The 144,179-nt window shown below is 43.0% G+C and overlaps 2 protein-coding genes and 1 pseudogene across 4 annotated transcripts; 2 read left to right on the forward strand and 1 right to left on the reverse strand.

Annotated features, from left to right (window-relative positions):
- The first annotated feature begins 17,771 nt into the window (after positions 1-17,771).
- Positions 17,772-28,467, forward strand: LOC111966009 (nuclear receptor subfamily 1 group D member 1). The gene is made up of 6 exons (XM_023990457.1): positions 17,772-18,413; positions 23,898-24,203; positions 24,293-24,526; positions 25,845-26,392; positions 26,478-26,874; positions 26,986-28,467. Exons 1-6 carry the CDS (start codon positions 18,398-18,400, stop codon positions 27,180-27,182), a joined length of 1,698 nt encoding a protein of 565 aa, XP_023846225.1. The 5' UTR covers positions 17,772-18,397; the 3' UTR covers positions 27,183-28,467.
- An 8,919-nt stretch (positions 28,468-37,386) lies between these two features.
- LOC111974325 (protein lifeguard 2-like) lies at positions 37,387-43,588 on the forward strand (annotated as a pseudogene).
- Positions 43,589-49,530: 5,942 nt separating this feature from the next.
- On the reverse strand, positions 49,531-99,390 carry LOC111966016 (RNA-binding motif, single-stranded-interacting protein 2). Of its 3 annotated transcripts, none has more exons than XM_023990483.2 (14): positions 99,230-99,390; positions 75,448-75,605; positions 66,395-66,453; positions 65,943-66,034; positions 60,091-60,248; positions 52,799-52,878; positions 52,263-52,372; positions 51,978-52,021; positions 51,606-51,699; positions 51,356-51,406; positions 50,941-51,051; positions 50,581-50,658; positions 50,093-50,180; positions 49,531-49,620 (listed from the first exon to the last, which is right to left on the reverse strand). In XM_023990483.2, exons 1-13 carry the CDS (start codon positions 99,299-99,301, stop codon positions 50,100-50,102), a joined length of 1,188 nt encoding a protein of 395 aa, XP_023846251.1. In that variant the 5' UTR covers positions 99,302-99,390; the 3' UTR covers positions 49,531-49,620; positions 50,093-50,099. The 3 variants fall into 3 exon arrangements, with proteins under 3 accessions (XP_023846251.1, XP_023846238.1, XP_023846247.1); XM_023990470.2 differs by having other exon boundaries at positions 75,448-75,608; XM_023990479.2 differs by having other exon boundaries at positions 49,547-49,635; positions 75,448-75,608.
- Positions 99,391-144,179: the final 44,789 nt, after the last annotated feature.

Genomic DNA, 144,179 nt, shown 5'->3' on the forward strand with positions numbered 1-144,179 from the left:
CAAAAATACTGGTTCTAATTAAATAAAAATGTAATTCATGGTACATACTTTCAAGCAGCACTGTACATTACTTTGTGGTTTTACATCCAGTATGAGGCAGTGGGCTGCCAGGATGTTTAAAATGTTTGTGCATGTGTGTGTAGTACATGTGTATGTGTGTGTAGTACATGTGTGTGTGTGTGTGTGAGGAGGGAGTGCATATTCCTCTACAAGTGTGTCCAATGAGAGGTGAATAGTTTTCCTATATAAATGCCTATATAAATGTTGTGCTGTCACAGTGAACCTGCGCTGAACCCACCTCTGTCAACAACCATGACTGTCTTATTCCCCATTTTCCTTCTCTGCATTCCCTGCTCTCCAGTTAGAAAAAAAAACACATGAAAAAAAATCGCCTAAACTTTAGGGCTTAACTGTATACGCGCGCCAAATAGCCTACACAGCCAAATGTTGACTTTTTTTTTTTTAMACATTTTTATTTCACATATTTATTTTTCACCACATCCAGCTACATCTGGGGTCCCATCCAGGGACCGACCAGGACCGAACCTGCTTCGCTTCAGAGGCGAACCAGCAGTGGGATGCAGGGTGATATGTTGCTGGAATGAATGTGCCAAAACCTGCAACTGGAAAAAAGCTAGCAAAAGCAAAGGCCAGGGTAACATAATCAAAGCTAGGGAAAATTTAAGTAAAGAGGGAGGTGTTTTATTTATTTGATTTGATTTATATAATTGCATTATCATTTTAAAAAATCCCTGAATCTATTTTTTTTGCATCCATTTACAATTAATTTGTTCTCGTATTTTTTTTATTATTTCCTTGCAGTATTTTGTTTTGCTATCAATACTTTTGGGTTTATGTTTTAATCATTCTTTTTGTTTGCAATATTAAGAATTTTGTTCTCAACTTCAGAAGTTTTTCTTGATATGATTGGCACAAAAGTATGTCACTCACTAGAGGGTTGCACCATATAATAACACTATTATTCTATTAAAGGTGTTTAAAGCGGCAATCCTTAATTGAAACATCAACAAAATGTTTTCCCCGCCAGAGTTTCAGTAAAAAGCTGAGGGATGGGGCTGGAGAAATGCAACCACTCTCAAATCCATAGACTTTGCCATGGATGCAAGGGCTGACCATCCATGATATCAAAATTATAGTTTTAATGCAACAGCTGTGTCAGATTTCAAAAGCTTTACGGCAAAAGCACAATATTCAATAATCTGAGAACAGCGTTCAGCCACAAAAGGAAGCCATACAGTTACCCGCCAAATTGTGCAGTCAACAAAACTCATAAAAAGCATTATAAATTTTCACTTTGCTGATCTTCGTCAGAATGCACTCCCAGGACTCCCACTTCCACAAGAAATGTTYGTTTTGTTCGGTAATGTCCATCATTTATATGTCAGGAAGCACGTTCACTAAAAGCAGACGAAATGTCAAAAAGTTCCGTAACAGTCAGTAGAAACTTGTAAAACGATGTATTGAATCATTCTTTAGAATGTTTTTAACATAAATCTTCAGTAACTTTCCAACCAGAGAATTACATTGACTTCAGATGTGCATGGAACAGAGCTCCCTCTCATGTGAACGTGCATGGTCAGAGCATGGTCAGGTCATGATAGACCTGACTAATTCCTGTCTCCTTCGGCCCCACTTCACAGTAGAGGCATCAGACAAGGTTCTACAGACTGTTGACATCTAGTGGAAGCTGTAGGAAGTGCAAACTCATCCATATCCCACTGTGTATTCAATAGGGTCTTGGTTGAAAATCAACCTCAGAATTCCCACTTCCTGTTTGGATTTTTTCTCAGGTTTCTGCCTGCCATATGAGTTCTGTTATACTCACAGACATCATTCAAACAGTTTTAGAAACTTCAGAGTGTTTTCTATCCAATATGAATAATAATATGCATACATTAACAACTGGGACTGAGGAGCAGGCAGTTTACTATGGGCACCTCTGTGCACCTTTCATCCAAGCTACTCAATACTGCCCCTGCAGCCATAAGAAGTTAACCATGTTTTTAGGTACCAATCATTAATTTATACGTCCAAAAATGGATGTAGCAACTAAGGATTGCCCCTTTAACATGCAGTGACCTTCATACAGCAGAATTATGTCAACATTTGAATGTGATCCATTAATGTGCCCACCAAAAACTTATTCTGTCCACAGTTCCACAAATGTCCAACAAAATCGCTCCCTTGTCTTAAATTTGGACCTCTTAGATGTGGTCGCCCTACCTCCACTGGTGGAAACATTGCTACTTCAACATGTTAACAACATCTTTTCAGATGTGAGGAGAATAACATTATTTCAACCCCACATGTGGATCTGCAATTCCACAAGTGAAAATGAGATGTTTTCTTACTTGTGAACCTGCAAATGTTATTTTCACATATGATTGAATTTAACATGTGAAAGTGAGATTTTCATGTGAATGTTTTGCATATCAAATTTTCACGTGAAAGTTTTTAACATGTGAAATCGTAACTTTCACTTGTGAAACTGCAATTCATGTTACTCTAAATTCAATACATGTGTAAATATGGTTTAACCAGTGAGATTTAAGCTAAACATGTGAAAACAGCTATTTCACATGTAAAGATATCGACTTCTTCCTCTCTCGTTACATCGCTCACTTTACTCTGTCTCCTTTCCTTACTCTCCCTTTTTCTTTCACTCTCCACTTTCTGGTTCCTCTACATGTCCCTAGCTCCATTTWAAAAAATCTCTCTAAAACTATTTTTTTACAGCATTCACCCACCTGATCCCTTCCTTACATATCCCTCTTTCTTTCTCTCTCTATCTCTCGCTCTGTAACTCCTTGCTATCATTTGGAATGTTCTGGTCTTACAAAAAAGTCACTCTTAATCAGAAGAACCTGGCATATTTTGGCAATGAGCTACACTTATGGTAATTCAATCAGACATGAGCGAGAGAGAGAGAGGGTTGGTAGAAAGGGGGCACGAGGAGGATAGTGAGTGTAAGAAAGGGAAAATAAGGGATTGAGAAAAACAGGGAGGAAAAATGAGAAATAGGTGGGAGGGAGGAAGAGAGGGGGAGTAAGAGGTTGAACAGTTGATAAGCAGTTTGATCCACATGTTGAAATGATTGTTTAATTAAGCAGATCTGTGTGAGCTCTAGGAAGAGTCTTGGTGGTTCAAAACTTCTTCCATTTAAGAATGATGGAGGCCACTGTGTTCTTGGGGACCTTCAATGCTACAGACATTTTTTGGTACCCTTCCCCAGATCTGTGCCTCAACACAATCCTGTCTCAGAACTCTACGGACAATTCCTTTGACCTCATGGCTTGGTTTTTGCTCTGACCTGCACTGTCAACTGTGGGACATTATATAGACAGGTATGTGCCTTTCCAAATCATGTCMAATCAATTGAATTTACCACAGGTGGACTCCAATCAAGTTATAGAAACATCCCAAGGATGATCAATGGAAATAGGATGCACCTGAGCTCAATTTCGAGTCTCATAGCAAAGTATCTGAATACTAATGTAAATAAGTTATTTCTGTTTTTATTTGTAATAAATTTGCTAAAAATGAATGAATAAAAATAAAATGCTTGGTAATTACAGGGTATTGTATTCATATTAATGAGGATTTATTTTTATTTGATCAATTTTAGAATAAGGCTGTAACATAACAAAATGTGGAAAAAGTCTGAATACTTTCTGAATGCATTGTATGTCTCTGTGTCTGTCTGTCTCTATTGAGGGGAAGGCAACACCATTAAACACCCATTGACACTAGAACAACTTACTTTAAATGTTTTTCTGTGTGAGAGAGAGCGAAAGAGCGAAAGAGCGAAAGAGCGAAAGAGCAAAAGAGCGAGAGCGAGAGAGAGAGAGAGAGAGAGAGAGAGAGAGAGAGAGGGAGCAAGATAAATAGTGAGTGCTGAATAAAATCGTTTTCTTTAAAAGTGTCTCTTTAAATGTGTGTTTCTACATTTCCTGTCTGTTTATATTTTGTATTTGTATGGCTGTCTTTTCCATGTCTGCATATGTGAAGTGCATGCCTGAGTGTGTGTCTATATAATGTATGGGTGGGTACATCGTGTGTGTCGGTGCGTGTGTGAGAGCGATGATGGAGGCTGCGATGGCAAGGCGGTAGAGCTGGAAGCACGGCGTGTTTTGCAGGTGTGTGTGTTGGCAGCAGTTTCTGTTGAGTTACAAAGCCCTCTGTAATTATCAGCATGCCCTGTCACAGCATGTTTTGACAAAACTCATACCCAGAGTGTCTCCATATCACAAACACACTTATTCATGCATATATGCACACACAGAAAAGGTGCACGCGAGCGCGCGTGCGCACGCACACACACAGGCACGGTCACACATGTTCAAAAGCAAAAACACATCAGTCAATGCATAGGGAAACATAGGGAATGCTGTAAAAACACTAATCCACACAAACACACAGTCAAGGAACTCACACCCTTTCACTCCCTGATCTGTTTCACCTGTTCCTGTGATTTTCTCCCCCCCTCTAATTGTCGCTTATTTTCCACAGTGTATTTATCCCTGTGTTTCCTGTCTCTTTGTGCCAGTTCGTCTTGTATGTTTAGTCAAGTCAACCAGCGTGTTTTTCCCGTACTCCTTTTGCTATTCTCCTTTTTCTAGTCCTCCCGGTTTTGACCCTTGCCTGTTTCTGGACTCTGTACACACTTGTCTGACCATTCTGACCATGAGCCTGTCTGCCACTCTGTACCTCCTGGACTCTGATCTGGTTTTGACCTTTTTGCCTGTCCACGACCATTCTCTTGCCTACCCCTTTGGATTATTAAACATTGTAAGACTCCAACCATCTGCCTCCTGTGTCTGCATCTGGGTCTCGCCTTGTGCCTTGATAGTACGAACTGGCCATGACAGACCCAGCAGACTTGGACCAGCTCCGCCACGAGGTCTAACTGCAGGGAGCCACAATTAGGAGACATGAGGAGTTGGTACAGGGCCTTTTGGAAGGGCTCAGGTCCTTGACGGAACGCCACGACCATGGGTTAAAGGCTATTATGGAGCAAATCAGGGAGTTAGCTCAGAGGCTGCCCACCACCTCTGAAAAACCCCAATCACCCAGTCATTTTCCCCCTACCTGTGGTGAGTTTGTACAGCCTATCCCAGCTCCCCGAGAACCCCGCTTACCTCCTCCGGAGCGATATTTGGGGAATCCTGGTACCTGCCGGGGTTTTCTTTCTCAGGGGTTTTCTTTCTCAGTGCTCACTTATTTTTGAGCTACAGCCATTTTTATTTCCTTCAGACAGATCGAAGATATCGTATATTATTACGCTAATGTCGGGAAGGGTGCTCTCCTGGGCTATGGCAGTTTGGGAGCAACAATCTGCCATTTGTGGTCATCTGGAGGAATTCATGGCAGAAGTGAGAAAGGTATTTGAGTCTCCGGTTTCCGGGAGAAAGGTGGCCAGTAAACTGCTTGACTTACGTCAAAACTCCCGTAGTGTGGCAGACTACGCGGTTGATTTTCGCACATTGGTCGCAGAGAGTGCCTGGAATCCAGAGTCTCTTTTCGATACTTTTTTGCACAGATTATCTGAGGAGGTAAAGAATGAGCTAGCTGCTCGGGAATTGCCGATGGATCTCGACTCCCTTACCATTAAAATTGATAGATGCCTAAGGGAACGCAAGAGCGAGAGGAGGTCAGTTCTCGGGCACACTCGTGCACCCGCTATGGTGCATTCACCTCCAAGGGAATCCRGAAGTTTCCGAAGGCAGCTCTTCCGAGAGGATTCGAAGCCACCCGAGCGCTCACGGGAATCTACAACGGGTGAGTTGGATATTCCTGAGCCTATGCAATTGGGGAAAGAGCTAGGTTATCAGTTGGGGAACGCTCACGACGGATGAATAATGTCTGTACTGTGGAGGGGCAGGACATTTTATAGCTACCTGCTCTATTAGGAAACCCTTGTCTCTAGTGGGTACCAGTACTATGGTGAGTCAGACTGGGAGTTCCCTAATTCCCATCACCCGCACACCCCTTTTTGCTCTTGTGCTGTGAGGAGACCAATCTAAGTCTCTCCGAGTGCTCATTGACTCTGGGGCTGATGAATGTCTTATGGATGCCACTATTGCTACGAAGCTTGGTATTCCCACTCAGCCTCTCTCTGTTCCCATGGATGCTTGGGCACTGGACGGCCGTTCTATAGGGGAAGTCACCCATAGTACTGTGCCAGTTCAATTACGGGGTTCTGGTAACCACAGTGAGACAATACAGTTCCTCCTCATTGCATCTCCCAATGTTCCGGTTGTTTTGGGATTTTCCTGGCTTCAAAAGCACAATCCGATGATTGATTGGACCACAAGCTCCATCCTGGGTTGGAGCCCATTTTTCCATTCCCACTGCCATAAAGCAGCACAGCCTTCCTCAAGTCGTCTTCCTCGGGATGTTAGCAAGACTGTGGATGTCTCTGCTATCCCCACAGAATACCATGACCTCCTGGAAGTGTTCAGTAAGGCACATGCTACTTCCCTCCCCCCGCACCGTCCTTATGATTGTGCCATTGATCTTCTCCCAGGCACTACACCACCTCGGGGTCGATTGTATTCTCTGTCTGGACCAGAGACCAAAGCTATGGAGGAATACATAGAGGAGTCTCTGACCACTTGGGCTGTCGGGCCGTCTGCATCTCCTGCCAGCGCAGGGTTTTTCTTTGTGGAGAAGGACAAGACCCTGCGTCCGTGCATTGACTAGCGGGGACTTAAGGACATTACTGTCAAGAATCGTTACCCCTACCTCTCCTCTCCTCGGCGTTTGAACCTCTCCAGGGTGCCACCATATTTTCCAATTTGGACCTTCGAAGTGCCTACCACCTAGTTCGGATATCTTTCAACACAGCCAGTGGACAGCCTTCAACACAGCCAGTGGACATTATGAATACCGGGTCATGCCATTTGGTCAATGATGTGCTTCGGTACATGCTAAACTGGTTTGAGTTTGTGTACCTTGACGACATCCTGTTTTTTTCCTGATCTGCACAAGAACATGTTCTTCATGTCAGACATGTCCTTCAGCGCAGAACCAACTGCTCGTGAAAACCGAGAAGTGTGAGTTCCACTGATATACAATCACCTTTCTGGGATATTTCATTGCTGAGGGCAATGTTCAGATGGATCCTGGAAAGGTGAAAGCAGTGGTGGATTGGCCTCAACCAACATCCAGGGTGCAGTTGCAATGGTTTCTTGGGTTTGCAAACTTCTATGGCTGTTTCATTCGGGACTACAGCACCCTGGCGGCTCCCCTCTCGGCACTCACCTCTCCCAAGGTACCGTTCAAATGGTCTCCAGCTGTCGACAAAGCCTTTGTGGATCTGAAGCATCGGTTCACAACAGCACCCATCCTCATCCATCCAGACCCCTCGCGTCAATTTGTGGTGGAAGTGGATGCTTCGGATGTTGGAGTGGGGGCCATCCTGTCCCAGCGATCTGCCCAGGACCAGAAGCTTCATCCCTGTGCCTTCCTGTCCCATTGTCTCAATCCTGCTGAAAGGAACTATGATTTTGGCAACCGAGAACTCTTGAAGGTGAAGATGGCGTTGGAAGAGTGGAGGCACTGGCTGGAAGGAGCAGAACAGCCATTCCTGGTCTGGACCGACCATAAAACCTGGAATATCTCCGTACAGCCAAGCACCTCCACTCCACCTCAACACTGGCCCTCCTGTTCACCAGATTTAACTTCACCATCTCCTACCGCCCAGGGTCAAAGAATGTGAAGCCTGACACCCTCTCCCGCCTATACAGTTCTTCTGCCACACCTTCGACCTCTGAAACCATTCTCCCTACCTCATCCCTTGCTGCCACTGTGGATTGGGGTATTGAGAACCTGGTCCACGAGGCACAACACTCCCAGCCTGGACCTGAAGGGGGCCCGGCTAACCGGCTGTTTGTCCCTAATCCAGTCCGGTCCCGTGTCCTGGAATGGGCTCATTCTTCCAGGCGGACCTGTCATCCAGGGTCCCGTCGTACACTAGCCTTCCTCCGACAACATTTCTGGTGGCCCACAATGGTTCCTGACGTTTCTGCCTTCGTCGCCAAATGCGCAGTGTGTGCTCAGAACAAGACTCCACGGCAAGCTCCTTCTGGCCTCCTTCAGTCACTACCAGTCCCTCATTGTCCCTGGTCTCATATATCTCTGGACTTTGACAATGGGCTCCCTCCGTCTGATGGCAATACTGTCATTCTGACAGTAGTCGATCGGTTCTCCAAGACCGCCCATTTCATCCCTCTCCCCAAACTACCTTCTGCCAAGGAGACGGCCAAGCTTATGGTGCAGCATGTCTTCCGGACCCATGGACTCCTGGTAGACATGGTCTCAGATCGGGGTCCTCAGTTCTCGTCTCAGTTCTGGAAGGCATTCTGCACCCTTATTGGGTCGTCGGCCAGCCTGTCATCCGGATTCCATCCCCAAACTAACGGTCAGTCGGAGCGAGCCAACCAAGACCTGGAGACCAACTTTTTCCATCAAATTGACTTGATTTTTATTTTGTCACATGCACAGGGTCGCAGATGTAGTTGCAGTGTCTCAACCAACCCCACTACCTGGAGCCGTCAACTGGTCTGGGTGGAGTATGCCCGGATCACCCTTACACCCTTCCCAGTTCTGCCACGGGACTCTCCCCTTTCGAGTGCTCCATGTGGTATCAGCCTCAACTCTTCCCGGAACAAGAGCAGGAGGTCAGCGTACCCTCGGCCCAGATGTTTTTCCGCAGCTGTCGACGTACCTGGAGAAGAGCCAGGGCGGCTATTCTCAAGACCAACTCCAGGTATCATCGACAAGCTGCTGGACCCCAGCTCCCCGCTACCGCATTAGGCAGAGGGTATGGCTTTCCACTCGGGACCTGCTCCTTCGGGTAGAGTCCCGCAAGCTGTCTCCCTGGTTCATTGGTCCTTTTCCCATCTCCAGATTCCTGAGTTCAACTGCTGTCCATCTTGTGTTACCCTGTACCCTCCGTATTCACCCTACCTTCCATGTGTCTAGGATTAAGCCTGTGTCTCACTGTCCTTTGTCTTCTGTCTCCAGGCCCATCCCTCCCCCTGGGTTATCGGTGGCCAGCCAGCGTATACGGTAAGATGCCTCCTGACGGTTCGGCCACGTGGCAGGGGTTTCCAATACCTGGTTGACTGGGAGGGTTATGGCCCGGAGGAGAGGAGCTGGGTCCCTGTTAAAGACATCTTGAACCCGGCCCTCATAGCCGATTTCCACCGCCGACACCCCGGTCAGCCAGGTATGCGCCCAGGTGGGACGCTAGGTGGTGTCCCTGGGGGGGGTACTGTTACGCCCTGATCTGTTTCACCTGTTCCTGTGATTTTCTCCACCCCTCCAGGTGTCACTTATTTTCCCCAGTGTATTTATCCCTGTGTTTCCTGTCTCTCTGTGCCAGTTTGTCTTGTATGTTTAGTCAAGTCAACCAGCGTGTTTTTCCCATACTCCTTTTTCTAGTCCTCCCGGTTTTGACCCTTGCCTGTTTCTGGACTCTGTACCCGCCTGTCTGACCATTCTGACTGCCTTGACCATGAGCCTGTCTGCCACTCTGTACCTCCTGGACTGTGATCTGGTTTTGACCTTTTTGCCTGTCCACGACCATTCTCTTGCCTACACCTTTGGATTATTAAACATTGTAAGACTCTAACCATCTGCCTCCTGTCTCTACATCTGGGTCTTGCCTTGTGCCTTGATACACCCAGACTCTCCAAAGAAGAAACTTAGGCAATAGATTACAGTTCACAATAAAATAAGAAGAACATCTAAGGACACCGTAGACACAACACATACCATCACCCAAAACACAATCCGCACTCGCTGACAAAAACACATAAAAACGCCACTACACTATTTTGTTTGTGGATACTCCAGAAGGGCTTATTGATTGTGGGGCTCCTGAGTGGTGCAGCAGTCTAAGGCACTGCATCTCAGTGCTAGAGGTGTCACTACAGACCCTGGTTCAATTCCAGGCTGTATCACAACTTGCTGTGATTGGGAGTCCCATAGGGYGGTGCACAATTGGCCCAGCGTTGTTAGGGTTTGGCTGGGATAGGCCATCATTGTAAATAATAATTTGTTCTTAACTGACTTGCCTGGTTAAATATATAAATTGTTGTACAGTTCTTTTTTTWAATTTGCCAACAGCGCCCTCTAGTAGGAGAAAGATGAACTGCCCAACTGGCTTCCCAATTTAGAGAATGGCTAGGGTCCGTTTCTACCATTGTCCCTGAAGTGTGCAGTCATTCACTCCCCCTTGTGGATTAAAAAGGAATGGAGTGGTTTAATAAATAYACATATAACACATATCATTTTTTCCTTTGAAACATTTTTTTACTTGATTTTAATTTTGTCACATGCACAGGGTCGCAGATGTAGTTGCAGTGTGGCCAGAAAATTCTTAAGCACCGAGTTCCAACAGTGCAGGTGTGAATAAAACAACAACAAAAAGACAAATGAAAATATATACATGTTTATTACTGTGACAATGATAAATATAAATAAATGTCCATTGGAGTGTGGGCAGGGTAATTGTCCATTGAGGGGGAGGGAAAAATAAAATGTCCATAGGGGAGCTGTGCGCCCGGCCCACCACAGGAGTCGCTAGAGCGCGATGGGACAAGGAGATCCCGGCCTGCCAAACCCTCCCCTAACCCGGACGACGCTGGGCCAATTGTACAGCGCATCAAGGGTCTCCCGCTCGCGGCCGGATCGAACCCGGGTCTGTAGTGCCTTAGACCGCTGCGACACTCGGGAGGCCATTATTACTGTTTTACTTTTCTATATTTCTAAATTTTCTTTCTCTCTGCATTGTTGGGAAGGGCCCACAAGTAAGGATTTCCCTCTTAGTCTACACCTATTACTTACGAAGCATGTGACGAATTAAATTCCATCTAGCCCTACACCAATTACAACGCTTTAAATCCATGAAGAGGAGTAAACATCATCTGTCCATGTAAAGACAATGTAAACATTTGCATTTCTACATACTGAATTGACATTTCCACTTTCCATTAATTATCATCCACTTAATCAGAAAGTATCAAGTAAATTACAAAATGTTGTGAAAATGCATCAGAAGAATTCCCACTCGAGAGCATCATGTCAACTAGGGCAAATAGCCTAGTTGTTCCTGGTCAGGAAACTAGGTCAAGCATATCTCATAGCCCAACCTATATCTAGACCAAAGTAGTCTCTGGTAATGGTCAGGAAAACKTATGATGACCCTACAAATACAGCCCAATAAGTAATCCCTCGCAACTATAGGCTACAGTTGGTGAAACAGTATATATATGTATGTGTTTACAATATAGTCTACACACAGCTATGAAATCAATTGCTAAAATTGATTTAACAATTATTTTTGTGCCATTCTTGTAAATCATTGTGATTAACGGTGATTAACTGCAATGGTTAACTTATTAAATGTAGTAAACGGCAATTGATTTAACTTCTGAAAAATGACTCGATTCAAATGAACTCTCATATTCTTAATGAATTACAAAACTATAGGCACAGTACATAACTGCTACATAGAAAATTATAAATTAAAACTTTTATGAATTAAATTGCTTAATGGCTGCGTTTGTGTAGCCTATAACTTTATTGCTTGTGCTATATTCAATATTGTCACAAAGAGAGGTCTTATATAACATTATGGATACCATTCCATCGGTCAAGTGTGTCATAAACAAAGTTTAAAGCATCTGCATCACATCATGACCTCTTATTTCAAAATCCGTCAAACTTCTATGATGTTCCATTTTAAAAGGAATGTTTTGTCACGTGTATGTTGTGCAATTTGCCAATTCTGAATATGAGTAGATATAAATAGTTTCTAAATTACTGTAAACTGTAGGAATTTCGTGACATTATGTGGGTAATTACCCAAAGAGCGCAGTTTCATGTATGGTTATACGACCAATGTCTGAAACATGACAATGACGAATGACTCGATATACGTTTCTTGAATCGAAAACAACGTGCTCTCAAACTTGTGCTATATGACACGCATAGAATCCACCTACTGCCCTGCTAAACCATAAAGTTCCACCACGGAGTGGCGCTGCTTCATTACGAATAACACGTGAGGACATGCTCTGGTGCTCTGGTTGTCATGACATTGTCTACACGTGCTGGGCTCTAACCACAGAGAACACTTAACACAAATTAACCCATTAAAGACCAATTGTATGATAATGTGTTATAACCTAGGTGTAAAGCATCTGCGTCACTTATGACATCTTTATTCAAAATCGAACGTATAAAAAAACCCTCAGACACAACACTGAGGCTGCTAATCAATCCACATACTGATAACTCACACACACAAAAACACATACCAACATCTTCAAAAGCACAAATACATCAGTCAATGCATAGAAATTTGGAAAACAGGTTCTTCTTTGGAGAGTCTGGCTTTGAGTTCCTTGACTTTGTGTGGATTAGTGTTTTTACCAAGGCAACAGACTGACAATAGAATAAATAAGACACCATAACAAAAAGAATGAAAACAAAGTGATGGACACAACACACRTTTTTTTAAATGTTAAAACCTTTATTTAACAAGGCAAGTCAGTTAAGAACAAACTCTTATTTACAATGACAGCCTACCAGGGAACAGTGGGTTGTTCAGGGGCAGAAAGACATATTTTTACATTGTCAGCTTGGGGATTCAATCCGGCAACCTTTTGGTTACTGTTCCCAACACTCTAACCACTAGGCTACCTGCAGCCTCGACATACCATTACCCAACACACAATCATTCACAAAAATACTTATTTTCTGTTTTAATTTGTCAACAGCTACCTAGAATCAAAAAGATAAACTGCCCAATGCTGTAGGAATTCCAACTTGGTTCCCAATGTAGAGAATGGCTAGGGTCCGTTTATACCCTTCCCTGAAATGTGCACTGATTCATTCCCCCTCGTGGATTGAAAAGGAAGGAACCTTATTAAGAAATATATTTATATATTTATAACAATATATTTATTGTTTCCATTGAACAAGACAACTACAGGTAATCCCTACACCAATCCAATGCTTTAAATCCATGAAGGGGACAAGTATTGCACACTTCAGGGAGAAGGGGTAGAGAGTCAGTCCACCAGAGAGAATGAGAGAGCAACATGTGTCCATGTATATCTCATAGCCCAGCCTATAACTAGACCAAAGTAGTCCCTGGGCATGGTCAGGAAAACATATGATGACCCTACAAATACAGGCCAAYAAGTAATCCCTCATAGGCTACATTTTGTGAAACAGTATGTATACTGAACAAAAATATAAACGCAACATGTAAAGTGTTGGTGCCATGTTTCATGAGCTGAAATAAAAGATCCCCGAAATTTTCCATATGCATAAAAATCTTATTTCTCTCAAATTTTGTGCACAAATTTGTTTACGATAGTGAGCATTCTCCTTTGCCTAGATAATCCATCCACCTGGCAGGTGTGGCATATCAAGAAGCTGATTAAACAGCATGATCATTACACAGGTACACCTTGTGCAGGGGACAATAAAAGGCCACTCTAAAATGTGCAGTTTTGTCACACAACACAATGCCAAAGATGTCTCAAGATTTAAGGGAGAGTGCAATTGGCATGCTGACTGCAGGAATGTCTAACCAGAGTTATTGAGTGTTAATTTCTTTACCATAAGCCGTTTTAGAGAATTTGGCAGTACGTCCAACTGGCCCCACAACTGCAGACCACGTGTAACCACGCCAGCCCAGGACCTCCACATCCGGCTTCTTCACCTGTCACGTTGTAAACAGAGTGCCCCATGGTGACGGTGGGGTTATGGTATGGGCAGATTTGAATTTGAATGCACAGAGATAGCATGACGAGATCCTGAGTCCCATTGTAGTGCAATTCATACGCCACCATCACCTCATGTTTCAGCATGATCATGCAAGAATCTGTACACAATTCCTGGGAGCTGAAAATGTCCCAGTTCTTCCATGGCCTGCTTACTCACCAGACGTCACCCGTTGAGCATGTTTGGGATACTCTGGATCGACGTGTACGACAGCACGTTCCAGTTCCCGCCAATTTCCAGCAACTTCGCACAGCCATTGAAGAGGAGTGGGACAACATTCCACAGGTCATAATCAACAGCCTGATCAACTCTATGCGAAGGAGATGTGTGCTGCATGAGGCAAATGGTGGTCACATCAGATACCGAGTGATTTTCTGAACCACGCCCCCAATTTTTTTTAAGGTATCTGTGACCAACAGATGCATATCTCTATTCCCAGTCATGTGAAATCCATAGATTAGGGCCTAATGAATCCATTTAAATTGACTGATTTCCTTATAATCAAATCGAATTTTATTGGTCACATAGACATGGTTAGCAGATGTTATTGTGCGTGTAGTGAAATGCTTTTGGTTCTAGTTCCGACAGTGCAGCAATATCCAACAAGTAATCTAACATTTCCACAACAACTACCTAATACACACACATCTAAGTAAAGGAATGGAATAAGAATATATACACATAAATATATGGATGAGCAATGACAGAGCAGCATAGGCAAGATGCAATAGATGGTATAAAAAACAGTATATACAATAGATGGTATAAAAAACAGTATATAAGTGACTAGTGATCCATTTATTAAAGTGGCCAATGAGTTCAAGTCTGTATGTAGGCAACACCCTCTWGATGGCTCTTTAACAGTCTGATGGCCTTGAGATAGAAGCTGTTTTTCAGTCTACTGACCTCGCCTTCTGGATGGTAGTGGGATAAACAGGCAGTGGCTTCGGTGGTTGTTGTCCTTGATGATATTTTTGGCCTTCCTGTGACATCGGGTGCTGTAGGTATCCTGGAGAGCAGGTAGTTTTCCCCCGGTGATGCGTTGTGCAGACCGCACCACCCTCTGGAGAGCCTTGCAGTTGTGGGCAGTGTAGTTGCCGTACCAGGCGGGGATACAACCCGACAGGATTCTCTCAATTGTGCATCTGTAAAAGTTTGTGAGGGTTTTAGGTGACAAGCCAAATTTCTTCAGCCTCCTGAGGTTGAAGAGGCGCTGTTGCGCCTTCTTCACCACACTGTCTGTGTGGGTGGACCATTTCAATTTGTCCATGATGTGTACGCCGAGGAACTTAAAGCTTTCTACCTTCTCCACTGCTGTCCCGTCGATGTGGATAGGGGGGTGCTCCCTGCTGTTTCCTGAAGTCCACGATCATCTCCTTTGTTTTGTTGACTTTGAGTGAGAGGTTGTTTTCCTGACACCACACTCCGAGTGCCCTCACCTCCTCTCTGTAGGCTGTCTCGTCATTGTTGGTCATCAAGCCTACTACTGTTTTGTCATCTGCAAACTTGATGATTGAGTTGGAGGCGTGCATGGCCACGCAGTCATGGGTGAACAGAAAGTACAGGAGGAGGCTGAGCACGCACCCTTGTGGGGCCCCAGTGTTGAGGATCAGGGAAGTGGAGATGTTGTTTTCTACTTTCACCACCTGGGGGCGGCCTGTCTGGAAGTCCAGGACCCAAATGCACAGGGCGGGGCTGAAACCCTGGGCCTCAAGGTTACTGATGAGCTTGGAGGGTACTATGGTGTTGAAGGCTGAGCTGTAGTCAATGAACAGCATTCTTACATAGGTATTCCTCTTGTCCAGATGGGATAGGGCAGTGTGATGGCGATTGCATCGTCTGTGGACATATTGGTCGGTAAGCAAATTGAAGTGGGTCTAGGGTAACAGGTAAGGTGGAGGTGATATGATCTTTGACTAGCCTCTCAATGCACTTCATGATGACATAAGTGARTGCTACGGGGCGACAGTAATTTAGTTCAGTTACCTTTAACTTCTTGGGTACAGGAACAATGGTGACCATCTTGAAGCATGTGGGGACAGCAGATTGAATATGTCCGTAAACACACGAGCCAACTGGTTTGAACTGTAACTCAGTAAAATCTTCGAAATTGTTGCATGTTGCGTTTATATTTTTCTTCAGTGTATATTTAGTAGTTCTACACACTGAGCTATGAAAACAATAACATTAAATTAGTCATTAATATTGTGCCATTCTTGTAAGTCGTTGTGGTTAACTGCAATGATTAACTGATTAAATGTGATTAGCCTAACTGCAATTTATTTAACTACCGAAATATGTCTTGATTCAAATTAACTCTCATATTCATAATGAATTACACATCTATAGGTACATTACATAACTGATACATTTCGAATTATAAAATATTAATGAATTACAGTTTTTAATGGTGGTGTTTGATTAACAGACAATGTAGCCTATATCTGTATTGCTTATATTCAATATCATAAAGACAGGTCATGTATAACAATATGGATACCATTCCGTTTAGGTCAAGTGTGTCATAACCAAGTAACTTTGTCACATCATGACGCTTTTATTCAAAATCCGTCAAACTTCTATGATATTCCATTAAAATGAATGTTATACCCGTATGCTATGCTTATGAATGTGTAATTTACCGACTCTGAATCAGTTAATATAAATAGTTACTAAATGACTGTAAACTCCAGAACTGTCGTGTCATTCTGTGCATACTTGCACGTCAATGCCCAAAGGGCGCAGTTCCATGTGTGGTTAATGCCGCATTCAAGTACTAATCGGAACTAGGAAACTCAGAAATGTCCGACTTGCTAACTGGTTGAAAACGGCACGCGTATAAATACAACCAGTTAACAAGTCGGAAATGTCCTAGTTTCCTAGTTCCGATTAGTACTTGAACGCGGCATATATGACCAATGTCTAAAACATGACAATGACGTATGGCTATACACGTTTCTTGAATCGGAAACAACGTGGTCTTAAACTTGTGCAATATGACGCATATATAATTCACCTACTGCCCTGGTATATCATAAAGTTTGGCCAGCAGGAGTGAGCTACAGCGCTGTGAACTCCACAACGGAGTGGCGATGCTTCAGTACGAGAAACACGTGAGGACATGCTCTGACGCTCTGGCTGTCGTGTCATTGGCTACCCATGCTGGGTTCACAAGGTTTAAAAGTGACGGCGTCTAGTAGCCTATCAGCATTGACCATATCTAACCAGCTGCCAGAGAACATATAACACAGCCCCATTTGACCCAATTGTATAATAACGTGTTATAACCTAGGTGTAGGCTAGAGCATTTGCGTCACTCTTCATGACTTCTTTATTCAAATCCGTTAGCATATATGATAATAAAACACGAGGCGCACGTACTAAGAGCCCCTCCAGCAGAGCCCAATGACCTACATTAAAATCCTTGTCTATCCACCGAAAACATGGGCACTCAGGATTCCTATGAGGTGCCTTTACATAGGACACCACATTTTATTTGAGAAAGCTTTGCTGTTTGATAAGTGTTCTCTCAAGTAATTGATGTTGACCCACATTCCCACCACGATTCATGCCAATTTCCGATGCTGAGATTCTAGGAAAAAACGAATCGCTTCTGAAGGCAGAACTTGATAGAGAGGTGGAGGGAGCGGTAGCACGGTGAGCTCCGCCTACTTCCCATGTGCTAGCCCTGGCTAACCCCCTCTCCGTCCACCCTTCTTATCGCAAGGCCTCATATATTTGCATAGAATGTATGTCAGTAGGACACAAGGCTCGGCGGCTCACATGCCGCGCGCACATGCAACCGAGCTTTTTACTAGCCTTCCAAATTTTGAGAGTCCAACTGTTTCGCCTCCACTCTAGCTCTCCACCAATGAAAACGTGCGAACGAATAAAGGGCTAGAGGAGGGTGGGGGGTGTAAAAGAGGTGGATGAGATACTCTATTAGAGCGTGACAGATGCAGTCAGAGAAAGAGAGAGTGTGAGTGTAATCCTTGGCATACAAAACAGAGGTTGAAGGGACAAAAAAAAAATGGTCACATTTCTCAGACACCTGAAAACGTGCTGGTGTAGTGTGGGCGCGGTGTATTGCCTATTAATGAGTGGGTGTGCCTAAACTACTTTCACACTTTTGACTTTGGAGATGTTCATGGTGACTGACTGGCACTAAAGCCGAATGCTTGGGATTTCTTTTCAAATAATGCTTGTTACGTTACAGTGATAGTTTACTGTACACCACACGACCTACGAACACCAAGCGAAGCAGGCTAGAGGCAGCAAGGCACTGAATTACACACCTTGGAGACGATTTGCAAACATTTCGTCAAACGATACCTGTTTAGGTTTTGCTGATCTTTWAATCAGTTTCGATTTTTTCCACACTTGACGGGTTTGATTGACCCCCAATGTCCTGCGTACAGTCTCATTGCTCTTATTGGGATACCCGCTCTATGCTTTCTTGGCGGTTCATGACTATTTCACCTATATCAACGAAACTCCTCATTGACGCAAAGAGAAAAACCAACATTGAATAATTCCAATACCGTTTAGAATCAACCAAATATCGGAAAACATGGACAACAGCCCTGGTGAGTTCCATTGCCATGTTATAACCAATCAATGCTATTGTCAGTTGTAGGCTAAAACATCAATGTATTTGCGAATACACTACTTGTAAATTAACACTACTGAGTAAATGTAATGTGTACTGTTTGGGTATATTCCTTCACTGTGTTTGGTACACATACCGTGCGTAATGGTAATGAGTTCATTGATAATGTCATGATCATGTATTGCCCGAGGCTTTTTTGTATTCCCCACAACCCTACCACCACTTTGGCAGAGAATATGTCTTCTACTGCTACTAATAGCTGTTTTCGCTCACATAAACAGTATATGTAGTTAACTAATTCTATATACATTCGTAATTTCCTTTTTCTGCAAGGGATGGATTTTTACCCACAGCGGCCAATCCACCATTCATTCAGGTTTTAACTCCAACCATCCGATGTCCACAGATTAACCCATATTTTTATAATATCATTTTTGCTATTTGCTTTTGCAATACATCCCTCCATTTTAAGTGAAATGCTACTTCGGTGAGGTATTGGACAGATACTATTTCGCGTATTTACTTTCTATCATGTAATAAGTAATGTTTTAGGTTACCTATTTTTTAAATGTTTATATAGTAGTATACATTGGAGATAATGAGATAGAAACGATCTGGAATTGCGATTCCTATCCCATATGGCACAACTTTACATGAGCACTGATAATGCTCGGTRCTTGCAATTAACACGGTTTTGTTAACTATATCTTAATACTGGCGTTTGTATCATTTTGCTGCTATTTTGTCAAAGATAGATTGGCTAAATCTAAGTTTTAATGCTAAGTGTGTTTTTGGATGAAGGCTAATGTGAGTGATGCATATGGTTTGGAGGGAGTGGGTTGTCGTATGGCATGCCACAATCTTTGCTATTTTGCGGCGACTGAGCTGACCGCTACTTCCCGATTCCCTGCATGTAAATAACAAATTGACGTTCAGTACCGGTCCCACTTTACACGCTCCGTCAGGCCCTGGTGCCTGCACGTGCTGGTCTGCACTTCATGTGACTATTCCATTATTGATTTAGTGTTAGCTTCTTTTACATAATTTGGAACAATTTTATGGATTGCCTTGGTTTGGAGAGTTGAGAATTGTTGGCGTAATTGAATCAAACCGGATTACAAGGGGAAAACGAAACCGTTCCAAATCCTTTCATCAGCAGCACTACTCCAGAAAGGCATTTACAGAACTGCTCAAGCTACCTGACTGGTGTCTCCCCAAGCTTGTTCAGTGCTGCTGAGCATCATAACTTTTTTWAATCTTTCAATGGTGTGTGAAGAACCTATCATGCCCATTCCATAGACACGTGAGACAAAAGCATTTTTAAAAGAGCTGGTCCTGACACGAAGGCCACATTTGAACAGTTAATAGCTATTCAACCCAGGTCCAAATTGAGTAGGTGGTGAATTGGTCATAAAAACTGTTTTATAGTGAAATATTGTCTTCCCTGATCTACTGCAGGCACCAGCAGAGCTACAGTCAAAACATTTTTAGCAATATAAAATGTACAATATAACAAGATATACAAAATGCAAGATATGGAATACAAAAAGTAGTCATTCAGATATGAATTACCCAAAATTCATTTGAATATATGCATATGTTTGGGTGCCAAACATATCCTATCAGCTAGTGGGTCATTGGCATCAGTGKAATGATGACCACTAGCCAACTCTCAGTAATGGGGAGTGTTCAACCTTTATTTCAACTGATATGTTGACCAAGTTGGCCCCCATAGTCTATGAATTCATAGCAGTGAATGAATCTCCATGGCAGGTCACAATATGGGAGTGGTTCCCTTATAAAGGGAAACCCTGTAAGCCTACTAGGTTACACAATTTACCACTCAATATTCTAAAGTTAACGATATTCAAATTGCGTTAATTCAATAGATAATTGCCGTTCGAGTCAGGTTCCATTAATAATATGAGGTAATTACCATAATGGTCATGTTATTACACATTTGAGGCTGGACTAACTCAATTGCCAAGTATGTTTTCATGAAGACAGCAGGGAATGTGACAGTGGCATTGATATTGAATGACTTAGTCCCCTATTTACAGCCATGTTCTCAAGTCTAATAAGTATCTTAGCTATTATTTGCATGGCAACAGTCTGATAGTGGTCGGCATCATGCGCCTCATTTACCCGAGTTCCCACCTTGCCTGTCTAGAGCCGACTTCACGTGCATAAACCTCCGCATCCACGTGCAGCGCGTGATTCCCACCCTCGCCTTCATATTTTTAATCTCCCTTGCGCGCTCCCCTCGCTCACTCACAGCCTTTCCGGGAACTCCTACTCACAGCCTTTCCGGGAACTCTGTTTTGCTGCTGCCAGAATTTGGTCAGTGGGTCAGAACATTTTAGTACCCTATTCACTAGTTTAATGTTGATTTCTTTACGCCGATATATTTTAATTCGGAAAGACAACTGAATAGTTTGATATACAGTATATTCAATATAGTGGATATTGTGATACTTTTGTAATACATTGTAGCAATACACAAAATGTCACATGTTGAGAATACATTGTAGCGATGGTTCACTCACCAATATCACAAATTACCCTGACAAGTAGCAAATTCAAATTCTCGAAATTCAGGTTGGAGGGTAGGCTGGCCTATATTTATAATATAGTTTATATGGTGGATCAAAATCCACTGTTTTCTATGTCATCAAGTATCTATAGGCTTTCTACTCCAAGATACACTAATTGTTATATTGCCCTACTTCTTCAGCCAATAAATGCATAGACTGCCATTCTGTCAATCATCAGAGCCTGATGGGAAGTTAATATGAGTAACTGGACAATATATATATATTTTTTATGTGTAACCTTTATTTAACTAGGCAAGTCAGTTAAGAACAAATTCTTATTTACAATGATGGCCTACACCGGCCAAACCCAGATGACGTTGGGCCAATTGTACGCCGCCTTATGGGACTCCCAATCACGGCCAGTTGTGATTCAGCCTGGATTTATCAATCAATCAATCAATCAATTTTATTTTTATATAGCCCTTCGTACATCAGCTAATATCTCGAAGTGCTGTACAGACACCCAGCCTAAAACCCCAAACAGCTAGTAATGCAGGTGTAGAATGTATTCAATGTAATTGTGTGTATAACCAGTGGTTCACCTCTTAGAATATACGTCTTATTCACTGTAATTTATTTATAGATTTACCATGTCAATGTAACCTACCAAACACTTACAAATGGCGAGGTTGAGATGATAGATTAGACAAGGATGCAGTGTCTGGGATGTCTGGAGGGAAAGAAGAAGGAAGGGAGTGAGTAAGGGTCACCAAGAGAGAGGGGGGGAAAGGATTTGACTAGGGGGGGAGAGGAGGACTCACGTTCCTGAGCACTCCCTCCAGCCAACCCACTATCAGATTAGCTCACCACGAGTCCTCACCCGACATGAGCCACGGACGTTTATCTGACTTCCAACGAAGCAGTGGAGTTAAAGCTGACCTCAACCTTAGTGACAGAGTACAGCGGTTCCACAACAGCAGTGGTTATATTACCATTATAACTGTGTGACTATAGTACTGGGGTGAAGGTGTGAACTCAGAAGCCTGATTGTCAGATGGTAAGGGATGTGGGCTTGCCTTTCAATAAACTAAACCGATAGTCACTATATTGACATGTTAGAAATTACAGGATTACAATATTATTGATGAGCTATTTGGTCTTGATTGATATGCATTTCAGTCCAAGCTGAGTGTTTTCCCACCTGTCTCAAGACTTACGGCCAAGTATACACACACACACACACACACACACTTCACTTGGCTGTCTCCCTTCTTTGAGTGGGTGGGACCTCCATGAGAGGGGGAGGGAATAAGGAGGGGTTAGTTACTGTCTATGTTTATCCTAGCTCTGAGTCATACAGCCCTATCCCCACCGTGTCATAGCATAGTGCAGGGAGGGGCTTTTCCTCGAGCCACCTGGCCAGGCTCAGGTTTCTGGTGAATTATGCTGTCTCTGCCATAGAGAAGGCCAGGGGTCAGGTCCCCCTCACTGGGCTGCCACTTGCCAATGGAAACCAAACCAACAGCTCAGGATTATATGAGTGTGTGTCAATGGAGGGGGTGGGGGTGGATTTAAAGTCCGACATTTCAGGTAGAGGGGAAGCTCTGCCACACGCAAACAGTGAAGCCCCAGCAGTTATCACAGTCAGTGTTGGCAAATGCTGGCAGAGGAATTATAGTCAGGCACACTCACTTTACGCTAAACAGAAATTCCCAGCCAGCAGCACTTGTCTCCTCCAGCAGAGAGAAACACAGAGGGGTGGGGGGCATGAGGCAGGCAGATCTACATAATGTTTCATAGAGAATTCATAGGCACTTGAATATAGGGGGAAACATAAATTCATAGGACCTTGAATAAAGGGAGAAACATGAAAAAGGCTGAGTCAAAATATTGGAGTCATTGTTTCAGATAGCACAATGATGGGTTTGACCTGTACTGAAAACATGTAAGGCTGACTAAAATTATATTAAAACCGCTTTTTCNAGTTTCCGGTGACTCAGTGGAATGCCATACACGCACAGTAGCCTGTCCCCTTTCTTTCAAACGTAAACCCTCTCTCTTTCAACCGTGAGCTCTCAGCTGCCTGTTATTGTACTGCGACTGTTGTCTACACGGGACTGCGGAAAGCGCCTTGTGTGTCAGGAGTCCATGTGAGTCGGGAGTCGGGTGGCAGGCAGTTTGAGCAAGCTCCGGGCGCATGCATCAACGGGGAAAAGCGAGGCTTGCTGTTAGCGCGAGGAGGCGGCKGGCTGGCTGGCTGAGCGTACACGTGAGGGGCTGTCGCTCTTCTCGTACACAGAGCACAATCTTTACAGGGAGGGAGGGGGAGAGAGATGGGGAGAGGGAGGGAGTTATGAGCCATTTCCGAGTTTACGTACCGAACTTGCTTTGGAACGTTCTAGAACTTTTGAGTGGGCGCGGTGCAATTTATATAGCCTAGATTTTTTTTCTTACAAAGTCGGGCAATTTTTAAAATACTTTTTACATTATTTTGTTTTTGTAAACATTCAAGGTCCCACATCAAACACAGAATTAGTCAAAGCTAAAATGATCATTCTTTTTTGAAATCTTATAAATCCACATTTTGGAAAAATACTATTGAGGAAGATCTGGTTGGCCCCGAGGCTAGATTTGACCTCATTCTCCTGATACATTCTGACCTTCTATTACCTTTTACCAGCTTCTCTGAGACTGGTTGTGGTTTAAATGTCGACCTCAGGCAGGAGGTGTGTTCATGTTTGGTAACCCAGCCAAGTGCCTATTGCTCAACACTCATCTGTTAGTTGACCTACCTGCCTTCGACACAAATACGAATCTAGATATCTTTGCACAGATAGTTTGCTGACAGCATAGCCTAATGTCTGCTTCCTTGTGACATGGTAACACTAACTGCCCTCCCTCTCTCTCCTCTCATCTTTGCGCTCCAGGTGGTGTGATACTATATGCTGGATCATCTGGTAGTGCCAGCCCCAGCCCTGGCAGCCCCTCCAGCGGGTACCAGACCCAGTCTCCCCGGTCCTCCCACTCCCAACCCTCATCTCCTGAGCCTGTCTCGTTCCCCGAGATCGGCCCTCTGAAGAGAGAAAGAGGGGAGAACAGGGGTGGGCCCTCGCCCAAACTAGTCTTCCAGTTCCCTGAAGCCAATGCCACTACAGCCGCTACATCCTCTGGAAATACCTACGCCCACCCTATGGTGGCCAAGAGGCCCTGCAGCTTCACTGGCACTTTCACCAGTAAGTACCACTTCTACTGGCTTTCTTTCTTCTTATATTTTTCTATTGTAATGTCTAACCAATCATTCCTATTTATGTCTACCTCACAGAGACAGGAGGCATGGTGCTCCTGTGTAAGGTGTGTGGGGACATCGCGTCTGGCTTCCATTACGGCGTTCACGCCTGTGAAGGCTGCAAGGGTTTCTTCCGCCGCAGCATCCAGCAGAACATCCACTACAAGATGTGTGTGAAGAATGAGAGCTGCCTGATCATGCGCATGAACCGCAACCGCTGCCAACACTGCCGCTTCAAGAAGTGTCTCTACGTGGGCATGTCCAGAGATGGTAAGAGAACATTCTATCTTCCTCTCCCTCTTTTTCTCTCCTCTGGCCCATAGTGTCTGATTGATGACAGAAGCAGTTGGGGAGTCCCAGTAGTCATCAGTCATGGGGAAAACTGTGGCAAATACGGTTTATTTCTGGAAATTAGGCCACAGGCCGCTTCATTACCCTCCGTGTTAGGTTGAATGTGTTTGCACATCTATTAGAAGTATTACCACAAAGTCTATAACATACAGGCATTTAATAGGTCATGTTCTAATGGTAAACTATTATAATGTTATTGGAGGATAGTACAGTTGGTACAGTTAGAGGCTCAGCTCCATCCCTCTCCTGTATGGCATCATTTCCCTACAGGCCACCATACCCTCCAGAGGTATCTTATAAACTAGGTGATAATAAATCATCTGCTTTTCTGGAGCAAACCTTTTGAGGTGACCTATAAAAGGAAAATGCTATAGAGGAGGAAAATGATCCACCATTTCACCAATTACCCAACAAAGCTCAACACATAGGTTTGGCCTTTTCGCTCTGTATGTTTTTTTAATACTTCTGTTATTTGAAGATTTATTTTAGGAATGCAAGGCATTTATTTAAAACTACATTTGATGTCACTTACCTACCCCCTTTTTCCCTTTCCATCTTTTTACCCTTCACTCTCATTCAATCATCCTCTAATTCCCTCACCCTTTCACATTCCCTCTCTCCCATGATACTCTCTTTCGCCCTTTCATTACCACTTCACCCCTTTACTCATACCCTATTACCCTCTCACTCTTTCCACTCCTCCCTCACTCTGTCACTCACAATGACAAAGTTTACTCTAGCTGACCCAAGAACCTACTTTGTGTTGCTTAACAGGAACACAGAGGAGCGAGAGAGCAAGAGTCAGCGAGGGGTGAGGTAGAAAGAGGAAGAGAGAGATCAGAGGGAGCAAGATATTGGGGGAAGGGGTGTAGCATACAGTAGCAGACTATAAATAGGTTTGCCAGAGGACGTGTGCCATGGAGAGGGGGATGGAAGGACTGGAGAGATGAAGAGGGGGAAGAGGAAGAGGGGGTGGGGTGGTAAACCATGTATTTTCATGGTCGATTGAAACAGACTGGTTATAGAGAGAGGAGAAAAGCTCCCCCAGCTTTCTTTACCCTGTAGGATTAGTCAGTAATAATACAACACAGTGATTGCATTCCCAATCAGTGTCAGGGAGTAAAGGTTGAATTAGACTGATAAGTAACAGGCCACTGCTATACCAGCTCCAGTCACTGCCATCTGTATTATCGATTCATTGGCTAACGTATTTTCCCCATGTCCTCCTTCTCCTCAGCTGTGCGTTTTGGGCGCATCCCAAAGCGTGAGAAGCAGAGACTATTGGACGAGATGCAGAGCTACATGAATAGCCTCAACGAATCAGCATCCATGGAGATTGATTCCTCCCCTTCTTCCTCTGAGGCCCCGGCCAGCCCAGAACCTGGCGAGTCCATTTCCACTGCCTACCGCAACATCTTTGCCCAAGAGGATGTGAAGCCAGTAATCAAGATGGTCGTCAACAACAACAACATCCGCAACAATCCAGCACATGATTCTGACTACGCTCAGCCCGCACCCCAAACCCACTCCCATTCCAACCCCTCTCAGGTGTACCAGTCACATCCCACACAAAGCTACCAGACCCCCCCTCGCTACCCACGCAACAACAATGTTGACAACGCTCAGTATACATACCAACCATCATCCAATCAGAGTCAATGCCCAATGTCCAATGGCAGCCAGTCCGCTCAGACCTTCCAAGCCAGTCACAACAACTTTTCAGCCGGCGAGTCTCTAAACCAGACCACATGCCCCTGGAAGTTAAGTGGAGGCGCCAAAGTTCTGGTGAGTCTCATTAAATCTCAGTATATGTACTATATGTACAATGCATGTGTCATAGAGCCATTCTAACCCTCTCCCTCTTTCTCAGGCATGTCCCCTGAACGCATGTCCCGTGGCCCCCCGTGACCGATCCAGCCAGCAGATYTGGGACGCCTTTTCCCAGTGCTTCACYCCGGCCGTCAAGGAGGTGGTGGAGTTTGCCAAGAGCATCCCCGGGTTCCAGAGTCTCAGCCAGCATGACCAGGTCATGCTGCTTAAGGCCGGCACCTTCCAGGTGCTGATGGTCAGGTTCTGCTCACTGTTCGACCCCAAGGAGAAGACGGTGACCTTCCTGAATGGCCAGACATACCCCCTGACATCCCTGCGGGCGCTGGGTATGGGCTCTCTGCTGGATGCCATGTTTGAGTTCAGTGAGAAGCTGGGAGCTCTGGGCCTGGAGCCCGACGAGATGGCCCTCTTCATGGCTGTGGTGCTAGTGTCTGCCGGTAAGAGACTCATAAGAAACACAGGCTTCTCTAAATCTCTTTAAAAATCACAGATTTTTTTCACAGTTTAGATTTTTCACCATGTATATAACATTCTCTCCTCTCTCTCAGACTGTTCAGGTGTGGCTGATGTAGTTGCAGTGGAGCAGCTTCAGGAGAGTCTGATCAAAGCCCTGCGCTCGCTCATCACCCGCCGTTGCCCCGACGACAGCGCCCTCTTCCCCAAGCTGCTGCTGCGCCTGCCCGACCTGCGCACCCTCAACAACATGCACTCCGACAAGCTGCTGGCCTTTAGCATCGACCCCTAAGGGCCTGATGGAACCACAGCCCGCAGGGGCACCCACTGACTACCGGACCGCCGAAAGGGGCAGTCCTCTTGGTGAACACCCTCATGACTCCTTCACTCCAGCCATAAGCCACCAGCCGGTCATCCTCAGGCTCTCTTCAATGGGCTGTGTGCGCTGGAACTAGGACTGGGGCAGAAGCAGGGTTGGACAGGGTGAATGAGTGGACTGAGAGGCATCTCAGAGAAATATGGAGGATAATAGGAGGGAGTCTCTTGAACTATGACCTTATGAACAATACTCACAGCTGGTAGAATCTCTCATAGACTTTTAGTCTGCCTAACAAGTTGGTGTGCTGGGAGTTAGACAGCAAATCCTCATCTTAGTCCAACTTAACTCCCATAGTTGAAGGACGAGAGTCTACAAATCCTCCATTACCCATATTTCCCAGTGATAGTGACAGTGACTGAAGACCAAAAGACAGTTCCATTCCTCCTCTCTCATTTCGCGCATCACTATGTCCTCCTGTCCTGCCACAGACAGACAGAAAACCAGCAAGAAGGAAGCACACCCTTTTYACAAGAGAAAGGGCCATTTTCTTTCTACACATTCAAACACAGCACTTTCCATACATCAACAAGCCCATATGACAGAGCAATAGCAATGTATAACACACTATTAGATCCCTAACTGACTGTGTATGCACTGTTAAAACAGCCTAAGATATTTTCAAAATCAYGTCATAAATCTTTTTGGAAATCCAATATTTGGGATTTGATGAGAAAATGTATTATTTACATTTGTAAGAATTGAGAGTATGAAGCATTATATTTGAATACTGTAATCAGGGAGACATTTGGTCATTTTAGACCTAATTTGTCGGGTTATATGTATTAAGGTATTCTATTGTTGAACATATTGTACATAATATTTGTGACTGGTTCCTACTTCATTTGAGTTGATTGCTGTATGATGTTAGCACTATTGAAGACACAAAGCGGGGGTGCTATGTTTGAGAGGTGCACGATTGTGTGTGTGTGGGGGGGGGGGGGGGGGTGCAAGGTATGCATCTACTGTATGGGGCCAGTGGTCTTCCTGTCATGAACTGATCCTTACAACCCCCAACACTCATCCTTACCGATGGAACCAGCGCACAAACCGTGTAAAAAAAGTGTTTGATTTGAACCTACATTATTGAAATATAACTATTGTTGATTGATTGATGCATTACCTTGTGTATATTTTGTAAATGTTTCATGGTTAAACTTCTTCCATAGAGAACCAATATTAAATGAGATGATATACTGTACTTCTTGTGTATGACTCTTCACTCGTTTCCGTGTGTTATCGACTAAAAGCCACCAACACTATTAACCATACCCAACATACCACGCTGCACAACAGACAAAGCAGTAACCTAGCAAAGTAAGGTAACTTTTAACAATGATGTTCCAGCTTTTGTCACCCATTATACCAAATTAATGATAATGGGCATCATTAGATCAATTAAGTGCCTTGTTACAGGCTGTTAAGGGCATTTGTATCAGTGTGTGTGTATATAAGCACACAGCTCACAGGTTAACACAAACTCATCCTCGCAGAGCAGATATAACAAAGAACCATGCAGGGACAGAATGATTAGGATGCGAACTGTGTCAAATATATTTGATAGAAAATAATGTGGGTAAATGTGTCAAGTGTGTGTTTCTCCATCTACGTTGCTTACTTTTTGTAGTTTTAGGCTGTGTTTCTGTATAGCACTTTGTGACATCTGCTGATGTAAAAAGGGCTTCATAAATACATTTGATTGATTGATTGTCTGAACACTACTTGTCRCAGAGCTAGATACAGATGAGAGTTGGGACGTGTCCACGCAGAGCTAGATACAGATGAGAGTTGGGATGTGTCCACAGTGCATCTGAAATCTGTACTTTTCTGGAGATTAAGAAAATAATGATTACGATCAGATAGAAAGTGTCCATGCATGTGTGTGTGTCCTTGTGAAGGTAAAAATATAACGACCAGAGCAAGATACAGAGGGCATTCAGAGGGCATCTAACATCTGGAGGGCCCACACACACACCCCAGCACCCTTGTAGCCATGACCCTGGGGAAAGATGATCTATTATATTGAGAAGATAGTCGACTCTAACAATGGAAATACAGTACATATCATCAAAGATGGAATGCAGGCGGAAGGAGGCGAGATCAGATAGGAGCATTCTGGCCAATGAGAGGGCAGATACACGTGTGAACAACAGGGTGAACAATAGTTCAGTACATTTTTACATTCTGGAACATTCAATTGAAGGGAAACGGTGCTGTACTGACCAGTTGAAAAACTGGGAGGGGTTGGGTAACGCTGTCAGCATGGCCACTGCCGTTTAAATACATTTGTCATTGGTTCAAGATATAAAGTTGCTAAAGTGCTACAAGTGTACACTTATATCAGTGCATTCATAACAACCTAACCATTGCGAAACTTCTATTTGATCAAATAAGCCTCACGTAGCAAATTAGCAATTCCATTTTAAGTTCTCTCATTAAACTCCATACAAAAATTCCTCACTTTGTGGTCTTATTTTCGTGGACAGATTTTGGGCAGAGTTAATCCTCTCGCTTCAACTCTTCCTCTCTGCCTAGATAGGACATAATCAAGGTAACCAGTCACATGTGTATGAGTTTTATATCAGTGCCCTGTCCCCTAAATTAGGGCATTCACATCAGCCAGATGTGAATTAAAGTACTTTATATCAGTTTTATGTTTGAAAATGTTTACTGGCCAGCTGCGAGTGAAGCTAAATATTAATTTGGCCCCAGATTGACGGCATCTTTACCTGATTTTACACTCAAATACTGTAGTTTGTCAAGGRAGCCAAAACCTCCCAAGTGTTTTTCAGCTATGAGAGCAGATTTAGAAGGTATAAATAGCACCAACCTTTGGGAACATTGGGAACATAATGAAGGGTACATTTGTGTAGAACATTGCTCTGTCTGGAACACACAGTAGGCCTACTAAAACAGATCTTCATGCGCCACCTACAGGACAGTTACAGCTAAAGCGTTAACAAGTGCGTCACAGACTATATATAACACGAGAAGAATTTAAAAAAAAGAATAATGTCATTAAGAACATACGTTTATAAAGTCAGAAAAATAAGACTCGCTAAACTTGTGGAGTCTATCGTCTGTCAATTATGAACCAAATGTCCGAATTGTTAACAGTTATCTGGTTGTAGTTATACGCGTGCCCGCCTTCAACGAATTAGTAAATCGGACATTTCAGTTTCCTTCTTCCGACTCGTACGTGAACGCGGATTTACAGTGCTATTCTTACGTGTGGATAAAGAACCATACAGCAGAGTAGGACACCATAACTTTACAGATAGTACACTACCACCATCTAGTGTTCATAATGACACAGAATGTTGCTGACTCGTATGGAGTATGATTGCCACTGGGTGCTGATATATGGTCAGTTTTGTGGTTTTCCCCCTAATGATTAAGGGTAGACCTTAAGGAAKGTAAGCTGGTCCTAGATCGGTGCCTAAGTACAATTTAAGCAACATCTCTATCTAATGCTTCTGGACTCTTGATTCCATAGGCTGAAACTAAACTGTCAAGACTAAACATTTAGTTTTACAGTTGACAAGCTTTACATTGTTGAAATTAGTTTATTTATTTAAGCAGGATTGTTACAAAACCAACTAGCCATCTAGTTGGATAAGCCTGTTCTCGCTATGTCTAGGTGTTTTAGGCTTGATTAACTGTGCTATAACCTGTCTGAATGTGTGCATATAACGTGAAAGTAAGTAAACATAAGTGATCAGGGTGTTGGCTGCATGTGCCTAGAAAGATCGCTTACTTACCAGCAGCTACACCACATATTGTAATATACCCAAAAAATGTTGGTATCCATTACTTGGCATTACAGGTTGCCTATGCAAAATGTCGCCATAGATCAGGGATCATCAGTTAGATTCAGCTGCAGGAGGATTTTTACTTGAGCCGGATGATCAGGGGGCCGGAACATAATTACTAATAATTTGTAGACTGCAAATTGACAGAAAGAAACAGCTATAATATTTGACTAAAACAGTAATTTCAAACCTTGCTTACATTTGTGTATGATCACACATATCTATATTATGCATGGGATTACTTTGGAACATATTTCCAAAATGTAACAAACTTAGAGCTGAGTTGCTGGTGTTTTTACAGGCTTTTGTGTCCAACAATAAAACAATTTTGCTCAGAAAACTTGGAGTTGAAGGATACACATACATTGATAGTGAAGGTGGATGCAACGTTTTTGGGTATTCAGGAATAAACAGCTATAACACTGCAGGGAATACTGACTGAAGATGACCCCCCCCCCCCTACCAGGCCCCCGAGCCTGTGTTGGGATGTGATTTGGATTGACTATGACTGAAGGAGTGGGATGTATTTTTTTTTGTATCTATTTTTGTATGATGTCGTTTTATTTCCCCTTTCCACAATGGATTTTGTATTTTTCTCAAGTTCATTACCTGTACAGTAGGTGGAGGCATGTACAGTAAATTAGTGTGAACGCCATTATGAGCGAAGAAGAGAACATTTGAAATAGACAAGATTGGTGGCATACATATTGTTTGACTACTTCATGGAGCAAAATATTTATTTATTTTAATAAGGAAGCATTATAAAATGTATCAAATAAAACACCTGTAACTGGACACAGACATTTTTGAAGATACATGTTTGGCCGAATACAGAACGAAGATAGTATCACCAATACCAGGTTAGTTGAAAAATCTAGGGCAACGTTTTGTACAGGCAAACCTGTAATGTCCAGTAAAGAATACCAAAAATCTGGTGTCCTAACTCTGTAGTCAACCAGCCCAAGCAGTTCATAGATGTTCAATTGTTGGTGACAAAAACATCATCTATCATATATATATTTTTTAAACAAACATGCCATTACAAGATATCAAACAAATGTGGGAAGGCTCAGAGGCTACTCAAGCCACCTCTCACTCTGCAATCACCTGCTGACACGCACAACTGTGACCAATCAGGGATCACATCAAGCCGGCTACCGGCACTCTCAGAACACAACCTAGTTTYTGCTGCCCTCTAGGCATTGGAAGTGTACTGTCTAAAACTCTAGGCGGTGCCCAACACACTTAGTAGGAGGGGAGTGGAAGGAGTTTTCTAGAGGCTAGTTAAATAGATCTTGTGATTGCCAAAGTAATAAAGCACAGTGATGGCAACCAAAGACTAGGAAAGACAACCAGACACAGACATAACTGTGAGAAAGGAAAACCTTGTCTGCTTTCCTAGTTTCAGTCAAGCTATGTCATACCGGAGCAACGAGCATTCAGAGAAACCTGGAGAGCAGAGTGGGATTTTTTACAATAACCATATTATAGTTGGCTAATGTTTTCCATCTCGACACTGTACGATGGAAGTGGAATAGAGACACCAGAGGTTAGATAAGTCTTTTTTTAAATTCTGTAGAAATTAATGTTCCAGCACCAGATCAACGGTTGTTGTGGGTGGATCCCATTATGATTTTATGTGTGAGTCATCTCAGGTCCATGATGTACCTAACCTTTATCTTATTAATCCACCTGGCTGTTACTAAACTAGTCTTACACAAAGGCATGATGTCAYTGTTTCACGAGCTGTGTTTTTCTTATCCATTTAACGGGTTATATATACAGTGCCTTCGGAAAGTATTCAGACCCCTTGATTTTTTCCACATTTTTTGGGGTTACAGCCTTATTCTAAAATTGATTAAATCGTTTTTTCCCCTCATCAATCTACACACAATACCCCATAATGACAAAGCAAAAACAGGTTTTTAGAAATGTTTGCTCATTTATAAAACTTWAAAAAATAGAAATATCACATTTACATAAGTATTCAGACCCTTTACTCAGTACTTTGTTGAATCACCTTTGGCAGCAATTACAGCCTTGAATCTTCTTGGGTATGACACTACAAGCTTGGCACACATGTATTTGGGGAGTTTCTCCCATTCTTCTCTGCAGATCCTCTCAAGCTCTGTCAGGTTGCATGGGGAGCGTTGCAGCACAGATATGTTTAGGTCTTTCCAGAGATGTTAGATCGGGTTTAAGTCCGGGCTCTGGCTGGACCACTCAAGGATATTCAGAGACTTGTCCCGAAGCCACTCCTGCATTGTCTTGGCTGTGTGCTTAGGGTCGTCGTCCTGTTGGAAGGTGAACCTTCGCCCCAGTCTGAGGTCCTGAGCGCACGTGAACAGGTTTTCATCAAGGATCTCCGTTCACCTTTGCCTCAATCCTGACTAGTCTCCCAGTCCCTGCAGCTGAAAAACAACCCAACAGCATGATGATTCCACCACCATGCTTCATAGTAGGGATGGTGCCAGGTTTCCTCCAGATGTGACGCTTGACATTCAGGCCAAAGAGTTCAATCTTGGTTTCGTCAGACCAGAGAATCTTGTTTCTCATGGTCTGAGAGTCTTTAGATGCCTTTTGGCAAACTCCAAGAGGGCTGTCATGTGCATTTTACTGAGGAGTGGCTTCTGTCTGGCCACTCTATCATAAAGGCCTGATTGGTGGAGTGCTGCAGAGATGGTTGTCCTTCTGGAAGATTCTCCCATCACCACAGAGGAATTCTAGAGCTCTGTCAGAGTGACCATCGGGTTCTTTGTCACCTCCCTGACCAAGGCCCTTCTCCCCCGATTGCGTAGTTTGGCCGGGCGGCCAGCTCTAGATCTTTTAAAAGGTTACTGGCAGGTTCCGTTAACCTCACGTGCTTCTGAGATTTCTGCCTTTGATGCAGAATGCACCAGCCACTTTCCAATGACTGGTTTACTCCGTATTAGCTGGCRTTCCCAATTGTAGTGCCTACTTTGATGATCTAGTGATTTATTCGTCTGCGTGGTCAGATCATGTTAACTCTCTAAGGGTAGTATGTGGACGTTTGGCAGCTGCTTCTCTAACCCTGAACTTGGCAAAGTGCGAGTTTGGGAAGGCCACGGTTACCTATCTCGGCAAAGAGGTCGGCCATGGACAGGTGCGCCCTGTTGATGCCAAGGTCTTACATTTACATTTACATTACATTTAAGTCATTTAGCAGACGCTCTTATCCAGAGCGACTTACAAATTGGTGCATTCACCTTATGATATCCAGTGGAACAACCACTTTACAATAGTGCATCTAACTCTTTTAAGGGGGGGGGGGGTAGAAGGATTACTTTATCCTATCCTAGGTATTCCTTAAAGAGGTGGGGTTTCAGGTGTCTCCGGAAGGTGGTGATTGACTCCGCTGTCTTGGCTAGATTGTTTGAGTCCGGCTAGATTGTTTGAGTGGACCCCTGATTGTCAGGTAGCTTTTGATACTGCTGAAGCACTCTTATGTAATACCCCTGTACTTGCTGCTCCGGATTTTGAACAACAGTTTAAACTTGAGGTAGATGCTAGTGACAGAGGTGCTGGTGCTGTTCTACTGCAGCAGGACAAGAGTGGAGTGGATAATCCTGTTTGTTATTTTTCTCGAAAGTTTAACAAATGTCAGGCTAACTATGCAACCATCGAACAAGAAGCTCTAGCGTTGTTGTTAGCGCTGCAATACTTTGAAGTATATATTGGTTCCAGTGCCCTACCAGTGATTGTATATACTGACCATAACCCCTTAGTGTTTCTCCATCGTATGTACAACCAGAACCAGCGCCTTATGCGTTGGGCGCTTATTGTGCAGAATTATAATTTGTAGATCCGCCACAAAAAGGGTTCTGAAAATGTATTGGCAGATGCTTTGTCTCGTGTTTAAAAATGTATGATTTTTGTATGTCTCGTTAGGTTGCCTTTGCTTGTTAAACTTGTTAGTATTCGTTGTAAATACTTTGGTCGCAATCCTTATAGGGTTGCTCTTTTAACGGTGGGAGTGTTACRGATACAGGTATCCTGTGTGTATTTGTTTTCTCTCCTTCTGCCATAGTCACAGGTGGCAGCCATCAGTCGCCAATCTGAAGACACACCTGCTCCTTTTCGCTTACCCAATCACATCCCCTTTCCTTTGGTTTAAAAGAAACCCAATCAGTTGTCTCTGGAGCTATCTCTCTTTTGTTTTTGCGCCTACATCTCACATTGTCCGTTATCATGTGAGTATGTATTGCTGTGATGTATGGTTTGTTTGTTGGTGGGAGAAGGGGATACCAAGCCAAGTCGCCCTTGGGCATACATTACCCGTAGGAAAACTTTGTCTAAGTACCCTAGTTARACCTGGGCGGACCACCCACTGTATTTTATTGGTTAGTTAGCTAGCTGTTCTTGAAGCAGGCAGGACTAGCTTAGGTTTAAAAAATATATATATATTAGTTCTTTCCTTTGGTCCAGCTCAGCCCCCCATTACCGTGTGTTTGAACAATAAACCTAAAATGCTGCAGAAATATTTTGGTACCCTTCCCCAGATCTGTACCTCAACACAATCCTGTCTCGGCGCGCTACAGACAATTCCTTCAACATCATGGCTTGGTTTTTGCTCTGACATGCACTGTCAACGGTGGGATCTCATATAGACAGGTGTGTGCCTTTACAGATCATGCCCAATCAATTGAATTTACCACAGGTGGACTCCAATCAAGTTGTAGAAACATCTCAAGGATGATCAATAGAAACAGGATGCGCCTGAGCTAAGGGTCTGAATACTTATAGATTTCTGAGGAGTTAAATGTTTTTTTWAATTCATTTTAGAATATGGCTCTAAAGTAACAAAATTTGAAAAAAGTCAAGGGGTCTGAATACTTTCCGAAGGCACTGTATATAAAAAAATACATGGTTGATTGTAAAAGAAGTTCTAAGAAATTATGTTTAGAATGTTTAGAATGTTGCAACTTGTAAGTCGCTCTGGATAAGAGCGTCTGCTAAATGACTTAAATGTAAATGTAAATGTAATGTTCAGCTCTATTCACGGAATCGTGAAATTGGTGGTGGACTGCTGGTCTTGATAGAGGGAGGGAGGTATGGGGAGAGGGAGAGTCAGACAGAGAGAGGTGGATATTATTGATGATATTATAAAAGGTTTATAAAATGTATTATGAAAATAGATTTGGATGATGTGTTTTGACTGGCAGAGCTCCCTTTCCTACTACTGGAATTCTACTATGGGGGTCAGTATGTTATATACTGTAAAGGACATGTAATTCAGATATGCAACCCAGTTCCCCCTGCCTGGATCATCAGCTGATCATTCAGTGTATTGGTTTGGGCCTCCTAATTGCTCTGAAGCCCTTTGCGAAACGTGTTTGTCAGTGTTACTACAAACAGATCAACCACCCCTTCTTTGGTTGAGGCAGTGGTACATTCCTGCATGTCTCAATGCTGAAGCCTTACCTGGATGTTGCGAGAACGGCCTCATTACAGCAGAGATAGGGAGGTAAATGGGATCAGGGTTGGAGAGGGATTAACCTCCTAATGGTGCTCTATATAGAGTTTTGATGGTGTAATCTGCACAGTGACCACAGATTCAGCACAGACACTGTAAAAACAAGTTCAATCTCTCTCTTCTACTGTCCCACGGCTGAAAGAAAAGGACAGAAAAAAGACATAAGGGATACAAAAATAAAAAGAAGAGAAAATAAGCTTTATAATATAGAAGGAAATCTACTACTGAGGTTGACAAGCCATTAACATCATAAGAACAAGGATAACAACACCATACACAACAGCAATTCAACACTACAGGGAGCCAAAAAGACACAAATATGACTAAGGGAAAGGTAAAGATTCCTCTCTCTTATCAAATTACTATTTCAAAGCTGATGTGAACAGAAATTGGTTGTTGTTCTGAATTTCCAATTCCAGACATTATATGTGGTTTTCTCTCTGATATACTATAGAATATCATCATAGACTATAGTCTAAAAAAGAGAGAAACTGAGACAGACAAATATTTCTCTATTTCTTAAATGTTATGCTCATTCACTGTAAACAAGTCTCTGGTCGTGTTCCCCTGCTCAGACGTTGCATGCATCAACCAATAGTTTCGTGCCAGGTCATCGACTGTGCCGTCGGGCACAAGATTGCTATAACATATGATGTGGTTAGCTGATATGTAAACTACCTATCCAGGCGTTGTAAGATCTGGAATGTGTCAACAACACCTGGGCAGAGGAACGCGCCCTATATGTCGGCCAAACTAAGATGGCTGCCTACTGAGAGTATCCTAATCCTTATCCTATCCTCAACACTGATGAAACATGGAGGTTTGTTTACACTGATACAGGCCTCTATGTGTAGCCTATCTGGATTATCAGTGGATCACAAGGAGTTGAATGCATGAATAGAATCATGTATAGAATACAATATAGCAAGTTTATAAATTGTTTATCCTTCACATGTTATCCTTCACTTGCCCATTTTGTCTTATAGCAGCAAAAGGAAGTTGAGTTGAAAGAAGTTGAGTTGGATCAAGTAAGTTTTATGTTAAAAGAGAGCAGAGCCGGATCTAGCCTTTTGGGGGCCCCAAGCGAGATCTGGTTGGGGGCCCCTCCCACCTCACGACCTAAAACATGACTCGATAGAATATTAGTTAGTTTCAAGCCATGCTTCATGGCTATAGCTACGTATGTTTCCATTAACTTGTCGTATGTTTCCATTAACTACATACATTGAGCTCCAAAAGTATTGGGACAGGGAAAATGTTGTTGTTCTTTTGGCTCTGTACTTTAAATGATTTAAATGACTATGAGCTTTAATTTGAGGGTATTTTCATCCATATCGGGTGAACCGTTTAGAAATTACAGTACTTCTTGTACATAGTCCCCCCATTTTAGGGGACCACAAGTATTGGGACAAATTCACTTATGTGTATTAAAGTAGTAAAAAGTTAAGTATTTGGTCCCATATTCATAGTACGAAATGACTACATCAAGCTTGTGGAGTCACTTTTATTGTAAATAATAATAGAATATGTTTCTAAACACTTCTACGTGAATGTGGATGCCAACATGATTACAGATAATCCTGAATGAATCGTGAATAATGATGAGTGACAAAGTTACAGATGCACAAATATCATACCCCCAAGACATGCTGACCTCTCACCCTTGCAATAACAGGGGAGGTTAGCATTTTTTGTGGTGTATTATATTTGTGCATATCATTTCAAATCCAAAGTGCTCGAGTACAGAGCCAAAACAACAGCAGAATTGTCCCTGTCACAATACTTTTGGGCTCAATGTATAAAGACTGGTATCTCTGATCCTTTGTGTATCRCACCATATACTCAGCTGTCTCCAAGGACAGGCAAAGAACACCCACCCAGCTATGAAGAGGCTTCTGCAGGTAATAGCAAAACATCTTTGTATCTCAACTAGTCAGTTACACAGGATATCTCATCCCCTTCTATCAATGGACACCTTTCTGGCTACAGCATGCAGTGGTCTTCTACTGCCGGACGCACACCAACCACCTYACTATAGAACAAAGACAAATGGGCAGGAAAGGGGGATTACCTAGTCAGTTTTACAACTAAATGCATTCAACTGAAATGTGTCTTCCGCATTTAACCCAACCCCTCTGAATCAGAGAGGTTCGGTGGGCTGCCTTAATCAACATCCACGTCATTGGCGCCCGSGGAACAGTGGGTTAACTGCCTTGCTCAGGGGAAAAATTACAGATTTTTTACTTGTCAGCTTGGGGATTCGATCCAGCAACCTTTTGGTTACTGGCCAAACGCTCCTACCCGCCAGGCTACCTGCCGCCAACATTTTAGCGTGTGGTGTAACCAGGGTGGCAGGTAGCCAAGCGGTTAAGAGCATTGGGACAGTAACTGAAAGATTGCTAGTTTGAACCCTCGAGCTGACTAGTCGAAAAATCTGTCAATGTGCCCTTGAGCAAGGCACTTAACCGTAATTGCTCCTGTAAGTCGCTCTGGTTAAGAGCGTCTGCTAAGTGATGTAACATGTAAATGTCAGTGTTGAATCTTTACACATCTGCTGTTATAACAAGATGTTTAGCTCTCCGTCTTCCCTCCCTGTCAGACTATGAGGAGATGCAAACCCAGTTCTCTTGGGACGACCAGGCCGTCAGGAGGATCTTCATCAGAAAGGTACTGAAACAGCGAGGGACCGCCTGAACTTAGATGAACCACTCGTCCAATAAGAAACACTTGTTTTAGTCTTCCGTTATCCTTCCAGATAATGATATTACTGTAACTGAGCTACACAGACTTTTCTAAGCATGTCGCCCATGTTTACATGCATGATCTAGCATGTAGTATGGTATTTTGAGGGTGTATCTGGGCCGTCCCCTCTTATTCCACCTCTATGTATCCTTATAGGTCTATGCCATCCTGATGATCCAACTCTTTGTGACTGTGGCCATTGTTGCTCTCTTCACATTCTGGTATGTATCATTTCCAATACATTGCAAATATATCCAAAACATAAATATCCAATACATTTGATGAACATTGAGTGTGTGTGTACTCTACATAGTGTAACATTCTCTAATTTCTCCACAGTGCACCAGTGAGGTTCTACATTCAGACACACCCCCACCTGTACATGTGTTCCTAGTAAGTGACAACTAACATCTTGATTGACATGTCCTGACTTTTCCTCAACTAGACAGTGAATCCCAAACCAGCCCCTCAACCCTACCAACTTGCTTGCAGGGCCCTCCGTTGTCACRTGTTGCTGACGAAACTCTGAGGGTGACTTCAAGATTGGTGAGGGGATCAAATAAACCCTTCAACTTTGGGACACACTCGTGACTTGAATGATGGAATTCATGTTCGACATTTCAATAATAAAATTAGCAGGACTTTCAAATGAGAAAATTCCCCCTGTTACAAGATATAAACCTCAGTAACAGTATTTAATATTATTCTAAATCAGACACAAAGAAATACAAGCCTCCATTATTTTGTATAGAGCAAACTCAAAAACAAATTGCTGCGTTATGGGATACCACTTCGCTCAGCGTAGCCAGATAGGAAGAGGCAAAGCGAGACATTTTACTCGACCCAAAATCTGTGCACGAAAATAAGCCCACGAAGTGAGGAGTTTTTCTRTGGAGGTCAATGAGAGTGCCGAATTTGGTCAACAAAAATGTCATTGCTAATTTGCTACGTGAGGCTTATTTGATCTAATATAAGTTTCATAATGGATAGGTTATTAAGAATGCACTGATATAAGTGGACGCACGTGGTATTTCCGCATCTTACCAAAAAATTACTTTATATCGGAGTCCCGCCTGCATTCCTTCTTTGATGACATGTATTTCCATTGTTAGAGCGGTCACTCAAATATCTTGTCAATATAGTAGACAATCTTTAGTGTAGCTAAGTGCTATCTGTGCTATCTGAGGGTCTATTAGCCTGGCTGACGTGACTCACAGCACCCGGAGAGCTCACACACTGGTCTGGACAGGAGGCCTTTGTAAATACAGTATTCGCTCAGAAATTGAGCCGACACATTGATTTGTTCCCTCAAATATATCATATATCTACATTTTTCCTCGGGTGTTGAGACCTCTGGTTGTTTGGATTTGAAAATCCAGCCATTGTAATGGAAGGGGGCAGTGCGCTGGGGCTATGTGGCTGTGCATGTTAGTGATGTGCAGGTCAGCTGTTTGTTCACCCACACCTGCCCGCAATTGCTAATAACCCATCCACAACCGCCCAACTATATGTGATAAAGTGAAAATCTGAGGCCTGAGGCAAATATAGAAAAATGCGCTGTACAGTCAGATGGCGGAACTATTTTTTGACAGGCATTTTTTTAGATAGGCCTATGTTTCTGCTTATCATTTCTGACATATGGTAGGCTATTTGTTAGTCAACGTGTCTATAATTAGATAGATGCAGCTTCTCTTCTGGCATTACTTGTTGCCCTAGAAGACTAAAGAAACCCTTGCTCACCAGAATAATGTAATGAATTGATAGATTGAATTCTCCAGTCTAGTTGACACTGGTAAAGTTCTCTTTGTCTTTCCTCTTTCATCTCTGCTTCTTGCTTGTTATGAGTCAACCCGAGCATCACTCGTGCCTGTGGGTGTCTTAGTGAGACAGACACAGAGGAGCACCAACCAGTAAAAGCACAGCACTCTTCATTATCGACGCATCACGCCAWCAACATCAAAACAGCCTCTGAAGTCAGGAGGACTTTGAATTAGGTGTTAGCCAGACTACTAATTAGCCCCTACACCCTCTATCATTTTCACTCCCTCAGGTTTGGGAGACTTGTGCATATGGCGGCTGCGCGCGTGAACGCGCAAATGGTGGGCCGATGGGTAACGGGAAGGGGGTGATTAGCTATGTAATTGTGTTAATAATGAACTGGTTTCTTTTTGCTTTTTAACAGCATGATGTTCTTGACCACCTACATCGCATTGAACTGCTGTGGTGAACAAATCAGGTAAGAGTTTCCCTCCTATGAAAATTACAATCTGGGTAGTACACTGCACTTACATCAAATCTCGACAGTCATATCAAAAAACAGATGTAATATTCACTAAATCAAATAGTGAATGTAGTTTTAATACACATGAACACCAACACTTATTACACATTAAGCAGGTGTATAACACAGTAATGTATTTATAACATTATTCCTAGATAATGGTTGTGATCGTCCATTGTAAATGATAACTTGCAATATTATAGAGTGAATTCACCAACCTGAATTGTCTGTATCTCTATAATAGGAGACAGTTTCCCTGGAACCTTGTTCTGCTGGCTCTCTTTGTGAGTATGATGAGTAACAAATATTAAACAAATAGAGAGAATAGCATGTACTCAATACTCACCCTACCTGTCTGTGCACCTGATTGACTCTGCTCTGTGTTTGTCTCTGTTCTGTCTGCTCTCAGACTCTCAGCCTGGCCTGCATGATGGGCTTTGTGTCCAGGTAAATGACTTGTGTTTATTGTGTGTGTGGGGAAAGGGAAAAGGAAAGGGGGATACCCAGTCATGCATTCAACCGAGTTAGTTAGGGGCTAAAATGTTGACATCAATTATTTATGATACGATAAGAATGAATTAACACATCTATCAACATCTACAAAGTATGGGTAGGATGAATGGTTGATGGATTAACCAACTCTGTTTCTCCAGCTTCTACAACACCAAGTCAGTGGTCCTGTGTCTAGGCATCACTGCTCTGGTGTGTATGTCTGTCACCATCTTCAGCTTCCAGACCAAGGTGATAAAAATGACCCCAATCACCACACAAGCTTCCTACTCATTGAAATAAAAACATACAGATAACGTAAATAGTCATGAATGAAATTAGTATGTATCACTAGGGCCAGGAGTTTTACTTTACCACATGACCTGACCAGGAAAAACTCCTAACCCTATGTATCAGTGCAATCTTTTGTTAAATTGTTTTCTTTTGAATATGCTGCAATCAGATAGATCATGTGTGCATTTTACAACACACCCCTATTCTCTCTCCCTTGTTTCCTACTGTAGATTGACTTCACCTCCTACCAGGKAGTCCTGTTTGTCCTGACCATGGTCATGCTGTTCTGTTGCATCATACTCTCCATCGTCATCCCCTTCGGATATGTAAGTAGCCCGTCTGCCTGCTTAGCTTMCATTAACAGCTGACACTGTAAATAAGGACAATTAGGTCACATGATGGCGTAATGAGCATGTGTACCTTTCCAGAAGGCGATAAGAATAGTTGTGAGGGACTGATAGTGAGTTTATATATAGAGTAAGGCTTTTGGCCCTCACTCGCCCTATTTGGKTGGGTAGAGACTAACATGTACAAGATTGATTAGTCCTGGGTATTCCTTTAAAGGGATAGTTCGGGATTTTGACGATGAATCCCTTTATGTTATTTCCCAGTCAGGTAAACTCATGGATATAATTTTTACGTTTCTGCGTCCATTATGCAGGAAGTTAGAGGTAATTTTGTGAGCTTCCTGCATACTGGACACAGAGACATAAAAATGGTATTCATGAGTTCATCTGACTCTGGAGAAGTAGATAAAGGGCTTCATTACCAAAATCCTGAAGTGTCCCTTTAATGTTGTGAGATGATTATAAGCCAGTGTCTTTCCTAGATTGGTGGCCTATCCTCATTAGGATTGTTTGATAAAATTCTTACTGTCCGACACAGGTGCCCTGGTTACAAGCCATCTACGCTGTGATAGGAGCTATCCTCTTCACTCTGGTGAGTGGCAGATATTCTACACGCATTCATCATTGGGAAGGCCCAGAGTTTTTCCTGGTCAAGGTCACATGGTCAAGACAAATTCCTGGCCCTAATCATTGGGTTACAGTCTGTAGCGAAATGGTTTGATCTCAACCCCCCCTCCCTCCCTCCCTCCCTCCACTCTCTCTTTCTCTCTTAGTTTCTGGCGTTTGACACCCAGCTGCTGATAGGCAACAAGCGCTACACTATGAGTCCAGAGGAATATGTCTTTGCCACCCTGAACCTATACCTGGACATAGTAAACCTGTTCAGCTTCCTACTGTCATGTTTTGGAGGGGGCCGTGACTGATAAATCTGTCTACCCGTCTGTCTCTCAATCTGTTGGGAACCTAAAAACATCTATCAAACTAGATGTCTGTCTATTTCTCATTTGGACCACATGGGTGTTTTGGCTCACTACACTCTCTCAGTCCAATCTCCCTCAACCTTAGAACTTAAAGTGCCACTCCAGTCGCCTTTTCACCTCATTTAACACCTGATTTACTGAACAAAAGGCACATCTCAAAAGGTTGTCCAGTTATGTCCTACTCCTTGAAATTTGTAGTTATGTCTAAAAACCACTATTTTTCTCAAAACATAYATATTTTTTACCCTTTATTGTGTGTACTTTACTGTATTTACACTTGGGATATCGCTTTTCAACAGTAAAAGTAAAAAAATAACTGGAGGATGTCTTTAAGAGCTTCTTTCATTTCTGTCTTCTTCTCAAACAACCCTGTCTCTTCTGTGATAAAAAAAAATAGGATATTTCTCACGTACCATAGTCTCTTGTCCTGACAGGCTGTTTACCTTTAAAAGATTTGGTTCTGAGTGCCGAGATTGCATACCTCACCTTATTTATGGTGAACAGTTGGAGAGCAGGTCAGCTTTGGGAAACAACAAACCTGGCCATTACTTAAAAGGGCACTTACAGTAAGTAAGTAGTGTGTTTGTCTTCTGCTCTGTGTTAGGAAATGATGGTTACAAAAGCACATAACGATAAATAGCATTAACATTTTGAGTCCCAGAATGTTGGTGACACTGATCTAATACTAAAACAGTATAATACTTTAACTTATTGTTCTTTCTAGTCTTCAGGGAAACCGATTTCTGGTTCTTGTCTGTCATCAACTCAGCACAAAGAAGAAAAAAACAAGTAAACATTGATACTGTATCTTTAAAGCATGCTATCTTTCTGTAAATATACCTCTTTCCTGTTTTCCTAAACTATCATATTGATTCAGGAAATCTTTGGAACTCAGCAGGGTTGAGTTTAATTGTCTTAACTATAGTTTTGATATGACAGAGTATCTTCAGATGTGTTTCCTAGATTTAATTTTATTGTCAGTTATTTTGTAAATGTTTACAGATTCTGATCTGGATCAAACACATTGCTAAGGTTCCAGCTTGGAACTACATACTGGAACTTCCAGGTATGGAAAGATAATATTTTCCAAACTACAATGTGATTAGAGTAGTTTCTATATGGGCATGAAGGCTCTGTATCTTGTACGGATTGCTTTTATGCACGTTTAGCTACACAGATACATACAGAATTACTTCAAATCAAAAGGGAAGAAGTTAAATGAACGATCATATTAGATCCTACAATTGGTTTATCAGTTGCAAGTTCTATTGTGACTCCTCTGTAAGGTTAATGTATAGCCTTTTGAATGCAGTATCATTATTACAATGTCAAGGCTTGGTCAATAAAGTTGTGTTTGGAAGTTACTATGATCTGCCAAAGAGAAAGGAGCTTACACCTTTCGATGGATATCAATCACTTTGGTTACCACATTGAAAAATGTATATTGAACAAACATAATACGATTCGCTCAACACTAAAATAAACTTGGAATTTATGTAATTGACTTGTCTTTCTTTCAATTGTATTCTAAGAATTTAGGTAATAACTTTTTGGAACACAGATACAGCCATTAAAAAACATATTTTTTAATTAAAAAAGAACATTGACATATTAAAATTCAAAGAGTAAAACAAAGAAAGATGTTTTTTTTTTTTTTTGAATAAAAAACAAGAGTTACAGAGACTTGAGCAACTATCGGCACAGGAAGACGAAAGTAACCGAGTGGCTAGCCAGCTAACTAACAAACTAACCAAATATCAAAACCTCTCTCCTCTAATAAACTGTACAAAATGAGTTATTGTATAAATAAGGAAATGTTTTACAAGCAGTGAGAGAGATGAGACAGTTGTATGTTCAAAATGTCAGATTTCTGCCGAATTACCCAGGAGATTACAAAATGACTCAAAGTGTACCACTTTCACAAAATGTGTCTCAAATGTAATTGTATAATTTGTGAATGTTAACTATACTTTAATCTGATCTACTATTGATATTCTAGGTCAAAGTAAGACATTTTGAAACAACCAGTGTGGCTCCCATCTATCCACTGCTCGGACATCCCGTTTTAGCAGCAAAACATTTTGAAACTATGAAATAAGCCATGGAAGCTACATCATCTGGACAACAAGCAAGGACAGGATAATGCTAGGTATTAGGGTTTTACTTTACATAAGCATGGTTTGAAAATAAGTGCAAGTGAAACCTCTGTTTCACATCTTGTTTTTGCTCATTTTCCTTGGTATTATAAAATACCTGTCAAAGGTACGCACCAGGGAAACATACAATAGCCTCAAATGTGCTCCCCCAGACAATGATTTACAGGTAATTGTAGCTAGTTGTAACTTAAAGTGAAAGTCCACTCAAAAAATTGAAATTTAGATCTACAGAACAGATGGACATTATACCGCTTTTGAGGTCTGAAGACGACTGACAAACAATAGATTTTGGATCCCTTTAACACCATTCATCATAACACAATGGATTACCTGACTAATACTACATTCTCACAAGGAATTGAGTGTCATATAATGATTTGCTCCCCCCAAAAAACAGCAATAAGCAAGTTGTCAAATCTGAAAATCTGATTCAATGAACCAGACTGCAGTGTAACAACTGGTCATTTCATAGTTTCAAAACCACGTTTTTTTTGTATTTAAAGTGATGGCTGATACATGGACTATCAGTTTATTACAATAGAAAATAAAACCATGACATTTTCCTTCATGAGGTGCACTGGATCTGAAAACGTGTAAGTATTCACTTTTGTATTATCTGGACAGATCACAAGACATCAACAAAACACTCACATCAACAAAGGTGGAAACAGGAACAAACAATGGTCTTGACATGAGTTCAACCTAAAAAAAGAGCAGAAAATAGTCCTAATATTTACAGAAAGATAGATAAATGCTGAGCTCTCCTCATCAACACTAAAAAAGCTAAGTAGACCCATTGCCCTGTTCTCTGTATTAAAGATACAGTACCATATACTGGTCTTCAGCTGGATGTACCAAACCGAAACAAGCATATGTCGATAAATGAAGCACACATCTATGGATCTCTATTCAACAATACATTCATTCAGAACCTAAAGGAAACATATTGCTTGTTCACCACTTACCAGGGAACTGCCACTTTGCGAAGATGTTACTATAGCATTACTTTAGCTTTGTATGCCAATATGGATGAGAGAGGCATGTTCTCCAAGACAGATACTCTGACAGATAGCTTTGCTGACAGGTGGATGGCTTCATCATCTTTGGTGTTGCAGACATAAATAATAATGAACAACGTTTTGTAGGGCGAGGACCGAGGTATAGAGATAGGGAAGGAAGAAGAAACAGTATATGTGATGTCATTAATACTGAAAAATGGCAAAAACCCAAGATCCAGTGTGATGGGGGGATGTTTACTAGGGTAACACTAGGCTTTAACAAGGCATGGTTAAACTCAGCCCTGTATAATATTATGTCAATATAACATCTGATATTGATTGCATCTGTATGAACTGTTCTTTGCCATACCCTCAACCGTAACTGAAACTGAATAGCCTTCAATGAGGAGAAAGAGGATTCCCCTTCTTAAATAGGGCTAATCTGCCTGGTTACAGTTAAGGCTTAGACATACTTTGGTCGGAATTTCTAACGAAATCCGCCAAGTTTACGCATTTTTGTCTTTGTTGAAACAAGAAACAATTCATCCAAGGTTTAGTTAACTTCTGTGGAACAGTTTGTTATGGGACACTTTTTACCAGCCCTTTCATATTATGTTAGGTGTTTTCTGGATAACAGCCTCATTTTCTCTGACAGATACAATAGAATGCGTTTACACTAGACTAGATGTACATCTCCACTGGACTGGTCTGAGCTGGAGGGCAWGGTTGTCATTGAGTTTCATTGAGTGTCTCTAGGATAAACGTGGACGTGTTTCAGTTAAAACCTATTTCACACAGGCCTGAAAAACAATATCATATTGAACAACTCAGTGCTCTGGAACAGAAATGAATGTGAAGAAACATAAAAAAACATAAAATCCTCTTTTAGTTTGCATGGACCATGTGCAAACGCACAAACTCAACACGATAAAAAAAATCCTATGAATCTCTTAAAAAATAAAATAAAATCTAAAATCTAAACTTTTTCCCTACTGCTAAAATCTAAAATCTTTTGAAAATAAAATACATCAAAAACACGTTTTATAACAACAAAATCAACAACAAAGAAAACAAAAGGCATGACAGCTCAGAAGGGTTCAAGTGAACGCCCAAAAGAGAAAACATACTTTACTTCTTTCTACAAATTGTTTTATCAAATTCATTGACAGTCAGGAATTAAAACTCAGGAGACAACAGCAGCATGAGAAAGACTTGCAGCTCCCTTTCTCAACAACAAAGGACTCTTAAGGACTCTTCTTAGTCCTACTTCTCCCCTCATTGCTTTGCTTTTTAATTGACTTGTTTGAGCTATTTTGCACACATATTTCATAGTAACCCAACWGCTCAAAACTACGGCATGTCCACTTACTTGTCTGTCTACTTTGTACAAAAGGTGAAATTCCCTATAGACATCTGAACAACTACCAGAACAAAACCGCTTCAAACCACTTCTTATGGACACTGGTGTGACATGGACTCTAGCACAAACCAAGTCAAGTATTTTGTATAATAATTATTTTGTATAATATTTATTATACGATCTATGAATCCAATAAMATTTTCAGTGAATAAATGTAGGTAATAATGTCAAAAGAGTTTGCATTTTATGCACGGTATTACTTTACCTTATAAGATTGTATAGTATAGTAATTAATTTATTAAATGTTGAATAATATTATAACAATTCATTTTGTCTCAAGTTTTTTGAGACAGAAGGTGACATTTGGATACGTCATATTACATGATACCCTAAAAAAAACAATAGTTAATTTTCTTCTCATAAGAAAGTTTTACARCAATATCAAATGTGCTTACTTTTTWAAATCATTTAGCTCCTATTTAACATGCATTCATTATTTTCTAAGTGGTATCATGTTTATTGCCAGTGTTTGGCATTTACCAGATTTGTTAAATAAGGAATTTTATTAAATAAAATTTACACAAAAGCAAGTCATGTTTGAATATTACTAAATATCTAAAAATAGAACTATGATGTACATATAAATAAGAATGATCATGATTGTCCTCWKCTCAAAACAAATTCTGAGTGTTTATGAGTGAATGCTTTATAAGGTTTAAGTTTGACTTAATTTTAAATCATCTATAAATAATTGATGTTACCATCTGCCAGTGAGTTAACTGAACTTTGCCTTACTGGATTAGTTTTAGGGAGAAGTAGCTTTAAACGGTTTGTTTTGCATTTTCCGTACTTAAAAGTATCCTACACTAAAACATTAAACCAACTAAATGTGTATTAGTATATTTTTTTATGTACAAAATATTGTCAAACTGCTGTGAATAGAATGTCAAAAAACAGACATAAAAAAAATAAAATTAAAGTTTGCATATTTTACCAAAAAATAAAAGACACATTGTGTTGTAATTATTTTCCTTTTACCACTCTGAAACTCCAGAATGCTTTTAAAAAATAAGAATTTGTTATTTTACGTGCACAAAAATAACGTTCTGTGTCATTTCCCCCTTTCCAAATTTGTTTCCTTGTTTTACTTTGTTTATTTTTTCAGTTATCAAAAGAGATCAAAGCTTCCATTGCAGAAGGCTCCCACCTTTGGCTGATTGACTCTTGAAGAAGAGAGAGGAAAAGTCCAGACAAAATAAGCATGTCAACTTCTTTTTCAAAGCACACACGTATTCCTTTTGTCAACGGTGTTCAAGTCTGGTGCTAACAGAGCTCTGTTATCTTCTTGTAGAGAACCAACCCTCTGTGGTTCAGTCAGCAAGATGGCCTCCTGACCCCGAGCTGCAACACACATACCTACCTCTGTCACACTACACCTTTTACATAATAGATGTAACATACAATATTTCATAAGTCTACATACTTTCCATATCATTATTTATCTGTGTAAATCAGTATATTTCCAGAATGCTGATCAATAAGTTCACTCAGAATTTTTTACATTTTCTTTAAGGTGGTCAATATCTGACACGCTTTTGATTTTTTTGTGAACTAACAAATTGGCTCCTACATGCAATGTTCTGACATGAAGCTAGTAGGGAGGAACAAGAAATAAGTAGTAATGTACCCCGAAACTAAGTTAGCAAATACAGTGTGGAACGAAAATATTAACACCCTTGATAAAGATTATCAATAATGACTGTATAAAGTAAATAATTCAAATACTGAGCAATATTGTATGCCAAAAAAATGGGACCAAATACTAAACGTTTGACTACTTTATTTATAGACTTGATGTTTGACATAAACCTACCTTAGCTTCACTTGGTGTGCTGGTAGGAGTAGTTTGTGTGTTCTGCAGGTGTCTCCATAGCAACCTGTTGCTGTTGTCCTCCGTTCTCCTTCAATAAAAGGAAGGAAATGGAGTGGAACAGTATTAATAGGTCCCTGAGTTGAAAGAAACACCCTATTGTCATCCCTTTAAAGGAATACTTCAGGATTCCTGTATGAAGGAAGTTAGAGGTAGTTTAGTTTCGCGAGCCAATGCTAATTAGCGTTAGCGCAATGAATGGAAGTCTATGATATCAACTAGCATGTTATCAGTTACCATAGACTTCCAGTCATTGTGCTAACTCTAGTTGGTAATTTCTACGAGCGCTAACAGCACGCAGAGACATAAAAATGGTATCCACAAGTTCATCTGACTCTGGGGAAGTAGATAAAGTAGATTGCCAAAATTCGGAAGTATCCCTTTAATTAGTTCCGCATAGTTAATGCTTCTGGTGTTGGTTCGGGTCTTACCTCTACAGGGACACTGGAGGGAGGCACTGGTTGGTACTGGGGGATGTATGTCCCCTGCATAGTGTTGGCAGGCATATACTGTGACAGGATGAGAAGAGAAGAAACCATCAGTCATTATTACTGTGTAGAGATCCAACGTCAACAGGCCCCACAACATCATGCAGCTGAGACATAGGCAACTGCTTTTCTTTTCACTTTCAACTGCAATTCAGTACAACTCGATTGACCTTAACTCCATTCAGGTTCGTTCAATGTGTTTTAGTCTTGAGATGAGACTAAGGGACCAAAGGAGAGGGGGTATCTGTGGGGTGTTGAAGGGAGTGGAGGGGGAGATGGAGTGGGTATCTGTAGGGTACTAACCGTGCCTGTGCTGCCCAGAGATAGGTGGCTGAGCTGCTGGGTCATGGGGCCCATCATGGAGGTGGGCTGGATAGACATGGCATGGTCCATGGTTGGAGTCAGGACTGTGCCCTGGGAGAGAGTGAAAGGGAGGGAGAGAAAGAGGGTGAGTGGAGACAGAGATAAGTGGAGAGAGGAAGAGAGAAAAGAGAAGGACAGTAAGCCAATAAATCAGAGACATGATTGTAGAGAGTGACAGAGAGATAGAGGGAGAGAGGGGAAGAGAAGATAGAGAGGAATATAAATAGAGACAGAATGACAAAGAGAATAAGAGCGAGAGAGATAGATGAGCAGAACTTCAAGCTAACCAAATGTGGAGGGAATAGTAAGGAGGAAACTTTAGCAGCAGAGGTAGAGAATACTATTTACTACTCACTGCAGGCTGCATGAGGTACGACTGGTGGTGCATCCAGGAGGGACTATGTAGCTGGAGAGAGAGAAGAGGAAAACACAGGATCTTTACACAGAAACACACAGGGGAATGAGTAGAGATGAAATCTGAATCCGGACAGGAATTACAAATAACAATAACAATGACATAGCTCCAATGGCTACAGAGATTTCCTCCTTCATGTGTTTGTGAATGGCGGTTTGGTGATGGTGTGTGTGTGTGTTCTATGTCTGACCTGGTAAGATGAGACTGGTGAATGCATGTAGGGAGAGAGGGACGTCTGGGCGATCATCCGGTTTGGGGTCAGACTGTAGGGTGACGAATAGAACCTGCACAACATACACACATCAAGACATGCATGTCAGAAAAATTCTTACAAAGGATTTACTCTAAAATGAATGAGCATAAATAATAAGAATGTATAATGGCTTGTGCATGAAAGTTATTATAAAATGATTGAACTTTCAGTTAAAACTACAGCTCAATAAAATAAACTAGTGGTGTAATGCCTCCTGCATCCACCAGGTGTCTCTGTTTAACAGGGACAGAACTCCTGACTGATGTTTTTTTGGGGGTGGGCTGACTATTTTTGTCTCTCTGTACTCACCCATTCTGTAAGGCTGTGGGGTCATATGCTAACGTCATCCCTCCCTGGGACAACAACACAAAGAACTCAGAATAAAAAGCCATGAAGGTCACATAATCACAGATATGCACAAATAGAATGTTTAGTTAGGTTAAGAATGTTTAGGGTTAGACACACAATCCTATCTCTGGGAGATCAGATTCCAGCTCTCTCTTGCTTTGACAATGACCTTATTTAGAACATGCAGTCTCTAATTCCAAAAAGGCAATTCATGAATGCCTCCACCCGTGAAATCAAGCCTCTCACCGTCTCTCCATCCCTTGCCCAGGGCCTGCCATTCTGAAGGTACTTCCCCTGATTCTGCCTCTTTTTCTGTCCCCCGTCTGCAAACTTGCACAATAATGGTTCCGGGGGCACTGTGGGAGAGAGAAACTGATGGAATCAGAGGGGGAATTATGTAGGAGGCAAGGAATAACAATCCAGTGGAAGAGTTGAGGGGGGAAACCAGGAGCCTGGGATCAGAGACCAAGGCCCTGTTCAGACAAAACCCCTAGCCCCTAACTTCTAGATACTTGTGGAGATCTGAGGGGATTCAATAGGTTTAAGCAATATGGTGTTATCTCCACATTGCCCTCTGACAGATGGAAGTTTTTGCCATATTGCTTATACCTGTCCAATCCTCTCAGATCTCTGAAAGTTTTTAGGGGGTAGGGGATAGCAATTGTTTCTGGATACARCTCTCGATCTGCCATCTGAAGTAAATAACTGAGGATCATGTGGTATCATAACATCTGGGCATGGTGGAGAACACATAGATGAGACAGGTAGAGAGATCTGCTCACCTGGAACTCCTGGTGGAGTCTTAATAAATTTCCCATTAAAATGTTGAATAATGGCTTCGCACTTTTCTGTGGACTCCATCCTGAAACACAGTCAAACATTCAAGCCCATTAATCAGAGAGACCCTGGTGTGACCCCTGTTGCTGCTGATATAGCATGTACCTATGGCTGCTAGTGGATCATTCCACCAATTAGGTGCCTTTTGAGTAGTGTAACTTGGATCATTTTTGTATTTTATTTCACCTAATTTGAACATTCTGCCATATCAAGAGGTTAACTTAAAAAACAAATGCTCTAGTGAGTGCCAATTAAGTGCCAAATAAAGTAACAGGGTAGTTTTCCACCACAAAATGTCAAAAAAGAGAAGAACCAGCTAACCTGCTTTTACACTATGATTTGACTATTATATGTTCAATGTTTTTTTTGAAGAAATTATTTAAAAAGGAACAGTTTCACCATATTAAAACGAGAGTTAAGTTCACAAAACAAGGTTGACCTTAAAATGAGGGACCGTTTTTTTGTTTTTACCTTAAAATGAATCACTAATCACATCAAATAAATAATAATCTTCAGAAATGACTTTGTCAATGCAACAACATAACTAGGGCTTTACAATTATGGTGAAAACTCAGAGGACTGTGGGGTTAAATGGGCTTAAATCTTCCTAGAAGTCATCGAGGGTCATTAGCACTAGCAAGTCGTTTTCATATAAAAAAAATTGTATTTATAGAATTTTCTATACTAAAGTGGTCTATACTAAAGGGCACTTAATTTAACAGGTTTTTAAAACGCTATATTTGTGTACTCATTTCATTGAACGACCCTAATGTAGCATTAAGCTTTAGCATGTAGCTTTAGTATAGCTGCTGGTGTAGCATGTAGCTATTGGTGTAGCATGTAGCATGTTGCTAAAGCTGCTGCTGGTGTAGCATGTAGGGCCCAATTCCGACACGAGTTAAGCATGCATAAATCAAACGTAATTTCCTTTTTATGCACTTTTCTCTCTATGCGTACAGTGCCTTCAGAAAGTTTGCACACCCCTCAACTTTTCCCACATTTTGTTTTGTTACAAAGAGGGATTCAAAGGGATTTAATTGTCAACGAACTACAAAAAAACACTAATATGTCCTGTGTGAATTTAAGTATGCTCGCTCTAATTCTCTCTTTCTATCTTTCCCTCTCTCGGAGGACCTGAGCCCTAGGACCATGCCTCAGAACTACCTGGCATGATGACTCCTTGCTGTCTCCAGTCCACCTGGCCGTGCTGCTGCTCCAGTTTCAACTGTTCTGCCTGCGGCTATGGATCCCTGACCTGTTCACCGGACGTGCTACCTGTCCCAGACCTGCTGTTTTCAACTCTCTAGAGACAGCAGGAGCGGTAGAGATACTCTGAATGATCCGCTATGAAAAGCCAACTGACATTTACTCCTGAGGTGCTGACTTGTTGCACCCTCGACAACTACTGTGATTATTATTATTTGACCATGCTGGTCATTTATGAACATTTGAACATCTTGGCCATGTTCTGTTATAATCTCCACACGGCACAGCCAGAAGAGGACTGGCCACCCCTCATAGCCTGGTTCCTCTCTAGGTTTCTTCCTAGATTTTGGCCTTTCTAGGGAGTTTTTCCTAGCCAACGTGCTTCTACACCTGCATTGCTTGCTGTTTGGGGTTTTAGGCTGGGTTTCTGTACAGCACTTTGAGATATCAGCTGATGTAAGAAGGGCTAAATAAATACATTTGATTTGATTTTGATTTGATTTAATATCTCTTGATTAGAGTATTCAACCCCCTGAGTCAATACATGTTAGAATCACCTTTGGTGGCGATTACAGCTGTAAGTCTTTCTGGGTAAGTATTTAAGAGCTTTGCACACCTGGATTGTACAATATTTGCACATTATTCTTTAAAAAATGTTTTTATCGCTGTCAAGTTGGTTGTTGATCATTGCCAGACAGCCATTTTCAAGTATTGCCGATTTAAGTCAAAACTGTAATTAGGCCACTCAGGAACAATAAAATCCAGTGTATATTTGACCTTGGGTTTTTGATTATTGTCCTGCTGAAAGGTGAATTTGTCTCCCAGTGTCTGTTGGAAAGTAGACTGAACCAGGTTTTCTTCTAGGATTTTGCCTGTGCTTAGCTCTATTCCTTTTCTTTTTATCCTAAAAAAAACTCACTAGTCCTTGCCAATGACAAGCATACCCATAATGTGATGCAGCTACCACCATGCTTAAAAATATGATGAGCGGTACTCAGTGATGTGTTGTGTTGGATTTGCCTCAAACATAGCGCTTTGGATTTAGGACATAAAGTTAATTTCTTGCAAATGTTTTTGCCGTTTTACCTTAGTGCCTTATTGCAAACAGGATGCATGTTTTGGAATATTTTTTATTCTGTACAGGCTTCCTTCTTTTCTCTCTGTCATTTAGGTTGGTATTGTGGAGTAACTACAATGTTGTTGATCCATCCTCAGTTTTCTCCTATCACTGTCTGTAGCTGTTTAAAGTCATCATCATTTCCTTCCTCTCCGGCAACTGAGTTAGGAAGGAAACCTGTATCTTTGTAGTGACCTGGTGTATTGCTATAACATCCAAAGTGTAATTAATAACTTCACCATGCTCAAAGGGATATTCAATGTCTGTTTTTTTTTGTTGCTGTGACGGAGGTGTGTCTACAAATACGTCGTATTCTGACCTTAATTCTTAATTCCCTAATAATTCCATCACCTTTTACGTGCCAGGAAACCATGAATATGTCTGCACGGGACAGATTTCTTCACCCTGCTCCCGCAGCTTTTCATACCACACCCGTCCAAATAGCTTAGGGTAAATGACCATTGATTCTCACATGGCTCATTATATTAAGCTATCGGTATTACTGGGCTATATCAACCAATATGCTAGGTGTAGTTTGAAGAGAGTTGGAAACGTGCACTTTCTCTTGAGATATTTTTATACCCTACCTTTAAGGAGTGGGATGATTTTCAGACGGAGACAAATAACGATGATCAATATTTATTTCTAGGCAATGTAGTAAACTATAGCCTAATCATAGTTAGGAAGTACATTTCCTTGAAAAGATAACTGCCAGTGATTCTCCGCCCATGAATAGGCAACTTACTCTATTTCAATGAGACCCCAAATACTGTATACTAGGCAGACTTGATCTCACACGCCCCAACCAGGAGAGGAAAGTTACTGAAGTTGAAGCAGTGAATTCGGAATGTGAATAATGTGTCAAAGTTGTGCTTTTAATACAATAGGTAGGCCTAGGCTAACGCATACAAAGCAGAAAGTCTACCGTTTTCAAATAATCTGGGGGACAGCAAAGCATCCCAAAGTCATCTGTCTGACCACCCGCTCCCACCTGCAGCATGAAAAATGAAGACCGCTCCGCAATGATCTGCCATGACCCTCTAAACTGAAGCATATCAACAGATCGACTTTCGCAAGGTAAACTATATGAAATGCTTTGCGATTATGCATAATTTAAATTGTATAGCGTTTTAATTGCAGGGATGGGCAGTCTCAAAGGTCTTATTATTAAAGGCTCCCCGACTCCCTCTGTTTCCTATTTCTATCATGTTAAATATTAGCCACTATCAGTATCGATCGTCAGTGGGCCTAATAACAACACATATTCAACTGCCAATTTACTGTTAGTTCCCTTCAGTTGGTATAGCCTAGATTATCATTCAATTTAATTCCATTGTTCCGTTTACCTTCATTTGCTTGCTCTGTAAACGCAGTCACGGCCATGTGGTTGTTGCGGATAGGGCTGTTGCAGTACTGGCGGTCATGCGTCATGAAGGCAGTCAAATTCCACGTTACCGTTTAGTCACGGTAATTAGGCTTTTCCAAGCTCTGATGCTGCTGGTTATTAGTAACCTACCAAACTTGCTTACTGCCTGGTACTCAGCACTCTATTGTCCCTCAAATCACTCTGGCATCAATGCAAATGTATTCGAAAATCTAATCAAACACTTCATGAGAGCCCATGAGCTCATGTTGCACAACATTTCAATAGGCTAGGCAATTGCGGAGAAACAGAGTGATGGCCTCTATTAAAAAGAGGATCCCATCAGCTTTCTATAGGCTAGGCCTACTATATTTATTTCTCAACTTTCCTACTATTAAGCACATTGCTTATATTTACAACAGGATTATAGCCTACCTGGCTGGCATGAAAATAAACCAAGGGGAAAAGCGTCCTCCATTCGCTATTTAAGTGCAYAGATGACATGTATTTATTCCGCTGCCCCAGTTTCGATACAGGTGCATGATAATGGTCCGTTCTAAATCAAAACAAATTTCATACATATATTAAATAGTATGTGTAAAGATTAAATCAAGAATAGTCTGATGGGTGACAACATTAGCATATCACTTGTGAATTATATATTATCACTTGTGAATGATGCCAAGCATAAGAAACAATGCCTTTTTTTACAACTTTTTCTAATCATAGTCTCACACCTCATGTAGCCTAGCCCATAGGCATATATGTTTTAATAAGGTTTGTATCACAACTAAGGTGGCTAAATAACTTCCTAAATTTAAGCACATGAATCCGCTTTACAAGGGTTGTGGAGCCTAACTGGCATATAAAAGCAGCTCTTGAGTTTCACGTTTGGGGAAGATCATTTTTACCATAACAATGCACCTTTATAATAAAAATATTACATGCATAATTGCATTTGCGGTCACTTTTGATAATGGTGTTTTCCGCTGATAGAAAATCTACTACCATGTGTACATCGCTGTGCTTATAATGTGAAGAAATTGCCTAATAGTTTACCAACATTTTAAGCTAAACGTTCTGATCTGTTGCGTCAGGCTCATTGCGCAAAAAAGTTGTTGTTGATGCTAGTGGTTGTATTCATTTGGGATCTCTCTCATCCCACAACTGTCCCAGACTATGTTTGGAATATTTATTTATCGCACAGAATAGAATAGGTTGACCTTTGTACTATGTACTTTGTTCGTTAAGCCTACTCATATTGTTGGCTGACGAAAAGGACTTCCAATATCTTCAATATGCACCTTGGAATTGGATAAGGACGCGCGCCGCTGCGTACCAGATCTGTCTGTCTTTACTTGTATCCTGTGCGAAAGACCCGATCACGTGATGGAGCACGCAGCACAAAGGGAGAAGCGCTCAACGGCCACTGGCCGCAAAAGGCATGGATTTTTTTAGGGTGCATTACGGCCACACAAAGGGAATGCTGCCGTGAAATTATCAAGTGCTTGTCAAATTGTGAATGAGTGACTGATGTAGTGTGTACAGCCTGTGAAAAAAACTAAGCGGAGCTCGTGCCTTTCAAATAATCATTAGAGTCACATCATGCAGCCTTACAATGTATTAAAAATCAAAACATATAGCCCAATGTTTGTAGAATAACTAAAGTTACATTAATAACTCTAAATTAAGCATATAGGAATACCTATTTCTTTGTTAACTGCTCAACATAGAATAACCGCATGTGCACACTCCCTCAAATCCTTTTGGAGAAAATATCCTTTCTACTTTATTCAGCTTACATGCTGACTATACCGCTCGGGTCGCGTGTGCGAGCGTTGCAAAATCGCGCACATCAACGAGCATCTGCGTAGTCAGGCACTAAAATATAACTTGGTTCATCTCCTCATTGGTTTTTAGGAGCATATACCCACGTGGGTGATTGAAAGATGAACTGAGGTCCACACTCCAGTCTAGTTGGTGGTGGTAATGCACCTTAAAGTTGGTTGCCAACCGCCATACAAAGTCCAAAGAAGAAGAAGTCTGAAGGAGGAGAGATTACTAGAAAACAAACTTTTACCCTTTTATCTGTGGATTAATTGTCAGAGTAGAAGACCTTGTGTATTTCAGGTAAAATAACAACCCAATGTTTATATCCCAGGACAAATTAGCTAGCAACAGCAAGCTAGCTAGCTAAATAGCCATAAATGTTTAATGATTTTCAACCTGTCCCAAATTAATATAGTTGATTAAGAGTTTGTTTTGATATTTCAACCTGTGTGTCCTGATCGTGTCTGGTGTGTGGGGACAAAATCAACATGTGCACGATGGTGCACACGGACGCATGCGGTCTGGTCAGCAAGTTAGTTCAATTGTATTCTTCATACTATAAAATAATATAAAATAATACCACGGAAATCTAAGCAATCTTGTCTGCTAACTGAACTATTGTAGCCCACAGCCATTTGGCATAGCCACATCAGGACCTAACATAAGGACAACTCAGAGTATGCTATTCTGTTCTTCTGAAATGAACTACATTTTCTTTATATCATGTTTCTTTAGACCTGTCTAAAATAAGTAATGGATTTATTGTGAAGGTGTAGGCTMTATTACATGGATTTATTAGACTTTTAAAATGTAGATGTTCCAAAGGTCTGCATGTGTGGAAGCAAGGAGATGCTAAATGTGTTTATGTTAATTAACGGTGAATTACAGTGAGACTGACAGTTATTTGCTTGACAATCACCAGCTGAYGATATTTCGTGACCRCCAAAGCCCTAATTGCGGATGATCATTAGTAACAGTTGATAATATAAAAAAAGACATGTAGGCTAACTCAATCGTTATGGAGCAGAGCGCAGACCAAGCCATAACAGTTTGAACCCGACGCATGGCGCAATACATGGCTGTGTCACACAGTTCAATGGTTAGTGCAGGCAATATATTATGGTATAGCCTACTATTGTACACTACTCTCCCTATTATAATTCTATATACACTAATCTTCCAACATTACCATGGGTTAAAGAACTGAATGTGGTAATTTTCAGAATGATTCAAACCACTTTTCTTTCGTGCGTAATGGCTCTCCAACTGTTTTTTCATGATTCATAAATACTTTCCTGACCCTACATGATCTACCAAAGGGAGCTGAAACGGAGTCGAATATGCATATATTTASATGGCTTTCTTTCATTAATACCTAATATTCTGAACCTTTTCTCTTGATATATTCTATAGTCTGTCGAAAAATTCTAACTAAAAGGTACACCGTATTTAAAGGGATGGCTTAAGATAAATGTACTGAAAACCCTATTGAATGAAAACCTCACAAGAAAGTTTGTTGGCCAGCAAGCGGGAGGGTTTTCAGCAGTTGAATTACATTTATGCAAGGAACCACACCTGCAAAGCCTGTCACGCACCTTCATAAGGTAAGTCTGAATTCCAACTACTGAGAAGTGCATAGGAAAGGCGTGAGTAAAAAAAAGCGTAATTTCCTAAATGGGAATAGGGCCAGTAGTGTGTAGCATGCTATTGCTATAAAGTACCTGGCGAAACCCACGCCGCGGCTGGTCCCGATGGCGTCGCGGAGGATGCGTGTGGAGATGACTTGGCCGAAGGACTTGAGCATGCTCTCCAGTTCCTGCTCATCCATGGACACAGGCAGGTTGGAGATGTACAGGTTGGTGGGGTCCTGCTCCTGTTGCTGCATAAGAGAAACACACATAAATCAGTGTAATCACAAACAAAGAGGGTTTACATTCACTGTTTAAAATCTAGTTGACATTTTTGTGATGTAATGGTTATGAAAGATATAAGATATAACAAGTTCATACAGTATGCATTGCCAATGGTTTTTGGACTGAATGTGGGTTGTATGTGAGTGCTTTTCACCTCTTAAAAACACATAGAACTGCTGGAAAATGTAAGCATTATAACAGAGAAAAAGTATGTGGAAATGTGGAATGACTGAGAAACAGCCCAAAACAGAAGAATGAATAAAAGGAAGAGGAATGCGAGACGATTCTGATTCCAGGGCTCAAAAGTGAAACCTTGTGTGACTGTAGAAACAGGCAGGAAACCAGGCGTGAAGTTAAGAGTTCGCACAGCAACAGGAGCTTGGCAACCAGGCAAGTAGGGGCTGGGCCAAACAGAGGGAGGAGGGGGGCGGAAGAGGGAGCTTCAACAAACATAGGGGAGAGGAGAAAGGGAAGGAACACTCAGGAGGAAGGAAAGACGAAGGAGGAGGAGTGGATGATGGGGAAGAGAAGTGTGTTTGTTCATAGGAGTTGTTCTTCCATCACGGGTTGAACTCTCTCCCATGGGAGTCCTCCCTTTTTTCTCCATCTCATTCACTAGTCTCTCTCTCTCTCTCCTGATACAGTCTATCCCACAGTCTCTTCTCTATCACAAATCRCTTTTATGCAACGTTTGAGAGACCACAAGGGAAGAACAACTTGTTATGAAATGTGATAGTGAATACCAGGTTACCAGGTCCATGTCCCAGGCAGGGAGTAATAGAGAGGATATGGGCTTATTTTTAGAGTGTTTAAAGCTAGCGTTTCAGTCTAGTCAAGTCTAAATTCCAGTTTCACGCACACATCGTCATCACCAGTCAAAAACACCACCCACACCAGTGACACCAAACTGTATGACTACACTACATCCCACTGTTCACTCCTTCTTACTCCAAATATACAGGTTCAAGCAACAGACCTGTAATTCCACACGTATCTCTGTTGAACCATAAGCAAAGAGTCAGCTTGATACCAAGTCAGACAGGAGAGTGGTAGGACACAGGTAGCTGCCTACTGGAGCTTCAATTTTCATCCCAAATGGCACCCTATTCCCTATGTAGTGCACTACTTTTGACCAGGGCCCTGGCACTATATAGGGAATAGAGTGCTATTTGGGACRAACACTCAGTTTCACAGCGGGTTGAGCAGGAGTTGAGCTAGGTGACCATGTCACTCTGTTGATCTGACAATAAGGAATTCCTGGGTGGATTTATGGCACTGAAGCATGTCAAGCCATACGGTGAAAAAATACATTTTAAATACAGTACCAGTCAAAAGTTTGGACATACCTACTCATTCAAGGGATTTTCCTTATTTTTACATTGTAGAATAATAGTGAAGACATCAAAACTATGAAGTAACACATATTGAATCATGTAGTAGCCAAAAGTGTTAAACAAATCAAAATCTTTTTTATATTTTATTTATGTATTTTTTATTTCACCTTTATTTAACCAGGCAAGCTAGTTGAAAACAAGTTCTCATTTACAACTGCGACCTGGCCAAGATAAAGCAAAGCAGTGCGACACAAACAACAACACAGAGTTACACATGGAATAAACAAGCGTACAGTCAATAACACAATAGAAAAAAAGAAAGTCTATATACAGTGTGTGCAAATGGCGTGAGGAGGTAGGCAATAAATAGGCCATAGTAGCGAAGTAATTACAATTTAGCAGATTAACACTGGAGTGATAAACGAGCAGATGATGATGTGCAAGTAGAGATACTGGTGTGCAAAAGAACAGAAAAGTAAATAAAAACAATATGGGGATGAGGTAGGTAGATTGGGTGGGCTATTTACAGATGGACTATGTACAGCTGCAGCGATCGGTTAGCTGCTCTTGAGTTTCTTCAAAGTAGCCAACCTTTGCCTTGATGACAGCTTTGCACTCGCTTGGCATTCTCTCAACCAGCTTCATGAGGTAGTCACCTGGAATCCATTTCAATGAACAGGTGTTCCATGTTTTATTTCCTTAATGCATCTGAGCCAATCAGTTGTGTTGTGACAAGGTAGAGGTGGTATACAGAAGATAGCCCTATTTGGTAAAAGACCAATTCCATATTATGGCAAGAACAGCTCAAATAAGCAAAGAGAAACGACAGTCCATCATTACTTTAAGACATGAAAGMCAGTCAATATTGAACATTTCAAGAACTTTGAAAGTTTCTTCAAGTGCAGTCGCAAAAACCATCAAGCGCTATGATGAAACTGGCTCTCATGAGGACCGCTACAGGAAAGGAAGACCCAGAGTTACCTCTGCTGCAGAGGATAGGGTCATTAGAGTTACCAGCCTCAGAAATTGCAGCCCAAATAAATGCTTCACAGAGTTCAAGTAACAGACACATCTCAACATCATCTGTTCAGGGGAGACTGCATAAATCAAGCTTTCATGGTCGAATTGTTGCAACAAAAAAACACTACTAAAGGACACCAATAATAAGAAGAGACTTGCTTGGGCAAGAAACACAAGCAATGGACATTAGACCGGTCGAAATCTGTCCTTTGGTCTGGATTTCTTTTGCCTTTTTCCTTTTGGTARKYCGTCATTGTAAATACGAATTTGTTCTTAACTGACTTGCCTAGTGAAATAAAGGTTAAATAAAAAATAAAAAATGATGTATCCTWTAATATAGAACACATGGATAATTCAATAAATCTAATTTTCAATAAATCTGTTTTTACACAGAGGCTTGCATAGCATTTTGACAGTTCGTACACATTTAAAGGCATTACATGCTTTTGAGGAAAGATGTAAATGTATCTACATTTATTTTAAAAACTTTTTACGTGACGTTAAACATATTGGAATGTAGTTTTTTTCCCCTTCGCCTGGGAACACACAGCAGCCTGAAACATGTCTCATTGCCACTCTGATTAGCCTGGCCTCCCACGTGATTTAGCTCCTTAACCAGGATTCAACGTGTCAAGAGGGAAAGGCCAATTTCTGGGATTTAAACCACATGGGTGGTTAAGGAGACACTTCCTTGTTRTGCAACTTAGTGGCACTGTGAGCAGTCGTATAGATATGACTGACTGAGGCAACCTTCTGTGATAAAGGGTCAGAACAGAACAAGGCTTTGTTTGACCCTTTGTTTATAWCTCAATTTGTCCATCTAATCCTGTTCTGCATGCGGGGCCAACATTTTTAAAAGGCTCCTCTGACGCAGATGCTCAAATGATGTTGGGACCACACCCAACCACAAGTTAAATTGAATCTCTTCATTGCTCTCTCTTTCTCTCTCTCCCCTGGTAACACACAACCCTTGAATATCTCAGTAGTCTATTGGCACTACCCAGAGATAGTCAGAGATATATCATAATATATTTTGTTCTAATTAAAAAATAAAATAAAAAGTTTGACCATAACTACAACATTTTCAGCAACGGTTACAGAAGCTTTTTACCTGCTATGACTGTGATGTGTTTTCTTTTATCAACCTTGGTTGAATGCACTGACTGTAAGTTGCTAAGGACAAGAGTGCCAGCTAAATGACCAAAATGTAAAATGTAAAAATAAAAACTTGCAAAGAACACTGGGAAATATGTCACTGGGTAATTACAGTAATATGCTGTAATTGTAACTGGTACTGTAAATTAGATCACAGTAACTGACTTGATACTGGAAATTAGATTACGGTAACATTTTTGGAACTGTAAAAAGGATTAGAGTATCTGTACTGTAAAATTAATTACAGTAACTTACTGGCAAATTACTACCAGTAAGTTACTGTACATTTTACAATAAATGTTTTACAGTGCAGGTCCTGGTCAAGCCAGTCTGTCGAGGTGTTGTTCTTGTGTGTGCGTGTGTGTGCGCGCGTGTGTCTATGTACCAGGCAGGTGGTGCGTGAGGCTCTCAGAAGTAAAAAGCAGTCTATTTCTATCCCTTTCCATTGTTTCCCTGTCCGTAGCCAGCCAGCCCATAGCCAAAGACACTCCTCTGTAGAGACGACTGACTGGCTGGGAGTTATGATAACGCTCAGCATGGCCCACACTTTTAAAGAGTCAACGCAATGGAAACATGACAACAACATGACCAACATTCAGTGGAAGTACAAGGAAAGAACCTAACCTAATGCCATAGTATTTGATTTCAGTTTCTGATTTTAAAAAACACAGTTTTAAATCAGGAATGCACAAATCCGGTTGTCGCCAGTGCCAGAGAGTTATACCTGGATAACCTGATGACCTAAGCCCAGGTCAGAAGGCCAGGACATGATGCAGAAAAGCTCACCATAGCTCACAGGTCCAAATGGTATTTTAACAGGGCACTCTCCTCTGTTTTGTCCACTACCAACTCCTCAGTTATACTGTTTGGGTAAGTTAGGCCCTTGTGTTCTAATACAGTGAGTATTTGGATACAATATCTGGGTAGCAGGAGTGATTTGGTGGACCCTGATGTTCAGTTGCAATGGCTCGTCTGTCTTAATTCTGAAGTGAGTGAATTCATTCCATCTGTAGTAGTGAAGTGACTTGGGCCCCGTTGTTTGGGTGTGGACTGAGAGCGTGGCTGGAGCGGAGTGAATGAAGCCATATAGCGAATGCCCCGTGCCCAGACACTAACCCATGCAGGCACAGGGCAGCTCATTGTCCCCGGCCCATTGACGGCGGGTGCGGTGGCACACTCCCCAGGGCCCTCTCAATGGGGGGCCTGAGAGGCACAGAGGGATCAGCTTAATGGGCCCACAACAGCCCCTTTGACTGCAGACACCCACACAAAGAGCTCATAACAAGGCCCACAGCAGGGGCCGCTTAGCAGGACACATACAGCCAGCCAGACAGAGGAGGAGGGAGAGAAAGGGATAGGTGGGTGGGGCAGGTAAAGGAAGAAGAGAGAGGAGTAGGGAGAGAGGGATAGATGGGCGGGGTAATGAAGAGGTTGAGGGAAAGGAGGTTGAGATACTAAAAGAAAGAAGGGGAGAGAGAAGGAGGGAGAAGGATATGTGAGAGAGAGGAAGGGTATGGGAGATGAAAAGGGGCAGAGGGAGATGGGAGAAAAGAGGTGAAGCGGAGAGAAGAGGAAGAGAGGGAAGAGGAGGAGAAACGACCAGTTCCATGTCATCTGACAGACTGCCTGTCTAATCCTGTGACCTCTTCAACCTCCCTCTCTGCCTGCCAGTCAACTGCCAGCTAATGAAAGTAAACACACCTCTCCATAACCTATGGCAGTTTGTCTTGAGACAGTGCCAAGAGGGCACTTACTGCCAATCAAGCCATAACAACATACAGTAAAAGAGCTCACATTTGATACCACTGAGAATGTGGGAGGGAGTGTGTTTGCATGTACACTGCATTATAGGAATGTCTATGCTTTTTGTGGTTCAATATAGACACCAACTTGGCTGGACTAGCTGTCAATTCATCATCAAATCAAAGGAAATCCATCATCCAATCTGAGAGAAATTCTTTGAAAGTCGAGTTTCTTGGTACATTTGGCAATAAAATAAAGAGAGTGAGGCAGGAAGGAGTCTAGCAGAATTGTAAAGAGTCACATTGAAGTAGATGTGATTGATCTCATAATACAAAATAATATAATAATAGATCATGTGTATCTGTGAATATGAAGAGTGTGTGGAGTTGATTTAAATGAGTGTCTTACCTTGGCCATCTGAGCCTGGACTCCACTGGACTTCAGGGCGCTCACCGCTTTCTGGGCCGCTCCCGGACTGTCGAAGTCCACGAAGCCATAGCCTACACAACACATATACACACACATTTCCTTACAGTCATGAATGTGTACATCGTTTTCATGATTGATGAATGAATTTGCATTCAAAATGGTTGTTAGATAAACTACAGGTTCTTGAGGTCTAAAGACATTCCGTGAAATTACAAGAGCTTAGTGCATCTGTAACCAGACTAATAAAAAATATATATTTCATATAGCCTAATACAGTCTAATATTGTACAATACAGCTGTGATCAAGTTTTGAAGTCCATAAGTCCATGATATTGTTTAAGGAGACAACACAACACTACGATCTCTCCAGGTTAAATGTCAGTGGCATCTGTGTCATGAACCAAACAACCTGTTGAACTCTGAACTCTCACCTTTGCACTTGTTGGTGGTTTTGTCCAGGATTGCCTTCGTGGACACAATCTTCCCATATCTTCAAAACCAAAACACAAAAACATGACATCAGATCATGTGCAGAGAAGGTGACTATCGGATATTTCGTGGAAGCTCTCTACACTTCCTTCGGCTGAGTAATTACACACCCACATACATGCACGCACACACCCATTCCCAAGGCTGTGGTTAAGGTGTAAACCTGAACCATACACGCTCTTCGACTCAATTGTGCTTATTTAGTGTGATCTCTACTGGTGCAGAAACACACCTGTCTGTTCTCTCACCCCTCCTCCTCTTTGTCTGTGGGGTTGAGAGGTGGAGGGGTGATGGAGGGGGTGTACAGTAACCGTGTTCCCTGGTGTTGTTTTCAGCTGGCAGGAGAAAGAGCCCCAGGGCCAAAAACAATTTGTTCTGGGCTTGTCTTTATCCCTGCCTGTTCGCTCTGATTCCTCAAAATACACACACACAGGTGCTTTTAGCAATGCAGTTGCTTTCAAGTGTATTGGGTTGCACAAAAACAGTCAGTGGGAAGCCAGAAGTTAAGTACAATTCCATTTCAACTTACTGTGGAGTTGAACGGGGAGCTGGGCAGGACGGTTGGTCCTTATATATATATATGAACCTTTATTACACCGCCTAACAAGCAAAGTATGACATGTGTTCTACCCTCTTCTGTCTTTGAGTCTCTAGTGACTCTTGTCAAGGARTGACAGAGGGAATTCGAGACAGAATATCTAAAGGATCGTATTATTAATTAAACAGACTCACTTCCTTTCTGCTTACCTCATGTCAAAATAAATGACCCCCACAAGTTCTACATTTTTTGTTCACATATGGCGCATGTGCAGGACTTTTATTTTGAGTAGTTAACCAGCCTTATCAGACTTGCCCGGTGTGTTCATGGTTCGCACATGTGAGGTGCAAAGGGCAGTGGACACTGGCGCTACCTCGCTCTACTATGAGCAATAAGGTTCATGAATTGAAGAGCAAACTGAAGTGAAGAGGAAATTCAGAAACTCTTGGAGGGCAGTGGAAGCTGATAAATGGGGTTCTTTAGCCTATTGTTAAAAATATAAACTAGCCCATGCTTCATCAGGTTTTAATATTGCAGGCGGCAAAATGAAAAAGGCTTTTATATATTTCAAAATGCCCCCATCCTTAATTGCTGAACAATTAATCAAATGGCCACCCGGACTATTTGCATTGACCCCCTCCTCTTTGTTTTTACATTGCTACTACTCGCTGTTTATTATCTATGCATAGTCACTTTACCCCTACCTACATGTACAAATGACCTCAACTAACCTGTACCCCTGCACATTGACTCAGTACTGGTACTCCTTATAGTCTCATTATTACCTCAACTAACCTGTACCCTTGCACATTGACTTGGTACCGGTAGCCTCATTATTGTTATTTTAGGATGCAACTTTTTGTTATTTTTTTTTAACCTTCGTTTATTTAGTAAATATAACACTATTTTCTTAAAACTGCATTGTTGGTTAAGGGTTTGTAAGTAAGCATTTCACAGTAAGGTCTACACCTCGTGTTCGGAGAATGTGACAAATAAGATTTGATGTGTTCAGGATCCAATCAGAATGGAAATACAAGTCAAAACATGATTTAATTGGTAAATAACTTGCAAAAAATCAGACCAATAGCCAAGCTGTATGTCATTTTAAAATGTATAAAAGCTTCGGTAATTTTTCATTTGTAAAATCCAGAAGAAGGCTAATGAGTTGGTTTTACCTTTAACAACATAGAAAAATATTGATCAACTTCCACTGTTCTCCAAGAGTTGCTGAATTTCCTCGTCAATTTCACACGTGAGGTGAAATGTCACAAAGACTTTGCCACGATGCATGCCACTCCGATAATGATACAAATGTAACAACAGCCAGGTCCCACCAGACACGAAACAAAGATACWAATGTAGCAACTTTGCTCCCAAACCCATATGAACAACTAGAATTTTACCATTCAATGTATTATCTGGGTGAGTATTTTTCTAAGTGCACTGGGGCTACMAAATATGAACAAGCATAGGCCTACGCAACTTACATTTGAGCAATTTAGAGGCCTGAATGCATGGTCCTCTGTAGTTCAGTAGGTAGCATATGGGGCTTGTAATGCCAGGATAGTGGGTTTAATTCCCAGGACCACCTATATGTAAAAATGCATGCAGGCATGACAGTAAGTCACTTTGGATGAAAGTGTCTGCTAAATGGAATATATATATATACATATGTAATTAGACACCATCTGTCCTGTATAGCCATCTGATAGTATAGAAAAATAGATTCTTGTTAATAGGCTATAACACAACCTTTGTTTCTGGTGGTGCTCTTGTGCCAGGAAGGGTCCCCGAAATGGACAGAAATATTGTCCAGAAAAGGGCATACTTTCCCACACCCATGAGCAAAAGTATATTGTTGTCCACACAAATAATTTGTGTGGTTTCATGAGAAAATAAACATAACATTATATGATATATATGTACCATGCAGCCAAAATGAAAGCCAACATTTGATGTTTAGTAAAACAGTTTAAATTAGAACATAAATGTCTACTGGAACAAAATAATATAAATAAAGCCCACATAATAAAATATAAAACAGTGTTCAGCAATCTAGTCTAGAATAGGAAAGTTAAAGTACTGCTTAGTAGAGTTGTAGTATGCGGATTAACTTTAAAGCACAATGGTATAAGAAATAAAAATGAATATCAGAAGTGGGATTGGAAGCCACGCCTCCATGGGAGAATGCAACCTGAACGCAGCCCCTTAGAGAAGTCAGGATGGCCGAGCCTCTCTCTCCTCTCTCCTCTCCCTCTCTTCTCTCTCTCTCTCTCTCTCTCCTCTCTCTCTCTCTCTCTCATCTCTCTCTCTCTCTCTCTCCTCTCTCTCTCTCTCTCTCTCTCTCTCTCGCTCTCTCTCTCTCTCCTCTCATCTCTCTCTCTCTCTCTCTCTCTCTCTCTCTCTCTCTCTCTCTCTCTCTCTCTCTCTCTCTCTCTCTCTCTCTCTCTCTCTCTCTCTCCTCTCTCTCGCTCTCTCTCTCTCTCTCTCTCTCTCTCTCTCCCTCTCTCTCTCTCTCAGGCAGATTTTCTTTCATTCCTCTGTTGGTTAAGGTAAGGCTTGGTAGTTGGGGGAATCTGATCCTAGATCTGTGAATAGGGAGCAATTTTTACCTTTAGCCATATGTCCACAACCATACAAAAACACTCAATACCGACTTCTTGGTGAACAGACAGCTGTAGGATCTTAATTTGAGCCAGTTTGTTACAGCAATCCTGTACACTACAAGTTTTAAAAGTCCTGCATTGCAGGAAAGTTAACCTGCAACAGGGTGATCAAATTAAGATCCTACATCTGTAGGCTCTCCACCATATGAGYGTGGATAAGCCAGTGGAGGACTGTTCAAGGTGTGCAATATGCTATTATTTCCAGATCCTATTCCCATAGGGTGGCGCTCAATTGGCCCAGCGTCTTCTGGGTTAGGGGAGAATTTGGCCGGGGTAGGCMGTCATTGTAAAATATATATATTATATATATATTTATCTTTTTAAACCCTACTGTATACTGTACGTGACAGGCAGCATGGCTCAGCTGTTGATAGGAAAGCTATATGTTGATCAAACAGATAGGAAGAGAGGCACACCCACACATAGCCAATACTGCAAGTAAAGAAAATCATATTACTATTAATTATATTGCATGGTTAAAGGCTCTGATTTTGGGGGGATACATTAATCCACATAAAGCCAGATTTCCATTCCTCCTTTGATATCCTCATATTACATGAATGGACTTGGAGTGCCTCATCCCATACACTGCTGCAATAAGCACGTATCAAACTGTAGAACAAACATAACTGACATTTGAATTAGAGCATTACAAGAGTGTTACATAAAGTGTGTGTGTGAGAGAGAGAGAAATGGCTTGTGTTGTTGTTGATAAATTCAGACATTCTGTCGAACAATAAGGTTGTGAGGTGGTAACTCTCTGACCTCCCTCATACCTCCACTTCATCAACAGTTGTTGTAAAGGGTGTGAGTAGTTGGTAGGGTGGGGACGATAGGGGGGAAGAAAGTCTTAGCCGTCAACTCTGACCCACTTACAGGCCTGTGGCATTCTTTTCCCAGAATGCCATGGTATTCTTTTCCAAGTCAATTAAGTTTCCCCTCACTGGTTGGCCTTCTTCTCAGTCAATCCCCCCCACCCCCCCCCCACCACCCCACCCCCACCAACACCCCCTTCTCCAGCCCATATTACACAACTCCACCCATCCCTCTCCAACTTGATGTCAATCTCCAGTCTTTTCCCTGTTAAGTCCCTGATTCTGTTTTTATAGCAGTAAAAAAAGTATTCATCATTTCTAGGTCACTCACTGTGCACTTATCCAAACAATGAGATCAGGATGCATCCAAACTGGTCCCTACTAACAGAGGATGTGTCTGCGTCCAAATGATCTCTTCTTCCCAAAGTGTGCACTTGTATACTTCCATTCAATAATTTGAAAGGAAATATGGTGGAAACTCTCACTAGCCCATGCCTCCACCAATACAACGCTTTTAAGATAAATATAAATAATTGGGATGCACCCAGTGTGTGTCCACATTGTTGTTTCTGTGTCCCAGTCTCCCGTGCCTGACCCCCTACCTCCTGTAAACCCAGTCCATTAGCCCCCACTACTTCCTCAGAAGGTATGAGGTAATAGTAGAATGGAGTGGTTTGCTGGTGCCTGGGCTGGATGTTATGGTGTGTGTGTGTGTGCCCATTATGCGTGCCCTTGATGCTTCTGGCCATGGTTCCTAATGTATCCATCTTTCCTGATTGTTCATTCAACACTACAACACATTCATCTCCAGGCTTGCTGAATGGTAACAGTCTTTAAAAAAAACGATGATAATTTTTTTTACCCCTTTTTCTCCCCAATTGGTAATTACAGTCTTGTCTCATCGCTGCAACTCCCGTACGGACTCGGGAGAGGAGAAGATCGAGAGCCGTGCGTCCTCCGAAACACAACCYAACCAAGCCACAATGCTTCTTGTCACAATACCCACTTAACCCGGAAGCCAGCAGCACCAATGCGTCGGAGGGAACACCATGCACCTGGCGACCGTGTCAGCGTGTACTGCGCCTGGCCCGCCACAGGAGTCGCTAGWGTGCTATTTTTTCCCAGTCTCTGCTTTTTCCTAGCCCTCCTGGTTTTGACCCTTGCCTGTCCTAACGCCGAATCCGCCTGCCTGACCACTCTGCCTGTTCTGACCTCGAGCCTGCCTATCCCCTAGTACTGTTTGGAMTCGGACCTGATCACCGAACCCCTTGAATAGACTGGACATGCCAAGAGATGAGTTTCGGATTGGTCTGCCGTGTAGCATCTTCTGTCTATAAAATGAGCTGCTCGTTATGTGTAGATAATCCTTTCTACTGCAGTTTTTTTTCGGGCAACGGTGGCATCCGTAACGACAGGGAGAAAGATCTGATTCTTATGGCATTGCACACGGTCAGTATGAACCAGAGTGACTTGACACAACAGGCCAAGCAAGCTGTACAAACAAAATGGAAATGATACAGGACGTCTTATTTACTGAAAGGGGTTGCAGTCTGCCGGGAAGCGTTCATCCATGTATACGGGTAAGAATCTAGCTACAGTTTCAKATATTATACTTGACTAATTTTAGCAGAAAGTTGTTTTCATTGCAAGCTAAAGCTAGCTAACTAGCTAACACTGAAACAATTTTGGTTAACTTTAGCTAGCTATGATAATCGGTTTGTATTGCTAGAACTCTATGGATTAGGATTATGGTTGATCTTTAGATATATAGCTAAACAAAGACTCCACTTCGCTTGATTATTACATGACACGTCAAGTTATTCAAGTGTGTCTGACGGTGATTACGGCCATCTATTGTATAATAATGCTAAAATATTTGTATCTGGAATTTGTCTTTCAGCATCAGTAGAACACGCCTGACTCTCCTCCACCAGTCTTGATTTGATTATTCAGTCTTGACACTATTATTCGGACAATGTAGAAAATTGTAAAATAAAAGAAAAACCCTTGAATGAGTAGTGTTTCTAAACGTTTGACCGGTAGTGGATGTGGGGAACATCCTTCCAAGGACTGTTGTTAAAATGAATTCCAGTTGGAAGGCTGCGGTTGAAGAGGAATGCCCTAAGAGTGTCGCCAAAGCTGTCATCCAACGGCAAAGGTTAGCTGTACCTTGGAAAGACATCTTACTAAAATCATTATTTTGATTTTGATTGTAACCCTTTTGTTGGTTTTACTACCATGATTTTCATATGGAAATTTATCTTAAGTTTTGATGTCTGCACTATTACTTCTAACAATGTAGAAAATAGCAAAAATAAAGAAAAACCCTTGAATGAGTAGGTGTGTCCAAACTGTTGACTGGTACTGTATATGCTAAACTCCAGTCATGTATGACAMATATAATGTAGGATAATTCATATTAACGTCTAAAGGCTTGATTCTGTCATTCAGATAAGAGAGAAGGGCCTGTGTCTGTAGCGCACCACAACAATCAGCCACCTTGCCTCTGAACGGAGGCAGTCAGTTTTTTTACTATTTAACCAGAAACAAAATTGTTTAAAACCTGKACATTCTTTTTGTCAATTTGATGCATGCCGACCATAGGAATGTTAAGGGGATTCTTTTCTGAACATTTCCTCATATACCATTGAAACAAGTAGGGTTATTTCTCTCATGTTCTCAACTTCCTTTCATTGTTCAGCAGCCAAAAGACACAATCCTAGTCATATTTACAACCCATGCAAGTTGTTGCTTCTTTAGATCTTCCYTCTTTCTAAAGGATATTTTAATCTCTGTCATATGAAACCACTCGCATTTGCGTTGTGCTTTGTGGAACTGCGTTTTCCTGCGTTCCTTTCCTTTTTTGGGCATTACGGCCAGGGGGCAGTGGCGGTCAAGGTAGTACATGCCGCTGGGAAATTAAAGGCCTGATATAGCAAATATGATGTCATTTGGGACGCATCCTAGGTATTTTGATGGCCCAGATGATCATAGAGTCCTCCTCTAACCTCTCTCCCACTCGACAGGAGCTTAAGTATATGTTTACAGAAATAAATAATTCCTGGAACAAACCAGCCAAACCAGTTTGTTATCTATCTGCAATACTCCACTGGTTTATTCTACAGGAGACTGTGACTGTTACACTACTGCTGGAGTGAGGAACTATAGGGAAACGCTTCTAGGATTTGAAGAAAGGGTGCTTTACCTGCGTGTGTGGAGAGAGAGAGAGAGAGAGAGAGAGAGAGAGAGAGAGAGAGAGAGAGAGAGAGAGAGAGAGAGAGATCAGGTTACAGTGTACACTCAGCCCCGGTGCTCTGTCAGGAGAGAGCAGTATAAGTGTGTGTGTGTTGTTTGTATGCAGTGACTTGTTGGGTGTGGGTTTTGATTTTCCCCCTCCCTCCCTCCCTCCCTCCCTCCCTCCCTCCCGTTAACCTCTATTTATTTTCTTCTCTGTTTTTATCTGTGTTTAATCCCCTGTTTTTTTCTTCACACACATTTCAAATGGACAGATACATACTTGGTAAAAACTGATTCAAATTCTTAATTTGGACTGGGGTGAATACAGTTGTTTCCCGGGGGCAGGGTTGGGGAGAAACTGATTACATGTAATCAATGACGTAATCTGATTACAAAAAAACGAACTAATCAGTTACGTTACCAGCAAATATATTGTAATCAGATTTGATACTTTTGAAAAAAAGATATAATTACTTCTTGAAYTACTTTTAAATTCAGAAAGRATGTACATTGACACCTTTCTGTTTTCTCAATGACATTCAATAAATTATTGAAAAAAGGCACAAGTTTAAGTTTGTTCCACCTGAGCGAGTCTGACCACAAGTCAGAGACTACTATGACTACACAAAAATGCATTTGATGGATCCTTTTTGTCTTMTTTTAATGCCGCTTAAGGGGAAAGTAATTCAAAAGTAACTGTAATCAGATTACGTTACGGAGTTTGGGTAATCCAAAAGTTACGTTACTGATTACAATTTCACAGGTAACTAGTAACTGATTACATTTAGAAAGTAACCTAGGTATCAATTCTATGAAACACCCACTTGATTACATTCGATGTTCATAGTGTCATTATGTAAATTATGTGATTATAAAGAATAGCTTGTTATGAAGTTAACATCCATGCCCTTCCAACTCTGCCCAAGGCTGAACAGCACCACCCAATCCTTTTATTTTCAGCACTTATATTGTGAGTCTGTAATGTGCATTGTACCTGAAACAATTGACGGCCTTGGTGCGTGCGTCAGGCAACTTTCGCCAAATGTGACATGGCAGCCCTGAGAGTAAGCAATATCCAGCCACAATCCTTGTCGCAACACGTGTAGGTTGTATCGCCAACCATAATGCAGCAAAGTCAACAAGTTCTGATCTGAGGGTAGGCTTACTGAATATGGAGGTAGCCTGATAGTAATAACTGTAGCCACTTTGTGGCAAAGCAGCACCTGTTGAAAAACTCCACTAGAAGTCACCCGTGGACACAGATCTAGGATCAGCTTCCTGCTCCCATTCTAACCCTAACCACCAGGATGAAAATACCAAAATTATCTTACATAATGTGTCTAAGGGGCTATTTCACCATACTCCTAACCTAAATGTGTGTTTGTGTGTGTGTATATCAGGGGGTTAGGTACAGCACAAGACACTTTTCCATTTTGTAAGGATTAATAAAGTACTCYTCTTCTACATCAGTGTCTAGGGCAGGGGTGTCAAACTAATTTATATGGAGGGCCTGGTGCCTGCTGGTTTTTGGGTTTTCCTTTCAATTAAACCTAGACAACCAGGTGAGAGGAGTTCCTTACTAATAAGTGACCTTAATTCATCGATCACGTGCAAGGAAGGAGTGAAACCCCGCAGACACTCAGCCCTCTGTGGAATGGGTCTGACAAATGTGGTYTAGGGGAAACTTCACCCTACCCGTGTAAACGAAGGCAGACAATGAGGAGGAGAAGAAGACTTACGGCTGGCATAGCTTGACCAGGTCCTGGTCTGTGGTCCCGGGGTGAAGACCGCGGATGTACAGGTTAGTTTTACTCAGTTGTTCCCCTCCCCCGCCACTGTTGTTGCTGTTGGTGTTGGGACTGGGGGGTGCCATCTGGTGGCCGGAGGACACATAGGCCTGCTGGAAACAGAGAGACAATTATATAGGACACATACGCATGCTGAGAACACAGGGAGAGAGAGAGATGGAGAGAGAGAGGGAGAGAGAGACGGTTATATAGGACACATACGTATGCTGAAAACAAAAGAGAGAGCGAGAGACGGTTACAAGTCAGGGGTATTCAAATCCTAGCCTGGAGGTCAGACGTACTACTGGTTTTCTGTTCTCCCTGATAATTGCACCCACCTGGTGTCCCAGGTCTAAATCATCCCTTAATTAGAGGGGAAGAATGAAAATCAGCAATGGAACTGGCTTTGAGGCCCAGATTTRAATATGCTTGTTATATTTACATTTTAGTCATTTAGCAGACGCGCTTATCCAGAGCGACTTACAAATTGGAAAGTTCATACATATTCATCCTGGTCCCCCCGTGGGGAATGAACCCACAACCCTGGCGTTGCAAGCGCCATGCTCTACCAACTGAGCCACACGGGACCCGTTATATATCATATATCTATTTCATGAAATCAGTAACGCTCCTCAGGTCTTCAGGTCCTTCAGGTCCTTCAGGTCCTCAGGTCTTCTGCTGGACCACAAAGATGATAAACGATTTAAAGTTATGATTTTAGAATTGGAGAATCTAATTAAAGGGTGGGAGCGGGAGCTGGTAGATTCCTCTCTTTCTAGGTGGTTAGGAATATGTGTGGGTGTGTATTCAGTTCAGGTACCTTTTTATTTAATTTTAGGTTACTTTTACCCCTTTTTCTCCCCAATTTCATGGTATCCAATTGGTAGTTACAGTCTTGTCTCATCGCTGCAACTCCCGTACTGACTTGGGAGAGGCGAAGGTCGAGAGCCGTGCGTCCTCCGAAACACAACCCAACCAAGCCGCACTGCTTCTTGTCACAACACCCACTTTAACCTGGAAGCCAGCAGCACCAAAGGTTGGAGGAAACACCGTGCACCTGGCGACCGCCCACCACAGGAGACGCTAGTGCACGATGGAACAAGGACATCCCTGCTGGCCAAACCCTCTCCTAAACCGGACGAAGCTGGGCCAATTGTACGCCGCCCCATGGGTCTCCCGGTTGTGGATGGCTGCGACAGAGCCTGGATTCGAACCCAGAACCTCTAGTGTTACAGCTAGCACTGTGCCTTAGACCACCGCGCCACACAGGACTTTACTTTACATTTTCATAAAATATTCATAGCATGCTTTTAATTGTTATAGCTGTTACCGTTCAAAAGGACTAAAATTCAAACCCCGGTTTTTAGCAAACACAAATGGTGGGTCAAGAGAAAGGCAATTGTGTGAGAGCAGCGTAAAACGATAGCACACAGCCTTCATGTCAAAATTCACCAATACTGCATTCTGAAGTGAACGTGGGGCCTCTTCGCTGCCTAGGGCATATTGGGAAAACGGGCCTCTTTCTGCTTACTCCATATTGGGCAACTGCTCCTTTTTTCTCAATCAATTTCCAAACCGCGAAAAATTCCTCGGCTTTGCACAGCGAAACCCAATGATTCAAAGAACAACATACACCAATATTTGGTTAATTTGATGCCGCTGAATTCTGTGACGTGTGTAAACACTTTTTCCCTTTTGTTCTTTGTGAGAAGTCATGAGCTGTCTTTTCTCCCATACCACACTCTCTGTATAAAGGGAGTGCTTCAAAACACAACACAAACATCCGGTCGGGCCTATTCCACAACTCGACAACACCCACAGGTTCAACTCAGTTGTTTAGACATTTCCCTCTCATGCCCCCCTAAGTCAATTGTGTCCTCAACAATACAGCATAGCTAACCTTTGCTCGACTCCCTCAAAAGGTGCCAAAATAGTAAACAATTAAAAATGTGAGGTCAGCTCAGTCCAAAATAGGTCCAAGGTCCGTACATTCATAAGCACCGTGGTTACATATGTCACAGCAAAGGGGAAACGAGGAGACAGGAGAGCTCCCAGCGATGATGAACAAAACACTCTTTTGGGAAGAGTTCCCCGTCAGCTGAGCCTGGCACAGAAGAGCAGCATTCTCTGACCCTCTATAACTGTTTATAACAAGCTGCTTAACGCATTCATAGCGGCTCTATTTCAGCCTATAAACAACTCTCCCTATAGCACTTTAGCAGCATTCTGAGTGGTGCTAAAATAGCCTATGGGGAGGATCAGTTATTCAACACACTGAGTCGCAACACACAAACTGTTGGAGCTACACCCACAATAACATCTGCTAAACATGTGTATGTGACAAATACAATTTGATTTGATTTGTAGAGCTCTTGCCCAATAGGCAAAACATCACAGTTTCCCATGAATGAGTCTGGAATAGTTGGATTCAAGAGTAAATGTTTTAGCTTCACAATTTTTTATTTCACAACTGTTAAGTGAAATCGTTTTCTTATGGCAGTAATAATGGTTTGAGTACCGTTGTGTTCTTCCATTAAGTTGGAGATTGATTTAAGTTGCTTCCCAGGAAAGAGAGCCGTTTCCAAAACAAGTATATTGACGCAATAACACTATTTTAGCACAACAACGTTACACGATGCTTTTAACAATCTCAAATAAACATTCCTTCAACAGTACATAAACACCAGTGGCTAGAGGCTGTGACCGTTTGTTATTGTGAAAGATTTAATGAGTGTGTGTGTGTGTGTGTGTGTGTGTGTGTGTGTGTGTGTGTGTGTGTGTGTGTGTGTGTGTGTGTGTGTGTGTGTGTGTGTGTTGTGTGTGGTGGGTGTGTGTGTGTGTGTGTGTGTGTGTGTCGTGTGTGTGTGTGTGTGTGTGTGTGCGCGCACATTCGTGTGATGTGTATGTATCAACTCGTGTTTAAAAATCTAATTTTATTGGTCACATACACATATTTTGCAGATGTTATCATGGGTGTAGCAAAATGCATATGTCCCTAGCTCCGACTACCTAAAAATACAAAACAATACACACAAAGCCCAAAAAATAAAATAATTAAGAATTATTGAAATATTACAACAAGCAATTGTCAGAGTCCGGAATATACAGTAAATATTACTTTATGTACATGATGGGTGTGTCTATAGACATTAGTCTCCTATACACTGCCGGTCAAAAGTCTTAGAACCTACTCATTCAAGGGTTTTTTCTTTATTTTTACTATTTTCTACATTGTAGAATAATAGTGAAGACATCAAAACTATGAAATAACACATATGGAATCATGAAGTAAACCAAAAAAGTGTTAAAACAAATCAAAATATTATTTTATATTTGAGATTCTTCAAAAAGCCACCCTTTGCCTTGATGACAGCTTTGCACACTCTTGGCATTCTCTTCAACCAGCTTCAACTGGAATGCTTTTCCAACAGTCTTTGAAGGAGTTCCCACATATGCTGAGGCACTTTGTTGGCTGCTTTTACCTTCAATCTACGGTGCGACTCATACCAAACCATCTCAATTTGGTTGAGGTCGGGGGATTGTGAGGCCAGGTCATCTGATGCAGCACTCCATCACTCTCCTTCTTAGTAAAAATAGCCCTTGCACAGCCTGTAGGTGTGTTGGGTCATTGTCCTGTTGAAAAAAACAAAGCCCAAACAAGATGGGATGGCGTGATCGCAGCTGAATGCTGTGGTAGCCATGCTGGTTTAACCTTTTGTCAATAGGGGGAGCTGTTAGCATTTGATTTTTTTTTTTGCATTTCCAAATTAAAACAGCCTCGTTACTCAAATCTTGATCGTACAATATGCCATATTATTGTTACTATTGGATAGAAAAACAGTCTATAGTTTCTATAGGAGTTGAAATGTTTGTCTCTGAGTGGGTACAGAACAATTTCACAGCACTTTTCACTGACAGGGGTCAGATTTCAGAAATTTTTTACCTCTGATCAGGGGTCTGTTTATGAGGCCACAGTGAATGCTATGAAGAAACCGACACTTGCCTACGTCTGTCAAGTCATTGTTCGGTGTGCGTAGCGTTCATCCGCATTTTTTCCAAATGAAATCGATGGGAGCGGTGTCACAGCCATTAGTTATAGGGCAATGCACCAAAATGTACGAGAGCCCGCCCGCTTTCTCACAGCCCGGCGCCCGTCAAGCGTGAAGGCCATGTGCGGACCTGTCTCGTTCCAAGTCGTTCTTCTAAAACGGCAGGTCAAATATTCTCTCGACGGGGTCAATGGTTTTCAGTCGTTATAGTTGTTAAAAAACCATCATAATGTATGAATTTTGAAACCGGTTTTTTTTATATGCAATTTATATCCGTTTTAGTGCGATTCTGGAGAATTTATTTGTCGTGCACTTCTGAAAGTTTGACACGCTTTAGTGGTGTCGCGTCGTTTGGTGATGGACATTTCGAAGGACAGAGGACATCTATCGACCCAAAAGACGTTTATAACATAGAAAGGATACATTGCCAAGAATATGATGGAAGATCAGCTCAAAGTAAGCAAATTTAATATGATTAACCGTGTTTCTGTCGAAATATGTTAAACGCAAAAATATCGCCTTTTGTTTGTTATTAGCTTCACTTGCGCCAACCCTGTATGAAAAAGTAAGGTAATTTTAAAAATGATTAAATCAGCGTTGCATTAAGAACTAATTTGTCTTTCATTCCTGTTCAACCCTGTATTTTTTTAGTCAAGTATATGATTAGCGGTTTAATTAAAACTAGATCACTCTGATAGATGACGTCAGAACATATTGAGGCTGATTTTCCTAGTATTCATTGTGTAACCACGGGTTTGTATGGCTAAAATATGCACCTTTTCGAAACAAACTGTATTTGTATTGTTGTTAAAATGATGTTACAGGAGTGGTCATCGGAAGGAATTCTGAGAAGGTTAGTTGAAAAAATTAATTCTTTTGGCGGGTGGTTACGTATAGCGCTCTTTGGCTGGAATCGATTGCTCTGGGTAACGTTGGAACATGTAGTATCTAACTTATCGATTTATTGTGTTTTCGCCTGAAAAACGCTTAGAAAAATCTAAATATGGTCTTGAAATCACAAGAACTGGGTCTTGTCCATTGCTATTGCTTTGTCTATTTTGGATGAAATAGTTTTATGATGAGTAAATTGGTCATACACGTTCCTATCTAGTAATTCTAGTGGATTTGTGATGGTCGGTTGCAATTGTAAACTGTGATTTCTACCTGGAAAATATGCACTTTTTTCTAACAAAAACTATCCTATACCATGGAATATGTTATGCAGATGTCATCGAGGTTTTTTTTTTATTAGGTTATTGGCTATCAAATCTTATTGAGCCGACATTGGGATAGCACTGAACGGAGTAGAAACTGATGGAGTTTAGAAGAGTGGGTGTTATTTTGCTAACGTGTTTAGCTAATAGAATTTACATATTTGTCTTCCCTGTAAAAAAACATTTTAAAATTCTGAAATGGTGGCTTTTATTCACAAGACTGTATCTTTCATCTGGTGTCTTGGACTTGTGATTTTTAATGATTATTTAGATGCTACTATCTACTTCTGAAGCTATGCTATCTATTGCTAATTCAGTGATGTGGGGGTGCGGGGCTGCCTCCCGGATCCGGGTTTCTGAGGCAGTAAAAGTTTAAGGTGTTGCCTTGGATTTTAAATAAATCACAGAACAGTGTCACAGCAAAGCACCCCCACACCATAACACCTCCTCCTTCCATGCGGTTGGAAACCCAAGGAATCTCCCAAATTTGGACTCCAGACCAAAGGACAAAATTCCACGGTCTTAATGTCCCATTGCTTGTATTTCTTGGCTTAAGCAAGTCTCTTCTTCTTATTGGTTGTCCTTAGTAGGGGTTTCTTTGCTAAGCAATATAAAATCATAATTTATTTGTTTATACTTGTTAGTTTTGACGACATGATTCCATTGTCTGTATTCATAGGTTTTTGATGTCTTCCTATTATTCTACAATGTTAGAAAATAGTAAAACATAAAGACAACCCTTGAAGTGAGTAGTGTTGTTTTTTCTAGAACTTTTGACCGGTAGTGTAATTCACAGTATATGAATAACCAAAAATTGCGGTACAGCAAGTCGTTATCAGGATGAGACTTGACTAAATACAGTCATATAACTTACATTAGCAGTGCTTCAGAAAGTTTTCAAGCCTGCATTTAAAAATGGTATCAAATTTAAATTGGTTTCTGTCACTGGCCTACACAAAAAGACCCCATAATGTCAAAGTGTAATTATGTTTTTAGAAATTTTAGCTAATCATAAAAAATGAAAAGCTGAAATATTTTGAGTCAATAAGTATTCAACCCTTTTTTTATGGCAAGCCAAATAAGTTCAGGAGTAAAATTTTACTTAACAAGTCGCATAATAAGTTGGCATGGAATTCAAATAATAGTGTTTCATTGTTCAACTTTCCAATTCTCTCACGTCACCCCGCTCCTCCGCTCTCTCCACTTGCTTTCCATTGAAGCTCGCATCCGCTACAAGACATGGTGCTTGCCTACGGACTGTGAGGGGAACGCACCTCCGTACCTTCAGGCTCTGATCAGGCCCTACACCCAAACAAGGGCACTGCGTTCATGCCACCTCTGGCCTGCTCGCCTCCCTACCTCTGAGGAAGTACAGTTCCCGCTCAGCCCAGTCAAAACTGTTCGCTGCTCTGGCACCCCAATGGTGGAACAAACTCCCTCACGACGCCAGGTCAGCGGAGTCAATCACCACCTTCCGGAGACACCTGAAACCCCACCTCTTTAAGGAATACCTAGGATAGGATAAAGTAATCCTTCTAACCCCCCCCCCCCTTAAAAAGAGTTAGATGCACTATTGTAAAGTGGTTGTTCCACTGGATATCATAAGGTGAATGCACCAATTTGTAAGTCGCTCTGGATAAGAGCGTCTGCTAAATGACTTAAATGTAAATGTAAATGTAGTGTTTAACATGATTTTGATTAACTTCTTCATCGCTGTCCCCCACACATACAATTATCAGTCGTGCAGTAAATTTGAATTTGCAGATATAGAATATTCCTTTTAGCATGGTTTAAAAATTTTGGGGATAGGGGGCAGCATTTTCACTTTTGAGAATAGCGTGCCCAGAGTGAACTGCCCCCTACTCTGTTCCAGATGCTAATATATGCATATTATTATTACTATTGGATAGAAAAACACTCTGAAGTTTCTAAAACTGTTTGAATTATGTCTGTGAGTATAACAAAGAACTCATATGGCAGGCGAAAACCTGAGAAAATCCAACCAGGAAGTGGGATATCTGAGGTGGTCGATTTTCAACTCAGTCCCTATTGAATACACAGTAGGAGATGTATCTGTGTGCACTTCCTACGGCTTCCACTAGATGTCAACAGTCATAGGAACGTGGATGAAGCTTATGCTGTGTTGTGGGACCGGATGGGGGGAATGAGTCAGTGTCTGGCAGATGACAGTCTTGGTCTCAGACACAGCAGATTGCCAGTTACAAGCGCTCAGACACAAAACCAAGCCATACAGATATCCGCCATGTTGTGGAGTCAACAGAAGCCAGAAATAGCATTATAAATATTCACTTACCATTGATGACCTTCATCAGAATGCACTCCCATAAATCCCAGTTCCACAAAAAAAAAATTGATTTGTTCGATAAAGTCCATCATTTATGTCCAATACCTCCTTTTTGTTCGCGCGTTTAGTTCACAATCCAAACTCACAAGGCGCGGGCAAGTCCAGGCGAAGGTTCAGACGAAAGTCATATTACAGTTCGTAGCAACATGTCAAACGAAGTATAGAATCAATCTTTAGGATGTTTTTATCATAAATCTTCAATAATGTTCCAACCGGAGAATTCCTTTCTGTAGAAATGCAATGGAGCGCAAGCTAACTCTCACGTGAACGCGCATGATCAGCTCATGCCACTCTTGGCAGACCTCTTAACTCATTCAGCTCCCATTCCCCCTCCTTCACAGTAGAAGCATCAAACAAGGTTCTAAAGACTGTTGACATCTAGTGGAAGCCTTAGGAAGTGCAATATGACCCATAGACACTGTGTATTCGATAGGCAATGACTTGAAAACCTACAAACCAGATTTCCCACTTCCTGGTTGGATTTCTTCTCAGGTTTTTGCCTGCCATATGAGTTCTGTTATACTCACAGACATCATTCAAACAGTTCTAGAAACTTCAGAGTGTTTTCTATCCAAATCTACTAATTATATGCATATTCTAGCTTTTATGGCTGAGTAGCAGGCAGTTTAATTTGGGCACACTTTTCATCCAAAATTCCGAATGCTGCCCCTACCCTAGTGAAGTTAAGGAGAAGTGGATCTAAAATTCCATGCATAACAGTTGTATCTTTTAGCAATGTTTATTATGACTATTTCTGTAAATTGATGTGGCTCTCTGTAAAATCACCGGATGTTTTGGAACTACTGAACATAACGCGCCAATGTAAATTGAGATTTTCAGATATAAATATGAACTTTATCGAACAAAACATACATGTATTGTGTAACATGAAGTCCTATGAGTGTCACCTGATGAAATCATCAAAGGTTAGTGATTAATTTTATCTCTATTTGTGCTTTTTGTGACTCCTTTCTTTGGCTGGAAAAATGGCTGAATTTTTCTGTGAGTTGGTTGTGACCTAACATAATCGTTTGTGGTGCTTTCGCTGAAAAGCCTATTTGAAATCGGACACTTTGGTGGGATTAACAACAAGATTACCTTTAAAATGGGCCCCCGGGTGGCGCAGTGGTCTAGGGCACTGCATCGCCACCAGAGACTCTGGGTTCGCGCCCAGGCTCTGTCGCAGCCGGCCGCGACCGGGAGGTCCGTGGGTCGACGCACAATTGGCCAAGCGTCGTCCGGGTTAGGGAGGGTTTGGCCGGTAGGGATATCCTTGTCTCATCGCGCACCAGCGACTCCTGAGGCGGGCCGGGCGGAGTGCGCGCTAACCAAGGGAGCCGGGTGCACGGTGTTTCCTCCGACACATTGGTGCGGCTGGCTTCCGGGTTGGAGGCGTGCTGTGTTAAGAAGCAGTGCGGCTTGGTTGGGTTGTGTTTCGGAGGACGCATGGCTTTCGACCTTTGTCTCTCCCGAGCCCGTACGGGAGTTGTAGCGATGAGACAAATAGTAATTACTAGCAATGGATACCACAAAAATTGGGAGAAAAGGGGGTAAAATTTAAATAAAATTTTAAAAAAAGATTACCTTTAAAATGGTATAAGATACATGTATGTTTAAGGAATTTTAATTATAAGATTTCTGCTGTTTGAATTTGGCGCCCTGCACTTTCACTGGCTGTGTATCATCGATCCATTAACGGGATTGCAGCCATAAGAAGTTAAGAAGTTTTAGGTTGTAGTTATTATAGGAATTATGACGCGTTGACTATTTCTCTCTATACCATTGTATTTCATATACCTTTGACTATTGGATGTTCTAATAGCCACTTTAGTATTGCCAGCCTAATCTCAGGAGTTGATAGTCTTGAAGTCATAAACAGAGCTGTGATTCAAGCATTGCTAAGAGCTGCTGGCAAACGCAGTAAAGTTTTAATGAATGCTTACGAGCCTGCTGCAGCCTACCACCGCTCAGTCAGACTGCTCTATCAAATATCAAATCATAGACTTAATTATAATATAATAAACACAGAAATACGAGCCTTTGGTCATTAATATGGTCAAATCCGGAAACGATCCTTTCGAAAACAAAACGCTTATTCTTTCAGTGAAATACGGAACCATTCCGTATTTTATCGAACGGGTGGCAACCCTAAGTCTAATTATTGCTGTTACATTGCACAACATGTTATGTCATAATTATGTAAAATACTGGCAAATTAGTTCACAACGAGCCAGGTGGCCCAAACTGTTGCATATACCCTGACTCTGCGTGCAATGAACGCAAGAGAAGTGACACAATTTCCCTAGTTAATATTGCCTGCTAACATGAATTTATTTTTAACTAAATATGCAGGTTTAAAAAAATATTTTCCTTCTGTGTATTGATTTTAAGAAAGGCATTGATGTTTATGGTTAGGTACATTCGTGCAACGATTGTGCATTTTTCGCGAATGCGCATTTGTTAAATCATCCCCCGTTTGGCGAAGTAGGCTGAGATTCGATGATAAATTAACAGGCACCGCATTGATTATATGCAACGCAGGACAAGCTAGTTAACCTAGTAATATCATCAACCATGTGTAGTTAACTAGTGATTATGTGAAGATTGATTGTTTTTTATAAGATAAGTTTAATGCTAGCTAGCAACTTACCTTGGCTTCTTGCTGCACTCGCGTAACAGGTGGTCTGCCTGCCATGCAGTTTCCTCATGGAATGCAATGTAATCGGCCATAATCGTCGTCCAAAAATGAAGATTACTGATTGTTATGAAAACTTGAAATCGGCCCTAATTAATCGTCCATGCTGATTAATCGGTCGACCTCTAGTTCAGACCCAGGACCCCGAGCTTAGTGATGAGCTTGGAGGGCACTATGGTGTTGAAGGCTGAGCTGTAGTCGATGAACAGAATTCTTACATAGGTATTCCTCTTGTCCAGATGGGATAGGAAAGTGTGCAGTGCAAAGGCGAATGCAATTGAGTCATCCGTGGATCTGTTGGGGCGATATGTAAACTATAGTGGGTCTAGGGTGTCGGGTAAGGTGGAGGTGATATGATCCTTAACTAGCCACTCAAAGCACTTCATGATGACAGAAGTGAGTGCTCCAGGGCGATAGTCATTTAGTTCAGTTAACTTCGCTTTCTTGGGTACAGGAACAATGGTGGACATCTTGAAGCAAGTGGGGACAATAGACTGGATAGAGAGAGATGAAATATGTGCGTAAACACTCCAGCCAGCTGGTTAGCACATACTCTGAGGACACGGCTAGGGATTCCGTCTGGGCGGGCAGCCTTGCAAGGGTTAACACCCTTAAATGTCTTACTCACATTGGCCACGGCCACGGAGAACGGGAGCTCACAGTCCTCGTGAGCGGCGGTGGTCACTGTGTTTTCCTCGAAGCGTGCGAAGAAGGTGTTTAGCTTGTCCGGGAGCAAGGCATCGGTGTCTACAACGTGGCTGGTTTTCCCTTTATAATCCGTGATTGTCTGGAGTCCCTAAAACATATGTCTTGTGTCTGAGCCGTTGAATTGCGACTCCACTTTGTCTCTTTACTGACGTTTTGCTTGTATGATTGCCTTACGGAGGGCATAGCTGGACTGTTTGTACTCGCCCATGTTCCCAGTCACCTTGCTGTGGTTAAATGCGATAGTTCCCGCTTTCAGATTTGTGTGAATGCTGCCATCTATCCACTGTTTTGGGTTTGGATAAGTTCTAATCGTCACAGTGGGAACAACGTCCATTATGCACTTCCTGATGAACTCAATCACAGAGCCAGTGTATACGTCAATATTATTCTCAGGGGCAACCTGGAACATATCCCAAGATGCGTGATCAAAACAATCTTGAAGCATAGATTCCGATTGGTCAGACCAAAGTTGAACAGTATTTACCACAGGTACTTCCTGTTTAAGTAGGAAGGGAGGAGCAGAATGGAGGAGTGATCTGATTTGCTGAAGGGAGGGCGGGGGAGGGCATTGTAGCCATCCCGGAAGGGGGAGTAGCAATGGTCAAGAATTCTTGATGAGCGAGTAGCGCAGGCGATGTGTTGATAAAACTTCAATAGCATTTTCCTTAGATTTGCTTTATTAAAGTCCCCAGCTACAATAAATGAGGAGTCAGGATATGCGGTTTCCAGTTTGCACAAAGTCCAGTGTAGTTCCTTGAGATCTGTTGCGGTGTTTAATAACATTTCTTAAGACAACTGAAGCATTCCATTCACCTTCCCAATCGAACCGCCACGYGTCGTTTGACTAACGAAAAATAACAAATATTCTTCATCCTTGCCAGCCTCTCTGCAGTAGCCTATTCCAAGGTGTTTTGTAGAATTCTGCCTATAGTATACCTCTCCTATAGAGGCCCTCTCCTGTTCCCTGCTTGTCTCCTGAAGGGGTTCTAATTAGGCCAGGCTTAGTGTACGAACTGCACCAGGGGGACAATGGGTCAATTTGTTTACAGATCAGACTCCCCATGTTTAGGAATACCTCAGTAGGGCGGGGGGGGGGGTCGAGACACAGAGGGGCGAGTCAAGAGCAGGGCCGAATCTCGCTAATTACACCCCATCCACAGGACACAGTGTCCCCCTTTGTGTCCCCTGAACAAAAAAAAGGAGATATCCCCCCCCATATGAGCCGCAACTGGCCCCCCTGAAGCCCAGGCTCAGGCTCATTTCTCCAGGGCCTCCAATGCTGATTCAGCCTGAAAAGATCTCTGTATTTGCTCATGTTAGATGACATGAGGGCATGCCCTGGTCAAATTAAAACACAAAAAGACGGGGAGTTTTAATCTCCCCTTCACTCTCTCTCTCCCTTTCTCAACCCCCCCCCTCTCTCTCTCCCTTTCTCACCCCCCCCCTCTCTCTCTTTCCCTACACACACACACACACACACACACACACACACACACACACACACACACACACACACACACACACACACACACACACACACACACTATACTACGATAGAGCAAATTTGAAAATTCTGTGCAACTTTTGGTGCGCGTTTACTGTGAACATTGAGGCTGTACCCACTTTAAGTTACAGTTATAACAGTGGCCAAGTAGGCTACTGTGGCTATTTGATCATAATGTAGGCCTACCAGAGTGGACTAACATCAAAAACAATGGGAGAAAATGCATCCCATAACATTTTAACATGGAAATAGCTGTTCTATCATTCAGCCTACAGTAGCAGCCAATGTGCGGTGTTCAACAACATTTCATGAGACTTTTGAGAGAAAAAAACATGCATGGCTTGACATTAACCTGTTTATCCACTTGTCCTTCAGATAAGTAGGTGACCGAAAATATTGTGTTGTTTGATGCAAGAAACCACTTTACAAAATAAAATTCATTATTATTCYCATAACATTATTACCGAGAATCATACAAATTGTGCTAACCTCTGCCTAATGGCTACTTAGCTTACCTTTAAGACATAAAAAAGCTGTTTACCTGACTCGTTTTTCAAAGATGGCTAGAAATGCAAATGTTTTGTGCTCTTGGAGGAAGAAACCACTCCCCCATTGCTGACTAGAAATGAGCTATAACTGGGCTAATAACTCACTTAATAGCAAAGAATATGAACAAATGTGCACACTGGCTACATGCAGCTCTCGCTTTGATCTCGAAACAGGCACTGCTCACGACCGCTCATACTGTGAACACAGTCCAGTTCAAAGTGAATGGCACAGATCCATATATGGCAATGGTCTATTTGCATATAGGGATACTGCAGTTCTGATTGGTTATGGCGCACCAGTCTGGTAGATAGAGTATGGGTCCTGCCTGTCAATGTAATAGAATCCTACTCCAATGCACACTGCCTACAAGAAAATCTCTTGCATAGTTTGTTTTGTTTCGATATGTTGCAATCAGTATATTGCGTTGATTCGATCACAATTCTCACCRTAGAGGGAAACTAAAGGGGAAAACAAGAAAGTTGAGTGAAGGTCAATCTCGTGCTTCTCTACGCAAGCTGATATTTCTTCTGTGCAGCAGTCCCGGGAAGCTGCGCGCCCCAGCACGCATGCAGTTTAGAAGGAACATTGTGCACTACACCACACACACCAGTGCACCCACTTGGTGTTAACGGTGTGCAATAATTTTCCAGCAAATACTTTTCCCACTCTTTTTTTGTAATGAACACATGAATACTGATCATTATATATTCGTAACTCTAGAAATTAATGTTGGTGCGTTTGTGTGTGTCCTATGTAGAATAGAAAAACTGCAGGAATGGTGTGCCCACATCTTTATAGGAACATGATTTCTACAGTAACCTTTAACTAGGGCTACACACACAGTTGCTGTGGAAGATCAAAGCAATCTAATTGCTCTCCATTTCCCAAAATGAGGGATTATGACCACAGCAAGTACAGTGTGTGTGATGTTGAGTAGACTGGAGCTGCTTTCGTCACACCAAACCTAGTGGCTACAGAGCCTGTAATTCCATCATACCAAACCTAGTGGCTAAATAGCCTGTAGCTTTCTGCTTGTAATGAACTAATTCACAAAGGTACTTGTTACATTCACACAGTCTAGCTTGGCTATCTTTGTCTGTAGGGAAGTGGGAAGTGAGTTTCCAACCTGTTTCTCTGACCATGCAGCCACCTCAGACTAACTCATAATAGTTACCTTATCCTGTGACCACTCTCTTTTCCAGGGCACACGCACGCACGCACGCACGCACGCACGCACGCACGCACGCACATACATACAGGATAACACTAAAACCTCAACTCGTTTTCCTTCAGCAGTCCCTCTGCTACCAACCTGACAATTTCCCCTCAGACTAGGCTACCCAATCTGCATTACACTGAAATGCTTCCAGTTTCCCTGTCCATATATCAGACAAACTTTAATATATTCCCCACTTCCTCCATGATGGGCAGAAGAATGGCCTGGGATAGAAGACACTGCTGTTCACTGACCATTTTATAGGCCACTCTGTTGTTTAATAGTTTCATGAAATCTGAGCGCACAAACCCATTCTCCCTTAGATATAACTCTGTTGGTCTTGCTCTGTGGTTCTATCTTTTTCTTCCTGTTGGGCTTGTCTGTTTATAGCTGGTTTCCTGTATCCTATAGCTGGAACATTTGTTCCCACCTCCAAAAGGAGAGGACGGTGACATACAAATTTGTGAACTGTCTGAGAAGCAGCCTCCAGTTGGTCCAAATTACATAGTCTTTATGATACATAATTCTGTTAGTTGAGAAAATATTTGATAAACTAGAGATACTCTTTCAGAGCCAATAAAATAGCCCACATTTGAGTACATTTAGACTAAAGACTGTAAAATGCTTAACGGTTTTGCAACGTTAAACCCAATGAGTCAATTTGATATTAAAACTACAGTAGATCATTCAACATTTGAATCTATGTATGACGTATCTRATAACGAAATCCATCTATTCCACTACTGTGCTCTCAGATCCACCAAAGACTTACTTTTCCTTATCCTGTTCTCCAGCCAACACGGTACAACCACAAAGCAACAGGCTTGGTTGCTTACAGTAAAAGGAAGTCATTATTGTCGGCCTTAGCCTCAGGTGACTGGCAAACGTTACTCTGAACATAGGCTGAACGTTCCGGTGCTGTGGGTTATAGTTGGCAGGCTGATAGAGCACACAGAGGCAGACAGGACATCCCTTTACTTTTTCTCCTGATCAGTCATTTTCATCAGCCAGCCAGACAGCCACTCTGCATTCCTACCAGGTGACAAAGGACAACAGGCTCCAGACGTTCTTTCTTCTGCCCCCCCCCCTCCCACCGCTTCTCCCCCTAGTACCCTCTCTCGCTCTCTCACTCTCTCCTACTGTTCTTGCCTGCCTCTTTCTCTCTCTCTTGCGTCCCTCTTCCATGCCATTTTCTCTCTATCTCTTTCATCCTTTTCTTTGTCTTTCTTGCTCACATTCAGGCGTAATGTTCATGTCAGTACCTGGCATCACTGCAGTGCTTGGCATCATATTTCAGACAGCTGTGCTTTCTCCAAGGACTCTCCCTCCCCCTGTTTCTCTCTCTCTCCCTCTGTTTCTTGCTCTCTATACCTGCTCACCTTGTACTACTCATGTGGTTGGCAATGGAGGGAGAGACCACTTTCAAATGTCTGACGCATTAAACAATGACAGAGAGTTAGATAAACATACATACAGCTGGAGCGGGGCCAGCGGGACAAAGGTGACTTCACCGGCCAAGTTGATCCAGTGTCAAGCCACTACATCAGTAAACCTTACTCACTGACTGCACCAATCCCAACCCTCCWCTACACCAGTAGAACATACTGCACCAATCCCAACCCTCCACTACACCAGTAGAACATACTGCACCAATCCCAACCMTCCACTACACCAGTAGAACATACTGAACCTATCCCACCCATCCACTACGCCAGTGGTCGCTTTCCAGGCCAACTACATTGCAGTTGTTGCTTTGCATCAACTAACACATGTACCTTCCCATCGACTGCACAGTTGGGCATCAGATTGGTATGTCATATGATATGGTTAGCTGATATGGTAAACACCTATCCAGGCGTTGTTAGATCTGGCAGGCATCTGCAATGCAGTCAGCCTGGAATGAAGCCACTGACTGCAACTATTCCACCTATCCACTACACCAGCCCAGCTTAAAATGCATAAATGTGTAGTGTCTGATAATACATCCCCCTGGTAGTTGATGTTGCTGCAAACAACAATGTGTTCATGTTTGAGAAGGCCTCTTTGATATTCCCCCGGGGGACAAAAGGTTTGTGCATGTTTCTATACGGGACTTAAAAGCCCAGACTTATTTTAACTGGCTCTTATACAGAGTATTATCCATGACATAGTCTACAAAGGAGACAATACAAAGGAGACAATACAAAGGAGACAATATAACAATGGCCAGATATACCAAGTCTGTAACAAAGCACAGACACCCAACAGAAGACTTACTGGTAGAGATACTAAATATACAGTTGAAGTCGGAAGATTACATACACTTAGGTTGGAGTCATTAAAACTCGTTTTTCAACCACTCCACAAATTTCTTGTTAACAAACTATAGTTTGGGCAAGTCGGTTAGGACATCTATTTTGTGCATGACACAAGTCATTTTTCCAACAATTTTTTACAGACAGATTATTTCACTTATAATTCACTGTATCACAATTCCAGTGGATACACAAAAGTTGGCTGTGCCTTTAAACTGCTTGGAAAACTCCAGAAAAGGATGTCATGGCTTTAGAAGCTTCTGATAAGCTAACTGATTTCATTTGAGTCAATTGGAGGTGTACCTGTGGAGGTATTTCAAGGCCTACCTTCAAACTCAGTGCATCTTTGCTTGACATCATGGGAAAATCAAAAGAAATTAACCAAGACCTCAGAAAAATAATTGTAGACCTCCACAAGTCCAAACGCCAGAAGGTACCATTTTCAGGCCTCCCGGGTGGCGCAGTGGTCTAAGCTGTGCCACCAGAGACTCTGGGTTCGAGCCCAGGCTCTGTCGCAGCCGGCCGCGACTGGGAGGCCCATGGGGCGGCGCACAATTGGCCTAGCGTCGTCCGGGTTAGGGAAGGTTTTGCTGGCAGGGATATCCTTGTCTCATCGCGCACTATCGCTAGTGGCGGGCCGGGTGCAGTGCACGCTAACCAGGTCGCTAGGTGTACGTACGGTGTTTCCTCCGACACATTGGTGCGGCTGGCTTCCAGGTTGGATGCGCGCTGTGTTAAGAAGCAGTGCGGCTTGGTTGGGTTGTGTTTCGSAGGACGCATGGCTCTCGACCTTCACCTCTCCCGAGTCCGTGCGGGAGTTGTAGCGATGAGACAAGGCAGTAACTACTAACAATTGGATACCACGAAATTGGGGAGAAAAAGGGGGGAGAAAAAAGAAAAAAAAAGAAGGTACCATTTTCATCTGTACAAACAATAGTACGCAAGTATAAACCCTATGGCGCAGCCGTCATACCGCTCAAGAAGGAGACGCATTCTGTCTCCTAGAGATTAACGTAATTTGGTGTGAAAAGTTCAAATCAATCCCAGAAGAACAGCAAAGGACCTTGTGAAGATGCTGGAGGAAACAGGTACAAAAGTATCTATATCCACAGTAAAACAAGTCCTATATCGACATAACCTGAAAGGCCGCTCAGCAAGGAAGAAGCCACTGCTCCAAAACCACCATAAAAATGCCAGACTACGGTTTGCAACTGCACATGGGGACAAAGATCATACTTTTTGAAGAAATGTCTTCACCCAACTTACTGTGGGAAGCTTGTGAAAGGCTACCTGAAACGTTTGACCCAAGTTAAACAATTTAAAGGCAATACTACCAGATACTAATTGAGTGTATGTAAACTTCTGACCCACTGGGAATGTGATGAAAGAAATAAAAGCTGAAATAAATCGTTCTCTCTACTATTATTCTGACATTTCACATTCTTAAAATACAGGGGGATCCTAACTGACCTAAGACAGGGAATTTTACTCTGATTAAATGTCAGGAATTGTGACAAACTGAGTTTAAATGTATTTGGCTAAAGTGTACGTAAACTTCCATAGATGAGAGAGAGAAAGAGAGATACTAAAACAGAATGAAAAAGTTTATTTCTTAAGGATAATGTGTCAGAAAAGTATAGCACCGCCTAAGTTAAATCTCTGCATGTTTAAATAAAAAGCATTTGATTAAACCCCTGTCAGTCTAAGCCGTTGATGGTGGTGGGGGGGGGGGGGGGGGGGGGGGTTCTACGCTGAAATATGGAATTGTTAAAGGATGGTCATACTATGGATCTTTTAGCTATTTGATTTTGAATTTTAGGACCCCTTTAGGTATAATATATATATATATTTGTAAAATATTGAATATGGCCTTTACTACTATAGCCCAGAGAAATGCATTGAATAACACATTCATAAATGGCAAACACATAAAAAAGTACATATTAAGAAACAAGGTTTTGAAGTGTCTGTCCTATATCTAGGATATGAAAGCTCAGGAAACTATTTTTTTACACATATTTAACAAATTTTGGGGGTAGGCATAAAACTACTTTCATAATTTCATATATTTTTTTAACCGGTACTGATTATCTTCAGACGAGTCCCGTGACACTTCTGGGCGTCGGAGAGCAAAACGGAGCGCAGCATCGTGTTTGTGAGAATCCCCCCTTTCCATAGCCTGGTCATAATAGGTTAAACCATTCAGACACTACAGACATTTCGTTAGAAGACCAATTTTCAGGATGTCTCATGATCTGACAAATACCGCTCTAGCTCTGTCACCTTTCACGGCAGATGCGGAAGTGCGACATAGGCAGATATGGTGGATTGAGATGCATCCAAAGCAAAAACACAGGTATCTCTAGCTTAGACTGACAGATTTTGATGTAGATTATGTTATTATGTTACTTAGATAGACGTACCGGCGCGTCAATCGACTCTAGGTGGGTTTCCACTAGATAACACAGCCACAAAGTCAAAGTTGACAAAAATAAATAGATTTTTGGCATTCATTTAAGGTTAGAATTAGGCATTAGCTTAGATTTGTGGTTAAGGTTAGGGCAAATGTTAGGGTTAGGTTTAAAATCTGATTTTAAGATACATTTTAGAAATGGGAGGTTTAACCATAATTAAGACTTTGTGGCTGTGTTAACTAGTGACGAMCGATTTCATGGAGAAGACATTGAATGCTATGTTATTTCTCGATGTGAATTTCATACCTTTTCTAAAAAGGACATACTGCAATGGCCTATTCATGAGAATATTGAATTTACTAAGCTTAAATATATTTTCTTAAGTTGGTTAGGCGGCTACATTTGATAAAATTCTATGTGCATGCAGTAAAATAAAATACATTTATGGATGAAGGCAAGCCTGGTCATGACAAGATACACAACTTGGTGAGCATTTCAGACATCTTCTGAGCATTTCAGACATACAAACAAACACCCATTGTTGTGTGGAGCATATTTTTTCAGATTCAAAAAATTGCATAGCTGTCATCTCCCCAAATCAGATCTCTCGGCACCAAAGAAAGGAACATGAAAGCCAAAAGAGTGCTGAAAGTAAGCGCCCTGGTTTGCATTAGGGCTAGCATCCTATTATGTTGGTGATATTTCAAAGGTTTTTGGGGGTTGAAAGTGAAAGTATGAAATGGTTTAACTCAAAGGAAAGGCATGCAGGGCCTCACTTCCACCAGGCCTCCTCAGGGGGATCTTACAGTGAATAGCCTTTTTGTGGAACACTCACAGATCTTTCCCTCATAAACAGGTACTTGTTGTGGTCGCTTATGTTTATTTTCACGTTGCATTTTAATACTTAGTCATAAGTATTAAAGAGAGAGACCGTAACGAAAGGCTGCCATTCAGTAAACATTAAGAATTTTTCCATCTTTATAAATTGAAGGGTATCCTCTTACAAAGACAAGGCACCATGCCTTTTGTATAATTTATTTTATCATGGGTTTTAGCACTAAACACCAGCATATATTAACACTCAATAAAACTATGATAAACCTTGCAAATTACATCTGCCATTCAATCATCATTCATTCACATTAATTGAGTACTAAATTTGATTGCAAAAAACACAAATGTGCACATACAAAAGAGCACAATACTGTATAGAAACATTCAGTCTTTGGTTTGGATTAACCTGCCTCCTCGTTTTATATTTTCTACCAGGAAATTCAGGAAAGGAGAGAAACTGAGATAGTGGGGCAGGCAGAGGAGGAGGAGCAGGTGACTCTGGAGGCACCACAGTAACCAAACCCCTGGTGCCATCTGGTTGCTAATCACCTCCCACACACAAAGGGCTCTTTTTTCAGCCCTCAGCTCAGCACGCTGTATATTTTGTGTTCTGTCTCTTATTTACTCCTGCCAGCCGCTCAGGTATACGGGAACGCTAGACAGAAGGAGACGGAGAGAGAGAGGGAGAGGGAGGGAGAGAGAGGGAGGGAGAGAGACAGAGGGAGAGAGAAAGAGAGAGCGAGAGCGAGGGAGAGCGAGAGAGATAGAGAGGGTGGGAGAGAGAGGGTGAGAGAGGGAGGGTGGGAGAGGGAGGGTGGCAGAGAGAGACAAATTGATGGGGAAAGAGAGAAACAGAGAGGGGGAGAGAGATATTCGAGGAATCTCTCCACACATCTTAGTGCATATGACATCTTAGTGGACTCCAGGTCCACCACACTGACCAATTTCTAAACAAAAACAGGATTAGTGTAGATATTTGACCGTTGCCTGCAATGCACCAACATGCTGGCTATCTCCCTTCCCTTTAATGTAGAAATCTTTGTATAAATGAAATACAGAGGGAACAGCAACTTGTTAAATCTGTCTGTGCTGAGAATATGTAAAATTATAACTCAAAAAGTCTATCCTTAGGAAAGAAACCTTTTCATTCTCTCTCTCTCTCGACATCAATAAACATTAGTTCACAGTGGTAGCTTAAGCTACTCAATCATCAAACCTTAACCTTATGAACCAGAACTCAAACTGTCACTGAAGAAATATTATGCTTGTTGTCGTCATTACATTTCAGCTCTCAATAAATGAATCATAATATATTTGATATACACTGTTTCATATGGACTGTGACTGTTATGTCCTTACTCATAAGCCCTACAGTATAACACAGGCTACTTAGAATACTATAGTATATACACTGAGTGTACAAAACATTAAGAAGGACCTGGTCTTTCCATGACATAGACTGATCAGGTGGATAAAGGTGAAAGCTATGATCCCTTATTGATGTCACTTGTTAAATCCACATCAAATCAGTGCAGATGAAGGGGAGGAGAATTTCAAGCCTTGACACAATTCAGACATGGAATGCGTGTGCCATTCAGAGGGTGAATGGGCAAGACAAAATATTTAAATGCCTTTGAACAGGGTATGATAGTATTAGGAAGGTGTACATTAGGAAGGTGTTCTTAATTTTTGGTACACTCAGTGTAGGTTGATGGTCCTCTTCTTAGGAGTGCACATTTCTATGGGGCATTCTTAATGTTTATCCCTAAGGAGTCAGTTGAGTTTCATGGAGTGGCACCATGCCAGAATGATGGTAGTAAAGTCAAGAATACAGGGGAGATCAGGCCAAAGCTTGTGAAACAGGAACACATCCTCTTACTTTGATTCAACCAGTCACATTATACATGTTGTAACAGATCTCATCAAGGAAAACAGAGGAAATAGAGTGCACTGATATCACCCGTTGGAAGAAGTGGAATTTGAGAAAGAAAAGTCACTTTGGGAAATCACCTATAGAAAAAAATCCTAGAACTCTAACCGGCTAATGATTTTACTTCTGGAACCTGATTCCCCTAGTTTCCCCCAATCCCTAAATCACAATAATCTTACCCCAGTAATACAGTAATAAAATTAGGCCAATTGTGTGATAACTGAAGATGTCCGTTGTTTCAGTTTCAATTCAGTGATATAGCAGACATGATTGTCTAGACATGATAGATATAGTAATATGTCACAACAAGACCATGCACTTCTAAAATTAGCATCGTCACAGATTGGTGTAGGTCTGTGGTATTAATTTTGTCCTGCATCTCTCGCTCTCTTTCTCGCTCTCTCTTTCTCCCTCTCTGTCTATCTCTCCCTCTCTGATGCAATGGAGAAAAGGACCACACCCTCCTCCTCCTTCAAGCAATACAAATGACATCAGGCTCTTGTAGAGGAAAGGTAAACACAAGCAGACACAAGCAGGCCTGCACAACAGGACAGAGGCTTTGAAGGGATACCAAACACTATTCAAAGGCCTCTCTGGCAAGCAAGCAACATAATACAAGACAGGCCACGTTTTACATTGCAAATATATTCATGTAAAAGCATTATTTCAACAATGTGAGTTTTTCCTGTTGTGCAAATGCATCCAAGAGCCACATGAACAACCCTGAAATGTGCCGAATTTGAAAGGCTGATGAGACATATCTTCATTTAGTATATAGTCATTTAGTTGATCACAGTTAAGTAAAACACCTTCATTGAAATATAAAGTTCTAGGCTACGTTCATATTCCAGAGAGACTGAAATGCTGTTAATTATGGTAACCTCACTTCGTCAGAACAACTATTAAAACACGATTGCATTTCTCTTTGTGGCAAAACCATTATGGCTACAGCATAACTGATCAAATATGTCAGGTGTTGCATTAATAGATACCAATAGCTTTGGCTTTGATCTTGGATTGTGTTTCTTTTGAACTCAACATTTATGCAATAGAAAATCGAATACTCTTAATCAATATAATAACAAAATATATGTTGTAATAACATTGTAAAATCTCGTTAATAGTTAGGCCATAAAAACAATTTGAACCCCAAAAAATGTATTATCACTGTTACATAAGCGGTAGGCTACATTGTAGATGTGTTATATTACAATGTTTTATAATGTTCAATCCCCGACGTTAATTGTAACGTTTCAGTTGCAGATTGATTGTTGCTGGCTACAACATTACAGTATTTTGAATGTAACTGTTATTTTGTTATTCATAATTTGGGGAAAGTAAGTATCGTCACAATGGTGGGTTCTTTCAAGGGGTGGGGCATCTTTGCCTTAAAAAAAAAACTTTGCCAAACTTGCGCGGCTGCGTAGACAATGGATACTTGATTTGACACTTGATATCACTGTTCATTGTTCACCATCCCGAAAAGGAGACTGAAATAAATTATGGCTACATTGAATAGCACATTCCCTGTCTCCCTCTTCTGCACCCCACCCCCACCTATTCGGATTCACATTTACGCACAGACGTACACTGACCCAATACCGTACAGTTGCCCATAAAAGTTTGTATCCATTACTGACTTTTTCTAATGACTGAACAGAAGTATATGGTTCGTGTATTGCTCTCTACGGTTGAATTCCCAAATCGGGAATAACAACTAAATATGAAGGCTGCATAGATGCCCGGACCATCGAATAGCAGTTTTTACACAAACCACAGTGGGGGTGCAGAATAGTGAGCAGCAATTTTCTCCACRGAGAACGAAGTTGGTTTTGTACGATTCGCTTTTTCAAGGACACTGCAGATTGCTGTCACGCACTACACAGATTTCTGTCGCCACTGACACGGGCGTGTTGYCCCACTGGTCGACCGGGAGCGCACAAAAAACAGAAAAGGGTTTACCTTTTTGCCGTTTCTGCTGTTATAGCCGTTGTATGGATTGATTCCTGTCCTTGGCGGTACGGAGAGCAGCATTTTTCTCGGCGCTATGTATGGAGCGGCGAGTACAGCCCAGGCTGCCAAGTGACGTCAGCAGCTCGGGAAGTTAAGCTTGGAATCAGGGGAAGCGATCCGAGCCCCGCTGCCGCCAGTGCTGCTGCTCGCGGCCAAGCGCTGCGCTTTCACGCGTCTGGGTCCTAGCGCGCCAAAACCAACCGTGCCGATGGAACGGTTTCTGATAGCCAAACATAAAGACTGTATTGGCAATAGGTTGTCAAAGTTCTGCTATGTAAAATCTTATCTAAACCTGGAACGAATCAACAATGTCCCAGAGCGCAAAGTATTTGATCCTTCACTGAAATTGTGCACCACATAAATATGGATACTTGTGAGATTTGGTCCAAATTATGTCCTTGTTTATTAAGGCCTAAAACTGGCAGAACCCCACTTAAAATATCAATGTGTTGCAATTAGAATAATTCGTTTTAAAAGTCTCACTAAATCTCTCTTTGATATGTAACCTATTATGGAATTGATATTCAAAGAAGCTACCATTAGAAAACAAAATATACATTTCACCTTGTTTTTCATTAATCTGAAAAGCAATTATTCCTTCAGGAGTTTTCATAATCCTCCAGTATATTGCATCCCTATCCCCTTCCCCTGGAGAATGCATCTTGCTCCTATGGAGTAGCACAGTGCTTTGTGGACATGACCCTATTCCTCATTTTCCTTCATGGAAATGTTGTTTCTCTTCATGACGTTTTGCACAAATGTGTTAGGTGAGAGACAGTTATGAGAGATCATCCTCAAACTATTCCAGAATTAAGTGGTGTGTGTGTGGTGGATGTCTGTCTGTCTGTCTGTGTGTGTGTACAACATAGTATACTAGTTGAATACTTTACAATCATCTGTGAGATTGCTTGTGTGCTGCAACTGGATGTGCATGAGCTTGCATGTGTTTGTTTGAGTGCATACCTAGCCTATAGTGTGTGTTTTAGAGAGAGTGTGTCACTGTTAATGTGTCTCAGAGATGTAGGCTAAGTCATGTCTGTCTGCCCGACGGCTGTTGGGTTGGAGCATTCCACTGACTAGCTGCAGACGGGGGACAGATAACACAAGTGACATTGTTGCACTCAGCAGAACCCCGCTCTGATGACGCTAACATTGTTTGGACATCAACAGGCCCGTCGCTAAGCAACCCAAGCCCCTTCCATCCTGAGTGTTCTGACTTTTAAATCCCCACTGATTACCTTTATGGTGCCCAAGTATTGCATGTGTGTGTTTGTATAGTATATGCGTGTATGTGCGTACGAAAGTGTGTGCACACATGAGAGAGAAACGTGTGTCATTTGTGTGTGTGTATGTGGCAGTAATCCTTTCTGTTTTGTGACTCCCCCTAAACACTGTTTAGCCTCAGCACTCTTCTGGGTCTCACCAGTCATGACAGGGACATTGAAGTTGTTTCTAAGTCTTGATCAGGGTCAAACCAGTAACATATCTACTCAATACCATATCTGATGCTCCAACAACAGCCTACTTACAATAGCTAGTTGTTTATTATTTTTTGAACATACTCCTTTACACATATAGAAAGGGATTCTTTTTGAATAATTTTCACTTGATCAATTCTAAAGGTGGATCAATTCTCCACCTCCTTGCATGGGGAGAACCCCCTATCCCCCGTACATCTACACACCCAGCTCAAAACAACACTTTTGTGGGAATAAACAGTGCACCAACATCAAAGTGGGGTGGAAGTGGGAGGAAGGGGAGGGATGGTGTGTGTCCCATTGATGTGAATGGCAGTAGTAAATAGTTCAGGGGGTTCATGCGTGTCTGTGTGAGGAAATTAGTTAGGGGGTTGAGTCATTGAGACTGTCAGCGTAGGGTTCAAGGTCAGAATGTGCACAGAGCAGGAGGAGAAAGAGCAGAGAGGCAGTCAGAACACAGGTGCCTTGGAGAGGGAGAGAGAGAGAGCACATTTTAATTAAGCAACAATGGAATCTAGATAAACAGACATACACACATACGTTGGTTTTACTGTGCAAGTGATAACCCAAAAATGTATTCTCATTTAAAATTAGGATACTCTATCCTTAAACCTAACCCCAAGTCCTAACCTTAATTCTAAACCTAAAAATGTAAACCATAAGCCAAAATAGCATTTTACCTTTTGGGGACTGGCAAAATGTCTCCACTTGTCAAATTKTCCTTGTTTCACTATCCTTGGGAGGACTTTTGGAACCCAAAAGCATAGTAAAGTTAGACCACACACATACTGTACACAGACGACCAGATGCACAGAAAGAATTCCATAGACTGAGACAACATGTGTATTGGTGACTCCATCCTCCAGATCAAAGTGATCGTCTCCAGAAGAGACCACACACAAAAACACAGAAAACATCAGTCAGTCAGTTGTGTTCCTGAGGGCTGGAATGTGTTTGTCAGAGTGTGTGAAAGAGGAGGATTGGGGCTTTGTAGAGGGTTAAAGGGAAGGTGGGTAATTGGTGCACAAGCCCCCCTTAGTCATTAACAGAGGAAAAACAACACTCATATGGGCATTGTTGATTATATGCATGTTTGCATGTGTTTGTGTGTATGTGTGTGGGACTTGAGTTTGTGTGTAGTGCCTGAATAACAGAACAGTATTTTGTTACTCGTTTAGGCTAATGCACCAACGGTATGTTTTGAGCAACATAAAGGACTGGTTGTTCTCAGAATACTTGATAGTGATTTATATGACGAATGAAAACAGAGATGACATATCTACACCACATTCTTCCACAAGTTGTAATGAACACAATGGGAGACAGAGAGCTGGTTTCAAGCGCAGGGCGCAGCAGRTGTTTATTGGTAAAGGGCCACAGGAGGAGGCAGGTAGCTGGGTCCAGGGGCAAGCAGAAGGTCATACACAGGGGGTCCAAAACGGCAACAGTACAGGCAGGGAAAAGGCTAGTAACGTTGTCCGGGAGATCAGGCAATAGTTTGATAACAGGAAATCCGTACAGGCAGGGAATAGGCAAAAGGCGTCGTTAAGTGAGGCAGGCCAAAGCTATCATACACAGGAGGATTAGATTACGGGAAAAACAGAGCTCCGAATAGAAGTGTCACAAAATAATACCTCACAAAGATGGGGTGCAAAGAACTGAACTAAATAGTGTGTGATAATGACATACAGGTGTGTGAACATGTGATCAGAATTCAGGTGATTGGGATCTGGAGCGTGAGCTGTGTTCAGGGGATCTATGTGTTTGAGAGTGTGAGCTGGAAAGTAGGCTGGAAAGTGAGCTGCGTTCAGGGGATCTACGTGTTTGAGAGGGTGAGTTGGAAGCGGATGTTACACAAGTAGTGTTTTACAGCTTTTAAAATGCTTTGTGCACATTAACTGTTCCTGTAGCTGTTCAGTTATATATGGTTAATCTTTATGGATTAATAATGTACTATTCATGTGTTCTAAATGCACTCTTCATGTCTTGCAAATGCTAATGCAAATGAAAGAAGGGAACGTGTAAGCAAAGCGTGAGGGTGTGATAGCAAAAAGTCGCAGTCTGCACCATGGTAAACTTCTCTTCTCTGGATTCCCCCTAGCAGCCTGTTCTGACATTTTGTGAATATAGCTAACCACCCCTCCTCATTTGTGCTCAGTGGGAATATTGTTGTTTTCATCTGAGCAGGTGTATTTGTTTTTGAAACGGCCAGACACAATAACAATCAGATAATATATTTCAGTAGCACTTTACATTAACATATCATTTATAAAGGGTTCATAGTCAACAATGCCTCTTCAACTTCAGGAGGCTGAAGAAATTTGGCTTGGCACCTAAAACCCTCACAAGCCTTTACAGATGCACAATTGAAAGGATCCTATCGGGCTGTATCACCACTTGGTACTGCAACTGCACCAACTGCAACCGCAGGGCTCTCCAGAGGGTGGTGCGGTCTGCCCAACGTATCACCGGGGGCAAACTACCTGCCCTCCAGGACACCTACAGCACCCGATGTCACAGGAAGGCCTAAAAGATCATCAAGGACAACAACCAACCGAGCCACTGCCTGTTAACCCCGTTATCATCCAGAAGACGAGGTCGGTACAGGTGCATCAAAGTTGGGACCAAGAGACTGAAAAACAGCTTCTATCTCAAGGCCGTYAGACTGTTAAATAGCCATCACTAGCACCTAGAGGCTGCTGTTGGTTCCAGACTTGGTGGATCGGTACCGCTTGCCATGCGGTAGCAGAGAGAACAGTCTATGACTTGGGTGGCTGGAGTCTTTGACAATTTTTAGGGCCTTCCTCTGACACTGTCTGGTATAGAGGTCTGGATGCCAGTGATGTACTGGGCCATACACACTACCCTCTGTAGCACTTTGCAGTCAGATGCCAAGCAGTTGCCATACCAAGCAGTGATGCAGCCAGTCAAGATGCTCTCAATGGTGCAGCTGTAGAACTTTGAGGATATGAGGGCCCATGCCAAATCTTTTTAGCCTCCTCAGGGGGAAGAGGCGTTGTCGTGCCCGCTTCACGACTATGTTGGTATGTGTGGACCATGATAGATCCTTAGTGATGTGGACACCAAGAAACTTGAAGCTCTCAACCCGCTCCACCACGGCCTCAGCAATGTGAATGGGGGTGTGCTCGGCCCTCTGTGTCCTGTAGTCCACGATCAGCTCCTTTTTCTTGCTGAGGTTGAGTGAGAAGTTRTTGTCCTGGCACCACACTGCCAGGTCTCTRACCTCCTCCCTATAGGCTGTCTTATCTTCAGTGATCAGGCCTACCACCGTTGTGTCGTCTGCAAACTTAATGATGGTGTTGAAGTTGTGCGCAGCCACGCAGTCATGAATGAACAGGGAGTACAGGAAGGGACTATGCAGGCAACCCTGATGGGCCCCCGTGTTGAGGCTCAGCCTGGCAGATGTGTTGTTGCCTACCCTCACCACCTGGGGGAGTCCCATCAGGAAGTCCAGGRTCCAGTTGCAGAGGGAGGTGTTCAGTCCCAGGGTCCTTAGCTTAGTGATGAGTTTGAAGGGCATTATGGTGTTGAACGCTGAGCTGTAGTCAATGAACAGCATTCTCACATATGTGTTCCTTTTGTCCAAGTGGGAAAAGGAAGTGTAGAGATTGTGTCATCTGTGGATCTCTTGGGGCGGTATGTGAATTGGAGTGGGTCAAGGGTGTCTGGGATGATGGTGTTAATGAGAGACATGACCAGCCTTTCGAAGCATTTCATAGCTACAGATATGAATGCTACGGTGCGATAGTCATTTAGACAGGTTACCTTGGCGTTCTTGGGCAAAGGGACTATGGTGGTCTGCTTGAAACATATAGGTATTACAGACTGGGTCAGGGAGATGTTGAAAATATCAGTGAAGACACTTGCCAGCTGGTCAGCGCATGCTCTGAATACGCGTCCTGGTAATCTGTCGGAATGTTAACCTGTTTAACGTCTTATTCACATTTGCTACAGAGAGCGTGATCACAGTGTCGTTCAACTGGTGCTCTCATGCATGGTTCAGTGTTGCTTGCCTCAAAGCGAGTACAGAAGACATTTAGCTCTTCTGGTAGCACTCCGACATCATTTACAAATGCAGTATTTAAGCGCGTCACTGGTACTTCCTGTTTGAGTTTTTGCTTGTAAGCAGGAATCAGGCAGATAGAGTTATGGTTAGATTTGCCAAATGGAGGGCAAGGGAGAACTTTGTATGCTTTTCTGTTTGTGGAGTAAAGGTGATCTAGACTTTTTTCGCCTCTAGTTGCACAGGTGACATGCTGGTAGAAATTAGGTTAAATGGATTTCAGTTTTCCTGCATTAAAATCACCGGCCACTAGTAGTGCCGCCTCTGGATGAGCATTTTCTTGTTTGTTTATAGCCCTATACAGCTCGTTGAGTATGTTCTTAGTTCCAGCATCGGTTTGTGGTGGTTAATAGACAACTTCAAAGAATATAGATGAAAACTTTTGGTAAATAGTATGATCTACAGATCATCATGAGGTATTCCAACTCAGACGAGCAGATCCTCGAGACTCCCTTAATATTAGAGATTGCCCACCAGCTGYTGTTAAAGGTTAACTCTCAACCACAATGTCAGCCTTTGCCAAACCCCTTTAAAAAAATGCATTCAGGTGAGAAGTTGTGGGTGGGGGGAATTGCACATAAATATCAATTTTGGGGGTGGGGAAACATAGTTGTACCTGATCCCAACATTTTCTCACGAAAGCATACTTACCAGAAGTCCACTGGCACGCTCGGATAACAAAATTATGTGCATCAGAAGCAAATAAGGCTCAGGACAGTTAGCTTACAGTGGTCAGGTGTCGAGTTCTTGGGATGCAAAAAAATATATTTGTAATGAGGACTCGCATTTTTTTGCGGTATTGTGTTGGRAAGAAAAGTCCAATCATCACCTTGAAAATGAATGATTAGATGTTCAATTCAATCCAACCCGCATTGCAGTATTTAAGCAGTAGCTTTATTACAATGGTCAAATTAACTCAGATTGGTCTTGGGTACTGTATAAAAACATACAACTACTACCAGTGCGACCCCTCTCACAGGCATGCTTTCACTTTTCAGAATTAGAAGTGTGTGGGCACGGGATGAATATTGTAAATAAACAAAAAAACATATCTGCCCCATGTGGGATTAAATCATATAACCATTGAACTATGAACCCACACTCTTAGCAGACTGAGCCATCAATCAATCTTTGCAGTTAGGAAAAAATAGAATGAGTTGACCTGACCACCATTATCATCTATTTTTTTGTTACGATGGATGTAGCTATGAATATAAACGTATAATCCTCATAGCCTACATGTTTTTTTTCTTTGTAAAAACACGTGTATGAAGTGGTACGCAAAAACGTTGAATTGATCATTTGCGGAAATGTGTCTTAATTGCTTTTGAATTTTGTGTAATGCCAGTAGTTTAGTCAAGGAAGCATCATGCTAAATATATTGGCGCACTCCACTTAACAAGACCATTGCTAAATAAGGTGCGCGGTCAGCTGCTCGATCATCCTATTTTTCCAACTTAATTGAGGAAAATAAGAACAATCAGAAATTTATTTTTGATACTGTCACAAAGCTAACTAAAAAGCAGCATTCCCCAAGTGAGGATCACTTCAGCAGTAATACATTCATGAACTTCTTTGAGGAAAAGATCATGATCATTAGAAAGCAAATTACGGACTCCTCTTTAAATCTGCGTATTCCTCCAAAGCTCAGCTGTCCTGAGTCTGCACAACTCTGCCAGGACCTAGGATCAAGAGAGACAATTAAGTGTTTTAGTACTATATCTCTTGACACAATGATGAAAATAATCATGGCCTCTAACCTTCAAGCTGCATACTGGACCCTATTCCAACTAAACTACTGAAAGAGCTGCTTCCTGTGCTTGGCCCTCCTATGTTGAACATAATAAACGTCTCTCTATCCACCGGATGTGTACCAAACTCACTAAAAGTGGCAGTAATAAAGCCTCTCATGAAAAAGCCAAACCTTGACCCAGAAAATATTAAAAACGATCGGCCTATATCGAATCTTCCATTCCTCTCAAAAATTGTAGAAAAAGCTGTTGCGCAGCAACTCACTGCCTTCCTGAAGACAAACAATGTATACRAAATGCTTCAGTCTGGTTCTAGACCCCATCATAGCACTGAGACTGCACTTGTGAAGGTGGTAAATTACCTTTTAATGGCGTCAGACCGAGGCTCTGCATCTGTCCTCGTGCTCCTAGACCTTAGTGCTGCCTTTGATACCATCAATCACCACATTCTTTTGGAGAGATTGGAAACCCAAATTGGTCTACACGGACAAGTTCTGGCCTGGTTTAGATCTTATCTGTCGGAAAGATATCAGTTTGTCGCTGTGAATGGTTTTTGTCCTCTGACAAAACACGTGACATTTCGGTGTTCCTCAAGGTTCCGTTTTAGGACCACTACGTTTTCACTATATATTTTACCTCTTGGGGATGTCATTCGAAAACATAATGTTAACTTCACTGCTATGCAGATGACCACACAGCTGTACATTTCAATGAAACATGGTGAAGCCCCAAAATTGCCCTCGCTAAGAGCCTGTGTTTCAGACATAAGGAAGTGGTAGCTGCAAAACGTTCTACTTTTAAACTTGGACAAAAACAGAGATGCTTGTTCTAGGTCCAAGAAACAAAGAGATCTTCTGTTGAATCTGACAATTAATTTGATGGTTTGCTAAAGTCGTCTCAAATAAAACTGTGAAGGACTCGGCGTTACTCTGGACCCTGATCTCTCTTTTGACGAACATATAAGACTGTTTCAAGGACAGCTTTTTTCCATCTACGTAACATTGCAAAAATCAGAAACCTTCTGTCCAAAATGATGCATAAAATTTATCCATGCTTTTGTTACTTCTAGGTTAGACTACTGCAATGCTCTACTTCCGGCTACCCGGATAAAGCACTAATAAACTTCAGTTAGTGCTAAATACGGCTACTAGAATCCTGACTTGAACCCAAAATGTTTATCATATTACTCCAGTGCAGCTCCCTACACTGGCTTCCTGTTAAGGCAAGGGCTGATTTAAAGGTTTTACTGCTAACCTACAAAGCATTACATGGCTTGCTCCTACCTATCTTTCCGATTTGGTCCTGCCGTACATACCTACACGAACGCTATGGTCACAAGACGCAGGCCTCCTAATTGTCCCTAGAATTTCTAAGCAAACAGCTGGAGGCAGGGCTTTCTCCTATAGAGCTCCATTTTATGGAATGGTCTGCCTACCCATGTGAGAGACGCAGTCTCGGTCTCATCCTTTAAGTCTTTACTGAAGACTCATCTCTTCAGTGGGTCATATGATTGAGTGTAGTCTGGCCCAGGAGTGTGAAGGTGAACGGAAAGGCTCTGGAGCAACGAACGCCCTTGCTGTCTCTGCCTGGCCGGTTCCCTCTCTCCACTGGGATTCTCTGCCTCTAACCCTATTACAGGGCTGAGTCACTGGCTTACTGGTGCTCTTTCATGCCGTCCCTAGGAAGGGTGCGTCACTTGAGTAGGTTGAGTCACTGACGTGATCTTCCTGTCTGGGTTGGCGCCCCCCTTGGGTTGTGCCGTGGCGAGAGATCTTTGTGGGCAATACTCGGCTTGTCTCAGGATGGTAAGTTGGTGGTTGAAGATATTCCTCTAGTGGTGTGGGGCTGTGCTTTGGCAAAGTGGGTGGGGTTATATCTTCTGTTTGGCCCTGTCCGGGGGTATCACGGATGGGGCCACAGTGTCTCCTGACCCCTCCTGTCTCAGCTCCCAGTATTTATGCTGCAGTAGTTTATGTGTCGGGGGCTAGGGTCAGTTTGTTATATCTGGAGTACTTCTCCTGTCTTATCCGGTGTCCTGTGTGAATTTAAGTATGCTCTCTTAATTCTCTCTTTCTTTCTCTCTATCGGAGGACCTGAGCCCTAGGACCATGCCTCAGGACTACCTGGCATGATGACTCCTTGCTGTCCCCAGTACACCTGGCCGTGCTGCTGCTCCAGTTTCAACTGTTCTGCCTGCGGCTATGGAACCCTGACCTGTTCACCGGACGTGCTACTGTCCCAGACCTGCTGTTTTCAACTCTCTAGAGACAGCAGGAGCGGTAGAGATACTCTTATGATCGGCTATGAAAAGCCAACTGACAATTACTCCTGAGGTGCTGACTTGCTGCACCTCGACAACTACTGTGATTATTATTATTTTCTCTGACCGACTGCATCGAGGCTGTCATCCTTATGCTGCGGAGAGTGCTTCTTTGCACGACCATCCTACTATCGCGGGCCGACAGTGTATCTGTGAGGGTGTGCCCCTAGTAAGATCCTGCGGCTACGTTGAGTGCCTGCGGCAGGTGCCAGCCAAGAAGGGGGAGGTGGCTCGACCCGCCTGCAATTCTCCACGCTCCTTGGTCTCTCTAGGTTTCTTTCTAAGGAGTTTGGCCTTTCTAGGAGTTTTGTGTTCCCTGCCACCGTGCCTTCCTACACCTGCCTGCATGCTGTTTGGGGTTTTAGGCTGGGTTTCTGTACAGCACTTTGAGATATCAGCTGATGTAAGAAGGGCTATATAAATAAATTTGATTTGATTTGATAGTAAACCTTGAGGTGGTACCTTCCAGCACATATACACTGTGCAAAAATATAAACACAACAGGTAAAGGGTTTGTCCCATGTTTCATGAGCTGAAATAAAAGATTCCCAAAATGTTCCATATGCACAAAAAGCTTATTTCTCTCAAATTTTGTGCACTTTTTTTTTTACATCCCTTTTAGTAAGCATTTCTCCTTTGCCAAGATAACCCATCCACCTGAGCACATCTGCATGCTTGTCGTCCTCACCAGGATATTGACCTGACTGCAGTTCGGTGTCGTAGCCAACTTTAGTGGGCAAATGCCCACCTTCGATGGTCACTGGCACGCTGGAGAAGTGTGCTCTTCATGAATGAATCCTGATTTCAACTGTACCGGGCAGATGGCAGACCAGCCGTATGGAGTCCTGTGGGCGAGCGGTTTGCTGAAGTCAACATTGTGAAGAGACTGCCCCATGGTGGCGGTGGGGTTATGGTATTGGCAGGCATAAGCTACGGACAACGAACATAATTACATTTTATCAATAGCAATTTCAATGGACAGAGATACTGTGAAGAGATCCTGAGTCCCACTGTCGTGGCAGTCATCCGTTGCCATCACCCCAGTCATGTGGAATTCATAGATTAGCGCCTAATGAATTTATTTCAATTGAAAGATTTCCTTATATGAACTGTAACTCAGTAAAATATTTTAAATTGTTGCATGTTGTGTTTATATTTTTTTTCAGTGTAGAAGGGAGTATATTTCATACTGAACCCCTTCCTTCAGATGACTTAAGAGCACCGTCTCAAGGTGCATCTACATCAAAATTTCAATGGTAGACTTGAATCGCTACGGGAACAATGAGCTAGATTTACTCATAAAAGACCAAAATACAGTTCGTGGGTAAAATCACTGGGGAAGCCAGAAAAAAGCCATTCTACAAACTATGTGTTGTGATAATTGCATTGTTTGCATTAAAACCTGATTGTTCATATGCCTTGCATCCAAGATATGTAGGCCTAAGGCCGAGACAATAAAAAGACACGATGGCAGAATAAATCAACCACACATTTGTTTCATCACAGTACCGGAGAGCAACATCTGTCCGGTGAAGTCCACAAAGCACGTTGCATGTAACAGTTACATGCAATATGTTTCCAACATTTTCAGACTACTAAACAACTATTGATTTAGAACCACAGAGAGTTACAGCAAGTCGCAAAGAAAACAGGAGCTGCCTCCAGTATTCCGGCAGCATTTCAATTTCAAAATGATCAAAAACAGCTGTGCTTAGTATAATACAGTGACACCTAAAAGATACCAAAAAACGATTTAGTCCAGTCAATGTACGCTAAATATGATGTGGCAGTCCATGGTTCTTATGTGTGCGTGCGTGCGTCCGTGCGTGCGTGCGTGCGTGCAAGTAGAAAAAATTTGTTGACTCACCCTACTTGTAGAGAAAAGCCAATGCCATCCTCCTCTCTTTCATGTTGACGAAACGAGTCTATGACTCTGTCATACAGTACACTCTTAAAAAAATGAACTTCCATCCTCTCAGTCCAGGGGCACAATGTATGAATTTATGGTTGGATCAGAGTCACTGTTATAATCATTGGCCAGTAGGCTAAGGAGAATTAAGTAAAACCACAAGTCCAAATCCCTATCTCCATCCATTGCTAATTTAGGAAAGGGACAATTTTAGCTAGCAAACTAGCCACCGGATGACAAAAAAACAATGAGATGCAACAATTCACGTTGTTTCTGTCAATAACATAGGCTATTTCTCTTGATGTGTTGTGATAGGAATGAAGCCAAATCCAAACTGGCTTCCATTGACACTTTTTTTTTGGTGTGCCATTACCAGTCCCAGTTTAGCTCAACACTGATTGGCTATTATTTTATACTTTTTTTAATCAAGGGAGACCAAATGCTCGCTGGATTCCCTTGCATTTAATGCTGCGGGAGGCAACAATGTCGTACTCTTTATGACCATACAGCATCAGATACAGTGGGGAGAACAAGTATTTGATACACTGCCGATTTTGCAGGTTTTCCTACTTACAAAGCATGTAGAGGTCTGTCATTTTTATCATAGGTACACTTCAACTGTGAGAGACGGAATCTAAAACAAAAATCCAGAAAATCAACATTGTATGATTTTTAAGTAATTATTTGCATTTTATTGCATGACATAAGTATTTGATCACCTACCAACCAGTAAGATTTCCGGCTCTTCACAGACCTGTTAGTTTTTCTTTAAGAAGCCCTCGTTCTCCACTCATTACCTGTATTAACTGCACTGTTTGAACTCGTTACCTGTATAAAGACACCTGTCCACACACTCATCAAACCAGACTCCAACCTCTCCACAATGGCCAAGACCAGAGAGCTGTGTAAGGACATCAGGGGATAAATTGGTAGACCTGTACAAGGCTGGGATGGGCTACAGGACAATAGCCGGCAGCTTGGTGAGAAGGCAACAACTGTTGGCAAATTATTAGAAATGGAAGAAGTTCAAGATGACGGTCAATCACCCTCGGTCTGGGGCTCCATGCAAGATCTCACCTCGTGGGGCATCAATGATCATGAGGATGTGAGGGATCAGCCCAGAACTACACGGCAGGACCTGGTCAATGACCTGAAGAGAGCTGGGACCACAGTCTCAAAGAAAACCATTAGTAACACACTACGCCGTCATGGATTAAAATCCTGCAGCGCACGCAAGGTCCCCCTGCTCAAGCCAGCGCATGTCCAGGCCCGTCTGAAGTTTGCCAATGACCATCTGGATGATCCAGAGGAGGAATGGGAGAAGGTCATGTGGTTGATGAGACAAAAATAGAGCTTTTTGCTCTAAACTCCACTCGCCGTGTTTGGAGGAATAGAAGGATGAGTACAACCCCAAGAACACCATCCCAACCGTGAAGCATGGAGGTGGAAACTCATTCTTTGGGGATGCTTTTCTGCAAAGGGGACAGGAGACTGCACGTATTGAGGGGAGGATGGATGGGGCATGTATCGCGAGATCTTGACCAACAACCTCTTCCCTCAGTAAGAGCATTGAAGATGGGTGTGGCTGGGTCTTCCAGCATGAACAACGACCCGAAACACACAGCCAGGGCAACTAAGGAGTGGCTCCGTAAGAAGCTCTCAAGGTCCTGGAGTGGCCTAGCCAGTCTCCAGACCTGAACCCAATAGAAAATCTTTGGGGGAGCTGAAAGTCCGTATTGCCCAGCGACAGCCCCGAAACCTGAAGGATCTGGAGAAGGTCTGTATGGAGGAGTGGGCCAAAATCCCTGCTGCAGTGTGTGCAAACCTGGTCAAGAACTACGGAAACGTATGAGAAGGAAAGGCAAGGAGGGAAAAAAAAGATGGAGAAAGAAAAAAAAAAAAAAACAGAATTGAGAAAAAAAGAAAAAAGAAGGAAAGAAAGTGGAAAAAAAGAACGATGTGAAAAGGAAAAAGGGGGAAAAAAAAAAAGGAAAAAAGGAGGAGGAAGAAGAGAAAGAAGGAAGAAATAAAAAAAAAAAAAGATGATGATTGAGGAAATGAGAAGAAAAAAAATGGATAAAAAATTGAGAAAAGAAAAACAATAAAAAAAAAGAGGGAAAAAAAAAAGAAAGAAAAAAGAGGAATAAAAAAAGCGAAAGACAAGAGAAAGAGAAAAAAAAAGAGAATGGAAAGAGTGAATGAAAAATGAAAAAATTGGGAAGAAAAAAAAAAAATGAAAATAGAAAAAAAAAATGAAGAATCAGAAAAGGGAGAAGTGGAAAAAAAGAAAGAGGGGGAAGGGGAATTTGCGGCTTCTTTTTTTTCTGTTTGTTACGTCTATCTTGACCGCATCCTCGCTGTTGTAAAAGGAAAAAAAATTTTGAAAGGAAAGGAAAAAATAAAAGAAGAGGTGAAGGAGGAAAAAAAGAAAAGAAAATGGAAGAAAAGAATGAAAAGAAAAGAAAAGGGAAAGAGAAACACAAAAAATGATTCTGTAATTGCAACTAAGGTTTTCTGTTAACCAAATTCAGTTTCTGCTTTTCTGAATGTATCAAATATATTATGTCATGTCTAATAAAAGCAATTAATTACTTAAAAATCATACAATGTGATTTTCTGGATTTTTGTTTTAGATTCCGTCTCTCACAGTTGAAGTGTACCTATGATAAAAATTACAGACCTCTACATGCTTTGTAAGTAGGAAAACCTGCAAAATTGTCAGTGTATCAAATACTTGTTCTCCCCACTGTAGATGGCCAACACATGCAAAGATAGATGGGGCGCTGTTTCGCTTGCTAGAATACTTTCTCCGCTGAGATACATTCTGCCTCCTGCGAATTGAAGGAACATTATAAAAATACAGAGAGACGAAAGATACATATCTTTATGTGTTGTTGTTTTTTCTTGGTACATTTTTTGGGGGGGAAGCCTGGCTTCCCTTGGCATCCATGAATACACTCCACTGACAAATATCACTTTTGCAACAAACGGTCAAAATGAAGACCAGAATTGATGTGTTTCACTATAACTAAAAGCCTAAAACATCTGGTTTTTGATGAAAACATTTTTTTTCATAACAGTTACTATTTAACAAACAGACTCACTTCATAACAAAGAATCTTCTTATAAAGTGAGAGAGGTGAGAAGGGCCATTATATGTTGTGAATGTATAACATTACAGCTAATAATGCCTTAATGAATTGTTATACAATTTGTTGATGCATTATGACTGTATCTGTAATGTGTCAAACATAGTTGTTAAGGCACTACAACACTTCATAAAAAGCCACATCAAGTAAGTGTTACCGAAGTAGTGCTCCGTGCTCCAGCTATTCCAGAGTTCATTTGTTTGTTAATCCTTCAACTAAGTAATTAGATAAGTCATTGTGTGAAAATTCTGGACACACACTGTACTCATTTCATTAAGACAGTCAGGGTATTGACTGGCCTGGCGCACTACACAATCATTCATTGAATTGTTTGTGCCTGGTTAAACATTCACTCTCTGCATTCGAAGGACAGTCGTATTTGAGGACTTGGTGTTAGTTTCGGTTTCTCACAGTGAAACTGTGTGTTTGTCGATAAGAGTCGAGCCTAGTGATTCTAGGGTTCCAGTATCTAACTCAGATTGTCTACACTCCTACTCGCCACACAACTTCCAGACAGCAGAGGGTTTTTCCTAAAGGGTCCAAGTGATAAAATCTGCCAGCATTTGGGTGCGCTTCTCTGTAAGCAGTGTTGTAGACTTTTACGACATTCGGTTTTCTTTCTCTTTTTTCTTTACTAGACCTCAGAATCACCAGGGCTGAGTATTTACTCTACTCTCCAGATGGAAGTCATTTGTGGAACAGATTTCTGAGACTGAAGAGATGGAGAGAGAGAGAGGGAGAAAGCGAGGGAAAGGGAGAGGGAGGCATGGGGATGAGGGCTGAGGGAAGGGAGGATAGGGGAGGGCGGGAGGGATGGATGGATATGGAGTAGAGCGGATGGAGGAAGGGCTGTTTGTGCATTCCTGGCATTCCTTATGTGTTATCAGCATAGCCAGCTCTCAATCTGTTCCTGAAGAAGAGAGGAACACAAACAAACTCTGCTAAATGCTAATGCTATCACTCACTCTACTTTGGCAGAGTGAGAGTTTGTTGGTTAAAAGCCACAGATATTTTATATACTTTTTGTTGTTTGTTAGGTTTAGGAGGGAGAAAACAAAGACAAACTTTAGTAAATAATTGTAATGCTCTAGTTAGCTCCTTCCATTGCATGTTAACTCACAATAACAACACTTTTAAATTGGAACTCGGAATTAAGTTGATTACAACAAACAATGGGCACAGATTTGTGATAAAAGACTGTCACTTTGCCTTATTAAAATGTGAATGTTGACCAGATTGAAAGTAAAAACCTCTCTCTACTCTGTCTTCCTGTCAATTAATCCATCTCGCCTCCCAAGTGGCACAGCGGTCTAAGGCACTGCATCCGGGTTCGATCCCGGGCTCTGTCGCAGCCGGCCGTGACCGGGAGACCCATGGTCCGGCGCACAATTGACCCAGTCGTCCGGGTTAGGGGAGGGTTTGGCCGGCCGGGWTGTCCTTGTCCCATCGCGCTCTAGCAACTCCTGTGGCGGGCCAGGCGTATGCATGCTGACACGGTTGCTAGTTGGACGGTGTTTCCTCCGACACATTGGTGAGGCTGGCTTCCGGGTTAAGGCAGCAGTGTGTCTTGAAGCAGTGCAGCTTGGCAGGGTCGTGTTTTGGAGGACGCATGGCTCTCGACCTTCGCCTCTCCCGAGTCCGTACGGGAGTCACAACAATGGGACAAGACTGTAACTACCAATTGGATATCACGAAATTGGGGAGAAAAAGGGCAAAAAAAATCCATCTAAGGTTTGTGACGGTATCCACGGCAATCCCACAGTGTCTTGTAAACGCTGTTCCCTTAGAATACTAGGTTGATTATGCTGTCCATGTCATTGCCAACCCCTGACAGGGAAGCCCTGACCTGCCAAGGTCAAAGTCAAACGGTCAGATAAAAGTATGCAAATCGAGGTTGGTGATACTATTTATTGTGATCCATCGTGACCCATAAATCATTAGGCTCTAAAGGCCAATAGGGTCATCATCTCAAAGAGATGTCTCACCATCATTTATAACACAAACCGGTATGTTGCATCTTCCTTAATGCTATATTTCTCTCTGCATCATGTATTAGCACTTCTGCAACATGGTTACCTTCAACAAATGGAATCCTTACACCTAAGCTGTGTTCGAATACCCATACTAACATACTGTATACTACATACTTAATGAATATATACGACATACTATATACTAATAGTTCATTTTAGTATACTGTAAACGAACAGTATCCTTTCAGTGGAGCATACTAGTGCTTCGCCTATCTACCGGAAGTTGATGCTGTTGATATGCAAACTCTTGCTAGCTTGTTAGCATAACAAATGACTAGCTAGACATTTTACAATTTTGGGTGTGTTCGTGAATTCAATCTGGAGTGCCAGTGTGTGCTCGTAAATCCAGAGCATTGTCAGATTTTCCGTTCGTAAATAAAGAGCATTTCGCTCTCAGAGCGCGTCACTGGACGCTCTGGCCGAGGAGTAGGGTTGATCCGAGCATTCTGACCTCACAACGGCAGTCAATCACCCAAGCTAACTGACTAACGTTGGCTAGCTTGCTATTTCCAGACACAAATGAGAGAACTGTCACGACTTCCGCCGAAGTCGGCCCTTCTCCTTGTTCGGGTGGTGTTCGGCGGTCGACGTCACCGGCTTTCTAGTCACCATCGATCCATTTTTCAGTTTCGTTTTGTTTTGTCTGTATTAATCACACCTGGTTCCAATACCCCTATTATGTTCCCTATTTAACCCTCTGGCTTTCATTTCTGTTTTGTCCGTGATTGTTTGTGCGTTAGTGGTTGTGGTTTATACGTTGTGTTTGTGATTATTTCCATTTGTGGAATTTTTGCAATTAATTTGTGAGTAAAACACTGTGGTTTCGCTCTACACCTGTGTCCTGCGCTTGACTCCGATAATTCTCCGCACACAACCCTGACAGAACACCTCACTCTAACCTTTTACTCGTCCTAGCAAAGCTGGTTTCATGTTATCCAGAGCGTTGGGGACTGTAACAGTTCTGCTGGCAACAACTTATTGACACTTTTTTATTGCCAACGTTTACTGACACCGGACGCATTTTTATTTTTTTATTGAACCTTTATTTAATTTAACTAGGCAAGTCAGTTAATTAAGAACAAAGTCATATTTACAATGACGGCCTACCCCAGCCAAACCCTAACCCAATTGTGCGCCGCCCTATGGGACTCCCAATCACGGCCAGTTGTGATACAGCCTGGAATCTAACCATGGTCTGCAGTGACCCCTCTAACACTGAGATGCAGTGCCTTAGACACCTGCGCCACTCGGGAGCCCATATATTCAACGGGTGTTGAGTGTTCGTAAATTCATTAGTTATTCTGCGCTCTGACACACTCAGACGAGAGTGCTCTGAAATGTCCATTGAGAATGCACAACAACTATACYACTTGGGAATAATCAAGTTAATCAAGTCAATAAACGTTGGGTAGTTAGATTATAGTTAATATACTAGCTGGCAAGTTTGAGGTTTTAGTAGCCAACTAACGTTATGTAACTAGCTAACATGCCGGTACATACTGCTGTAATGCTATGTGGTTCGTAAGGATAGCGTAGCTAACAAATTGTCAGCCAACATAACATGTAATGTAACTTATTTGAAAAGTCATTACTTTGCTCAACATTTTCTTAACATTTGTCACAATTAGTTAAAGCAATGAATTTGTATTTGCTCTCGTCGGATTTCGGCTGCATATCTTCCACCATTTTCTTCAAATCTGAAAATGTGGTCTAGCCACACCCATTTTCTGAAGAATTGCATCATGGGCCAAATAACGTGCCCCTTGTCATGGATAGCTAGGAGTGGTGAGTGGGGAGTCAGGCGCAGAGAGCAATGCTTCCAATGCATACGTTTATTAAGCTGGGTCTAGCCAACAAACAGGCAAAATGACCAATAAACAGGTATGTCCCCAAAACCAGGGAAAAATAACAGACAGCAAAATACGTATAAGCAAAACAATTTCACCACTGACAGTGAGAATAAACCCGCACAAAAGCAGGTGGGCCCTGGAAGTTTAAATAGGCCATAATTAACAACAAATAAGTAACAGGTGAAAACAATCAAGACAAAACGAACAGAAAAGAAAAAGGAATCGGTGGCAGCTAGTAGACCGGTGCGACAACCGCCGAGCACCGCCCGAACAGCGAGAGGAGCCACCTTCGGTGGAAGTCGTGACAGTACCTCCCCCCTGACGCGCGGCTCCTGCAGCGGGCCGACACCGGCCTCGAGGACGACCCGGAGGGCGAGGCGCAGGGCGATCCGGATGGAGGCGGTGGAAATCACTCAGCAGTGATGGATCCAAGATGTCCTCCACCGGTACCCAGCACCTCTCCTCCGGACCGTACCCCTCCCAATCCACGAGGTACTGCAGGCCCCTCACCCGGCGTCTAGAGTCCAGGATGGAACGTACCGTGTATGCCGGGGGCCCCTCGATGTCCAGAGGGGGCGGAGGGACCTCCGGCACCTTACCTTCCTGCAGGGGACCAGCTACCACCGGCCTGAGGAGAGACACATGAAACGAGGGGTTAATGCGATAGTAAGGAGGGAGCTGTAACCTATAACACACCTCGTTTATCCTCCTCAGCACTTTAAATGGCCCCACACACCGCGGCCCCAGTTTCCGGCAGGGCAGGCGGAGGGGCAGGTTTCGGGTCGAGCCCGTTTTAGTGATTCCTGAACGGCTCTCCAGGTCTCCTTTAAGCGCTGCACCAACTCCTCCACCGGAGGAGCCTCGGTCTGGCTCTGATGGTCGGTGAGGAAGTCCACCAACAGATGTGACCAAGGCCGTTGTGGAACGGGGAGGGGCTGTAACTTCCCTCTAGGCAGGTGTCTATGAGCCTTACTCTGAGCGCACACCAAACAGGAGGAGAAATAAAACCTCACGTCCTTTGCTAAAGTGGGCCACTAGTACTTCCCCCTAAGACCCCGCACCGTCCTCTCAATTCCCAGATGACCCGAGGAGGGTAGCGTGTGGGCCCACCGGATCAATTTGTCACGAACACCAAGCGGCACGTACTTCCGGCCCGCTGGACACTGTGGTGGCGTGGGTTCTAACCGTGACGCCCGCTCGATGTCCGCGTCCACCTCCCATACCACCGGTACCACCAGACATGAGGCCGGAAGTATGGGAGTAGGATCGGTGGACCGCTCCTCGGTATCATAGAGACGGGACAGCGCGTCGGCCTTAGTGTTAAGGGAACCTGGTCTAAAAGAGATGGTGAACCGAAATCTGGTGAAAAACATGGCCCACCTTGCCTGGCGAGGATTCAGTCTCCTCGCTGCCCGGATGTACTCCAGCTTACGGTGGTCAATCCAGATGAGAAAAGKGTGTTTAGCCCCCTCAAGCCAATGTCTCCACACCTTCAGAGCTTTTACCACAGCCAGCAACTCCCGTCCCCCACGTCATAGTTTCGCTCCACCGGACTGAGCTTCCTCGGGAAAAATGCRCAGGGGCGAAGCTTCGGTGGCGTGCCCGAGCGCTGTGAAAGCACGCCTCCAACCCCAGCCTCGGACGAGTCCACCTCCACCATGAATCGGTAAACAGTGCCTTCAGACGACTAAACGCTCTGCCCGCCACCGCTGACCACCACAAACGCACCGACCCCCCCTTCAGCAGTGAGGTAATGGGAGCAGCCACGTGGCCAAAACCCCGGATAAACCTCCGGTAGTAATTGGCAAACCCTAAGAACCGCTGCACCTCCTTTACCGTGGTCGGAGTAGGCCAATTACGCACGGCTGCAACGCGGTCACACTCYATCACCACCCCAGATGTGGAAATGCGATACCCCAGGAAAGAGACRGCTTGTTTGGAGAAAACAGATTTCTCAGCCTTGACGTACAGGTCATGCTCCAACAGTCGCCCAAGTACCCTGCGCACCAGAGACACATGCTCGGCGCGTGTGGCGGAATAAATCAGAATGTCAACGATTTAAACCACCACACTCTGCCCGTGCAGGTCCCTGAGAATCTCATCTACGAAGGATTGAAAGACGGCTGGAGCATTCTTCAACCCATACTGCATGACGAGGTACTCAWAATGGCCAGATGTGGTACTAAACGTGGTCTTCCACTCATCTCCCTCCCGGATACGCACCAAGTTATACGCGCTCCTGAGATCCAGTTTTGTGAGGAAGCGTGCTCCGTGAAATGATTCCACCGCCGTAGCGATGAGAGGTAGCGGGTCACTGAACCCACCTGTGATGGAATTTAGACCTCTATAATCAATGCACGGACGCAGACCTCCCTCCTTCTTCACAAAAAAGAAACTCGAGGAGATGGGTGACGTGGAGGGCCGAATGTACCCCTGTCCCAGAGATTCAGTGACATATGTCTCCATAGACACTGTCTCCTCCTGTGACAGCGGGTACACGTGACTCCTGGGAAGTGCTGCATTTACCTGGAGGTTTATCGCACAATCCCCTCGTCGATGAGGTCGTAATTGGGTCGCCCTCTTTTTACAGAAAGCGATAGCCAAATCGGCATATTCTGAGGTAATGCGCACAGTGGAAACCTGGTCTGGACTCTCCACCGTCGTTGCACCGATGGAAACTCCTATAAACCTACCTGAACACTCCTCTGACCACCCCTTTAGAGCCCCCTGTTTCCAAGAAATCTTAGGATTGTGAATAGCCAACCAGGGAACCCCCACCACCACTGAAAACACAGGAGAATCAATGATGAAAAGACTAATCCGCTCCTTACGACCCCCCTGCGTTACCATGTCCAGTGGAACCGTGGCCTCCCTGACCAGCCCTGACCCTAACGGTCGACTATCTAGGGAGTGCACGGGGAAGGGTTGGCCTAACTGGCACCAACGGAAATCCCTAACCTATGAGCGAACCCGTGGTCCATAAAATTCCCAGCTGCACCTGAATCGACTAGCGCCTTATGCTGGAAAGAGGGGGAAAACTCAGGAAAAGAGATTAGTAAAACATATGACCAACAGGGAGCTCTGGATGAGTCTGGTGTCGGCGTCCAGAGCGGGTCCTGTTTGTTCTACCCTCCAGCACTCCCGCTCCAACACCCATGGAGTTAGGGGGTGCTGCATCTAGGGAACCGGAGGAGGAGTCTCCTCCTGCACCGATCGGCAGTGTGCCCTCTCTGACCACAACTGGTGCAGGAGGAGACTCCTCCTCCGGTTCCCCTAGATGCAGCACCCCCTAACTCCATGGGTGTTGGAGCGGGAGTGCTGGAGGGTGGAACAAACAGGACCCGCTCTGGACGCCCGCGAGCAGCTAGCAGGTTGTCCAGTCGGATTGACATATCGATGAGTTCGTCTAGGGTGAGGGTGGAGTCCCGACAAGCTAGCTCCCTGCGGACGTCCTCCCRGAGGCTACACCGGTAGTGGTCCATCAGGGCCCTGTCGTTCCACCCCGCTCCAGCGGCCAGGGTCCGAAACTCCAGCGTGAAGTCCTGCGTGCTCCTCGTCTCCTGCCTAAGGTGGAACAGCCGTTCACCCACCGCTCGACCATCCGGTGGGTGGTCGAATACAGCCCGGAATCGGCGGGTGAACTCAGGGTAGTGGTCCCTCGCTGAGTCTGGACCCTCCCAGACCGCGTTGGCCCACTCCAGGGCTCTGGCAGGAGACGAGGACGCTCACACTCTCCTCTCGAACGGTAGCCAGGTAAAGCTCTAGCTGGAGGAAGAATCCCTTGCACTCGGCAGCCGTTCCATCGTACTCCCTCGAGCGAGCCGAAGAACGCTGGGTCCGGACGCCACCGGAGAAGTTGGTAGCACAGGCTGAAGAGGAGCTGGAGACGAAATAGGGAGGCCACTCCTCTCCCATCTGTACATTCTCTCCATCATCTGATCCATCGCCGTCCCGATCCGGTGTAGGATGGCTGTGTGATGGAGGACACGCTCTTCCATGGATGGGAGAGGGGGCACAGCTGCTCCTGCTGAATCCATGGTTTTGCGGTGCGGGCTTCTGTCACAGATAGCTAGGAGTGGTGAGTGAGGAGTCAGGCGCAGAGAGCAATGCTTCCAATGCATACGTTTATTAAGCTGGGTCTAGCCAACAAACAGGCAAAATGACCAATAAACAGGTACGTCCCCAAAACCAGGGAAAAATAACAGACAGCAAAATACGTATAAGCAAAACAATTTCACCACTGACAGTGAGAATAAGCCCGCACAAAAGCAGGCGGGCCCTGGAAGTTTAAATAGGCCATAATTAACAACAAATAAGTAATAGGTGAAAAGAATCAAGACAAAACTAACAGAAAAGAAAAAGGAATCGGTGGCAGCTAGTAGACCAGCGACGACGACCGCCGAGCTCTACGTCACAATGAGATTCGATAAACTATTAGCGTCCGTTGCTATATCACCTACCTAATACCTTATCACTTGAATTTTGGAGATCAGTACAGCCTAAATGACGTTCTTTTCATTGTCGTTATGCAAACAAGGCTGATTTCCACGACAATTTCACTATTTAAACAAGTTTTGTTGAGCTAATAAAATGAAAACATTCATTCTAACTACTTTGGGTACGTTGTTAACATTGCAACATGAAATCCATATCTTAAACGTTACTACGTTTCGGAAATGTCAAAGAAAATGTGTAATCTGCATGACACGTTAAAGTTACTTTCTTACAGATCATGAAGTCAGCTAATTTCCACTCCATTCTTATGCAAATCCTTTTAAATCATACACTGGCTTGTCTGGCTGTCATGTTATTTTAACCTGCCCTTCCCTTATCTACACTGAAATAATATAATTTCAGTACTCCTCTTCTTTGATAAAAAATATATATATCTCGCATAGCTCATTAGTACACCCTTGTGGTTGAATATATGTATCTATTGCAGGTCCTAGGATACAACAATGAATAATGTGGAACAAATAAATAACAAAGGATACCTTACAACAATAATGAACACCTTGTGAAACAGCTGTGAAGACCAACCTAGAAATTTAAGATTTTAATACATCAACTTTAATATTTTTGTGATACAGGCGTGTCCTTCATTTCTTTTCACAGATCATTTTTTTGGGCACTCATTGGGCAATCAGAAACACTTAATTCTGGTGTGTGGAATAGAGAGTTCGGTGCTGTGTGGTTGGGAGGTTCTGCCTGTCAATTGTTCAGTCTCAGAAGGGGGAGACTGCGAAGTCCAGGCACTGCTGCTCTGTGTCACGTCCTGACTTTAGTAATATTTGGTTTCTTTATTATTTGGTTAGGTCAGGGTGTGACAAGGGTGGTTTGTTTAGTTTTTGTATTGTCTATGGGTTTTAGTCTTGTCTAGGGTTTTTGTTATCTATGGGGATTTTGTATTGTCTAGGGGTAATTAGGTTGATGGTGGCCTGGATGGGTTCCCAATCAGAGACAGCTGTTTATCGTTGTCTCTGATTGGGGAGCCTATTTAGGTTGCCATTTTCCAAGTTGGTTTTGTGGGTAGTTGTCCTTGTTTAGTTGCCTGTGAGCACTATGTTGGCTTCACGGTTCGTTTTGTTGTTTTGTGAGTTTGTTAAATTGTTCTTTGTTTAAATAAATAGAGGAATGGATTCTAATCACGCTGCCCCTTGGTCCACTCCTTTAAATGGCCGTGACAGAACTACCCAACAAAAAAGGACCAAGCAGCGTGGGAACCAGGAGCAGTGCAATCGGGACTCATGGACATGGGAGGAGATTCTAGACGGAGAAGGACCCTGGACACAGGCTGGGGAATATCGCCGCCCCCGGGAAGAGCTGGAGGCAGCCAAAGCCGAGAGGCGGTGGTATGAGGAGGCAGCACGGCAGCGCGGCTGGGACGAGAGGCAGCCCCAAAAATTTATTGGGGGGTGGCACACGGGGAGTGTGGCTAAGTCAGGTAGGAGACCTGAGCCAACTCCCCGCGCTTACCGCCAGAGCCGCCCGTCTGTCCTGAGCTGCCAGAGCCGCTCGTCTGTCCTGAGCTGCCAGAGCCGCCCGTCTGTCCTGAGCTGCCAGAGCCGCCCGTCTGTCCTGAGCTGCCAGAGCCGCCCGTCTGTCCTGAGCTGCCAGAGCCGCCCGTCTGTCCTGAGCTGCCAGAGCCGCCCGCCAGTCCGGAGCTGCCAGAGCCTCCCGTCTGCCCGGAGCTGCCAGAGTCTCCCTCCTGCCCGGGGCCCGCGGCGAGGGTCCCCGCTCTAGAGGCGCCACCAAAGTGGGTAAAGCCAGAGGTGGAGCGGGGTCTGCGTCCCTCACCAGAGCCGCCACCGCGGGGAGATGCCCACCCAGACCCTCCCATATAGGTTTAGGTTTGCGGCCGGGAGTCCGCACCTTTGGGGGGGTACTGTCACGCCCTGACTTTAGTTATATTTGGTTTCTTTATTATTTGGTTAGGTCAGGGTGTGACAAGGGTGGTTTGTTTAGTTTTTGTATTGTCTATGGGTTTTTGTCTTGTCTAGGGTTTTTGTTATCTATGGGGATTTTGTATTGTCTAGGGGTAATTAGGTTGATGGTGGCCTGGATGGGTTCCCAATCAGAGACAGCTGTTTATCGTGGTCTCTGATTGGGGAGCCTATTTAGGTTGCCATTTCCCAAGTTGGTTTTGTGGGTAGTTGTCCTTTTTTAGTTGCCTGTGAGCACTACGTTGGCTTCACGGTTCGTTTTGTGAGTTTGTTAAAGTGTTCTTTGTTTAAATAAATAGAAGAATGGATTCTAATCACGCTGCGCCTTGGTCCACTCCTTTAAACGGCCGTGACACTCTGCTTGTTCTGACTGTGTGCAGTGCTAGTGTTTTTAGTTMATCTGTGTATCTCACATATTATGTGCCCAGTATGATACGGCTAGCAAACATTACTAGCAGTTAATGGCAACATGACAATAACAGTATCTTTAGATTATGTAATGAGATGGATGGGATGAGTGGGCAATCAGACATCAATAGATGCAGAATTTTATCTGAGGGGGAGAAAAAAAAGAGTTCAAGGATGAGGAGAGAGGCAGAATCAAGAGACAGGAAAAACTAGCTGAATCACCTGCCACTTGTCACCGGCAGCCAGTCTCAGTTAGGGGTTCAATAATACGGGCCTGGTTTAGTTGGAAGCCCTCTCACCACGTCAAGGTACAGGCCGTGGTGAGAGGTTGAATTAAGGCCTTTAACCCCCTACTCTATCTTTGTAGTGTTTGACCTGATGGGGCTGGRATAGGTGTAGCAATATGGTGATGACTCAACCCTGCTGTGTAATGGACTCCGTGACACTTCTGCCATATTACGTAAACTAATCTAGAACCTCCAGATATGCAAACACTAACTAGAAACCAATGTTCAATTCCATACCAACCCTGGCCTCAAACTTGATTTGGGAATGGGCACAAAAGATCAATGGCTAGGAAGAAGGGGTTTTAAGGACCAATAAGGAACTGTCCAACTGAACAGTCAATTTCAGTCAATTGAAAATGTTACTTGCAATGAATAGTTTCCATCTCTCTGTCTTTCACGCTCTTCCCACCTCTCTCTCCCTCTGCCACTTTCTTCTCTCCCTCTTTCTGTATGGGCCTCTCTCCGTCCAGCAAAGACAGCTAGTTAAGACTGAGGGAGCGCTTCTGCGGTGAAATAGAACTAGAACTGCCGGCGTCCTCCTTACTTCACGACCGCTGCGAGGTAAAATAGAGCCAAGCAACCAGTATAGCAATGGACAATTTGGTGCAAGAACCCTAGCAACAGCAGCTAGAACTCATCGAATCCCATTGTGACTATTTGGCATGACAGGCCCTGAAAGCACAGACATAGTGTCCACTGCTTGTATAGTTAGTATTTTGGAACTCTGAATTTAGTACGACATCTGGGAACTTTTGGCATACTAACTATAGCCATACTATGACCAATAAGCATGCTACATACTCAATTTACGTCACAGATAGTATGGTATGAGTATTCGAACACAGATCGTCTTATAACATTTTTACAATAGTTATTGCATCATATACAGTATATTGCCACCATAAGTTACATGCAGAAACACACAGGAGGAACATGGCTTTTGGGGTATTAACCATGCAACCCTCTGAGATAAAGATCAATAGTGTATTGATAATAAGAGATGAATAGTGTATTGGTAATGAGAGAGATCTCTGGCTGGGTTTGATAGGGGAAGCTCTTCTTTCTCTCTAGAAGACAGTGTTGGGTTGGGAGCTGCTGTCTGATTGCCAGGAATCACTGTGTTCTGTGACAGCCCCTCACTGATAAGACCTCTTTCTTGTCGCTGGATTCTCTCCATCTCTGCCTCTCTTCTTCACCCCCCCCCCCCCGAAACCACCCTCCCACTTCTCTGCCTAGTGCCCCTGCATGCTCTCTCTCCGTGTGTATGTGTGTGTATGTGTATGTGTATGTGTATGTGTGTGTGTGTTGTGTGTGTGTGTGTGTGTGTGTGTTGTGTGTGTGTGTGTGTGTTGTGTGTGTGTGTGTGTGTGTGTGTGTGTGGTGTGTGTTGTGTGTGGTGTGTGTGTGTGTGTGTTGTGTGTGTGTGTGAAAGAGGGCTCTAGCTATCTCTATGTGATGGATTACAGAGAGTTCCAATGTCTCAGGCTTCCCGAACCTCTGCCAAACCCTCATACAATACATTTCTGTGAAGCACTGTTTAAGAGGTTTTCGTGCCTGGACTAGATTAGCTGTTTCCTGTTTGAGTGCTTCACAAAGTGTAGATAAATAGAGTGGGGCTGATGAGGTAATTTAATTTTTTTGACTGTTTTTTGACTGACTGGGGATAGTACAGTATTGGTGGGATACACAAAGGAGGCAGAGCGCTCTGGGAGACGTGATTGATGAGATAATCCATCTGGCTCTGAGGCTAGTGGAGGCAGGGAGGGAAAGAGGGAAGAATGGGAGGAGGGAGCACAGACTACGTAGGGGATGATCACAGTTCCAAATAATGATGCAACCCATAGTGTGTGTGTGTGTGTGCTGTCTCTTATACACATCTAGATGTGTATAAGAGACAGGTGTGTGTCCGTCCCCTTTGTGGGCCTCATCAGGAGAGGGCAATATACAAGAGAGCCCTGTGTGAGCGCTCCTCATCTTGAAGCAATAAAGTTTCAGTGGTGACATTACCTTATTTAGGAGTTAATGATGTTGAGCACTACAAAAAGTGTTACAGCTTTGTCAAGTCTATGGTTGAGGTGAAACAAAATTAGCGTAGAGTCAAGTTTGTCATTTAAGGCTGACTACAAATCGGCACCCACAACCAATAGGTATTTCTATTAGTTCATTCTGAGAATAAACTCAGACATAGAACTACACTAAACAGCCAGAAATACCAGAAATCTGTTTTGGCCTGAAACCATTATTAGTAAACCAGCATATCATTTGAAACACTACACTGAGATAGGTCCCCAGTGAAACAGCATGCAGATGCTGATATGTTCCCCCTTGTCTGTATGTACAGTATCTGCTGTGGGGCTTCATCACTGGAGATGCCTGGGTGGAGGCTCCTCTTATCGCTGGCCTCCATTATGCATGTACGTACAGTGTTACACGGGAAAACGATTCACACCCCGATTGTGACACAAAACAGTGTGACTAAAGCTATAGAGATGAGTTATTCTGAAATAAACCATTCATTGAACACCAGGCCCAATCACTTCTCTTTTAGAATGCAGAGGTTTTTAGTGAGTGGAGGAGAAATTAAAAGAAAGCAAAAGCTAGAGAGAAACTCTTTATTTTTGCGCAAGTCAATTGGCCGACTAATGCCCACTTGTCACTATTGTGTTTCATCATTGGCTTTTCTGGTCTCCCTGCCGCTCCTCTGGTGGTTTTTACCAAATTACCAGACAACGTATACACCCTGCACACCCTAATTGACAACCAAAATAAAAGCAAAGTCTTCACATGCTTTGTTGACTTCAAAAAAGCTTTTGACTGAATTTGGCATGAGGGCCTGCTGTATACACTGACTGAAAGCGGTGTTGGGAGGAAAACCTATAGTATTATAAAATCAATGTACAAACAATAAGTGTGCGGTCAAATAAACACAGATTTCTTCCCTCAGGGCCGGGGGGTGGGGTGAGACAGGGATGCAGCTTGAGCCTCAACATTTATATCAATTAATTGGTGAGGGCACTAGAACATTCCGCAGAACCCGGCTCACCATACTAGACTCTGAAATCAAACGTCTGTTTCAAATCAAATCAAATTGTATTAGTCACATGCGACGAATAGGTGTAGACCTTACAGTGAAATGCTTACTTACAAGCCCCTAACCAACAATGCTGTTCAAGAAATAGAGTTAAGAAAATATTTACTAAATAAACTAAAGTAGACAATAAAATGAACAGTAACACAATAACGAGGCAATAAGCTAAATCATGCAAATATAACTTGTCTATGTAACCAGTATATAAGAGATCTAACGGGACTGCCCCGGTAGAGCTCACTTCAGACCAGTACTTTATGCATCTAAGTTTGCTGTTAATAAACAATGATTCATTTAAGATTGACTTCCATGACAATTTAGCATCACGAACTGGATGATTGATTCTGCCTGCGGAGCTTTCCAGTGGGGGTCTGCTAGGAAAACCGGTGGTGCATTTTATGAAGCGTGAGGGAAGTTCCCATCTGACCAAAAGACGACGAGGACCCGCCCAGACCCTTACTGTGAGCTGCCCAGGAGGAGACACATCATCCATGAACAATTGAGGGACACGGCAACTGAATTTTAGTAAGTCAATTTAAATGAATCTGACATTTATTTTTAAATATTTTGTATTTTTTTTACTTAACAATAAAAAGGCACACATAGTCTTATGGTGAGAAGGCTATTCACTTGTCTTTTGGTGAGAAGACTAGAGCGAGGGCAAGTAACGGTATCATGGAAAGCCTAAGGAATAGTACTGTGAATGTGGATGTGAAAGAGGTGCGTGTCTGAATAAATACCCCAACCAGTTCTGTGTGATCTATAATGTTATCAAGGGCTTCTGTCCACCTCCACCTGTCGATCTACAGGTAGAGAGCACTGACAGGAGAAGCCATTGAAAAGTTTGAGAGGGTAACAGGCGAGATGGCTACGGGCTGTTCATTGATAGCCCCGGACACTGAGATTTCCATGAGAACATGTGTACCTCTCGGGCTGGCTGTGCTGTGATCGTTTCTGGTGGTGTGGATGTGAATACATAAGTTGATTTATAACGTTATATAGGGAAATGAAATGTGTGAATGGAACACTAGTGTGTGTGTGGGAAAATATGAAATTAAATTGTACGCCTGTATAAATCGGTTACTAGAGATTTGATTATACACACACACACACATACATACAACCAAAAAAAGAAACGTCCCTTTTTCAGGACCCTGTCTTTAAAGGACCCTGTCTTTCAAAGATAATTAGTATAAATCCAAATAACTTCACAGATCTTTATTATAAAGGGTTTAAATACTGTTTCCCATGGTTGTTCAATGAACTGTAAACAATTAATGAACATTCACCTGTGGAACGGTTGTTAAGACACTAAAATCTTACAGACGGTAGGCAATTATGTCACCGTTATGAAAACTTAGGACATTAAAGAGGCCTTTCTACTGACTCTGAAAAACACCAAAAGAAAGATGCCCAGAGTCCCTGCTCATCTGCGTGAACGTGCCTTAGGCATGCTGCAAGGAGGCATGAGGACTGCAGATGTGGCCAGGGCAATAAATTGCAATGTCTGTACTGTGAGAGGCCTAAGACATTGCTACAGGGAGACGGGACGGACAGCTGATCGTGTAGCAACACCTGCACAGGATCGGTACATTCGAACATCACACCTGCGGGACAGGTACAGGATGGCAACAGCAACTGCCCGAGTTACACCAGGAACGCACAATCCCTCCATCAGTGCTCAGACTGTCTGCAATAGGCTGAGAGAGGCTGGACTGAGGGGCTTGTAGGCCTGTTGTAAGGCAGGTCCCCCCCAGACATCACAGGCAACGACGTCACCTATGGGCACAAACCCACCGTCGCCGGACCAGACAGGACTGGCAAAAAGTGCTCTTCACTGACGCGTCGCGGTTTTGTCTCACCAGGGGTGATGGTCGGATTCACGTTTATCGTCGAAGGAATGAGCGTTACACCGAGGCCATCGGTTTGGAGGTGGAGGGTCCGTTATGGTGTGTCACAGCATCATCGGACTGAGCTTGTTGTCATTGCAGGCAATCTCAACGCTGTGTGTTACAGGGAAGACATCTTCCTCCCTCATGTGGTACCCTTCCTGCAGGCTCATCCCGACATGACCCTCCAGCATGACAATGCCACCAGCATCACTGCTCGTTCTGTGAGTGATTTCCTGCAAGACAGGAATGTCAGTGTTCTGTCATGGCCAGCAAAGAGCACAGATCTCAAGCCCCTTGAACATGTCTGGGACCTGTTGGAGGGTGAGGGCTAGGGCCATTCCCSACAGAAATGTCCTGKAACTTGCAGGTGCCTTGGTGGAAGAGTGGGGTAACATCTCACAGCAAGAACTGGCAAATCTGCTGCAGTCCATGAGGAGGAGATGCACTGCAGTACTTAATGCAGTTGGTGGCCACACCAGATACWGACTGTTACTTTTGATTTTGACTCCCCCTTTGTTCAGGGACACACTATTCCATTTCTGTTAGCCACATGTCCGTGGAAGTTTGTCTCAGATGTTGAATCTTATGTTCAATCAAATATTTACACATGTTAAGTTTGCTGAAAATAAACGCAGTTGACAGTGAGGACGTTTTTTTGTTGCTGTGTTCATTATATATACACACACACACAAAACTTGCATATCCACATGTAGACGTATGTAAGTGGTGAAAAAAAGTATTTTGAGAAATAAATAGTATAATGGGTTATTAGATTTGATGAAGTAACAATGTGTGAATGTAAATTGGGTTMGAGTTTCACTTGCTTGGCGGAGACTGGACAGAGCACGCCATCTACAGGGGACTGATAGACAGTGCTAGCCCAGTTTTAAYACATGTTTTAATCYCAGAAAGTTTCTCTTCCCTTCTGAATTGGCCGATGTATTCTATAAAATTAGGCGCATTACATGTTCATCTTAAAATAATATACATTTAATAAGTGTGAAGCAGAAAGTGAATATCCAACAGAAATTGGTAATAAATATTAAGTGTGACATTGTTAGGGTAGACTAAAATGAAAACAATGCCTTCCAATAACAAGAAAGTTATTATGTTTGTTTTGTTTTTAAACCTTGCAATAGGGGGAAAAGCAGAACATTGTTTGAGAGTGATCCAAGTGTATTAGCAATAGTGATTGAGAAGGTTGGGAAGAAGGGAGTCCTAGTTGAAGGAAACATATGCAGACTCGTGAAGGTAACAAAGTGAATGGTAATATTAGTGGCTTTCAGATAGCACTCTAATAATGCAATGTCTTAGTAATTTGAAGAAGTAAATGTTTCAATACAAGGTCACATGACGAACAGAGGGATTGAGCCTTGGGACTGACGTTAAATTAGATCTGGTGTTTGGGTTAGAGATAAGTTTCCTGTGGAACAATAGATAGCCGCCAGTACTCACTGAACTCAAACAGGCTTAAAAAGGGACACAGTGGGAAAATTTGGGACAGAGGTTTGAATAATTGAATAAGGGACGTTTTTGACCATTTCCAATTATTATTACTCAATTCCATAGTTTGGGTAGCACCACTGACTTCAGTAAGAAGGTAATGTCACCTAAAACAATAATCAGTTTCCATTACGTGGAACTGTGTCCACAATTGAAGTAGATCTGGGTTGGCGCCCCCCCTTGGGTTGTGCCATGGCGGAGATCTTTGTGGGCTATACTCGACCTTGTCTCAGGATGGTAAGTTGGTGGTTGAAGATATCCCTCTAGTGGTGTGGGGGCTGTGCTTTGGTAAAGTGGTGGGGTTATATCCTGCCTGTTTGGTCCTGTCCGGGGGTATCGTCGGACAGGGCCACAGTGTCTCCCGACCCCTCCTGTCTCAGCCTCCAGTATTTATGCTGCAGTAGTTTATGTGTCAGGGGGCTAGGGTCAGTCTGTTATAGCTGGAGTATTTCTCCTGTCTTATCCGGTGTCCTGTGTGAATTTAAGTATGCTCTCTCTAATTCTCTCTTTCTCTCAGAGGACCGAAGCCCCAGGACCATGCCTCAGGACTACCTGGCCTGATGACTCCTTGCTGTCCCCAGTCCACCTGGCCATGCTGCTGCTCCAGTTTCAACTGTTCTGCCTGCGGCTATGGAACCCTGACCTGTTCACCGGACGTGCTACCTGTCCCAGACCTGCTGTTTTCAACTCTCTAGAGACAGCAGGAGCGGTAGAGATACTCTGAATGATCATCTATGAGAAGCCAACTGACATTTACTCCTGAGGTGCTGACCTGTTGCACCCTCGACAACCATTGTGATTATTATTATTTGACCCTGCTGGTCGTCTATGAACATTTAAACATCTTGGCCATGTTCTGTTATAATCTCCACCCGACACAGCCAGAAGAGGACTGGCCACCCCTCATAGCCTGGTTCCTCTCTAGGTTTCTTCCTAGGTTCTGGCCTTTCTAGGGAGTTTTTCTTAGCCACCGTGCTTCTACACCTGCATTGCTTGCTGTTTGGGGTTTTATGGAATGTCCACTACCAAGTTTTCTGATGAGTTTACCGATGATTCTGTATCCCTCCCTTTGAAATGCTTTCTGAGGAAGGTGCCTTGGGAGAAGTTTGTATAAAAGGTACCCGAATCCGTCTGTTAAGGTCGCTCCCAAATTAAGTAAGGCCTGGCCATTATGTTTGTTTTTACCCTACATTTTACCACACACGCTAGTACCCACACACAATCCACCTGTTATTGAATATTTGTTAGTGGTGTTAATACTGATTTATTGTGTGTTTTTTATTTATTTTTTATTTTAGTGGGTTTTTCACAGGTTAGAAAGGATGCACCTGTAACGGGTGTCGTCGTCGGATGAAGAGGAATCGGACCAAAGCGCAGCGTGGTAAGTGTTCATGACTTTTTATTTAAACTGAACACTAAACAAAAATAACAAAGTGAATAACTGAAACTGAAACAGTCCTGTCAGGTGCAAAACACTAAACAGAAAACAACTACCCACAAAACACAGGTGGGAAAAAGTTGCCTAAGTATGATTCTCAATGAGAGACAACGATAGACAGCTGCCTCTGATTGAGAACCACACTGGCCAAACACAAAGAAATACAAAACATAGAAAATGAACATAGAATGCCCACCCAAATCACACCCTGACCAAACCAAATTAGAGACATAAAAAGCTCTCTACGGTCAGGGCGTGACAGTACCCCCGCCCCCCCAAAGGTGCGGACTCCCCCCCCACCCAGACCCTCCTATAGGGGAGGGTCTGGGTGGGCATTTCTCCGCGGTGGMGGCTCTGGTGCAGGACGTAGACCCCGCTCCACCTCTGGCTTGGCCCACTTAGGTGGCGCCTCTAGAGCGGGGGCCCTCGCCGCCGACCCCGGACTGGGGACCCTCGTAGCGGGCCCCGGACAGGGCGCCCTCGTTGGGGGCTCCGGACCGGAGGGCGTCGCTGGAGGCTACGGACCGGAGGGCGTCGCTGGAGGCTCCGGACCGGAGGGCGTCGCTGGAGGGTCCGGACCGGAGGGCGTCGCTGGAGGGTCCGGACTGGAGGGCGTCGCTGGAGGGAGGAGACGCAGAGACAGCCTGGTGTGTGGGGCTGCCACAGGATCCACCAGGCTGGGGAGACCTACAGGAGGCCTGGTGCGTAGAGGAGGCACCGGATGAACCGGGCTGTGGGGGAGCACTGGAGCTCTGGTGCGCAGCCTTGGCACCACTCCTCCAGGCTGAATGCCCACTTTAGCCCGGCCCCTCCAGAGTGCAGGCACAGGTCGAACCGGGCTGTGGGGGAGCACTGGAGATCTGGTGCTTACCACTCGCACCTCTCCACTTGGCTCAATGCCCACTTTAGCCCGGCACGGACGGAGTGCAGGCATAGGACGAACTGAGCAGTCCCAGCGCCCCGGAGACACAGTACGCAGAGCTGGCGCAGGATAACCTGGGCCGAAACGACRCACCGGAGACCAAGCGCGCTGAGCTGCCACAATCCGCCCTGGCTGGATGCCCACTCTCGCATGGCACTTGCGGGGGGCTGGCATATAGCGCTCCGGGCTATGAGCGCGCACTGGAGACACCATGCGCTTTACCGCATAACACAGTGCCTGACCAGTACCACGCTGCTTCCGGAAAGCACAGGGAGTTGGCTCAGGTCTATCGCCTGACTCCGCCAATCTTCCCGTGCCTTCCCTGCTGCGCTGCGTTGCSTCATATCGCCGCCTCTCAGCTTTAGCTGCCTCCAGCTCCTTTTTCGGGCGGCGATATTCTCCAGCCTGTCTCCAGGGTCCCGTTCCGTCCAATATCTCCTCCCATGTCCAGGAGTCCTGAACCCTCTGCTCCTCCATACCACGCTGCTTGGTCCGTTGGTGGTGGGTAGTTCTGTAACGGGTGTCGTCGTCGGATGAAGAGGAATCGGACCAAAGCGCAGCGTGGTAAGTGTTCCTGACTTTTTATTTAAACTGAACACTAAACAAAAATAAGTGAATAACCGAAACAGTCCTGTCGATGTCATTTTGTAGATGACATCGCCGAAGTCGAGGATCGGTGGATAGTCAGTTTTACTAGGGTAAGTTTGGGCGGCGTGAGTGAAGGAGGCTTTGTTGCGAAATAGAAAGCCGATTCTTGATTTGATTTTGGATTGGAGATGTTTAATATGAGTCTGGAAGGAGAGTTTACAGTCTAGCCAGACACCTAGGTATTTTAGATGTCCACATATTCTAGGTCGGAACCGTCCAGGGTGGTGATGCTAGTCGGGCGGCGGGTGGGCAGGCAGGACGGTTGAAAAGCATGCATTTGGTTTTACTAGCGTTTAAGAGCAGTTGGAGGCCACGGAAGGAGTGTTGTATGGCATTGAAGCTCGTTTGGAGGTTGGATAGCACAGTGTCAAGGAAGGGCCAGAAGTATAACAGAATGGTGTTATCTGCGTAGAGGTGGATCAGGGAATCGCCCGCAGCAAGAGCAACATCATTGATATATACAGAGAAAAGAGTCGGCCCGAGAATTGAACCCTGTGGTACCCCCATAGAGACTGCCAGAGGACCGGACAACATGCCCTCCGATTTGACACACTGAACTCTGTCTGCAAAGTAGTTGGTGAACCAGGCGAGGCAGTCATTAGAAAAACTGAGGCTACTGAGTCTGCCGATAAGAATATGGTGATTGACAGAGTCGAAAGCCTTGGCCAGGTCGATGAAGACGCTGCACAGTACTGTCTTTTATTGATGGCGGTTTTGATATCATTTAGTACCTTGAGCGTGGCTGAGGTGCACCCGTGACAGGCTCGGAACCGGATTGCAACAGCGGAGAAGGTACGGTGGGATTCGAGATGGTCAGTGATCTGTTTATTAACTTGGCTTTCGAAGACCTTAGATAGGCAGGGCAGGATGAATATAGGTCTGTAACAGTTTGGGTCCAGGGTGTCTCCCCTTTAAAGAGGGGGATGACCGCGACAGCTTTCCAATCCTTGGGGATCTCAGACGATATGAAAGAGAGGTTGAACAGGTTGGTAATAGTGGTTGCGACAATGGCGACGCTTGGGGACGCTTGGGCAAGTAGCTCCGGGAGGGGGGGGCGGAGCTGTTGGCCGAGGTTGGAGTAGCCAGGTGGAAGGCATGGCCAGCCGTTGAAAATGCTTGTTGAAGTTTTCGATTATCATGGATTTATGCGTTGGTGACCGTGTTACCTAGCCACAGTGCAGTGGTAGCTGGGAGGAGGTGCACTTGTTCTCCATGGACTTTACAGTGGTCCCAGAACTTTTTGGAGTTAGAGCTACAGGATGCAAATTTTCTGCTTGAAAAAGCTAGCCTTTGCTTTCCTGACTGACTGCGTGTATTGGTTCCTGACTTCCTGAACAGTTGCATATCGCGGGGACTATTCGATGCCTATGCAAGTCCGCCACAGGATGTTTTTGTGCTGGTCGAGGGCAGTCAGGTCTGGAGTGAACCAAGGGCTATATCTGTTCTTAGTTCTGCATTTTTTAAACGGGGCATGCTTATCTAAGATGGTGAGGAAGTTACTTTTAAAGAATGACAAGACATCCTCAACTGACGGGATGAGGTCAATATCCTTCCAGGATACCCGGGCCAGGTCAATTAGAAAGGCCTGCTCGCAGAAGTGTTTTATGGAGCGTTTGACAGTGATGAGGGGTGGTCGTTTGACGCGCGGACCCGTAGCGGATACAGGCAATGAGGCAGTGATCGCTGAGATCCTGATTGAAGACAGCAGAGGTGTATTTGGAGGGCAAGTTGGTCAGGATAATGTCTATGAGGGTGCCCATGTTTACAGATTTAGGGTTGTACCTGGTGGGTTCCTTGATGATTTGTGTGAGATTGAGGGCATCAAGCTTGGATTGTAGGACTGCCGGGGTGTTAAGCCTATCCCAGTTTAGGTCACCTAACAGAACAAACTCTGAAGCTAGATGGGGGGCGATCAATTCACAAATGGTGTCCAGGGCACAGCTGGGAGCTGAGGGAGGTCGGTAGCAGGCGGCAACAGTGAGAGACTTATTTCTGGAGAGATTCATTTTTTAAATTAGAAGTTCGAACTGTTTGGGTATGGACCTGGAAAGTATGACATTACTTTGCAGGCTATCTCTGCAGTAGATTGCAACTCCTCCCCCTTTGGCAGTTCTATCTTGACAGAAAATGTTATAGTTGGGTATGGAAATCTCAGAATTTTTGGTGGCCTTCCTAAGCCAGGATTCAGACACGGCAAGGACATCAGGGTTGGCAGAGTGTGCTAAAGCAGTGAGTAAAACAAACTTAGGGGGGAGGCTTCTGATGTTGACATGCATGAAACCAAGGCTTTTTTGATCACAGAAGTCAACAAATGAGGGTGCCTGGGGACATGCAGGGCCTGGGTTTACCTCCACATCACCCGAGGAACAGAGGAGGAGTAGGATGAGGGTGCGGCTAAAGGCTATCAAAACTGGTCGCCTAGAGCGTTGGGGACAAAGAATAAAAGGAGCAGATTTCAGGGCGTGGTAGAATAGATTCAGTGCATAATGTGCAGACAGGGGTATGGTGGGGTGCGGGTACAGCTGAGGTAAGCCCAGGCACCGGGTGATGATAAGAGAGATTGTATCTCTGGACATGCTGGTTATAATGGGTGAGGTCACTGCATGTGTGGGAGGACAAAGGAGGTGTCAGAGGTATGAAGAGTGGAACTAGGGGCTCCATTGTAAACTAAAGCAATGATAACTAACCTGAACAACAGTATACAAGGCATACTGACATTTGAGAGAGACATACAGCGAGGCATAAAGTAATCGCAGGTATTGATTGGGAGAGCTAGCTAAGACAACAGGTGAGACAGCAACAGCTAATCAGCTAACACAACAACAGCAGGTAAAATGGCGATGACTAGGCAGAGAAGGTCGGATTAACTACACCCAGAGCCTGAGTTCGCGGCTGGGGCCGACAGATAAAAAATAAACAGAATGGAGTACCGTGAATTTATGGACAGTCCAGCAGGCATCAGCTATGTAGCCAAGTGATCATAGTGTCCAGGGGGCAGCAGTAGATGGAACAGGGAAACCGCGGAGTAGTCGCCACTACGCTAGCACGCGGGCGACACAGCGTTTAAAGTTAGTAGCCCAGGGCTAGTAGGAGCGTCTCCTCCGACGGAGGCCGGTTGAAGGCACAGCGGATGGAGTATTCGTCGGCAGACCAGTCGTGGTGGTGCGGCGGGGCGCCGTGTCGACAGAGGATCCAAGCCAGATGGCGAAAGAGGTATTGTAGAATTTAGTTTGCTAGCCGGGAGATGCRCCTGGCTCACGGCTAACTGGTGCTAGCTTCGTGGCAGGGGCGTTAGCCACTAGCTAGCTGTTGAAGATCAGAAGTGGTGGTCCAGGGATTACGGCAGGAATCCGGCATTGTAGTGGAGAGATAGTCCAATACTGGTAGATTGGCGAGTATTATCCAGGCTAAAAACAGGGCTGGTATCTGTGCAGAATGTAAAAGCCGCTAGCAGTGGCTAACATTGACTAAATAGCTTGTAGCTAATTAGCTTGTTAGCTTCTGGTGGTTCTTGAATGTGTTATAAAATTAAAAATAATAGCGATTCCGTATCACATTGGGTGAGGCAGGTTACCGGAAGGTATAATCGAATTAAAATGGAATTAAAATGGAAAAGAGTGAAAATAAAATTGAAATATATACAAAAAAGAAGAAAAATACAAAAGCACACGAGAGGACGAACAAAAACACATCTTCACTGCTACGCCATCTTGGATCCAAAATATCTCAGTTTCAAGGTCTCAGCTTGGAGAGAAGCCTCGTGAGGTATTGGTCGGTCACATGCATGAACCAAACATTAATCATTAATTAATTATGAAAAAGCTAAATCATGCAAATAAAACTTGTTTGTGTAAGCAGTATAAGAGAACTGGACTGCCCTGACAGAGCTCACTTCAGACTGATACTTTATGCATCTAAGTTTGACTATGACCTCTCTAGCTTGCTAGAGATAAAGAACGATTCATTTAAGATTGACTTCGACTGTCCCTGTGTAGAATTTCCACTACAATGTACAGACTCAGTGAGCATAGCCTTGCTATTGAGAGAGGTCTCCATACACAGACATGGCTCTTAAAACCTTTTAAGGAACGGACCCTTTTTTTCAATTTTCACCTGAAATGACACCCAAATCTAACTGCCTGTAATTCAGGCCCTGAAGCAAGGATATGCATATTATTGGTACCATTTGAAAGGAAACACTTTGAAGTTTGTATTAGTGTGAAAGGAATGTAGGGGAATATAACACAATAGATCTGGTAAAAGATAATACAAAGAAAAAACAACATTCTTTGTATTTTTTTTGTACCATCTTTGAAATGCAAGAGAAAGGCCATCATGTATTATTCCAGCCCAGCTGCAATTTAGATTCTSGCCACTAGATGGCAGCAGTGTATGTGCAAAGTGTTAGACTGATCCAATGAAACATTTTGTATTAAGACTGCCCAAATGTGCCTAATTGGTTTATTAATAACTTTTCATGTTCAAAATGGTGCACTCTCCTCAAACAATAGCATGGTATTCTTTCACTGTAATAGCTACTGTAAATTGGACAGTGCAGTTAGATTAACAAGAATTTAAGCTMTGCCAATATCAGACATGTCTATGTCCTAGGAAATTCTCTTGTTACTTACAACCTCATGCTAATCGCATTAGCCTACATTAGCTCAATGTCCCGCAGGGGACCCACCGATCCTGAAAAAGTTTTAAGAGATGACAGGATATATGTGGCCACTGCTCACAAAATGAGGTGGAAACCGAGCTGCAGTTTCTAACCTTAGGTCAAATATATGACCATACAAGAGAAATGCATTTCCCTCAAATTACACAAACCCACAAAGAATTCGAACACAAATCAACATTTTGACAAACTCTGAGGTGAAATACCGCAGTGTGCAATTACAGTAGTAAAATCTGTGACCTGCTGCCACAAGAAAAGGTCAACCAGTGGGTCAAAAACACCAATGTAAATATAACCTATTTATTTCCCCCGTCATTCGTATATTATTATATTAATAGCCATTTAGCAGATGCTTTTATCGAAAGCAACTTACAATCATGCCTGCATACATTTTACTTATGGGTGGTCCTGGTAATTGAATCCACTACCCTGGCATTACAAGCGCCATGCTCTAACAAATGGACCATTTTAGAATTTGCACATTGTCACAACACTTATGTAACAGTTAAATGTTATACAGTACATTTTTTGATCCCTAATATAATCTTATAAATATTGTTATTCTCTTGAAACTTTGTGTGTAATGTTTACCGTTAATGTCTGTTAAATTTTCCGTTTTTTGTTTAATACCCTTTGTTGGTTTTTGGCATTGTTTGATTATTTCACTTGCTTTGGTAATGTAAACCCATGTTTCCCATGCCAATAAGGCCCCTTTGAATTGATCAAAGAGCGAGTGAGAGCGAAAGCATGAGAGAATTGTTATGTCGAAGGCAGCTCTGATACAGCTCTGTAGAGGTGGAAGAGGAAATTTCTACAGTTTTGGAGTGAAAGTGTGATGACGTACGTGTCTGGTGTTGTAGTCCCAGAAAAGTCTGTAATTGAATTTAACATTTATCATCTCGGCATTATAAATCAGCCTGGCAAACAAGAGCACCTAAAGTAATGTCTCATCTTACAAGATCATTTGATTCAAATGTATTCTCAAACTATCATCCAATTCTGGTTTGTCTTTAAAAAGTTGTGTTCTATCCTGTCCAGCTCCTCTCCCCAGTCCCACCTCCCTGCACGCCACAGCTGGTCCTGCTAAGCCTGGTCTGCAGTGGGATTGTTTACAGATGTGCCGGTCTCAGTCTGGAAGGTGCCCAGCCTCTCTGACCTAGCACAAATCCCAAATGTGCCTCCCATCTGCCGCTGCACCTGTCACTGACTGCAACAGCTCGGGAACATTACAATACTAAACAGCGACACAAACTCTTGCATTGTGTTCGTTAATGTTTGCTCATAAATGTTTAAATGTAGTTTTGTTTTTACATGTGATTCTTCTAGAGGGAATCTTAATGAAGTGAAATTTTAACCTCCGATGGACATGGCCTCTTTAACTATGTCATCATCATGGGACACCATCACTCATTGCCTGCTGCGTCAACTGATGCCATGGGACAAGCCATGTCAAACACAATGTGGGAGAGAGCATAAGGGGTGGTGTTGTAGAGTAGAGCAGGCCCTGCTTGTCCTATACAGGCCCCACACACACGCCCCTACGTCCCAGGACTGCGTCTCCGCCGTTCACACTGACATTCGCCAGATTGCCAGCTGAACCTTGTACCCATGGATACGATGTCAACAAACACAGCGAGCAGCAAGCACTGATACAACCATACAACACCGGAAAATAGCCTAATTACCTACAACATGGCAGACAGTTACTACTACTTTGTCCTTTGTTAAGGCTAAAGTGTAGTTGGCTAAAGTATGGTTGCAGTAACAACACGTGGATCCCATTGTCATGTGAATACTAGCAGCATATTCAGTGCAGGCCAAAGTGCTGGTCTGCGATGCAGTTCTACAGGATGTGTTTAAACAAACTTAGCGTCCAACATTCCAACTGTCTAACATTAGCATTAGGTGTTACGCAGGCAGAAGGATGTGATGGGATTTTCCATTTCCTGTATCGTCTGGGAGTTGTAACTAACGTTTCCTTTGATGTTAATAATAGGGGCCGTTGCCCTGTAATACATTGTATCCATTCAACACTTACCATAAAGGTCCCTTCTGAAACTTAAAATTGAACCAACAGACACCTGGACTTCCCATAAAACCACCGGTGTCTTCAAGGGTAATGTTGGGGGTGTGTTCACCCGTTACCAGCACCACCTCACATGACAGAATGGCCAGCTGCAACATCCCCAGATGCTCGCTTGGCCCCAGTGTATGTGTGTTCCATACACCCCACACCTGCCAGACTGAGTGTTCAGAGTACAGAGCCCTTTTTTTGCTCACAGCCCCCATGAGAGTGAGGGAATGGAATGAGTCCTCTGCACTTTAAGAACTGGAGACGAGGGGAAAAGTATCTGTAAGATGCCTTGTCTGAGAGAAGAAAAGGGGACATTTGAAACATTTATGCAATAACCGTTGCCCCTTGATTTGTTGATTGTTTCTCTTAATGGTGAGAACGGCCTGTTTCAAKTACTTTTATGTTGGTTTGTGGAGTGAGTGTGCAAAAATGCCAGGAAGATGGCGCCATCTTGAGTTCAAAAGACTATACTGTTGGATATAGGAGTTCAGGAAGAAACCTTATATGGGGTGTGTGGGCAAGCGTGTGCGTTTGTATGTGTGCGCGCATGCATAGTGTCTTTGATTGTAAGTCCTTACYTTTTCTCATTCTCTCTCTATTTATTTCTCTTCGTTTTGGTTTAGTTTTAGAAGCTTGGTCTCTTAGTATGAGACAGCTTGGACCAAGCTGCTACATTTGATAGATGAAGTAGTGCATGTAGTCAGTTACTGTTGCTATGTGGGCTATGAGACACTCAACTCTTGGAAACCAAGTAATAACACCAGATTACGCCCTCCAGTTCCTTACAAAGCACTCAGTCTAATGTAGCAACTCGCTACGTCTACCAAAGTATCAGAGGCAGCAGGAAAACAGTTTGATATTCTGGGTGGAAGGGACTCTGTACAAAGGCTGTGTTTGAAGTGGTTTAATCTAGGAAGCCTTCACAGAGGGAGACAGGAAGAGCCTACCGGAGCCTCAAGGATGCCTATCAAAGGCCGGAGGGAAGAAGTGATCCTCCTGAGGGGTAACGGGAAGGTCAGTGCTTTCCAGAATCCCTGGGATGTTCCTGCCCTAAACTTAAAGGGAAATTTGACAATTGTTTAACTTTATAGTAGTCATCATCTCTAGCACCACCCCGGCATATGTGGGGGGAAAGGAGGGGATAATAAGTGTTTACAATGACGTCAGTGTGCATCATGTGCGATTTTAACCAACTATGAGTAGTTTTCTACCAATTGGTTGATGATGTCATTGAAAACACTTTACCTTCCTCTATCTTGTTGACTACAAAACATAGAAATGCGCCATTTTCACAAATTTTGATATTGGGCGGTGGTGATGATGAATATGAAGTTGAGAAATGTATATTTCCCCATTAACCATTTTAAAAAATTACAATTTAAATGTGTTGGGACATCCCAAGGATCTCGTATAGCACGGCCCGTAAAGGGAAGGTCAGGGTGATCTTAGTCTGCATGGGGCTTGATCGCAATCTGTATTTCTGCAATTCCTCACATCCCATGCAACCATATTGAAGAAGGTCCCTCCTCTCAGATATTTTTCTCTAATGCATTTTGATGAGAAAGGATGCTAGCAACAAAGGAAAGGAATTGAGAAAGAGCCAAGGACACAAATGGAACAGGTTAAGGCCAGGAACAGACAGCTAAATTACAGTAAGATAGCAACCGTATCCTAACATAAACAGCCACAATGATAAACACAGCTACTKCCCTAGAGTTAGAGTCTCCAGGTCCTGCGCCCATTGTGTTGCACATGCATGGACAACACAACCCCAAACTTCTTCTGAGGTGATTCATTAACATTGCTTTTTGCCTCAGAGCCGCAAGGAAACTGAGCTGGATCGATATGTGGTGAGGAAAGGGAGGACAGATGACATTCTTTTGACGTGGTGGTGACCTTGTGTTCCTCCAGCGAATTCCTCACAGGAGAAGAAAACACTGGTAGCCATTGATGACAAGGATGTTTGTCTCCGGTCAGTTTGATTGCAGTTTCCATAAGCTCCCTTTTTCTGTTTTGAACAGAGCCAAGGCCTCACCAAGGAAGTTTAGTTCATTTGATTTGTCCATATTACTGATTTGGGGTCTGAAMACTTTTTGGGAGAATGAAAAACAACCTCAGAATAAAAATCCTGTATCTATGGGCTACAATAGTGTATTAGGCTATCTGCATCTCTGAATGACAGCGCTACATAGCCTACCTTATTCCTGAATCCTGGCATGTCATGCAGGTAAATCATTCATTGAATTGTAACATCCGATTGGCTCTGTTGCTCATTTGAAAAAGCCAGCCATATATTGAGGTGTTTTTTTAATGGAAAAAACCCTGTTGTGTGAGTGTTGACCAAGAAGATTGGATACTTTATACATCAACATTCATGAATACGAATGTGCCGACAGATTTCCAGTAAATTACCAACCTGTTGTAAGACTATTTCTCAACACAAAGGACCTGCAAAATAGCTTAAAGTCTGGGTAAGATGTAACGAAATGGACATGTCTGCAATAACAAGGAGAGGGTAGCGTTGTGATCCTTTATTGAAACCGGTTATTTTTTTAGGCTTCAAATTATGATACGACAGGATTTAAGGGATGTTTTACTATGATAGGATCAGAAAGAGGTACGTGCTATAGCATATCCACATACGCACTTAAAGATTTAAGTGCTACGCTGCTACTCAAGTAAAACGAGGGAAGCACATCAATCTATTACCCATTTCAGATAGAATATTACCTGTAGAAAATGAGGCAATGTTTATGACCCCCTTTCAAATAGACCCTTATTTACCACTCACTTGCAGTTATACCCCTTTTATACATACCAGTACTTTCCAAATTGGGAGGGGGGGGGGGGGGGTTAAACCATGGGCTGTTTGAATTTCAAGTTAGGGGAGGTACTAAATGGAAGCAACAAAAAAAAACACAAAAAAAGGGGAGAACCAGTCACA

This window comes from Salvelinus sp. IW2-2015, linkage group LG1 (assembly GCF_002910315.2).
Source record: "Salvelinus sp. IW2-2015 linkage group LG1, ASM291031v2, whole genome shotgun sequence".
Classification (NCBI taxonomy): Eukaryota; Metazoa; Chordata; class Actinopteri; order Salmoniformes; family Salmonidae; genus Salvelinus; species Salvelinus sp. IW2-2015.

Excerpts from the sequence above, each read along its gene's own strand:
- LOC111966016 (XM_023990470.2), bottom strand. The coding sequence starts at position 99,301 with ATGCTGCTCTCCGTACCGCCAAGGACAGGAATCAATCCATACAACGGC. Across the intron at positions 60,249-65,942 it reads TCCAGGCTCAGATGGCCAAG|CAACAGGAGCAGGACCCCAC; the intron begins GTAAGACACTCA and ends TCTCTTATGCAG. Across the intron at positions 52,373-52,798 it reads GACTCCACCAGGAGTTCCAG|TGCCCCCGGAACCATTATTG; the intron begins GTGAGCAGATCT and ends TCTCTCCCACAG.